This window comes from Peromyscus eremicus, chromosome 6 (genome assembly GCF_949786415.1).
Source record: "Peromyscus eremicus chromosome 6, PerEre_H2_v1, whole genome shotgun sequence".
Lineage (NCBI taxonomy): Eukaryota > Metazoa > Chordata > Mammalia > Rodentia > Cricetidae > Peromyscus > Peromyscus eremicus.
The window spans coordinates 27,821,358-27,964,856 of record NC_081421.1 but is presented as its reverse complement, the minus strand read 5'-3'; the positions used below and the strand labels follow the sequence as shown (position 1 = coordinate 27,964,856).

The following is a 143,499-nucleotide window of genomic DNA, read 5'->3' as shown; positions in this document are numbered from 1 at the left end:
AGCTCATTTGTGCATGTGCCAGTAGTCAGAAGTTTTCCTGTGTCCAACACAGTCCTTCAGCCACTCAGACCCAAGTAAACACACAGAAGCTTATATTAATTATAAACTGGGTGGCCTATGGCCCAAACTTCTTTCTAGATAGCTCTTATAACTTAACCCATTTTTATTCAGCTATAAGTTGCCATGTGGCTGTGGCATTAACAGTCTGCTGGCATCTTGCTGCTCCTTGGGTGGTGGCTGGCATCTCCCCTTACCCTCTTTTCTCCTCTCACTATCTCTCTCGGATTTTCCTGCCTGGCTCCATCCTGTCCTGCCATAGGCCAATGAAGCTTTATTTATCAGCCAATCAGAGCAATACATATTCACAGCATACAGAAAGACATCCCACAGCATGCACCAAGCCCCCTTTAAGAGGTAGGCTCCACCTGCCCCCCCTCTCCTCTCTCCTCTCTCCTCTCTTCTCTCTCTCTCTCTCTCTCTCTCTCTCTCTCTCTCTCTCTCTCTTCCCATGGGGCTGCATCTGCACCCTCTTTCTGCCCCCTTTCATGTCTTTTCCTCTTCTCTCCTCAGCTCCCCTTTCTCCCTTATCCCCCAATAAAACTCTCCATGTGGGTGGGTGCTGTCTGCATGGCATGAGTCTCTCTCTCTCACACCCACTACGGGGCACCTTGGCTCCAACTTACCAAAGTCTCTCTCCTGACGCTTTACAAAACATATGTCTCAGACCCATGACAAATTGGCAAAACCATTTTCCTACATGAGCCTGGCTCATTCGTCTTCTGGTCCAAGTAGAAGTGTTTATAGAATCAAAATCCAACTTATATGTGAAAATTTTATTGTTGGGCCTAAACCAAATAACAAAAATAATTCTAAGGAGCTCAATACACAATAGCTAAGACCCAAAGTGGGATCAGATACCCCATTATGCTTAGCATTAAACCTTAGTAATTCACTAATGAAACTATTTGCCAGAGAACTGCTAGCTACAGCTTGAAACTCAAAGGACTTAGCAGTACTTTATACCCATCTAGAGGAGCCTGTTCTATAATCGATAAACTTTTGTACCTCACCATCCCTCTCTAATTCAGCCTATCTACCACCATCTTTAGCAAAACCTAAAAAAGAGCAACAGTAAGCAGAAGAATAGCCATAAAATGGTTAGTGTAACCTAGGTGATGGGAAATCAAGGGGTAGCCTATGAGATGGGAAGCAGTGGGCTACATTTTCTTAACAAGAACACCCACGTTACCCTTTATGAAACTTGAAGGACTAAGAAGGATTTAGTAGTAAATTAAGAAAAGTATAGAGAGCTTAATTGAATAGAGCAATGAAGTACGCACACACCGCCTGTCACCCTTCTCAAATTAGATACATGATATCTGATATATAACCACCCATCTACACAGAAGCAGTCAGCCTCACATCTGAATCATCGTTGTTGGCAAATTTGGTGAGACAATTGGGGTTTCTTAAAGGAAGAAATTAGTTAAAAAATATTTTTTCCACATTAAAAAATGGGAAACAGTTTCACAATGGAAGGAATTCAGTCTCTGTTTGATAATACAATTGATGGTCTGAAAATTGAACAATTAAATGAGAGGATAATTAATGTTGATGGTATAGATGTAATGTAAATTATAAATATTATTTGCCTGATCATTTAAAAAGTTGGTTAATATGAGTGCCAAGATAAAAATTTTAGAAAAACTTGTTAAACAGATCACAGAGAAATTCAGACGCAGACAGAGGAATTTAAAGGTGAACCAATCTCAACATTACATTATACACATTTACAGAGAAACAGCCTAAGGCTTTCAAACAGCCAACCTTAATCTATCTGGTAACATTACAGGAACTGTCAAATGCTCAAGGCTGTGTAAGAGCTGACTGGACTCCTGTGCAAATGTTAGATTTGAGGAGATTCAAAGAAGCTATAGTGTCATATGGTATACATTCCCCATTTGTTGAGCAGATGTTAAACTTGTGGTCAACTTTTAATAGAATTATCCCTCAAGATTGGAGAGATTTGGTTACAACTGTCATAGAAGCTGGTCCCCAATTACAATGGAGGACCTGGTGGAAGGATGAGGCTAAGACCATTGAACAATAAAGTAGGGCTAGAGGTATGGAAATCTCCCAAGACCAACTTCTTGGAGAGGGAGATTATGCTAATGTAGAAAGGCAATCTCTACATGATGACTACACCCTGGCTTTATGCGAATGGTGGCCTTGAATGCTTGGGACAGAATTGAAGAAGTAGGAAAGAAAGTTGAGTCATTTACAGAAGTTATACAGGACCCACAAGAAACCTTCACTGATTTCTTACAAAGGCTGTCTTTAGCAGTAAATAGAATGATACCAAATTCAGAAGCTAGATAGATAATAATTGAATCTATGGCTTTTGAAAATGCTAATACACAATACAAAAGGGTAATTAGGCCATTAAAGGCAAGATCAGCACCCTTGGAGGAATGGATCTGAGATACAGTGAATATTGACCATGATGATGCATGGATAGGACAGGTGATTTCCAGAGGTTTGAAGGAAAATAATGTCAGATGTTTCAATTGTGGTAAACAAGGTCACCTAAAAAGGGACTGGAAACGGCATTCCTACAATGTTTTTTCAAGGAATGATGACAACAGAATGCCCCTCCTTTCTGGATTATGCAGAAGGTGTGGCTAAGGCAAACACTGGACTAAGGAATGTAGATCAACAAGGAACAAGGTAATCCTTTGCCTTTGCCATCAGAAAACTCCCCCAAGGGGCCTCTCACAGGCTTCCATGACAAATTCTGTTCAGTCCTTTCCTGTCATCATGGAAGAAACTTCTTCTCATAGCAATTAAAGAACCTAATGTCTATTGTAAAAAAAAAAAAAAACAGCCGGGCGGTGGTGGCGTACGCCTTTAATCCCAGCACTCGGGAGGCAGAGCCAGGTGGATCTCTGTGAGTTCGAGGCCAGCCTGGACTACCAAGTGAGTTCCAGGAAAGGCGCAAAGCTACACAGAGAAACCCTGTCTCGAAAAACAAAAAACAAACAAACAACAAAAAAAAAAAAACATACTGCTCTGGATGATAGAACAGCTATAAAAGAAAGAACAAAAGTTCAGGGAAAACCATAAATCAAAATTTATAAATATTAGATTTGGAAACTCCCCAAAGTTAGAGTTGGGGAAGGGTTTTGTTTTTGTCTTTCAGGAAAATAAAAACAACCATCTTGAAGAATTTAAAGACCTTTGAACAAATAAGCAAAGAAGAAGAGAGAACTACCTGGAAAAAATTACCAAGGAAAGGAATAGTCTGACCCAATGTGATTTTTAAAGTCTCCAAAAAGATGATGGGATCTCACAATGATGATTCCATCAGGATGATGACACCACTAAGCTGACTAACACCACCCAAAGATCGGCTTTGGACTACAAACTGCTCAGGACAATTTCGAGATAGCTAGCTTAGATGATCCAGCCTCACAGATTACTCAAGCAAGGACTTGAGACAAGCCCTGTACTTTCAAATTATGCAGAGACTAGACAACAAATGATACAGTTACCTCTCCCAGGACTTGACAATTAACCCAAAATTTTTCTTTTCAGGATCCCCTAAAGATGCCTTTGCCCCTAGACAGGAGGAAGTAATTTTAAGAACACGATATCCACATTCCCAACAGGTGGAGTGGGTATTTTTGGTCTTTCAATAGGCTATGGATAATTGTTATTGTTTAGGATGGTTGTTGACAAGTTGTTAATTGTTAATGTTCAGGAAAAAAGCTAAACAAGGGAAATTAGATTCAGGGTTCTTATTTAAAAAAAAAAAAGAAAACAAAAAAGAGGGTATAGATATGATAAGACAAAAGGTAGATTATTGAATCTACTCTCAAAAAAGATATAAACATGATGAATAAAGGGTACATTATTGAATCTACTCTGAAAAGAAAAAAAAGAGGATATGGATATGATAAGATAAAAAGGTAGAGTATTGAATCTACTTTTAGAAAGTAACTACTGGTTTTAAATATTTTACATTGGATTGGATTTTGTATATTGTATACAAATTTTGTATATTGGTACAAATTTGAGATTAATTTTGTTAGAAAATATTGTATATATATTTCTAATCTTGTTCAAGGTATTGTACCTATACAGCTCATTTAACAACATAATGCAAATTGCTAGTCCTTAAAAGTTGTTATTACCAACTAAATTGGATATAAAGAAATACAAGTTAATATTTAGTCACCTATTACAATTGAACTTGTAGTCATATTAGGTATGTTTTCAAGGACAAACAGAAATATATTTTAGATAAACAGGTCATCTTCAAACACTTCAGAGATCTACAGAATATGGCATTTAAAATGTTTTAATAACAGATTCTTTTTTTATGACAATGAGACATGTCTGCTCCTGGCAGCACCAATATACTTCAGAGAAGATGAAGGGCATTGAAGAAACTCCATATGGAGTTTACTTTCATTGTGGCAAAAGTTAGCCACTGGGCAAGAAACTGCCCTTGCCTTGACTGCTGACAGTATGTTGTCCAAAATGGACAAACAGAACACAAAAGACAGTGACTGCCGAACCTTGCCAAGGTAAGGTAGGAAGTTCCTTTAGAAAATCCTGCTTCATAGATGAGTCTGTCAGATATGCTGGGTCTGTAACCCAAAGATGGATGCCCCAATGTTGCAGAGAAATCTTGGGTGACTGTCCAGGCAGCCAGCTGTTTCTGTCATTTCTCACATTTTTTGGAAGTCGCTTGTTTGCATTTCCTGTTTTACTTAGGTAATATTATTTCCTTCTTGGGTCTTTGAGAGAGTTGAAGATCAGATAGTTATAGTTTTCCTTGTTAACAAATTCAGAAAAGAAACTCACTAAGGAGGTATAAAGTGTATAAGTTTGAAAGATATCGAAAGATCTGGGCATAACACATAGATCTAGAAATGAGCTCAAATTGTGTTGTATTTTAAAAATGGTGTGCTGCAGGCATGGCAAGTGGCAGCCACAGACAGAGATGCACCATGCAGACCGTACTCACGTGGAGAGTTTGATTGAGGGGAAGGGAGAGACAGGAGCTGAGGAGAAAAGGGACAGGAGAGGGGCAGAGGGGAGGTGCAGATGCCACCTCATGGGAATAGAGAGAACTGGGCAGGGCTCCACCCTTTTATGAGGGGATGTCACACAATGTGCAGAGAGACCGTGTAGCAATGAGTGTATGATGTCAGGACTGTGAGCGGGCCCAGGTATTGCCTGCGTGTTGGCCAGGTCCCCAAGGGGTGGGTCTGAATGCTAACAAGTTGGACTATAGGATGATTTTTGGTAGTTAGACAAAAGCCAGCATTCTACAGGAACCTGTGAAAATGGTTTTCTGTCTCCAGGAGTCCCTCTCCCCAGATGCTCATCTTCCTTATGGTGTAAAGTGAGGACATAACCTCTCAAAGATATGAGAAGGTTTTGCTGCAGATATGAGGAACAGAACAGCCAGAGGCATCTGGAAGAGTCCAGAGTAGGGAGAGAAGCGGTACACTGCACATGGCCGGTGGAGTGGACTGGGCCATGAGTAGAGGAGTGGGAGAAGAGCAAGAGTCAAGAGTGAGGGGACCAAGAGTGGAAGAACAAGGGAGCACATGGCTGAAATTGCAGCAGCGTTGTACAGGAATGAGAAGCTGGGGGAAGGAAAGGCCATGACTGGCAAAGTTTAGGGTAGGGGGCAGGTGAGAAGAGCTGAGAGGAGCCACAGGTGCTGAGTGAGCCTAGAGGCCAGCACGCACTTTGGTATGCTGATAGGCACCAGGGTTAGCCATTTGTCTACCCCTGCTCTCTCTCTCTTACCTCTCTTGCAGACAGCCCTGGCCATACCCAGTCGGCTTCTCTTTCTGCTTTGGACTTTTCCAGAAGCCTCTGGGTATTTTCTCTTTCTTATTCACATAAAAACCTTCTCCCTAATGGAGTGGCCATTTTGGCAGTTTTTTCCCTGCGTTCCATCTCGTACAACACTGACCATTATTATTACTGAATGAAAAAATAAGAAAAGAAAGGATGGACATGATTGCTCCCAGTATGGTGGAGAAGAAAGTTTATTGTAGATAAAAGGGAGACATAGCCAGAGGCAGAGACATCTGGGAGAGTCCAGAGTGGTCATGACCCTGAGCCATGTGAGGGCGAGGGCAGAGTGTATAACGGGTGTAGCAGCCAGGAGGCCCAAAGAGAGCAGGGGTAACCAAAATGGTTGGATTATATAGGGACGGGCAGCTGAGAAAAAGAGAATGAGAAATTTCGGGGAGGGGTGGGGTATGCGAGCCAGGAGGGCCCTGTAAAAGGTAGGGATTGAGGGATGCAGAGAGAACCTGGCCGCCCGAGTCCACTTTGATACATTAAATAGGCACCTCAGCTGTTTGCTCTGGGTTTGAAACCTAACAATTGCATTGTTTCCTTCCCTGTTATGTTGAGAGCCAGGCCCAAAGTTGAAAAACTAATTCCAGCTACCTGGGAGACTGAAGCACAAGGATTACAAATTGAAGTCCAAATTGGGCAATTTAGCAGGAGATCCTATCTCAAAATACAAAGCTAAAAGAGGGCTGGGGAGACAGGTCAGTGGTAGAGTGCTTAGCGTGTGTGAGACTCTAGGTTTGATTGCCAGAACAACCAAAAACATTTTTAAAAAGTAAGTATAACAGAAATGGTTTTTGTTCTCCCAGAATCAGAATATCCAGTCTTTTGTTGTGTATACTCAAAACAGGTTTTACTCATTGTTTTGTCTGCATTTCAGAAGCATCTTTGGTGTACTATATTGGGTCCAACTTCTTCAAACTCTGCAGCAGTGATCCACATGTCTTGGAAGGCAGACAAGGATGCAAGAATAGAGCCCCCCATCCACACGGATATTTTCCTTTCTGGGGGAGCTATGACCTGCACAGCGGTATTGGCAGGTGCCACCTTGGCCACATCCCTAATGAGTCGCTTATCCAAACCAGGAAAAGAGGTCGATCCTCCAGCAAGGATAATATTGGAGAAGAAGGAATTCCTGAGATCTGTATCACATCTCATTATGCTGCTGAAGCACATCTTATCTATGCCAGGAGCATCAACATTCACAAGCCATGGAGAGAAGAGAGCCTCTGGGCAACGAAAGACCTGGTTATGGAGTCTGAGTGTCTTCCCATCAGGAAGTGTGTACACTTTTTCTAGGCCAGGTTCCTTGGCCATTTCCTCCTCATAATTCATTGCCACATAACAAATACTCTCCTTAATGTCTGTAATGATCTTCCTGTCCCCAGTTCTGAGCAGCATGATACCATCGTCCTTCAGCAACATCATGAGGTAGTTGGTGAGGTCAAGCCCTGCCACATTTAGCTGTTTTACCCCATGAGTTAGACAGTAACCCTCAAAGACAGGCACACACTGAGTAATCCCAGCCCCTGAATTCAGCACCAGGCCAGTGGTGAAGCCAGCAGCAAAGAGGGCCAACACAGCCTGGACAGACAGATAGAAGGCAGGAACTCCCAGGTTTTCAAAGAATACTTCAGAGATGCGCTGCCGGTTTGCCAGTGGGTTCAGTGCCGGCTCTGTGACTAAGACTGGGCCATCACTGGGCTTCATGCTCAGGCTGTAGTCATAAATATGCTTCCACATGGTCTCCATGTCCCCCCAGGAAGAAACGAGGCCCCGGTCCACGGGATAGCTGGGGGGGAGAGCAATGAAACATGTAAGTCTTGTGCTTCTGTGGTTGTTGTTAGGTTGTTAGTGGTGATTTTTAGATTTGGCTTTTAAACACACACACACACACAATTATTTGATAGTTCTTGCTTTGAGACAGGGTTTTACTGTGTAGCCCTGGCTAAGCCTAGAACTCAATGTGCAGACCAAGCTGGTCTGGAATTCAGCCCCCTGCCTCTGCCTCTGCTGGGATTAAAGGCTCCTAAGTCTTTAATACTTACCCTCTCTGCTTTTTCAGCTAAATAAGTATCAGTATTGCTTTCTGGTCAGCAACAGAAGGTAAGTACCAGTAAACGGTCCAGCTACTTCAGTCACTTTGCTTGGCCAGTTTTCTCCTCTTTGGAGAATGTGACTTCAAAAAGTTGGGAAATTCCTACCTTCTGGTAGAGTTGTAAATAGTTCAAGAGACCACGCCAAATGACAAAAGCTATAAATTAAGCCACATTCTTAGGCGGACATGCATAGCACGAACGATCACTATATACATTTGAATACATCTGTGTACAGAACACAGAGGTTTTCGCGAGAGGGGTGGGGCTGGCTGAGGCCTTCGGGTTCCTCTCCCTGGTCCTTCCACGGTGGCTTTAGCCCTGGACTCTTCGCCCTCTTCCACACCCACCCAGGCCGCAGCATCCCGCGGTACCTGATGGACAAGAAGCTCCTGCGCTCCTGCGCTTGGTCACCCACACACAGCTCCTGTTCGCAGTCCACGGCAGTGTTGTGGCCCTTGGTCCGGCCTAGAATGTTCGGGTAAACGAACTGGGGCTCCCGGGTCCCAGCCAGGCCGGCCTTGATCATTTCCGAGCCGTTGTCGATCACCACTGGTAGCTGGTATCCGCTCATGCCGCCGGTGCCGCCGCCGCCTCTGTGGCCTCGGGGCCGCTGCTCCGGGGCTGTGCCGGGACAGGTGCCTGGAACGCCGCGTCACAGAGGACCCAAGCACCCGCTGGCCCGTGCGACCGCTTCTGGCTCTGCCCCTGGGAACTCGCAACATTCAGACCAGAAAGCTGGCTTCCCTCGCAAAACATACAAAACTAACAATTTGCAAGGGACTTTCTCGAAAACTATGAAAAGCTATTTTTTTTTTTTTTAAATGACTGTCCCAAAGCTCTTGAACTCTAGTTAACAGGAGTGGTTCAGGGCCAGGGGGAAACTGGGCATGCCACTGAAATGGGAGAAGGGCCTGAGAATACTGCGGGAAGGCACGGTCCTGCTTCTGAAACGCTCAGCTTCGGGGGGTGGGGGGGGAGTGTGAAACGAGTTTATGTCCTGTATGTAGAGTAGACAATGCCACGTCTTTCCTGCAGTTTCTAAAAATGTAAGTAATTTAAAGGGCAGAACCTTTTTGGTTGGTTTGTAAGACATTTAGCACAGGCTGGCCTCGAACTCACCAGAATTCGCCTCTTCTGCTTCTGAGTTCTGGGGAGTTCGGCTCCCCCTCCTCCCTGCCCTTTCTCCTTCCTCCTCCTCTCTCTCCCTCCCCATTCCTCCTTCCTTTTCTTTCCTCCTCCTCCTCTTTTTCTTCATCTTTTTTGATTATCTCTCTAGGTCCTCCGAAGCTAATTTTCATTTCCTAGGGCTGATTTTTAAGAATAAGGACACGTCTGCCACTTGGTAAGAAAAGAAATTCCTTAGATCATTATGAAGTTCAGTTCAGAAAGTACATTGCGCGGCAAAACGAGCGTCTTTGGTGTCTGATCTCGCGCATCCCTGGTTTAGGGGCTTTAAAACTGGTACAGATCAGAACCTTTGGTAGGTATTCGGAAGCAGGATGGGGAAAAAAAGGAATATACACGTCCTCCGACGAAAAGCCGGCCGAGGCGTAGTTCTGCGCCATTTCCCGGGCTCCGCGACCCTGGCAACCGCGCCACAGCTTCCCCAGCAGGAAAGCACAACCCGCGGGAACTGAGGGGAAAATGGACCGGAGGGCCTGGTCTCCAGCGGGGCACCGGCCGGGCTTTGCGAGAAGTTTGCAAACAAGTTCAGACTTTGGAAACAGTTTCAGCGCTATTCAGTTAACTATATGGTCCCCCACCCCAGCCCCCAGCTGAAAATTACATGAAGCTTGAAACGTTTGTGAAGCGTGTATGAGAACATCACCTATCAAGGACCTTTCAGCACTCACTTCCAGCCAAGTTTCCGTAGTGTAGTGGTTATCACGTTCGCCTAACACGCGAAAGGTCCCCGGTTCGAAACCGGGCGGAAACAGCCTTGTTCTTTTAACCAATACTGTCTGGATTCACTTTTCAAAAGCTTGGCTCTCAAAACCTTGAGGACAAATCCCGTGAGTGGCGACTTGCCCACCCGAAGAAACACGTTAAAAGAACTGTTTCCACTCAATTATGCTAATGTTGGAAACAAACATCGCTATAGCGAGGAGAGAACACCAAACAAAAACAGTGGATAAGGTAGCGATTGATCCTAGAAGGATCAAACGAAACCGTTAGCGCTATCACCTCTGGAGCGTATTTATATAGCCCTTAGTTCTCCCTCCGGAGTTTTCCATTTTCCCTTCCATGCCAGGCTATGTTGTATTCTTAATCTGTGTGTCAAGTTCACTATATATCGAAAAGGGCTCGACAAAAGGGTAAAATTAAAAGTAAATTTATACTCAGAAATATAAAAGAAGTAGCCTCAACGTTATTCTTATAAGCACGACTGTGGTTTTATTCACCAATTCTTACAGAGACGTTATAATGCAAAAAGATTCCGGTAGGGGAAAAGTCTCAGATTTTTTGAGACTGTCTTTTCAAATAAAGTCCCGGGCAAATTCCTTAAGGTCCAGAAACACAACTTTTGACAGCAACAAACATTTAAGTTGTGGTTTTTAAGATTTATGACGTCCGCAGGCTCTAGGGAGGAATCTACCCGAACACATCAAAACTTTCTGGCACTTTCGTATAGTGCAGCGATAACTCTGCGCTTCTTCCTTTATGGCACGAAACCTGAATTGGATGTAAATAACTGTGCTAAAATTGTTCTGGTTCAGGCGCAGGAAAACCTTTTTCCGGTAGAAAGCCCACCTTCCTCTCTCGCTGCGCATGCCCAGTGTGCCCTGCTGCTTTGCTTTGCTTTCCTGCATCTCTGCCTTCCGTCACCAGGTAAGGGCATCCTGGAAGACGAGATTCAGTGGCCGGGCTCAAACAGAACTCTGGGGGTCCCAAGAGCTTTCGGGTATGCAAAAGAGGAAGGAGTGATTGGTCTCGACTCAAGCACATCCCTCCCACCCGCCACGGTCAAGAGCCAGGGTGCACAGCGCCGTAGTCTCCACTGGAGGGGCGCTAATGAAGAGAGGATGACAGGAGAGGAAAAGAACTACAATTCCCAGCATGCAGTGCGCAGCGCGGCTCCCGGAGAGGCCGGCTGTGCACCGGAGCGGGGTCTCAGCCCAGAATCCGGGCCCACGCCTGCGGGCTGACAAGGTGAGCATCTGGCGTAGGGTGTGAGTGAGCCCTGAGGTGTGTTCCGGCGCCCCGGGCATGCCGGGAAGTTAGGCCTCCGGGAGCCAGCTCGCCCGCCCTGGCGGACCTGTGCAGCCCCATGGCCGGTGTCCACACGGGACCACACATCCGGACGTGACGCTACAGCGGAGGAGGAAGGGAGAGGCGGAGCGTCGCGGTGACGTGCTCCCAAGATGGCGGAGAGAGAGTGAGGAAACTGTTTCCCTTGGGCGGCTACCGGTGAGTGCCGCCCTCTGCCTGGCCTGCGGTCCTCGCGCGCCTGGGTCCCGGGGTCCGACGTGGCCTGGCGCCTTGGAGATCGAGCGCGCTTCGGGCTGGAGGAGGGTGTCCCGGGAGAGGCAGCGTCGGCGGTGGCTGGCGCTGCAGCCCGTGGGAACTGGCGGCAGTGCGAGCTGGGAGGAGGGCAGGGCAGCGGAGGCCGGGCGGGCTGGCTGCGCTGTCACTCCGCCGCTGCCCGGCTCGCAGCGGCCAGGCGAGGGGTGTGTCCTCCTCTGGGGAGCGACGGAAGCTGACAGCCCGCGTCTGGGGGGCGTTTCCGCCCCCCTTGCACCTGCCCAGCGCTGGGAGGGAGCCGCACCGGCCAAGCCTACAGGTTTCAGTGATCAGAGAGCCATTGAAACAACTCGTGTCCTGTTCTTCTCCCCGCTGCCTCCGGGAGCCAGTTCTTAGTTTGTTCAAGCACCTCCAGATAAATATTCCTCCTGAGCTTGAAAGTTTGAGGGGTCAACCATAAAAGCTTAGGATTTTAAGACCCTTCTTACAACTCATGAAACTGGTTTCCTTCATTTATTGCATTAGTGTCCTAGTGCAGTAACACAAAGAAAGGCACTTAATCACCATGTGTGTTTGATGAGGCTTTGGGGAAGCGGGGCGGGAAGTGAGAACCCCATTCTTCCTGTTTAGTCTTGTCCCTTCTCCACTCTCCCGTCTCTGCTTGGGTGGATATCCGATGAGAGCTGATGATTATTGATAAACTGTTTCTTTTTGTCTTTTAGATCAAGGGTAAAATTCCATTCTGATATCAAAATGCAGTATTCACACCACTGTGAGCACCTTTTAGAGAGACTGAACAAACAGCGGGAAGCGGGATTTCTTTGCGACTGTACCGTAGTGATTGGCGAGTTCGAGTTTAAGGCGCATAGGAATGTGCTTGCCTCCTTTAGTGAGTATTTCGGTGCGATCTACAGAAGCACTTCTGAGAACAATGTTTTTCTTGATCAGAGTCAGGTGAAGGCTGACGGATTTCAGAAACTGTTGGAGTTTATATATACGGGAACTTTAAATCTCGACAGGTAAAGTACACGTTTTTACTCAGTTATAAAAGCTAGTCAGTCTTCAGAGCTAAAATAGATTCATATTTTTCCCATTCACTCTCTACACTCATTCTTAGTGTTGACATGCACTATTATATGCATACACATGTGTTTGTGTGTGTGTGTATATACATATATCTGTACATATACATACTATACACAACACACATCACACACACACACACACACACACACACACACACGTAGCTTCAGTAGCTTTGTTTAGGATGAAAAGATGTTTGATAACCACAAAAAAACTCTTAAAATCAAGAATTCTGTCTGACGTACTCATTCACTTGGGGAAAAGAAGCTCTCTATTTGAATTTTGCAAATGTGAAGTTTTAAACAGTGACTTCTAAGTGAATTTGAATTTCCCGTTGCTTTTGGTCTTGGTGTTCCTTGGGCCTTCTCCCTCACTCTGGCCCTTGCTCCTTATGAGGTTTCGGAGTAGTGTTGAAAGAACTACCTCTGGCTCATGTCCTCGTGTCTTCCGCTGCTAACTCATGGAACAATGTGCACGACTTCCTGATCATGGTTCTAGCAGGTAACTTTGTGGGAATATGAGTAACAGTAACTCTGTTACTGTTGTTAACCTACCCAAAGCTCCAGTCAAGCCAGAGGTTTACTGTGCTTCTCTTCAGACTCTAACTCCTGGCCCCGGTGACGCCTCCAGTGGTCAGGTGCTTGCCATGCAAGTGTGAGAACCTGATTTTGGATCCCTAGCACCAGTATAAAAGCATTTGTGTAATCCCGATGCTGCTGGGGTGGAGCTCACTAGCCAGCCAGCCTGCCCAGCCGACTCTGTGAGCTTCAGATTCAGTGAGAGCACCTGTCTCACATAATAAGGTGAAGAGTAGTCACCAAGGAAGATACCGAGTCACCTGTGGCCTCCACACACAAATACACGTGCATCTGCATGTCCTTGTGCACATGAATGCACACATACTGCTACCTCCAAAGATGCTTGCTGCTGCCCCTTCAATAGCAAGTAGGTTTTCAGAGTCTCAGAGTAGAGATATATTGTTTCCTCTATATGAAAATTAGACTAATAGTGATACATTCCTAGTTGTAGGAGAAGAGGTAGAGAGGGCAAAAACAAAATCTGGTCATATTATACTTGCCTTCTTTCCTTCATTTAGACTGTTGACTGATAGAACAGATTTACAGGTCAGTCATGGTGGTGTAGGCCTTTGATCCCAGAACCTGGCATGTAGAGGCAGGTGTATCTCTATGAGTTCCAGGCCAGCCAGAACTACTGAAAGAAAAAATTATAGACATTGGAATTGTATCTCTCTGGCTGGCTGATCATGTATCTCCATTAATAATGCCTCTCTGGGCCTTAATCTCCTCATAAAAGTGAGTAGTAGTAACTATTGGTGTTATTTTAAAGATTAAGGGAAGACTTACTTGAAGCCCCCACCTTGCAACAAACATTAGTTTACTTTATATTTTATCTCTTTCCTCTCTGCCCTGTTTAAGTCTACATTTCTTAAATGAAAATTAGAAGGGGGAAAAAATCATGAGCTTCTGCTACCTACTGGTAAGCACTGTTTTCGTACATAATCTTTTCCAGACCATCTTTATGGATGTATGCATATACACAATTCAGATCCTTTCCTTGTGTCTTGTAGCTTATTGTGAAATATACTTCTTATACATGCTAGAATCAAGATGCCTCTTGATTGTAATAAGGATAGATAAATTAATCTCCCACAATTATTTAAATGTGGTAAATAATTGATTAATTGGATGCTTTGATTGACTGAGTGCTTGTAGTTAAAGAACGTAGAATATTTAATAGTAACTTCAGAGTAGTGGATTTTGGTAGACTCTTTGGTTTTTACCTTTTAGGATTTTACCTTAGATTTTTACCTTTTTAGTTTCAGTTTTCTTTTTCTTTTCTATTTTTTTGGAGACAAGATCTCTTTCTGTAGCTTAGACTGACCAGAAACAAACTCTGTAACTGAGGATGGCCTCAAATACAGTCCCCAGACTGTTAGGATTAGAGACACAAGCCTCAGTCTCAGTACTGGGATTAAAGACACACGTCACCATCACCCAGCTGGTTTCTCTTTCTTAATTCACTATTTGTGAAAAAAATCTTAAATTGACTTAAACATCCTGGAAGCACATTCCTTTGTGCCTTCATGCAAAGAGCCACCCCTACCCCCACCCCACCCCCCACCCCCTACCCTCCGCCTGTGTGTGTGTGTGTGTGTGTGTGTGTGTGTGTGTGTGTGCGCCTGCGCCTGCCTGTGCCTGCTGTGTCTTTCCCAGTGAGTAGTTACATACTGGTGTGAACCTAGCCTGAAGTCTAAACGATTTATGCTGAAATAGGAAGGACAGTATTTAGCAATTAACTTAGCAGGGCTGGACTCTACCAGGTCCAAGCCCTTCCCCCTTCTGTCTCTCTTGCTAAACCATTAGATTACATTCCTCAAGCTAGTCGCCAAGGTCCAGTCCCTTATTTGGTCACTTCCTTATGCCCAACTCATTCCCGAGGCTGATCACCAAGGTCCAGCTATCAAAGTTCATTATTTGTCTACACTGGCTAACCTGTCCAATCAGGACTTACCAAGTCACCATAACACTGACTTCCCTTTGTTCCTTAAAAACTCACTCTGCAGAGACGCCTGCTGATGTCTTTACCCCATCTAAAGGCAGCCCCCCACCCCCACCCCGCCCTGCCCCAATCTCAGGAGTAATAAAATCTCCTTTGTGCTGAGAATTTGGTGTCTGGGTATGTTCTGTGCCAACTCCAAGGCCGCCCACTTCATTGATAACATAACTGGGATTGGCTTATAGGACCACCCACCACCACTCAGTTCTTGCACTTTCTGGACTATCTGGCACCTGCCGCCTTCAGACAACAGTGGCTAGTTGGTGAGTTTCCCTTTACTAGCCATCTTGAACACTCCCCAAAACATCAGGTGATGACTGTTGATCGTCCTACGTCCCTGCTCTGTCTTGTGGGGTGGCACGCTCCCTGAGATGACTGGCAGGCACGTTCCATTCAGTTCAGCTTGGTTGGAGGTTTTCCGTTTTTCTTATCAAGGCTTTTCTGCCGAAATCTGATGTCTGTTCCTAACAGTCCAAAAATCCCATCAACAGGTCCCCGGCTTTCTCCTCAGACCATTCTGTCTCCCTCTTGGTGGCAGACCTTGAGTGACAATCCCTCCTTCCCAGAGACCTCCCTATTAGCCATCAAGACCCTCACTCACTGGCCACCGTTAGTGATGGGATGGGCTCAAGCAGCTCCAGCTCCAACCCGACATTACTGGTGCATCCTAGTAGTCAAGAATGGCCTTATACCCTAGACACTCAGACAGAAAGGACCTTTACAACTTTTGTGGCTGTGGAAAGATGGGAGGAGATCCCCTTCTCCCTTCCAACCTTCCCTCACTGGATTCTGTATGTCTGCCCTTGTTCCAAGCCTTCGTCCCCTTACACTTTCTGTTCCCATCTCATGTCCTGTTGGCCATCAAAATTAATTTTCTGTTATGTTGCTTCTTTCCTCTCTCCCTCCCTCCTTCTCTCCCTTCCTTCCCTCCTTCCTTCCAGAGAGAAAGAAAGACATTCATTTTGGGGAGCTATTAAGAGACGAACTAATCCTTTGGTCCCACCAATGAACACCCTCCCTGCTTCCATCCTCTCCCCCATCATAGCTACCTTCCTTCTAGTCCTTTCACCTCCCCTCTGCCTCTCATCTTGCCCAGGCTTCTCCTCTTGGTTGGCAGCTCCCCACCCCCAACTCAGGTTCATGTTCACTCTGGACTCTGCAGATGTCCCTGCCTCTGACTATGTCTCCCTTTTATCTACAGTAAACCTTCTCCTTCACCATACCTAGGAGCAGTCAAGTCCACCTGTCCATCCTCCCTCCCTCCCTCCCTCCCTCCCTCCATCCATTCGTTCATTCATTCATTTATTGTCATTCAGCTGCTCTTGCAGAGGATTCCAGTTAAGTTCACAGCACTCAGGGTGGCTCTAGAGGAATCTGAGTTTCTGTGGACATCTGCACTCATATACACTTTTCCCAACACATACACGTGCACATAATTAACAAATGTATCTCATTAAAAAATATTATTTCATGTATATGGGTGTTTAGCCTGTGTGTATGTCTGTGCATCACTTGCATGCCTGGTGCCCATGGAAGCCAGAAGAGGGCGTTGGGTCCCCTGGAACTGGAGTGAGCCACTATGTGGGTGCTAGGAATGGAACCCAGGCCCTCTGGAAAACACCCAGTGCTCTTAATTGCTGAGCCATCTCTCCAGCCCCCCAAAATGAATGTCATTCTTTCTCTCTGAAAGGAAGAAAGAAAGGGAGGGAGGGAGGCAGGGAGGGAGGGAGGGAGGGAGGGAAAGAAAGAAAGAAAGAAAGAAAGAAAGAAAGAAAGAAAGAAAGAAAGCAACATAATAGAAAATAAGTGATCTTAAGAGCTAGATTGCTTTGGTTATTTCTTGGTTCTAACAAGTTATTTAAATTCTTTGGCTCTTTTGGGGGAGAGAGAGTGAGAGAGAAATGTATACATGTGTTTGTATTGATTAGGATTGAACCCAGTGCTTCATGTATGCTAGACAAGCATTCTCCCACGGAACTTCCCCAGCCACAGCCCTTGAGAATTCTTATACTTAATTAAATAATCTGCAGTGACTATTTAAAGGGTAAAAATGAATTTGGAAGCACTGTAGCTTGATGCATGTGAAGAAAACCACATTTAACAAAGACTCGCTTCACTAATGTTTTTCATGTATTTATACATGTGTGGATGCCCTTGGAGGCCAGGAAAGAGCACTGGGTCCCGTGGAACCTGAGCCACCTGATGGAGGTGCTGAGAACTAACCTGTGCTCCTCCTTTTTAAGAGCAGCGAGAGCACTTAACCTCCTCAGCCCCAAGAAGATCAGTTTTTCAAGTAAAACTATGATTGCTTTTCTTCATCTGGTGTCTTCATTGAGATTATAGGCTGAGGAATAGTTTGTGGAAATTATTGTTTTGGCATTATACAGTTAGTATGTGACTTAATGCTAGTTTTGTTATTTTTAGAGTTTATTTCACCCTGTTATCTGTTTGATGGTTCATTTGATGGAACACAAAGCACAAATATACTTTGAGACCAATAGCTTTATTTTAGTTAAATGTATTAAGTGGTAGAGCAGATTTTATTTTTATTCTACGAAAATATATATAATGAAATGTTTATCGTCAGTGGTGATGCTGTAACATACATTGTAAAGTACAGTTTGTATTAGAGAATACATTTTCTAATATATATAGAGAATTAACTCAATTGTAAAGATTCATGATCTATTCTAAATCTATTCACAATGAGCCTATAAGAAAATATCTTGAATAATATTTTCTTATCTAGGGATGAGACTCAGACACACTATATACCAGAAGTTGATATGTAATAAGTTTAAAAATTTGAATGGATTTTCCCAGAGAATAAAATTTTTTCGGCTGGTGAATAGGTTTCCAAATTCCATACAGCTCTTTAGCCTACAGTGAGTTGAAAATGATTGTCATAAAAGACATTTTAGACAGCCAGAAGAATAGTAAATGAGGTAAAAGTACAACTCAGTGGCACTGGAGACAAAGGTGTGACTAGATGGTGGTCAGAAGTTGGTAGAGAGCAGTACACATGCAAGATAGTCTTGGAGATCCCAAACAGTCAATATTCTGGTTATTTTTATTTTGCTTCAAAGTTTATTCCCTCTTAAAAAAGCAGTAACAATATTGTCATTATTATATGTTATCAACTGTAATTGGAACCTATTTCTGACTTACAGGGAAGAAAACAGAAGAGAGCTATGTTAGTGAACCAAGTAACACTTGGCAAAATGGCCAGCCGGAAGTTTACTTGAGAGTGTGTGTATCTATATGCTTGTATTAGCTCAAGATGTCACACTTCAGTCTTATTAGCAGTTTATTAATACCAACTAAACTCTTGTTTTTACAACTTAGGAATTTTAAGCCAGTGATGCTGCCTCACCCTGGTGAATTCATAGAATGCTGGATCCAGTGCTAAATATACCAATCACCTCTTTTCTATACTGTAAATGTCTAATAATACTCCTCTTGGTACCACTCTTGGTGGATAGTAAATATGACTGGAATGTTGAAGAGTGTGACTTGTCTTTCTATACAAAGCTAACATGATAAGCTTTTCTGACAGTAAGCTGAGCTAGAGAGAGGTTAGCACATTATGAACTCTTGTCCCTTCCCAATTGTAATCCATGGGCCAGCTACATTGACCTAGCAGGGAGTGCATTACAGTTGCAGATTGTTTGGCACTATCATTGATGGCTGAATTTAGTCTTTCAGTCTTCATTAAGACCCCTCCATGATTCATATTGACAGTAAAGTTTGAGAAGCATAGATAAAAGTACCTCAGAGAGCAGAACAGAAAAGTCAGAAATATTTCATTGAACTCTGTTGCCAATCCAGAAAACTTGATTGGTATCTGAAGAAACCTGGGAGGAGATGGGAGGAAGCAGTGTATTGTCAACAACATTAAAAAAAAAAAAAAATAGCAAGGCATGGTGTGCATGCCTTTATTCCTAGCACTCAGGAGGCAGAGACAGGTGAATGCTATGAGTTTGAGGCCAGCCTGGTCTATAGAGTGAGTTTCAGGTTAGTCACAACTACATAGTGAGACCCTGTCTCAAAAGAAACAAAACAGATGTGTGTGTGTGTGTGTGTGTGTGAGTGTGTGTGCACATGTGTGTACCACAGTGTACATGTGGACATCAGAGGACAGTTCTGGGGACTAGTTTCTCTTTCTTGTTGAGGCAGGGTCTTGTTTCTGTCTCTGTCTCACACCTTGGTGTAGGAACACTTGAGATCCCAGGTACATCGCTTTTATGTGGGTTCCTTGGCTCTATAGGCTTGCTCAGCTAATGCTTCTATCTGTGGTGCCAGCTTGCTGACCACCCAACAACCAGTTTTCAATACAAGTCTTTTTTTGCTTGTTTTTTAAGCAGCCAGAAAATTTAACATTTTGCTATTCCATAATGGTTCATCAACATCTATAAGTAGGCATTCTTTTCATCTTTTTAGTATCTATAAAATTGGAGATACCTGTTCAAACATTCTGTAAAATTACATTTTATAAATTTGTTACTTAGTTTAAATTTTTCCAGAATTCTGCTTCATTATTTCTTTAAAAGACATTCAAGTATATGTGCAGTTGCTTCAACTTTTCCTTTTGGTTGGAATATTGTCATCTAGCCTTGTTTCCTTACAGTTGGAATGTTAAAGAAATTCATCAGGCTGCTGACTATCTCAAAGTAGAAGAGGTAGTAACTAAATGTAAAATAAAGATGGAAGATTTTGCTTTTATTGCTAGTCCCTCTTCTACAGAAATATCTAGTATTACTGGAAACATCGAATTGAATCAACAGACCTGTCTTCTTACTCTGCGAGATTATAACAATCGGGAGAAATCAGAAGTGTCCACAGACTTAGTTCAGGCAAATCCTAAACAACGTTCATTGGCAAAGAAATCGTCTCAAAGTAAAAAGAAGAAAAAGGCTTTCAATTCCCAGAAACCAGGGCAGAATAAAACAGTGCAATATCCCAGTGATGTTTTAGAGAGTGCATCTGTTGAGTTATTCCTAGATACAAATAAATTGTCCTCCCCTGTGGTCGAACAAGTCATCCAAGGAAATGATAGTTCAGAACTTGAGTTGACCTCAGTTGTGGAAAACACTTTTCCAGCACAAGATATTGTGCAAACTGTTGCAGTCAAACGGAAACGTGGAAAGTCACAGTCACACTGTGCTCTGAAAGAACACTCCATGTCTAATATAACCAGTGTAAAGAGTCCGTACGAACTGGAGAACACTGGGGAAGAGCTGGATCAGCGGTATTCGAAGGCCAAGCCAATGTGTAACACATGCGGGAAGGTGTTTTCAGAAGCCAGCAGCTTGAGAAGGCACATGAGAATACATAAAGGAGTCAAACCCTATGTCTGCCACTTGTGTGGAAAGGCTTTTACCCAGTGTAACCAGCTGAAAACACATGTAAGAACTCATACAGGTAAGACTGCTGTGTGATGGGTTTGGTTTTTTTTTTGTTTGTTTTCTGTTCTATTTTGGTACTAGGGATTGAACCCAGGACCTCACCTGAGCACACACCGTACGTACTAAGTTGTATCTCCAGCCAGTAGAGATGATATGAACATACAGCATTGACAGCCTTGCCACAAAATTGGCCATATTCTTCTATTTGTAAGACGTTTTAGCATTAGACTCTTAAACTCTTATTTGTAATTGTAACCAAGTATTTAACAGCTCCTTGTTATAATTGACATTTTAAGTTCTAGTGTATCAGGTCCTTACATCATTTTCTCTCATAACAAGAGTAAACTTGGTCCCAACCCCTGGCCCTAGCTGGGTATTGAACCTGGGCCGCAAGTAATCCCTGCAAGTACTCCCCAACTAAGCTATAGCCCTTCCTCTTCCCCATGTGACTTTTTTTATTTTGAGACTGTGTCTTGCTAAGTTGTTTAAGATAGCCTTGAACTTGCTGTGTAAGTCTTGGATTTGCAATCCTCCTTCCTCAGCCTCCAGAGTAATTAGGATTATAGACCTGTACCATTAGGCCTGGCTTGGTTCTAGCTTTTAAAGTATTTAACAGAGACAATTATTAAAAGTCAGTCCAGTTTTCACATATTACCAGTACTTCTCATTACATGCTTCTAGACTTCATTGGGTTTTTGAACATCATTCTCTCTCAGCTTCTCTGTTATCTGTTTTGCATGACCTGCTGGCAAAGTGTGTGCATCCATTGGTACACGTAGGTTTGTGTTTTATACATTTTTCTTGCTGATCACCTGTCACTGTTAGGATTAATCTCTTTCCTCCTAGTGTTTTCAGTAGTCTGAAGGACTTCGCATTTGCCTTGGCTACTTAGAAGTTACCATTTTCTGAAAACAAAACCAGTACCATTGGCACTCTTAAAAGCCTTGAAAGTTTATGACCTTAGCAAGTTAAACGGGATTTTTTTTTTCCTTCCTAATACAAATGTTATTGATCTTTTAGGGGAAAGACCATACAAATGTGAACTGTGTGATAAAGGATTTGCTCAGAAATGCCAGCTGGTCTTCCACAGTCGCATGCATCATGGTGAGGAAAAACCCTATAAATGTGATGTGTGCAATTTACAGTTTGCAACTTCTAGCAATCTCAAGATTCATGCAAGGTAAAAAAAAAAAAAAAAAAAAAACACACGAGTTGTTTGACCTTTAAGTGAGTTAATTATTGTGACCTAATGAGTCCATTTTTACGAGTACCCAGAGCAAGCCTCACATTACCCCGTGCTGATAATTTGATGCTTGCCCTACCAGGTTATCACCTTGCTTTCATCTTCCTTGCATTTCCTCATTCCTCTCCTTTGGAATGGGAACTGTACCATGGAATTGATATAAATCGTGTTTTGATTTTTACAAATGCTCACAACTCAGAGTTGCCCCAAGTCTCGGAAACTTTAGACCTGGACTTTTGACTCTTAGAGATGGATGGATGCATTTTCATGTGAGATGGGCTTGAACATTTGGGGCTAGAGGTAGATTATAGTTTGGAGCTGAAATACCTCCCAAATGCTCATTTGTGGAAGGCAGAGTCCCCAGTGCAACAATGTTGAGGTGATGTTTGAGGAAGTGGCTCTGACCTAATCAGAGAATTAGGGGAGGTGACATTTTAGGTGTTGAAACCTAGTTAAATAACTGAGTCTGGAGCTTCTAGGGATTGTGTCTTGCCCTGGCCACCCTTGCAAGCTCCTCCTCTGCCTCTTCTTCCTGATTGCTGTGATAGCTCCACTGTGGTCTTCCAAGGGAAGTTAGTGGCTGTGCCCCATGGACCATGACTACAATAGACTCCAAATGCCTGTGTGGAGGGAGCATGGCTACAGTGGGCTATGTGGGCAGGGTGCCTAGTACTTTATTCTCAAGCAAATGAATTGACATTTTCATACCCCATAGCTTTTGATGGGTAAGATTTGGCCAATTTTTTCCTTTTTCGATTTTTCAAGACAGGGTTTCTCTATGTAGCTCTGGCTGTCCTGGAACTTGCTCTGTAGACCAGGCTGGCTTTGAACTCACAGAGATCCGCCTGCCTCTGCTAGGATTAAAGGTGTGCACCATTATGCCCGGCTTTTTTCTTTTCTTCTTCTTTTTTTTTTTTTTTTGAGACAGAGTCTTGCTGTATAGCCCAGGCTGGTCTCTAGCCCCAAATCCCCCTACTTCTCCCTCCTGAGAGCCGAGATATAAGTAATGCTTATAACATCTGTGTACTGTGCAGCCTTGAAATGCCTTCCACTGGAATAATTAAGTCTTTAAACCCAGCTCAGAGTCTCAGAGCATGGATAAAATGTAAACAAGTTATTTGCCAGAATGCAAAATTGTTCTCAAGTTCAGTTCCCGGTGGCGTTATTTCCTTCTGTAACTCATGAGCACAGTCTTTCTTGTCATTTTTCATTTGCTGTTATTCTTCCTCCCTCTCTCCCCTTTCTAAAAACTGTGTTCCAGTTGATCTCAACTTTTTAAGGTGTCCGCCTCAGCCTCAGGAGTGTTTTCGCCATGTGTCCATCATTCCTACTTCTGGCTCCTATCCACATTTCTATCAGAATTATGGTCTTCTGAATTTACATCAGAATGACCTACTAAGCTCTGCTTGCATCTTCTAGAACTTCTCTAACCTGCATCTCTAAACTTTCCCTAGCTCCTCCTAAAGTCAGTTCTAAAAGCTCCTGGACCACATTGTGAGATACAACCACAGTGAACTCATCACTGGTACTACTTTTTTTCTATATACCCAGCTGTTACTGAGACAATATCTGAGGCAATTACCCTAAGATGGAAAGAACTATGCTGGCAGATAGTTCCAGAGGTTTCAGTCCAAGGTCTATTGGCCGCATAGCGCCTGGACCTTAGGTAAGGCAAACCAAGATGACAGAGAGGGCACGGTGGAGTCCACTGCTCATCTTATGGCAGTCAAGAAGCAGAGGCTGACGAGGGGACTTGGAACAAGATAGAGTTTTCCAAGGTGTAATCTCAGTGACCTAGTTCTTCTAACAAGGCCCTACCTCCTAGTTCCCATCACCTAAAGGGGACCACGCCTTTGGCACTTGGCCTTTAGGGTGCATTCTAGATTCAAACTATTAACACCCGGAGTTAGGGGATTTGTTTTAGCTGAACTAAAACAAATTTGAACTGTCATTTGAACCTTCAAGTGACAGAAAGAAAACAAGATATGTGTGTACAGATGCTCTAGGTAGGGTGCTATGATATGGAACTTTTCTTTCTTTAAATTACATTTTTGTTTATTTTATGTGTGTTTGTGTATACTTGTACTATGGATGGCATGCCTGTGGAGGCCAGAGGACAACCTGAGTGATCAAACTTAGGTGGCAGCAGGTACCTTTACCTACTGAGCCAACTCACTGGCCCCAAATTTTCTTCTGATTTAAGTTTTTCTCGGTAAACAATGAAGCAGCTGTCAGCTGGGTGTGAAGGTAGATGAGAAGGTGCTAGTAATTTGAGGAAGAACTTTTGACCAGTAAGATGGACTGGCAAAATAATTGCTGTATTTGGGGTTTGGTGATAACTGTTGTATTAGTTGGTTTTTGTCATATGTAGGAAGTGGGAATCTTGGTTGAGAACATTCCCTCCATCAGGTTGCCTGTAGGCAAGCCTATAGGTCATTTCCTTGATTAACGATTAATTTGAGAAGCCCCCGCTCACTATGGTTGGTGCCAGACATGGGCAGGTGGTCCTGGGTGTATAAGAAAGCAGGCTGAGCAAGCCATGGTGAGCAAGCCAGTAAGCAGCACTCCTCCATAGCCTCTAATTCAGTTCTTGCCCTGACTTCCCTTAGTGATGGATTATGATGTGGAAATAAGCTGAAATGTACTTTCTCCTCCCCAAGTTGCTTTAGGTTATGATCTTTATCACAACAGCAGAAACTCCAAGACAACTATATAATGATGATAGAAGTTTTTTTAACTTCTTTCTCTACTACTGTTTTGATACCTAAAAAAATTTTTTTGGCGCAGGGGTTGGGGAGTAGGGTTTTACATAGAAACAGCTATTGAATTTAAGTGTGTAATCTTAGCCTGTTAAGATGAAATAAAATGCTGCATGAAAAGTTATGTAAGAAATCCTTCATATGTACATTGACCTCCAGATTACTTTACTTAACCGTTATATTACTTTATATTTACTAATAGGAAGCACAGTGGAGAGAAGCCATATGTTTGTGACAGATGTGGGCAGAGATTCGCCCAAGCCAGCACACTGACCTATCATGTCCGTAGGCACACTGGAGAAAAGCCTTATGTGTGTGACACCTGCGGAAAGGCATTTGCTGTCTCTAGTTCTCTAATCACTCATTCTCGGAAACATACAGGTAAGAGATAATACAGAGACTGGCTGCAGTAAGGTTGTAGATAAAAGAAATGGGAATTGTTCCCTTATGCAAGATAGATTGTAGACTTCTTAGTTAGATATCTGCATTGGTGTTTTTGAAGTTGTGTTCATGATTTTCACATAACTCTTGGATTAAAAATCTGACATTTTCGGGCAGGCTGGGGGGAAGGTGAGGGGGGCGGGAGGGGGAAGAACAAGGGAATCCGTGGCTGATATGTAGAACTGAATTGTATTGCAAAATAAAAATTAAAAAAAAAAATCTGACATTTTCTAGAATAATACAAGGTAGGTGAAAACTTACCTTGTAACTTATACTTATTAAAGCAGGATAATTCTGAAGATATATAAATTGAATTGAGACATGTTTTTATGACTAGAGAAAACCTTGTTAGCCTTTATTTTTTTTTTTTAATCTCCTTTGAATAGGCGTGTGAAAGGGGAGTTAAGTGGGAGTTGGGTTGGGTAGGAAACTTGTTTTGTAGCTTGCTACCTCCTTTGCATAGACATTCTGAGTTTTGCAACACAGACATGCATCAAGTACAAGTCACAGCTCTGAAACCCAGTGACCCTTCACTTGTATGGTGGATTGCTAAGTATGATCTTCTTAAATGTGCATGTTCGTCTTGAGTAATAAAGTAGAAGCGAGATTTGAAATGTGGCTTAACTTAACATTCTCTTACTCTTAAGAAACACATTGTCCAGGTGATCTCTTCTAGGAGAGAAGAGACGTTTGCAGAAGGAATGTTTTAGTATGTGGAAAGTATCAAGCTAGACAGATAATATAAAATAATAGCTTGTTATGATGGATTACTGAAAATACAATGTAGAAGGCTTTCCTATAGATGATATTTTTAAAAGATTACTTTAGATCACTTGTGATTGATAAATATTATATTGGTATAGTACACCACTTCGCTATCTTTTATTTTCCATCTAGGTGAAAAACCATACATATGTGGTATTTGTGGGAAAAGTTTTATTTCCTCAGGAGAGCTCAACAAACACTTTCGATCCCATACAGGTCTGTGTTTAGGGAGAACGTATTATTTTTTGTTCTCTCTTAATTCCTTTGTATGTAAACCTTGGCTTTGAAACCATTGTGGGCTATATAGTATCTAGTCATTACTTCGTGATAAAAGTTTTTAATGTATACATATCAGGTTTTTATTTGTTCATTTCTTTCTTTTATCTTTTTTTAATTGTTAAGAGTATAATTTAAATTTGGTTAAGAATTGTGCACATTTTCTAAGAAATATGCCAGATATCCATCAAACAAAAACACTTGCATTAATTGAATAAATATATCAGAAATGAATAGATAATACCAAGGAACTATCAGAATTATAAAGTGGTGTTCTCATATGCAAGTTTTCAGAATAAATTATAATATAAACATGTTTATTATAACATGTAATGCGTAAATAGTATGAAGAAAATATTGAAAATTAAAAGAAAGGAAAATACTACTCTTTGAATATACTGTCAATTTCTCTTCAAAACCTGTTTTCATAATTCTTATCCAAAGTAATGTGAGTAGGCGGACTTGGGAAATTCACTGCCAGCTCCTGTATTCTCATAGTCCTTGGGTTTTGGGGTAAAGCATTAAATGGTTCTCGAGTCATCACCCGGCCCCATAGTGCTGGGGAGCAAACTCAGAGCTTAGCAGATGCTATGCTTGCAGTCTACCTCTGAGCTACGTCCCAGCCTAAACAGTTCTGATTTGAAAACAATTATATTGTAGAATATTGTCAGTCTTTCTTAGTGGATTTCCTCATCTGTGAGGTGTATGAGAACAAAAATCATAATTATACTTTTCCCTAGCTCTATAGCCAGGTTTTAGCATACAAATGGCATCCAATATGTATCTGATAGCAATAAAAAAGATTATTTTTGAGAATTTCAGATAATGAGAATGCTTAATTTCTCCTGAAATTGGGTTATACTTTTTATGAAGTAAAAGTGTATCTGTGTGTATAGGATTTCTCACCTCACTGTCATAACAAGTGATTAAAATATTATTTTGCTTTATTTTCATCAACATTTTGATAGTTTTGTGTCAGCTAGCAATTTTTAAAATACTGAGTTTTTAAAGTTCTTACCTTGTTTTTCAGGAGAACGACCATTTATCTGTGAATTATGTGGCAATTCTTACACAGACATTAAAAATTTGAAGAAGCACAAAACAAAGGTCCATTCTGGTAAGTGCGTGTGCAGAACATTTACTGCCCTATTGGCACTGGTCCTGAGTATGCTGAGATATGCATTCAAGAGTGTAAATTAGATGTATCTTTAAAACCAGGTGTAGGCAGATGTGGTAGTTCACACTTCAAATCTTAGTACTCAGGAGGCTGAAGCAGAAAGATCTCAAATTCAAGGCCAGCTTGGCTACAGATCTAGTTACTGGCCAGCTAGAGCCACATAGTGAAACCCTGTCCCCAAAAGCAAACAAATAAACAAAAAAAAATCCCCAAGAAAACAGGACTCGAGGCTCCTGTGCTCAGGCCTAATCAGATAACAGGAAAGAACAATTTCCTGAGAGCTGTCCTCTGAAGACACATATACACACTAACAAACACATACATACACCCAATGAAGTAATTTTAGAAAACAGAACAGCAACGAAAACTTAGATATATACATATAAAGTAGCTTTATAATTTACAGAAAATTCCTCTTTCCACTTCTTTTGAAATATTGAACTTCATTAAAATAAACAACAACAACAAAACCAAAAACCTTCAGGGTCTGGAGAGGTGGCTCAGCAGTTAAGAGCACTGCTGCTCTTCCAGAGGACCCAGGTTAGAGTCCGAGCACTGTCATAGCAGCTCACAACTGTCTGTAACTCCTGTTCCTTGGGCTCTGATGCCCTCTACTGGCCCCACAAGCACCAGGTATACATGCAGGCAAAACACCCATACATATAAAATAATAATAATAAAATACTTCAGCTATTTCCTCCTTCAAAAATATGACTTGCCACAATGCATATGGCACATATCACACACAGAACTTAGGAGACAAAGGCAGGAAGAGTGTGGTTCAAAGTGAGCTACATGGACATCCCTTTCTCAGAACAAACCATGATTGTGAGTAGTTTCAAAAATGAAAGTAAATATAACAAGCTAAGTAACATTATTCTCAGTAATGCAGTCTGGGTGATTCAGACAGTAGTTAGGAAGAAAAGAGCCATCGTGAAGATCAACCTAGAAACTCTGTCAGAAAAGTGGGAGGAAATAGGTAGCTCAAAAATGGTCTGTCAGTATAGGAAGCCATCCTGCAGACTGTTAGGCCTGAGACTCACTGTACTTATCATGGCGTTCTGCCAAGATGAAAAGTCTCACAAGCATGCAGATAATAATAGTGGGTGTGTAGAATGCTCACCTAGCATGCATGAGGCCCCATGCCACATCTAGCACCAAAAAACTAAACATGTTAATAAATACCATTGTAAGGATTGAGGTAGAAACATCTAAAACTTCAGTGAATCTGTTCAACGGTCCATTTAATACCTGCGGGGTCCACATAACTGCAGGGCATATGGAGTTGAACAAGAGCTTACAACCTTGATATAACATCAGAGATCTAACTAAATTAAAATTGTCAGACTTTGTAAATACAAGTGCTGAAGAAGATAGTTCTTCTGATGCATTAGAATGGGCTTAAGTTTAACCTGGACATGGTAGCCCATGCCTATCTATAGTCCCAGTACTCAGGATGCTGAGGGAAAGCAGGCTGACTGCAAGTTCAGAGCCAACTTGGGCTACATAATAACAGTATTTAAAAAAGGGGAGGGTTGTTAGGAAAGAAAAGACTTGTTTTTATACAAGTCTTTAAGAAGAGAGAAGAATTCAGAGGATGGAGATGACAGGATGGGTTCATTCCAAGCAGAGGACATTGTGATGAGCCACTAAGACAAGACAGCACAGGTTGTTCCTTGACTGGTTAAACTAAAGAACACCGAGAATTGCAACTTGATGAAACAGATCGTGTGCTGTTGGCTATCTAGTGCTGCTCCTGAAGTCACACGCAGTTTTGGGTGGCAGCAGATGCTGAAAGCAATAGTAAAGTGAAGACAAACTGCATCTCTAGTCAGTGTGGAAACTTGTCTAGTCAAACAGTTTCTCACATCTGGAGATAAACGATAAGTGGTGTACTACAGACTTGAAGCCACAGAGTAATATGAGCTGCTTATTAAAATATCCAGTGTACAAAGATTTATTTACTGCCCTTCTACATTTGGGAGGAATTGGAGAAGTCTAACTGAGCATTTACCCTCAAGGAATGCATAGCCTAATTAAGGATTTGAGGCATGACTGAGTAGAGTGTTAAACAAGAATAAGAGGGATGGGTACCACAAGGCAGAATAGGAAATTTGACAAATATGTAATAAGGTAGATTAAAAAAAGGTTCACCCAGGTTTAGAATGGTTAAACCTATTTATGTAATGGCATTGGTGCTTGACCCTGCTCTTGAAGCCCAGACATGCCCAACACTAGTAGTATCAGCGCAAGCCTAAATCAGGCACATTGGTGAGAGAGAAACAGGTTGCACATGGGTGTGGAGGCCCAGTGTAATTTCTAGGACCTGTATGTGGATTAGCCTCCCTCAGACAGTCGTTGTGTTTTGTATTGTTAAAGGCAATGTACTTTCTGACTTCCATTCCAGGTACAGATCAAACTCCAGATTGCAGTGTAGATGACCATGCTTTAAGTGAACAAGATCCCACACAAAGAAGTCCTCTGTCAGAAACTCTAGATGTGAAGCCTTCTGATATGACTCTACCCTTAGCGCTTCCACTTGGAACTGAAGACCATATGCTGCTTCCTGTCACCGATAGTCAGTCTCCTACGTCAGACACACTGTTGAGGTCAACTGTGAGTGGATATTCTGAGCCACAGTTGATTTTTTTACAACAATTATATTGACTTTGAGGACATGGAATTGCTAAGACATCCCTAGTAGTAAACATAAACGTCTCTGGTAAGGTGCATATTCATATTAATCCCCATTCATTTGAGCTGTGTGAACATTATTTTTCACTCCTGGAAGTAAAAGCACCTGACCTTGCATCCATCAGTGCTCGTTTTGACTTTTGGCTTTCACTGTAAGCAGCCTTTCCGGGAGTGACGTCCACTGTGGCAGCACTATTTGGGGTGGGTAAGTTGTAGACACTTACTGTTCAAGCTGCCTTAATTCCATTTTTATTTTGCATTTTGGACTTCTTTGTTCCTGAGATAAAATCTGACCTGTGGGTTTTTCATTGTTGTTCTCTTCTAACTGTTTAAGCAAAATCTACAGTAATATCAACTTCAAAGCGTTTCTGTTTCTAAACCCTGTGGTAGGTAAACTGTTGGAGGGGTAAAATTTCATATTTATACCTATGAAAATTTAGATACTAAGGAAGAATTGTGCTATTTATTAATATATTCCTTTAGAGGTAACTTTTTTAATGAAGCCAAAAGAAGTATTTCTCTTAAAACCCAGAAAAATGTATGTAAATTTTTGTTCATTTAGAATGAACTCAGTATTCTGGAGAAAACCAATAGTCTAATCAGTTTTTGTTTTGAGTTGAGACTATATTTTTTTAAATAGATATTTGGTGTTTTTAAGTGGTCAAAAGACAGTTTTGAAATTTGATTCATTTTATATTTTATTAGATTTGTAGATTATTGGAAGTGAATATATAACAGTTTGAAAATTTTTGATAAGCCTATCTTTTTATCGGTTATGCACTTTTTAAAATAAATGTTCTAAAAAGAATTTTCTAGATATAAAATACAGACTAGAAATCACTTGGCTTCTAAATTTGATATATTACATAGAAAAATCAAGAAACTTGAGTAGCTTGCCTAAAGCAACCCATGAACACACACAAATAGAATTACTATCCTAACTTTAGTTATAAGCTACACATTTTGGTTATCAGTTTATTTACCAGTTTATATTTGAGTTTTCTATAGGTATGGGTTTTTCAGTTCTATAAACTACACTACACCTTTGGGTTGTTGGCTGTAGCTTCCTAGTGGTCTTTCCATTCCAGGTGGATGTAGAGAATTGAGTGACACCCATCCAGATACCTGCTGCCACTTTTCCCATCTCTCTATCCCCGCGTATTAATTTATTTCACTGCCTCACCTCTGCATTTTAATTCTCAGAGAGTCAGTTCCCATAGTACTGATAAAAGTCATGGTGACTATTTCTCATTTCTGCCGTGAATTAGTTATGCTTATTTGTTTTCATGATTTAAACTTCACTGAAATAAATTCAATGTGTTTACCAATACTGAATTCTTTAGTCATAATTCCCTGTTTGGGTCCAAGTCTCAGAAATGAGAAGATAAAAACACCCAATTCTTCCAGACTGAAGTAGTGATGCCATTTCTTAGAGCACATAACGTTTTCACAGTAAATTACCACGAGTGAGACTGACTTAACTGGAGAGAGTAAAAAAATGCCTCCTTTGTATAATAAACTTACTATTTCATTATTTACCTAAGAAATCTGTGTGTACATTAAATGAACGTACTGAGTTTGAATATAATTTGTAAGGTTATAATATGGTCAGCTAATCTATTCTGGTTTAAGATCAATGAAAATTTACTGGAATGTAACAAAATTAAAGAAAATTAAGGGCCAACCCTTTTTTAACAAGTTTGCCAAAGGAGAGAGATATTTAATTCACATCTTCATTAATCCAAGCATCTAACTGTAGTTGGCATTTTCTTTGGGCAGCCAGCTAGCTCCCAGATAAAGACATAGAGACTTATTATTATGCATGCTCAGCTTTAGCTTAGGCTTGTCCCACTAGCTCTTTTAACTTAATTTTACCTGTTTCTGTTCATCTTTGTTTTGCCTTGGGGCTTTTTACCTTTCTTTCATTCTGTATGTCCTACTTTCCTGCTTCCTCTGTGTCTGTCTGGCCCCGGGCATCTCTTTTTCTTTCTTCCCTCCCCCTCCCCGAGCCTAAATTCCTCCTCCTATTTCCTCTTCTTGCCCAGAAATTTTATACCTCTTCCCTCACTATTGACAGTTCAGCTTTTTATTAGACCAGTCAGGTGCCTTAGGCAAGGTAAAACAGCCACGCATCTTTACATAGTTAAACAAATATTCTGCATCATAAACAAATGCAGCACATCTTTGCATAGTTAAACAAATATTCTGCAACATCTAATGAACATTTTTCTTAAGTGCTATAGTTAGCTGGGCATGGTAGCACATATCTGTAATCAGAGCATTCTGGAAAGTTGAGGCAAGAAGATTAAAAAAAAATTCCAAAAATCACTATGATGATGTCATAGTTATATGAGGGCAAAAATTGCCCAGTTTCCTCAAATGTAATGATAGTCTTTTTGTTGATTTATCTTTTTAAATTTTGAGATAGTCTTACTTCATAGCCCAGACTGTCCTAGGACTTCTGTGTAACTAACCTGAGGTATCCTCATATTCAAGGTTCTCCTCCCTCGCCTTCCAGAACATGCAATACAATGGCCAACTTGGTAATTAGCATTTTGAAAGCTTCCAAATCTATTATTTTCAGTATTATTTCATATAATTGCAATATGGAATAGGTAGGATTGGTTTTTTTTATTTGCATTACCTGCATATCTAAAATTATTTTAAGTTGATGTGGCTTTAGTTATCGTTTGATCTTCCAGAATTACGTGTGAAGAAAATTTAAAGACTGAATGTTCTCTCTTATTTTTTAATATTACAGTGTTACTTATTTGAACCTGTGTGTATTTTAGATGTGTCTGGTAATCATTCTAACACAAAGAATCACTGGGGTCAGTTGTTTATTTTGTTATGATGCGGTGTTTTGGGAAAGATTCTTAAGTATTACAGAAGGTTTTGAAAGTCTTTAAAATGCTGAATATCTTAGAAACTATTTTCTAATTTTGTTTTATAATTGTATTATTTTACTTTAGTGTTAGCTTTTAGACTTTTTAAAAAAGAAATTGTAGATTATATATTAAATGAATTTTGCTGTTGAATAGTATTCATGTTTAATTCCATGGGATCATTTCAATAGACAATTTTAGAAACCTTTTTCAAGATTGAAATTTCTGTCAGTTTATTTCAAAAATAGTTTAGCATTTCTGTACATTTTAATCCTACAGAAATGGCACTACCAGAGTAGTTAAAGCAGGTAGTTAATTATATACACTAATTTTTAAAATACCCTAGGTCAGTAGTTGTAATGGCTCTACTCCTATCAGAATGGAGTTTAAGAATAATGACATTCATACCCTCTTCAGCTTAATGTACTGAGTCAGGCGGTGCTGGGGCAGATGTATGCTAGAAAAGCCCTACAGTTGATCTCAACGTGTACCAGACGTTGAGAACTATCCTCCTAAGCACTTAGGTGCCCTCTCTTTGAGAGGCACTTAAGATGGAATTCTTGAATATAATTTTCTATCTTTTACCTGAAGATTTTAGTCTATTATTTGGCTAGAAATACCACCAAATGAAAAGATTAAAGTCTGCATTTTTCACTCACTATTTTGATATCAATGAAATTGAGTTATTGGAACGTTGATTTGTTACTTTTTGTTTTAAGACAAGGTTTTACTATGTGTCACTGTGTTGAGCTTGAATATATTAAATAGCCCAGATTAGGCTGGAATTCACAGTAATCTTCCTGCTTGAGACTCCTCTGTCCTGGGATTATAGCTATGCATCACCACACTTTGCATTAACGTCTTGAGACTATGGTGTAGTCTGTTCTCTCGCCCTCTTCAACCCCTGCCCCCGTTTATTGATGAAAGACTTGCTGCATTTAAGGATTTATCATGTAAACATAATAACCTTCCAGAAAATGTACAAAAACAAGTAACTCTACCTACCTTACAGTTGAGCGAGAAAGATCAGTAACAGAAAAATAAGCCATAATGCTGTGAGTAGTGTAGTACAGGAAGTTACGGAAGGAGGTTTGGCCAGTCAAGAGTATAGTGGGATAGAGAGAGAAAGGACCATTTTCACCTAGACAGACAAGTGAAGTGACTGATGGTTACATGTGGCTGATTGAAGAGGAGCTAGACAGAATGCAGAAAGTATCAAATGAGAAGGAGTCCAGCCCAGCGTCCATACTGACTTACTTGAAATAGTTCTTGGACTGGGTGACTTAGCTAGCCACATTTATAACCCATGATGTCACATCCTATGGTAGTTGACTACTGGAGAGCAGAGATTAGGTTTGTAACATGATTCCATACTAGTGACCTAAGGTGACTGAGTGCCTTACCAGGGAGAATCAGTCCTTAGGCTGGCAGCTGGTCACATTCTTAAGAATTGGGGCCGTGAAACGCAGCAATGTTAAGTAAGACATGTAAATGAAAAGGTCTTTCAGAATTGGCCTGGAAGTCAGTGAAGAAAGTCCCAGTCTGAAGGAAGTGAAGTGCTCCAGAGAACCTGGTGTTTTAACAAGAGATCACGTCTCAGACAAACAACAAAGGATACAGTGAAATGGTTTCACAGAACAGTGTGAAAATGAGAGTACGGAGAGTCAGAATGATCAGCATTATCAGGGTTGGTTTGGTTTTTCTGTTTTCATACTGTGTATTCTGGCCATGGTTTTCCTCTCCCTCACTCCTCCAAGATCCTCCACACCTCCCTACCTGTACCTAACTAACTCCAGGCCCTTTCTTTCTTTCTCTCTCTCTTTAAAAACCAAACAAACAAAAAGAAAAACCACATACACAAATGGAAACCAAAATATACAGCAAAAGACCAGATAAGACAAAAAGTACCCAAACAAAGCAATTTGAGACAAATTGTCTATAAAAAAAATACTTGAGTTCTTTTTTTCAGGACAGGGTTTCTCTGTGTAGCCCTGACTGTCCTGGAACTCACTTTGTAGCCCAGGCTGGCCTCAAACTCACAGAAATCCACCTGCCTCTGCCTCCCGAGTGCTGGGATTACAGGCGTGCGCCACCACCACCCGGCCCATTGAGTTCCTTTTGTGTTGGCCATCTAGTAGTGGGCATGGGCCTGTCCTGAAGTGTGGGTAATCTACCCAGTGGGACTCCGCGCGGGGGGAAATTGGTATTTCTTTGGCAAGTAGATGTTGGTAGCAGAGAGCTTCTCAGTTAGCGCTGTGAGCCCATGTCTACAACCTCTATCAACACTGGGACCCTGTTTGACTTGAACTTGTGCAGGCCCTGTGTGTGCTGCCACAGTCTTCGAATTCTTTTTTTTTTTTTTTTAACCATTCTCTTAAGATTTATTTATTGTGTATACAGTGTTCTGCCTGCATACCAGAAGAGGGCACCAGATCTCACTACAGATGGTTGTAAGCCACCATGTAGTTGTTGGAATTGAACTCAGGACCTCTGTTAGAGCAACCAGTGCTCTTAACCCCTGAGCCATCTCTCCAGCCCCCAGTCTTTGAATTCTTATGTGCACCAGTCCTGTTATATCTGGAGGATACTGTTCCCTACAGTCCATCCATCCTGGTCTTAGACTCTTTTTACCTCCTCTTAGCTCCCTGAGCCTTGATGGGGAGGGTTTGATGAAGACATCCTGTTTTAGGACTGTGTGCTCCAAAGTCTCTGTTTATGTTGCCCAGGTGTGGTTCTCTGTGTCAGCTCCCAGCTACCGCAAGAAGCTTCTGCAGTGGCTGAGTGATAAATGCTACACTGATCTGTTGGTACAGCAGAATGCCATTAGGAGTCATTGTATTGCTGTGTCTCTTTAGCAGAACAGTAGTATTTGTTTTTCCCTGAGGTCCATGGCCTATCCAGTCTCAAGTTCTTGAGACTCGAGTGTTGTCAGATAGGAATTTCATCTCGTGCAGTAGGCCTCAACCATTCAGAGCTGGCTGGGTACTGCCCACTATGTTTGTGCCGCTGTTGAACTGCCGCACTTTGCAATTGCCAGTGTAGATCAAAGGGTTGGTAGCTGCGTCATCTTTCTCCTGAAGTAGTGCGTTCTGGTGCCATGAATGCTAATCAGTATAAGTAAAGCCTCCAGCTAGACTTCCTTCTCTGTGTTCCCTGACATTTGTAAGTGTTCTCTTCAGCAATAGGGCCTTACCGTCACTTTGTAGAGAGTAGCCAATAGTCTTGGCAATAGCTTGAGTTGCTTGGGGGTTCCCACAGGGTCCTTTGGTCGACATCTGAATTATCTGAAGCCCATTCCTGGCACTGGAAGTTTCACCTGGTGGTGGAATATGTCTAGTTGGGACATTCTCTCCCCGGTCGTTTGGATACATTTAGATTTCTTTCATATATGTATATATTTTAGGAAGCTTCTACAGTAGTGGGGTTCTTAGTGTTAGCTGTCCCTCCTTAGCCCCTCTCTTCCTCACCTCTTCCCATTTAGTCCTCCCACTCGAGGTCCTCCCCACCCCCATCTCTTCATAACAATGTATTCTATTTCTCCTTTCTTTGGGGGATCTTCTCCTCCCCACTAGTCCCTGACTTTGTACCTAACCTCTGGTTCTATGGATCGGAGCACACATATCAAAGGCTTTAAAGCTAATGTCCACTTCTGTGTCAGAGTTCTCTAGAACACATGATAGAATAAATATATACATATATAGAGAGAGATTTGATATGCATATCAAAATATATATATGGGATTTATTTGAGTGGCTTACAGCTGTGACCTGGCTAGTTCAATAATGGCTATATCTCAGAATCCTGAAAACATAGACTCTAATACCAGTGAAGGAATAAGCTTGCCAGCAAGAGTGAGTGCAAGCAGGCAAAAAGTAAAAGTGTCCTTCTTCCATGTCCTTCATATAAACTGCCACCAGAAGGTGTGGCCCAGATTTAAGGTAGATCTTCTGACTTCAAATGATCTAATCAAGAAAAATCCCTTATGGGTGTGCCTAACCGCTTGAGGTTTAGTTAATTCCAGATGTAGTCAAGTTGACAAGCAAGAATAGCCATCATAACACTTAAGATAAAACATAGCATATTTGTCTTCTGGAAGTCTAGGTTATTTTACTCAGGGTGATTTTTTTTTTCTTAGCTCCATCTATTTACCTGAGAATTTTATAATTTTATTTAACAGCTGAGTAATATTCTGTTGGATAAATACACCATGTTTTAATTGTCCGTTCATCCATTGATGGACATCTAGGCTTTTTCCAGTTTCTGCCTATTATGAATAGAGCAGCAACAAACATGGTTGAACAAATGTCTCTGTAGCAGGATTAGAGTCCTTTGGGTATGTGCCCAAGTGTGGTATTGCCACCAGATCTTGAGGTAGATCTCCAGCTTCCTGAGGAACCACCACATTGATTTCCATAGTAGCTGTACAAGTTTGTACTCCCACCAGCAATGAATAAGTGCTCCCCCTATCCCACATCCTCAGCAGCATGAACTGTCATTTGTTTTATTAATCTTGCCTATTCTGACTGGTATAAGATAAAATCTCAAAGTAGTTTTAATTTGTATCTCTCTGATAACTAAGGATGTTGAACATTTAAGTGTTTCTCAGTCATTTCTATTTTATCTTTAATTTCAGATTATTTTTAAAGTGTGCCACTTAATTTTTTGCCTTCAGAGTTAGAGCATTATTAGTATAATATGATCCATGACTATAATCAGCTTTTTTAAAGCAGGATCTTAAAAGACAATTGCTAAAAGGGAAGTAGAAGCCATATAATATGTTGTAATTTTATTCAGTGTAAGATGTACAGAGGAAGTGGAGTTCTCCTACAGAACTTGTGTGTCTTCTCGAGTCCTTGCCTAAGTAAGGATAAGTCTAGTGGAAAACAACTTCTTAGCCTACTCTCATTAGCCTGCTCATCTTTTGGAAGAATACTTTCTACCTTATCTCGCAGATGGTATCCAGATGTATAAAGGGAACTAAATGACATAATAGCATCAGAATAAATGTGTCTGAGCATTCTGCTGGCCTCTGAGGCAGTAAACAATGACCTGTAAAACTGCATCATCAAACCTTCCCTAAAAAATAACTGGTTCCTTGTTAGAACCAGTACTTGTCCGCTGAACTGGCCTGACCTCAGTTATGTGTGGACAGCTCATTAAGGCTCCATCTTTAGTAGCCCAGAATAGGTCCAAATGCAGGTTGATCATGTACCTCCTACTGCAAGCTCAGGCAGACTTATTTGCTGTCCCTTCCCATCTTATCTGCTACACGCCCCTTTGTAAGAATATGTAAACATTTGGGCCCTACTGTAGCACACAGGAGTAGACTGAGACCCAAGAAAGCCAACTGCATTGCTAAGGGATGCTTGAATATCTAATCCTGAAAGCCCATCTCTTTACAGACTCCTAGATTCTTCCTCAGCATAGGATGGACTACTACTTCAAGGCGATAAGAAATGGACTGCAGCTGCACTGAATAACATGAGTGAGTTGCACTAATGTTGAGTGAACAAGAGCCAGACACAGAAAGGGTGTATAAACTCAAGATAGTCACTGTCTATGCAAGAAAACTTTTTATTTTTTTGTGCTATTGGTACTAACACCTGTCTGCAATGCGTAAAAGTCTTATGTGGAATACTTTTGAACTTTAAACTTGGAAATCTGAAATCCTCGGGAAATTTCCCAGCTGCATCCTTTCTACTATACCATTTGGTTAAGATGTCTGTTGTGACCTTTGCTTATTACTCCACTGTCTGTGGTTTTTGTGTTTGTTACTTGTTTTTCATTATAGAAAGAATTAGAGTGGTCCCATGGTTTCTTCAGGGTTGACAGTGTAGTCTATATTAAGAATCATTTTTTTCTCAACAAGGGGCAAGTACACAAAGTTTTAACAAATTTGATTTAAAAAAAAAACTTGTTCTAATTTATAAAGGAAAAAAAAATAGACTATAAAATATTAGTCTCTAAAAATGATGAGACAAATGTGTGAAAACTATTGGAGCTTGTTTCTTATAGATGTTGGCCGACTGGAACAAGAGCAAAGCCTGCAGTAGATGCGTGGTCATAAGCCTCTCCGTAAGTTGGCGTCCAGTAATAATGCCTTTTAAGGCCATTGGAGACTTCTGCAAGGTAGACATGTCCATCCACCACATATGGTTCCACATCAGTGTTATCTGGCTTTAGCCGGCCACTCTTCATCAAATCTGAATATGCCTAGGATTTTTAGAAAACTTTCATTAGGAATATAATTTATTTAATTTACAGTGGTTGGGCAAACAAATAATCAACTTAGCTGTGTTATTTTGTAGATTGAAATAAAATATTCTTATTAACATTGCTTAATTTTAGTATTATTCCAGATAGAATAGGTAAATTTTATTATTTAGTTATACATAATGGAAATGTGATTTTATAAAATTGATTTCTAAGTTTTAACATATAAAGGATGTTTTCATATGTAAGTCCTTTTGTGAGTCTCTGAGTTAATTCCTTATAATACCAATTTTGTGACCCATGGCCAGATGTTTTCATGTACTCTTAAGAGGTGGTAGCTGGCAGAGTGGGGAGTCCCATGTGCTGGCACATGCCTGTATTTTCAGCACTGCAGAAGCTGAGGCAGGAGGATGGTTGAGTTCAAGATCAGCTGAGCTGCATAGCAAAATCCTGCCTCCCTCAAATAAATCTGATGATCAGTAGGGCCTCACACCTCAGAATAAACAAATAAATAAACAGCTCCATATGGAGTTCAGTTGATAAGTCCCCTCAAGTCAATACAGAAGTTTAGTTTAAAAAAAGACAATTCCGGCCGGGTGGTGGTGGCGCACGCCTTTAATCCCAGCACTCAGGAGGCAGAGCCAGGCAGATCTCTGTGAGTTCGAGGCCAGCCTGGGCTACCAAGTGAGTTCCAGGAAAGGCGCAAAGCTACACAGAGAAACCCTGTCTCGAAAAACCAAAAAAAAAAAAAAAAAAAAAAAAAAAAGACAATTCCATAGTGTTAAATCACCATTTAATCACCTATCAATTGTTTTTTTACTGTAGAATTTTCTTTGTGTGTCCCTGTGGCTTCTTGGTGTGTATATTAAGAGTGTCATACACACTTGTGAGCTATTTTGTCAATAAAGTTGCTATTGTAGAACAACAGGGGAGAACTTTTGACAGGAAAAGATTTCCAACTTGGTTTTGCTTTCTGTTGTAGCTTTTCATTATTTTTGGTTCCATAGTCTGTATTCAGCTTGTGCTGTGTGGAAACCTAAAGAACATGAGTGTTTCTCTGAAAACTATGGGTAGTTTTTTAGGCCCGTTATTTTTGGCCCGTCCTTTTACAAACCTTATGCTTTTTTTCTCCTCTCTTTTCAAATGAAAGCTTTTTGTCACTGTGCTTTCTGTCTCTAAAGTAGTATGATTCTCAGCAGCTCATAGAACTTTTTCCAAAACTGACCACATACTCAAGCACAACACAAGTCTCAACAGATACAAGAAAACCTGAAATAACATCCTGTATTGTATCTAACCACAACAGAAGGTATATTAACAACAGAAAGTTTCTAGGTTCATGGAAACTGAACAACTTGCTCCTGAGTGAAAAGTAGGTCACGACAGAAATCAAGAAGGAAATTAAAAACTTTTTAGAATTGAATGAAAATGAAAACATAGCATACCTAAACCTATGGAACACAATGATGGTGGTTATAAGAGGCAAGTTCATAGCACTAAATGCTACATCAAAAAATTGGAGAGGTCTCATTAGGAACTTAACAGCACACCTGAAAGCTCTAGAACAAAAGGAAAAAAATAGTATTCAAAAGGACTAGGTGGCAGGAAATAAACTCGTGATTGAAATCAATAAAATAGAAACAAACAAAAAACCACCACAAAGAGTCAATGAGACACAGAGTTGGTTTTTTAAGAAAATCAGTAAGATTGACAAACCCTTATCCAAATTAACTAAAAGATAGAAAGAGAAGATCCAAATTAATAAAATTAGAGATAAAAGGAGGGACATAACAGATACCAAGGAAATCCAGAGAATCATAAGGACACACTTTAAATGTCTGTACTCCACTAAATGGGAAAATTTAAGAGAAGTGGATAAATTTCTTCATATATACCATCTACCAAAGTTAAATCAAGATCAGATAAGCAATTTAAAGAGGGCTATGACTCCTAGTAAAATAGAAGCAGTAATTAAAAGTCTCCTAAGTAGGACCTAGAGAGATGGCTCAGCAGTTAAGAGTACTGGCTGCTCTTCTAGAAGTCCTGAGTTCAATTCCCAGCACCCACATGGCAACTCACAGCCATCCGTAACTGCAGTCCCACAGTAGGCAGCGCCCTGTTCTGTCCATAAATGCAGACAACCAACCATATACATAAAATACCTAAAGAAATCAATCTTTTAAAAAAGTCTTCCAACAACAAAGAAGCCCAGGACCAGATGGATTCAGCACAGAATTCTACCAGACTTTCAAAGAAGAATTAATTCAATACTCTATCCCACTAAACAGAAGGACCATTGCCTATTTCTTTTTACCCTGATACCTAAATCACATAAAGACCAAACAAAGAGAATTACAGACCAGTTTCCCTTATGAACACAGGTGCAAAAATTCTCAATGAAATACTTGAAAACCAAATTCAAGAACACATCACAAAGCTCACCCACCATGATCAAGTAGGCTACATCCCAGAGATGCAGGGATGCTTCAGCATAGGTATGTAGTGTGAAGGACTCGGGGTTTACATGCATGAACACTAAGTGCTACAGAGCTTCTACAGGTATCTCTGATTCCTCTTCTTGACACATGAGGAACTTTGCTACATCAAATCAATTGTAATTTTTGTTTTCATTTGGAGGAATTGGAAAATTGTGTGGCTTAGTGATCCTTAATACTTGTATATAGCATCAGATATCTTTCCTAGCAGCTACTTTTTAAGGTTTAAGTTAAAAATTACCCAAAGCATAGTGTGACACCATTCTTTGAAACCATTTATGAAAGGAACTTACAGGTATTGCAGAGCCCAACAAAAGTCTGAAAACACTTACCACACATGTAGCATCGTCAAATTTGTTCCCCCAAATGTAGATATTAGATAACAGGAGGTTTGTTTTCATTGACTGTGAAAGAGCAACAAGCCCTTCTCCTTCTATCTTGTTGCTGACTACAGACAATCTGTAGAAAAGAAACATCATGGAATCCTGAAGTCCCACAAAGAATCTTAAGTCAGCATCAACACTTACTAAATCCATTTTATGAACATGTTTCAATGTGCTGATCTAAATATTGGCTGTAGAGGTTCTTTAATCCAAGGAACCTATTTTTTTTTTAATTGAATGTGTCATATACCCAGGAAAGTTTCCAATGTTTTAAAAATAGCCTGCTTGCTTCCCTTCCTTTCCTTTTTTCTTTCCTTTCCTTTTTCCTTTCCTTTTCCTTTTCTTTTTCTTTCCTTTCCTTTCCTTTTTCCTTTTTCCTTTCCTTTCCTTTCCTTCTTTCCTTTCCTTTTCTTTCCTTTCCTTTCCTTTCCTTTCCTTTCCTTTCCTTTTTCCTTTCCTTTCCTAAGATTTATTTATGTATTTGGGTGCTTTGCCTGCTTGTACGGCTGCACACCAGAAGAGGGTATCTGATCCCATTGTAGATGGTTGTGGGTGCTGGGAACTAAACTCAGGACCTCTGCAAGAGCAGCCAGTGCTCTTAACCACTGAGCCCTCTCTCCAACCCCTATTTGGTAAATGTTTGAGTAGATTACAAACATAAGTATTGTGTTAAATGCTTATGAATTTTCTGTTAGCATTCAGGATAAATGAAAGTTTTGGAGGCTGGAAAGATGGCTTAACATCTAAGAGCAATTGCAGTTCTTGCAGAGAACCCAGGTTCTGTTCTCAGCATCTACCACAGGCAACTCACAACCATGTCTAACTCCAGTTCCAGGGATCTGATTCCCTCTTTTGGCCTCTGTGTACACATTTGGTGCATGTATAAACAAGCAAGTGGATACACATAAATAAAAAGAGAAATAAAGATTTTTTTCTCATGAATTTGAACATACAATTATCCTATCCATTTTTTTAAAAGATAATCCTTAGAATTTTTTTACTTATTTTGATTAAATATAAAAACCATACTAACGCTTTAAGACTCCTGTTGTGGGAAGTTAGAGTTTCACTGAGGTACTTTGCGCCTGCATTTTCTATTCTGTTAAAAGAAAGATCTATTACTTCCAGGGTAGTATTGCTTTTCAGTACATCAGCCAAATACACCATTCCATCACGAGTTATTTTATTGCTGTGGAAGGAAGCATATTTAGCAACATTTTAAAAACACAAAGTATTGTTTTTATATTCATAAGCTACTTGAAACCATATAGTAAACTCTCTATTTCCAGTTAGTTTGCTCAACTTCCAAGAATAAAAATTCTCCATGAGGGGCTGGAGAGATGGCTCAGAGGTTAAGAACACTGGCTGCTCTTCCAGAGGTCCTGAGTTTAATTCCCAGCAACCACATGGTGGCTCACAACCACCTGTAATGAGATCTGGTGCCCTCTTCTGGCAGGCAGTCATGCATGCAGACAGAATGCTGTATATATGATAAATAAATCATAAAATAACCATCACAACATTAAAAAAACTCCAGGAAGTAATGCTTCCATATGTCTAGCAACAAGTTATTACAGATATATTACTGTATAAGCTAACCTAATAAAGCCTACAGCTTATGACAAAAGTTCAACAACAGTTAGAATTTCTAGTCACTGAAAATAATGTCTAACACATATCTTACACACTCTGAACATTTGTGTAGACTAACCTCAAGACTTAATCTTTGCATTGTCATGTAAATCACCACTTACCAGCTGACATCGAGGTAGCGTAGGCTGCTGTTCAGAAACAGCGCGTTGCACAGCTGTTGCATACCAAAATTTTTTATGCCATGTTTACACATATGCAGTTCAACAAGGGTGTGATTTTCTTTCAACATGTGGCCCATGTGAACTGTAGACTCTTCCTAAAAATAGGTAACGTCTTTTCTGAGTTTGAAGTATTACTTGTCCATTTCAAGAGCATATATTTTCTTAAAGTTAGGTGGATTTTTGTTTTGTTTCTTGGTACAGGGTCTCGTTATGTAGCTCGGGCTGATCTCAACCTTGTCTCTGTTGCCCAACCTCCTGAGGACTGGTGTTACAGGTGTGTGCCACTACATCTGACCTTAAATTGGCTTGTTAAAAATACTGCATTAAAAACAAAACAAGGCCGGGTGGTGGTGCCGCACACCTTTAATCCCAGCACTTAGGAGGCAGGCAGAGGTAAGCAGATCTCTGTGAGTTTGAGGCTAGACTGGTCTACAAAGTGAGTTCTAGGACAGCTATGGCTACACAGAGAAACCCTGTCTCCAAAAACCAAACACCAAAACAAAACCAACAACAAAACACAAACAAAAAACAAGAAGTCTGGGTGGTGGTGGCGCACACCTTTAGTTCCAGTACGTGGGAGGCAAAGGCGGGTGGATCTCTGTGAGTTCAAGGCCAGCCTGGTCTCAGAGTGAGTTCTAGGATAGCCAGGGCTCATGGAGAAACCCTGTCTCAAAAAAAATAAAACAATTTTATTAAGACTCTTAGTTTAGGGTTAAAGATACAACTCCCTGGGTAATGAGGACCTGAGTTCTATTCCCACTATTCACAGAAGCCAGGCATGGCTGCATATTCTTGGAACCTCATTGCTGGCTGATAAAGACAGGCAGATCATGGGCTCTTATGTCCAGTTAATCCAAACAGTGAACTTCATGTTCATTGTGAGGCTCTGGCTGAAGGCAGTAATGCGGAGAGTAATTGAGAAGACCTTTGGCTTCCTCGTCTGAACCCTGCATGCACCCTTACAGGCATACACAGTCACATATATATGCATATACACATATACAACAAAAAAGAGTCTTATCATATTTGCACTTGGCATATCTTTTTTTTAAATAAAACTATCATTACTGCCTCAAATCATATCTCTCGTGTGTGTGTGTGTGTGTGTGTGTGTGTGTGTGTGTGTGTGTGTGTGTGTGTAAGGGGAGCACAAGGGAGTGGACCAGGTCTTACCACATAACCTGGGCTGGCCTGGGAATTCAACATCCTACCTCAGCCTCCCAAGAGCACTGGGGTTGTGATGTGTACCACTATGTGTAGTTCCAAATGAAATGTGTACCTTCTTAGAAATAGGTAGCAGGAACTTGTAAAAAAAAAAAAAAAAAAAAAAAAAGCAGTAACTAAGTGACTTACAAAGAGGATGGATAATTGGGTTTACAGTAACAATAATAGTTATTTTAAGAGGAAAACTAGCAAAGCAGTTTTTTATATCTTAGTGTGTAGACTTCCCCATTCCCTCAGTGTGTCACCGGTCATCTTGATGGCTTAAGATACAAAGACAGTTCTCAGTGTCTTGAGACCCTCAGCTCTGCTTTGCCTGCCTGCCTTTTGTAGTGATTTCAAGTTCTGGAATATGTTTGTTCATTTTTAAAGTTTACAGTCTAGCTATTCCTAGGTGAAAGATACATGTGTACACGTACATTTTTTTCCTCAAAGGTAGTCTTGAGTTTTTATCCACAATCAAGCGTAAGTGGGCCAAAGCAGTTTTGTTAAGAAGTCCCTGTAATATGCTTTGTGAACAAATCATAGTATTTTACTCATCTTAAAAAATTGTTTAGACTTATTTTATATGTATACGTGTTTTGCTGCATGTGTGTCTGTGTACCATGATTGTGTCTGGTGCTTGCAGAAGCCAACTATGAAAAGTAGCACTTTAAAATATGCTTACTTCTCAGTGATAGGAAGGAGGAACAATGAGCCAGGTAATTTTAAATTATGGACAATATCTGAAAGTTTGAGGTTTATGTGAACAGTGAACCTCTAAGTTCATTATTTGAACTAGATAAAGTGTGCTGGGCCTTCTTTTCTCCTGTCACTGAGACCTGTCATAGAATGAGTTCTTATTTATGAGTTTGTTCTTGTTTTTACATTTCACCGGAGGGAGTGAGTGTGCATGCACATGTCACAGTGCACATGTGGAGGTCAGAGGTCAGCGACAGAAATCAGTTCTGTTCTTCCACCATGTAGTCCTTGAAATTGAACTCAGCTCATCAGGTTTGGCAGCAGAAGCTTTTTAACCCCTGAGCCATCTTGCCCGTCCAAGTTTATTTCCTTAAGAAGAATCCCACCCAAAAGGCTGTGGAAACAAGAAGCCACATTTTCATCTCCCTCCAACAAGAACCTTAGTCTATAGAAGGGGTCAAGTTCAGACTCGCCAGACTTCATGCATGCACTTGTGTTGTGTTCCAAGATGTAATGGTCCAGCCATACCAATATAACAAACGATAAAACAGCCGACATTGGGCGTACAACGTGACTTATGAAACTTTAAGCATACACATTTTCTTTCTGTCTTACACAGAACCTGAGTTTCATAAGCTGCTTAAGTAACAGCAGCTAAATGCATGTGAGTCACCAAGAAGTGACATATTTCTCCTTTAATACCTTTACAAGCTGCAGTTATAATATATAACAGGACTGTTCAAGAATGCAATGTATTCATGTACCATAAACCCCAGTTGGACCCTAGTCTTAGTCCTGTGGACACTGTCATCACTTGAATACTGACCTGTTCTCCATACAGTATAGGTCGGTTCAGGTTTATCCCCTTGATTGCTTGGTTTTGAGTCAGTACTGTAGAAAATGCTATCACACTTTGCAGTCCCTACAAACAGGTAAAATCCATTAAGGAAGTTAACAGTGTATCACTCTCCCTGCATAACAATTTCAAGATAATTATCTGAGTTCTGATAAAATTGTACAAAAGTTAAAACATCTCTTCTGAGAAGTGAATTGTTACCATATTCCTCCACCATGCCTTAAAGTCTGCAGCATGCATAGGGGGTTTCCCAATGTTTCAGTGCCTATTTCCTACGCGTGACTCTGGGCTCGCTCCTCAGTCATTTAGGTTCTCCACAAATGAGGAGACAGCCCTGTGGGTCCCCGCTAAGTCTCCTGTACAAACATGCTTGTGCAGTCATTCTTATATAGTCTTACTGGCAGTAAGTGAGTGCAACTAGGAAGGTTGTTAGACACATTTTTATAGCTCCTGTAGGTCTCCAACTCCGACTGGAGGGCCTGTCCCCCCTCATCTTTGTGAGGACACAACCACACACACAGCCTGTTAGCTGATAAATGGCTTTCTCTTGCTGCCTCTCATCCAGTTGGTCATTAAGTCTAAACACATGCCTCCAAAAGATGTCTCAAATTAGTTCATCTCCGAATGTTTCTGTGGTGGTTCCTCCTGCCCAAGCTGCTCGTCTCAAACCTGGATGGCTGCAGCAGCTATCCCAATGGCGTTGGCTTCTTGCTGCCCTCCACTTCCCACAGAGAAACTGGTGACCCTTCAAAGCACTGATCAGGTGTCCCTCAACTTTAAGCCTTTCCATGATTTGCATTTATATCAACTTCCTCTTCTCTGCCCCAGGATCTGTCCATGAACTTCTGTTCCTGAGGGCACTCTTAATTCTGCTCACACACTCACCTCCCTTGTGACCTGCCATATAGTTCCTGTCCTGGGAGAAGTTTAGTACTGTTTTACTGTTTAATTAATACCATCCTGTTCATTTGGGTTTTATTTTTTTCTGTACTGAGGATTGAGCCTAAGCTCTTATGCATACTAGGCGTGAACTCAAACTCAGCCCTTTTTCATTTTTCTTTTATTTTGAGACAAGGTCTTGCTAAATTGTCTAAGCTGGTCTTGAATTCATTCTGTAACCCCCAGGCTTCCTGACTCTGAAGTATTACCTTCTCAAGTTTCAGGCATCCATCTTATCAAATAAAATTACCTCCTCCCCAACATCAGAGTAGTTGGTTTTCTTGAAAGTACTTTTCTCTGTTGATTGACATTTCCTCCGAGTAAACTACAAAGCCTCATGAGATCGGAGAGCATCTCATTCACTGTTGTAGCCTTTTAGTGTCTCATGTGACTGGTGTGTAGAAGCAGCAAATACTGACTCACTAATTCCTAGAATTGTACCAGCTATATCTTGCCCTTCAAAAACATCTTTCCAAACCATTGCAGATTTTGTGTCCTACTGAATTGGCATTAATCTGAGTTTATGCAACAGATTTAAAGGTCTCAAGACTTGAAAGCATGATCAAGAAAAGTGTGATTTATAATTTGAAGAATGCAAAAAATGCAGATCTTGTTATCTGGGGATGAAGCTTCCAGAGCCACTTTTAGCATCATCACAACTTTCACAGTACAACATACTCATTGCAAAATATCTTCTATCAGAAGACATCTACATTAATACTTATGAAGTAGTATTTGTTGACTGTAAATGAGCATATCATTTTCTGTAAGTCACATACAGGTTAAGATGAGTTATGCATAGAGTTTAGAATATCTTTATTATGCTAGTTATTGTCCAATTATTGTGTTTGCTGTACTATGATACTTTAAAACTTTACCTTATATACAAGTGTCTTGCCTACATATATGTATGTGCACCATACATATGACATATGTAGTGTCAATGAGGCCAGAAGAGATAACAGATCCCCTAGAACTGGAGTTACAGATGGTTGTGAGCTGCCACATGGGTGCTGGGAACAGAACCAGAGTCCTCTTTAAGAGCAGTAAATGCTTTTAACTCCTGGGCCATTTCTACAGTCTCTATAATCTGATTAACAGTCTATATCACTGCATGAATGGAAAACCACATTTCCCGCGAGAGTAGAGTAAACATTAATGTCTTGTCAGGGTAGCAGCATATGTGTGCAATTCCAGCACTTGGGAGACAGAGGCGGGAGAACTGTGAGTTAACTGCCTTGGGCTGCATGGAATCCTTTGCTCAGAAACAAACAAGAAGAAACCCGTCTTCTAGCTTCTCCTGCTGTTTCCCTGGGAGAAGACCCACTGCACTAGTGACTTTCTCAGAACCAGCTCACCAGGTCACAGTCGCCCAGATCCAGTTTCTCCAGGGATGAGTTTATCTGCAGCATTGCAGCAAAAACCATGCCGCCTGCATTTTCAATCTTATTTCCAGTCATTCTCAAGTATTTGAGAGTTTTGTTTTTCTGGAAGAGAGAAACAGTCAAAACTTAGTTGCTTAAATTTGAATTCACAAAATTCTCAATTAAATGAGTCAGCAGGTTGTATTACTATTTGCAAACTAATTTCTACAGAGAAAGAGTAGGATATATTCTGTGAAAGTAACCTGTAGTGCATTCCTGCTGAGCTCCTGGCTTGGCTCCAGAAAGTAGCACCTAGCCCTAATCCTTCCTTTGTTTAACCACACCTTTTGTTTCTCTTGTTGCCCTATATGAATCTGGTCTGAGAGTCAAGGATCAGAGAGTCTCCCAAGGATCAAAGGCCTATGCAAAACTTGGTTCTGGAAACCCAGAAAACTGAGGTACCTGATAAATCAAGTAATTTGTACTTGGTATTTGGTCTCTGGAAGCTCCTTTTGGGTGCTTTGAAGGTATGGAAATTAACTGGCTAAACTGTAATAGTAAATAAAAATGCCCTAGGCGAAGGGAAAGTACTTCAGTCCTTTGAGGCTGGACCCCCTGCAACCATGAAAGGCTAGGTTCGTTCTTAAGATGCCTCTGAGTCTTCATTCATTGGACCCAAGTGAACCCACACACCTGTGTCGAGACCATTCAGTTACATTTAGTGCCCAACATGGGGCTTGAAGAAGGACAGAGGATCTGAAGGACAGAGGAGCTGGCCATCTTAAGAACTGGAGAGAGCACTCTCAGGGTAAGAGGACTCCAGGATTGGCAGGGTCATGGGGAATTTAAACTCCCCATCTCAGGAGCAACAAAATGTACAGTTGCTAAATGCTTATCAAATAAAAAGCAGTAACTGCACAATCTTTAAAGATAGAAATACAGTGGCTCCTGAGACAGGAAATAAATAAAAGAAAAAGACCTTTCTCAATAGAGAAAAGGGAAAGAAAGAAAATAAAAAAGGAAATCTTCCCAATAGAGAAGAGGGAAGGAAAGGAAATAAAAGGAAATTTCTCAATGGAAAAGGGGAAAATGTTTAATCAAGAAAAAAAGGATTTTCTCAGTAAAAAGGGGGAAAATATTAAAACTAGGCCTAAAGAGTATAAGGCCCCGTAAAAGAAAAATAAAGAAAAAAAAAGCCTCTTCTCAGTAGTAATAGAAGAAGAAAAAGTTCTTTCCGATTGTAAAAAATTTCAGGATAGTTAAAACTCTGAGCTCTCTCTGCCTGCAAGCATCTAAATTACAAAGAATCAACAGGTGGGCCTCACTGCTGCTGGCTGAACAGCAAACCCAGAGCTTAGAATTATGTTGTCTGTTTGCTTAACTTTGGTTTTTAAATGTTTTTTTATTTTTCCCCTAGAGCAGGAATAACTCAACATTGAAGATCCCTTCGTTGAAAATGTTTTCTGTTTTTCACTAATGATGGGAATAACTCATTATTAATAGTCCTTTCATGGGAGAAAGAGGAAGTTTAAATGGGCCCAACTTCTGGTGAAGAACTGTTGCAGTCAGGACATGGAATGCTAAGTCGATGCTGTTTGAATTTCCAGAGATATTAATCATTCAGTGTATAGAGGATGTTCTCTTCTTTAGATTGTCTAATAATGTTTGGATGAATGTTTGATTTTCATGGTAGATAAACTAAAGGAACAGGATTCATAATTTTCAACTATATATTGGGTATGCTCTTGTCTGTTGATCATTACTGAGAATTTGGCTCTGCTCTTTAAGTTGCTTTCTAGAAATTCTTGGTTAAATTCTATAGAAATGTAACACCTGAAACAGATTGGGTTGTTAGCTTATTAAATAATATGATTGCTAGGATAAAAACTCACAGAAAATAATCTCTTACTGATAAAGAGATTACAAAATTTTTTTCCAGTAAATAAAATACAGATAAATTGTTTGATCCACATTGTTAATAATTGACAAGTTGCATTAATTAATTAATGTGTTACTTACAATCTATAAAACGATCCTCTTTTTAAGATTTTATAAAAGTACTCCAGAGTATTGCCTAAAGTTACCTCTTAAAATCCTATAGAGATTGTATTTAATGTTTTTATAGATGATATATATAAAAAGGACCATGGAAATAGAAGCTGGTGATAAAATTGCTCAGTTATTCTTACTTCCATATCTTAAACGCAAAGTGGCGCCTGTATGTAGAACTGGAGGCTTTGGAAGTTCAGGGGAAAAGGTGTTTTGGAAAACAGTTATCAATGATAAACAGCCTAAATTAAAAGTAAGATTACATGGGGTTGAGATTGAAGGATTATTGGATTCTGGTGCTAGATGTATCTATAATTTTACAAGAATCCTGGAATCCCAACTGGCCTTTACAAGAAGTCTCCATTCAATTTATAGACATTTGAACATTATCTCAAGTAAAACAGAATGTAGAATGGATTAAATGTCTATGACTGATACAGCCATAAATTTATGAGGAAGAGATTTGTTACAACAATGGGATCTCAAATTAATATTCCTACAATTTCAAAAACAGCTTATAAATTGATATTTAAATTGGGATATATTCATGAAAGAGGCCTCAGAAAAAATTATAAGGAAAAGTCACAGGCTATTCAGGTTGTACAAAGACAAGATAGGACAGGATTTGGTTATCCAAATTTAGAGTAGGGGCCACCATCCGTAGCCTAACTTTATATCAATATTTCATAAATCAACCACTGGAAATGACTTGTAAACAATTTCCTTAGTCTATTATTTATCACTATATGGATGATATTTTATTGACTGCCTCTGATACAGATACCTTAAAAAATGTTTAACATAATACAAAAAAATTTTACCCTGTTGCAGATTACAAATTTCTCCTAAAAAAAACAAAAAAAGAGATTCTCTTAGCTATTTAGGCTATAAATTAAATAAACTGAGAATTCAGCTATGGAAAGTACAGATTAGGAAAGATTGACTGCATACTCTTAATGATTTTCAAAAATTATTGGGTAATATTAACTGGTTGCAGCCTACAAATGGCCTACTCAATAATTAACTAATTTGTTTCAAATTTTGCAGTGTGGCTCAGATTTTAAACAGTCCAAGACAGTTAGCAGCTGAGGTTAAAAAAAAATTAGCTCTGGTAGCACAAAAATTACAAAATGCCTATATGGATAGATTAGACCTTACAAAGAGGTGTATTTTAGTAATTTTACCTTCAAATCATTCCCCTCCTGGACTCATTATGCAGAGAGAGGATTATATTTTCATATGGATTTTCTTAGCTCACAAACAGTAAAAAAATTAAAAACCTATATAAAAAAGCTTCTAAAGTAATCATAAAGGAAAGATTAAGACTTCATCAATTGTCAGGTATGGATCCAGCTGAGATTATGGTACCCTATACCAATGCTGAAATTAGGCAATTGTTCAGAGATCTAACCTCACCCAAAAAAAGATGCTTGTTAAACAGAAGGAGGATATGAGGACCCCAGAGATAGACTGCATAATGCCCTACTATTTTTAAAAGTTTTTAAATGCTAATGAAACAGGAACAACATTGAGTTATGGAAAGAATTGCTAAATCGAGTCAGCCCATGTATTATAAATATTTTAACACCAAAATAGTCAGGGAAAATGTTAAGTTAGGGCAGAGGTTATGCTTATGTTTCCACAGGAGATAATAAATTGTGGATTCCATTGAAATTGATAAAAATCTGCCATGAGCAAAAGACATCTCCAAGATGCTGAGTTGCAGAATGCCTCTGCTGAAGTGGAGACACAGGAGACCTTTACAACTAATCCTTCCTCCTGGGGACAGCCTAAGAGTTTGTGTGACAAAGGAGAGATGATACTTTGCATGATTCACAAGCCTCTGAATGCTACAAACTTATTTCTTGCCATGCTATCCTTGGTAATGGTGCAGGTAAAGGTGATGGATCCTAATTATGGGCTTATATCCCCAGTCGTCCAATTAACATAGCAGTAGGTTGGGGAGATATGAATATCCCTTGCTACAGGTCACAGGAATATATTATAAGAACTCAACTGGTGATGGTAAAGCCACTCACTACCTGAAGGATCAAGGAATTCCTCCAGAGGAAGCCAAATTCCAAGGAGCATTTGGTATTATTTGGCTTGTTATATATCAGCTGTCTTCTGTTATGAAAATCATGTGTGCCTTCATAGCTTTCCCAATTGATTTTTTCCTGAGAATTGCTAACAGTGTGGACTGATCACTATTTGGACATATACGTTCGAGGTATTTGGAGAACAACCTCAGGAAAGACTTCCTTCCCTCAGGCCCATCCATTTCTTCTCATTTTACAGCTGGAATCAGATAACTCCCTTAGCCACATTCAAGGACTAACAGAAATAACAGTCCAGACCACCACATGCTAGTCTCCTGATTTAAGGTAAATTCCACAAGGAGACACCGCCTAGGTCAGGTGGACCTTAAGTAATAGTTTTGCACAATTTAGCTCAGACTCTCCTTTTCTTACAGCCTTACTAGCTTTATAGACCTCTAACTCCTTACCTAACCACTTCTAGGAATATTTAGATAACCTTGTGCGCTGACAGCTATGCTCAGCCAGAACCCCAGTTCAAGCCTCCCTGTAATTATTGTCATTAGCATCATCTGGCCAGGTCCATCCCCAGACGGAGGAAAGTAACTTATCAGAGATACCTCTGTACTGTCTAAGAACAGACTTAAGCATCCAGACTACCCGTTTGAGAAGGCTGGCAGATGTGCTAATTAAGCTTAACTTTCTCTTTTCCCAAATCTTACCTCTAGTTCCATATCTCCCTTTAACTATCACTAGAGGCATCTAGCTGTATACAGGTTGCCTAGCGACGGAGCACAGTTTCCCCCACCCAGCAGAAAAACAGCAGATAGCTTGGGCAGATAAGGGTCAAAGGGATAAAAAGGCAGTTTTATTTTCAGAGAAGGTGGATAGAACTTAGAGGTATAAGGAGAGGAGAGGAAGAGAGGAAGGGAGAGCTTAGGACAGAGAACTGAGAGGGATAAGGAGGATTTTGACCAGAGAGAACGTGTGGACGAGATGGAAGATGAGGAAGAGCCAGATGGGGAGTACTAGCTGGGTAAGAACAAGATGAGAAGGACCTAGATGAGGCAGAATTAAGATGAGAGAATTAAGATAGAACTTAGAGGGAGCAGTGGATAAATATAGAGAGAAATCAGGCAAGAAAGGAGGTAGGCATGAGAACAGAACTGAAGCTGTGTAGATAGGGTTTTATCTCAGAGGAATAAAGCAAATGGACTAAAGAACTTGGTGTACTTAGATTCATTTCCCAAAAATAATTCTCGATACTCGTAGTTTTACCTTCTGAGCCCCTGGGAAGTATATTAAATAAGGCTGGTCCTTTATTAATGTATAAGAATTCCTGTAATGGTTAATGAATCTTCTTGGCTACCTGGTCCTTATGACAACAGAGGTCCCACTCAGCCAATGGAGAAGGGTAAAGTGGTTGACAATTCCACCATTGGAGTAAAATGAATTCCTATTTGCATGGGAAATGGAATTCAGTGCCTAAATATAACCTCTCAAGTATGGCTAGCCATAGTCAATACTACCCAGGATTATGGTAATAAGTTTTATATGCTTCATGCATCCTGTTTTAAAGGACAAAAGATTAATACTACTAATTCCATAAATCTACCATTCTGTGAGCTGAGGGTTACCAACAAGGAATCTGACTGGGTACATTGGCAACAGTAGAAGAGTAAGAAACCTCGAGTGCAAATTAATATTTCCCAAGGAGACGTCATTGATTGGAGCTCTTATGGCTCCTCTCAAAGAAAATATTCTCACCCAGAGTTAAAGTGGAAATGGTATAATATAAATGGAATTGTAGAAATCAGTGCTTCTATTAATGAACCTACTCGGTGGCATGGAGTTGGAATGGCAAGTCCTCTCCTACAATTTGGCAATTCAATTCAGACTAACTTGCAGAAATTGGAAAGTGCCTTCTACCCTCTTAAGGTGTGGGAAGGAAAAATAAACATTAAAGATAATAAGTACACTGTCTTTTAGACTAAATCAAAGCCATCCCATTATGGCATGTGTACCATTACCTTACTTGCTATTAAAGGGGCCCTTCATACCTGTGTTAATTCTAGTATTTTTTAAATTTGACCTTTGAAAGTTTATATATTCTTAGAGCAAGGCCAACAATTTGGGTACTAATGAAGTTGTCAAGGTCATGGCATGATGATCCTGGTACAGAAGAGAGAAATATTAAAAAGAACACATCGTACGGTTGGACTGGTGGTTGTAGTTATTATGGGAATCATTGCATTGACAGCTACGGCAGCAGCCTCTGGAGTAGCGCTTCATAAAGAAATCCAAACCACTGAATTCATTAGAGATTGACATAGACATTCAGAAGAACTTTGGACTGAACAAAATAAGATTGATAATGAAATAGTAAATGAATTAGCTGAATTAAGGCAAGCTGTTGTGTTAGGGGATCAGTTAGAGATTTTGAAGGAACAGGTAAAATTAAAATGTGATTGGAATGTTTCTTGTTATTGTATACACCCTTAAGATTTAATGAAAGCAAATGTGATTGGAAAAAGGTTAGGATGCATTTTTTTGGGTCACCCTAATTCTTCTCAAATGGTTTTTGATTTACAGAAAGAAATCAAAGAAACTTTTGCAAAAAAAGTTACCTAATACGAAAGGAATGGACATCATGGAAAATCTAGCGGATACCGATGCCTCATTCAATCCTACAAATCACTTTAATAGATTTCTTATCCTAGCAGTTTTGCCCTTGTTCTAGCAATAGTAACTTTATTGGCTTTAAAATGTGTTTTGGTCTATTACATAAGATTGTAAGACAAATAGATAGGAAGGAGGCTATATTTACTGTAAGGCTACATAACCTTCGAGATAACTTTTGTTTGTTTGTTTGTTTAAGGAAAAGGGGGATTTGTAGTGCATTCCTGCTGAGCTGCTGGCCTGGTTCCAGAGAGAAGGGCCTAGCCGTAATCCTTCCTTTGTTGAACCACACCTTTGTCTCTGTTACCTTTATAGCCCTATGTGAATTCTGTCTGAGAGTCAAGGATCAGGGAGTCCCTCAAGGATCAAAGGCCTATGCAAAACTTGGTTCAGGAAACCCAGAAGACCATGATAACTGATAAATCAAGTAATTTGTACTTGGCATTTGGTCTCTGGGAGCTCTTTTTAGGTTGCTTTGCCCTGGGCAAAGGGAAAATGCTTCAGTCCCTCAAGGCTGGACTCCCTGCAGCCATGAAAAGCTAGATTCATTCTTAAGATGCCTCTGAGTCTTCATTCCACAGATCTGCGTGAATCCACACACCCGTGTCAAGACCATTCAGTTACAGTAACCTCTAATGTCTCATAATAGCTGAATATTTTAAAAAGAATGACCAAGAAACAAATACCCAGGAAATAAAGGAGATTTTAATATTCTTTCAATTGAAATTCTATAAATTTGTTTCCTAAGAAAAATGTATTACTGAGTTGAAATTCACATGGCAAGAACTGACCATTCTAAAATGTTCAATGGCATTTACTTCATTCACCATGTTGTGTAGCCAATCCTGTAGCTAGTTCCCAAACACTTCCCACCATCCCTTGAAGCAACCCTGTATCCAGCTATCATTCCCCATTTGGGGGGCGGGGGTGGTTTCGGGATCGAAATCAGTGCTTCATATGTGCCAGGCTTGTGGTTCTCAACATGTGAGTCACAACCCCTGGGTGTGAGGTTGAACAACCCTTTCACAGGGTTCACATGTCAGATATTCTGCATACCTGATATTTACTTTATAATTCATAACAGTAGCAAAATTCAGTTATGAAGTAGCAATGAAAATAATTTAATGGTTAGGGGTCAGCACAGCATGAGGAGCTGTATTAAGGAGTTGCAGCATCAGGAAGGTTGAGAACCACTATGTTAGGCAAATGTTCTGTCATTGAGATACATCCACAACTCCAAATTTTATTTTATGTCTATGGGTGTTTGCCTGCATGTACATACACTGTGTACATGCCTGGTGCCCATGGAGACCAGTAGATGGTATTGGATCCCCTGGAACTAGAGTTAAACCAGTTATGAGCTGCTATGTGGATCCTGGGAACAGAACCCAGGTCCTCTGCAAGAGCAGCAAATGCAGGCAAACTAAAACAAAAACAAATAAATCTTAAAAGCAAAAAGACAACTGTTGTCCAAAAACAGCTCACCTCATTAGCAAAGGCACAGGACTGAACATGGTCTAAGAAACAAGTGCACGCTGAAAGTAACATCAGGAACAGTGGCCCTCAAGCCAGTCTTAGAAGACCACCACGGAATCATAAAGCGAACACTGCACCAAGAAGATACAGTGATTGCAAGTGTATGTGTAACAAACACTACTGGGCATAAAGTGGGTACAATGATAATCTATAATTTCAATATCCCACTTTCATCAAATATATGTCAGAGAAAAAGATCAACAAAGAGACTGGAGTTAAACTACCATCACTCAACATGGATTTAACAAGCCAGGCATGCCAGTGAGTGCACTCTGGGGGTAGAGGCAGGAGAATCAGGCGTTCAATGTCATCCTTGGCTATACAGTGAGTTTGAGACCAGGTTGGGTTACACGAGACCCTGTCTCAAAAAAAAAAAAATGGGCTTCATAGACATCTATAAGATACTACTTCTAGCAGCTGTAGAATACCCAGTCTTCTCCACAGCCTGTAGGACTTCATGGGGCAAAGAAATTTTAGTCACAAAGTAATTTTCTATGTTTTTAATTGAAATAATGTCTTGCATCTTATCAGACCATAGTGGAATAAAACTAGAATTTATGGCAAGATAAAGTAAAATGAAGTACAAATGCATGGAGATGAAGTGTATACTCATGAATGGTAGGGGGGTCACTAAAGAACTCAGGTATTTAGAATTCCTAGAATCCAGTGAAAAACCAACCTCTCAGGACCTTAGGATATAACAAAGGCTGTTCTTAAAGTGTAGCCATGAGTACTTGCATTAAAAAAAGTCAGAGGAGCCAATAAGATGTCTCAGTGCTGCCAAGTCTAACAACCTAAGTTGGATTCTGTGCTTGCTGGTTTTGTGTCCATTTATCACAAGTTAGAGTTATTTGGGAAGAGAGAACCTCAACTGAGAAAATGCCCCCAACCAGATTGGCCTCTGGGCACGTGTGTGGCACACTTTTTTTTTTTTTTAAAGATTTATTTATTTATTATGTATACAGTATTCTGCCTGCATATATGCCTACAGGCCAGAAGAGGGCACCAGATCTCATTACAGATGGTTGTGAGCCACCATGTGGTTGCTGGGAATTGAACTCAGGACCTCTGGAAGAGCAGTCAGTGCTCTTAACCTCTGAGCCATCACTCCAGCCCATGGCACACTTTCTTAATCAGCGATTGATGTTGTTATTTTTAATCAGAGGACTCAACTAGATAATTATGCACCAGAAGATCTTAGAAAAATAAGAACAAAGGGGCTGGGGAGATGTTTAATGGGTAAAATGCTCACTGTATAGGCAGGAGGAACTGAGTTCCAACCCTAATCACACAGGCACAGTGGTGCATCAGTAACCCCCCCCCCCCCACCCTGGGGAAGGCAGGGGCGAGACAGGCAGTTCCCAGGGGCTCATTGGCTAGCTAGTCTAGCTAAAATGAGCTCCAGGCTCAGAGACTCTGTCTCAAAAAATAAGGTGGTGAGTAATAGAGGACGACATAGCATCAGTCTCTGGCCTCCATACACATGGACACACGTGTATACAACACACACATATACGCACGCACGCGCACGCACACACACACACACACACACATACACGGCCGTACAAACACAAGCAAAGCAAGAACGAACCAAATCTAAAAGTGGTGAGATGGACACTGAAAAGATAACCCACAGACTCCATTAGACAAAAAGTTGACTCTGAAAGGATAAGCAAGAGTAACAAACCCTTAGCCAGATGAGCCTAGAGAACTCTCATCAAAGCTAGAGGTGGTAAAGGTTTGTTACAAGATGAAATCTAAGATTCTTAAGGAACAGTTTGAAAGCATATTCCAACAAATTGGAAAATCTGGAAAAATGAATATGTTCCTAGGCACATGTGAACCACCGAAATTAAATCCAGAGGCTATAAAGAAAGTAAGGAAAGAAAGGTAAAATCATCACACAGAACATGATCTTATACCATATATGGAAAGTCTTAAGTAGTCCATCTCCAAAAAGCTGTTCAAACTGATAAGTTCAGGGAGAGCAGAATGCAAGATTTACCTAAAAATCAATTCTATTTCTATATTCTAGAGATGGACAACCCCACGTAATGTTAAGAAAATAATTCCAAGCCAAGTGTGGCAGCACACATCTTTAATCCCAGTACTCAGGAAGTAGAGACAGGCAGATTTCTGAGTTTGAGGCCAGCCTGGTCTACATAGTTCTAGGACATCCAGGGCTACATAGTGAGACCCCCTTAAAAAAATGAAACTGTTCCATTTTAGTAGAATCAAAATGCATAAAATATAAGGGATATAGTTAACAAAACAAGGATAAGATTTGCACACTGAAGAATGTAAACCACTATATATTTCAAAGGAAATGAGCTGAGTTGTCAGAACATCCCATGCTTGTGGACTAGAATAGTTGACATTGTTAAAACAACAGTATTACCCAAACTATCTATAGACTCAAATCATTACAGTCCAAACCCCAGCTGCTTTTCTTCCTGAAATTGACAAAGTGCTTTTAAAATTTGTCTGGAAATGCAATTGACCCAGAAGAATCAATATAATCTTGAAAAATTATTACAGATACATGACTCATATCTTCATTTTTAAAAACTACAATTAAGAATCAAGACAGTATGGAATTAGCATGAAGACAGACAGATTCATAGAGCTTGAAAGTACCACAGAAACAAGCCTTACATTTTTGTTCAACCAAGTTTTTAAAAATTAGTTTTCATTTGTTGAGATTATGATATATTATTGATTCCCCCTTGCCTTCCCTCCCTCCAAACCTCATATACTTCTCCTTGCTCTCTTTCCCAACTGATGTTTTGAAAAAGGTACCAAGACAAATGAATGGGAGAAGGAATAGCTTTTTCATGTATGTCCTTGTGATAACTAAATATCCACATATAAAAGAATGAAGTTAGACTCCTACTTCTCACTATATACAAAAATTAAGTCATAGTGGGTGAATAAAAGAAAATTATTAGAATCAAATAGAAATGTAAACTTTGCAACTTTGGATTAGCCAAAGCTGCCTTAGACAGACCACTATAGGCATAAGGATCCTACCAACTAGATAAATGTGAGTTTTGTCAAAATCAAAACGTTTTGTTTCAAAGAACAGCAAGAAAGTGAGAGAAGGGTCTGGAGAGATGGCTCAATGGTTAAGAGCACTGACTGCTCTTCCAAAGGTCCTGACTTCAATTCCCAGCAACCACATGGTGGATCACAGCCATCTATAATGAGATCTGGTGCTCTCTTCAGGCCTACAGGCATACGTGTAGGCAGAACACTGTATACATAATAAATAAATAAATCTTTAAAAAAAAAGTGAGAGAAAATATTTTCACATCATAAATCTGATAGGGTCTTATATCTGGATATATGAAGAACACTTACAACTCCAAAAGACCACCAGACAGCTACAAGATGCACGAGATGCACCACTGTAGCCCCATGTGCTCAGAAAACTGAAGCCAAAGGAGCCCTTGAGCAGAGGTTCAAGATTAACCTGAGCAAAATGGTGAGATATTATCTCAAAACAGACAAAATCTAGGCTTTAAAAAAGGGCAAATGATTTGAACAAATGTTCCTCCAAAGGGAGAACACACAAAAACCATGGGAAAATGTGAAGTCCATTATTCACTGGGGCCTCCTCACACACACTTACTGAGATGACAAGAACAATTGAGCTGAGGATGGCAGGACCTAGAACACTCACGTTGTCGACAGAACTGTTAAAAGCTGCAGCTACTTTGGAAAACAATTTGGCAGTTCCTCAAAATGTTTTACAGAACTATAACATGGCCCAGCAATTTCACTCCTAGGTATATACCTGCTACAAGTTATTTGCACATTACGTGAAGGTGTGTTGCTGAGATCGGTGTAATAAAAAGTTGAACAGCCAATAGCTAGGCAGGAGAGCATAGGCGGGAGTTCCAGGCAGAGAGAACTCTGGGAAGAAGAAAGGTGGGATTTTGCCAGCAGACTAGGAGCAATTTGGAAGAGGTAACCGAGTCATGTGGCAGAATATATATTTAAAAATATGGGTTAATTTAAGCTAGTTGAGAAAAAGCCTAAGCTAAGGTCAAGCTTTCATAACTAATAATAAGTCTCAGTGTCATTATTTGCTGGCTGGCAGTCTCAACGAGAAAGTACTACTACATATACCCTCCACCAATCAAAAATATTTGTCTGCGTAGGAACATGAAAGTGCAAATTAGCATTATTCATAACAGTCAAAAGTAAAAACCCAAATGTCCATCAACGGATGAACACAATGTGATATACCCACAGAATGGAATGTCACTGAACAATAAAAAATTTGATATGGGGCTGAAGAGATGATTCCGCAGTTAAGGCACCGGCTGCTCTTCCAGAGGATCTAAGTTTGATTACCCAAATAGCAGTTCACAACTATCCATAACTCCAATTCCAGGGACCCTGACACCCTCTTCTGGCCTCCTAGTGTACCAGGCAAGCATATGGTACACAGACATGCATGCAGACAAAACACACACACAAAAAAGTTCAAACTGTGCTACAACATTGATGAACCTTGACAATATTAAGCCATCTATTATATGATTATATTTATATGAAATAACCAGAGTAAGTATAAATGGTTAGTGGCTGTGAAGGCTGAGGAGTAGAAGCAAGGCTTCACTAACAGGTGGAAGGGTTTTCTTTGGAGGTTATAAGAATATCCTAAAAACGGGCTGGGAGACAGCTTGGTAGAGAGAGGCACTGTTCTGCAAACATGAGCATGTGAGTTCAAATCCCCAGTACCCAGATAAAAAGTCAAGCATGGCCGCAATGCCTGTAAGTCCAGCACTGGGGTGCAGAGACACCTGAGCATTCACTGCCTAGCCAGCCTAATCTAAATGGCAGGCTTCCCGCTTACAAGAGACTGTCTTATGGCAATAATGTCGAGGTGATAAAGGAAGACACTGGACTTCCTGCTCTGGCTTCCACATGCAAGCATGCAGGCACATGCACCCACATATGCATGCAAACCCCTCCCCAAGTGAACACATATATATATACACACATAAAAAAAAATTGTAAAATAGTGGTGGTGGTGGTGGTGGTGAATATGCAGCTCTGTAAAGAAATTTATTTATACACAGGGTCTCACTATGTAACCCTGGCTGGCCTGGAACTATGTATGTAAACCATACCAGCCTCAAAGTTACAGAAATCCCCCTGCCTCTGCCTCCCAAGTGCTGGGATTAAAGGCATGCGCCACCATTCCCAGCCTCTCTAAACACACTTTAAAATTTTCCCTTGAACTGAAAACATTGAGAGAATGTTTTGTATATGCAAATTACATTGCAACCAATTTTGTTAATGTTTTTAAGGAAGAAAAGACTTGTGTGGGCTTGCCGTTCAGTTTGAAGGTAGAGTTTATCATAGAAAGAGAGTGACGTGGCTGGTCACATTGCAACCACAGTCAGGAAGCAAAGAGAGATGAGTGCCGGGGCTCATCAGGCTTTCTCTTTTCCCATGTTTTATTCACTCCAAATCCCATAACCCACATTTATGATCGATTTGCTTTCTTCAGTTAAACCTCTGCAAATGTCTGTTTTGACAGGTGTCTACTGTGTGATCCTAAGTCCAGTCAGGTCGACAATGAACATAAATTTAAACATAAATCTACTCTTTATCAACTTGATACCCAAACATAATCACTTATAAACTACACCCACCACTGGTCCTCAGAGGCACATGGCCATCTCGTAAGCATCATGCACCAAGCTCAATTCCAAGATCCCCCACTAAGTCTTAGCAGCTCCAACTTTATTCCAAAGTCTAAGTTCAAAAGTCTGCTCTAAGACTCAAGGTACTCTTAACTGTGAACGCCTGTAAAATGTTGAAATAAGTTACACACTTCCCGTATACAACAGCACCACGTACTCTCCCATCCCAACAGAGATACATGAGAGGACACAGAAGGGTCAGACTACAGCGAGATCAAACCTGAAGCCGCATGTCCAGCATCTGGTCTCCACTGGAATTGGGTCACTCTGCCCTTCCAGCTCTGCTCGCTGTGGCAATTATGGCCTCTTTCAAGGGCTGGCTCCTCTTGCTGCCTACAGGTTTCCTCAGTAAATATCCCATATTTCTGGTGTCTCCAATACCCCGCCTTACTGTTACCACTTAGACCCCACCCCTCATGTCTTCATGCACAGACCAGAAGCTCCACGTAGGGATCTGACCCTGCTGCACCTTGTATGGCCTCAGTGTTATTCTGGAGCCTTGGTGCAAGTCTTCACAAACCTCCCATGCTTGTATCTTGCATGCCTGCAAAACCTCCACTACAGCGAAGATGCCCCCTGAGTTCGGCTGCCAGCTCATGATATAACCTGGCCTCCTTGGACTATAGCAGCCTCTGCATGCCGTCATACTTGAACCTGGAGAGAAAACTTCCTTAGGTGCCCATTTTCCAACAGGGTACACTGAAGATTATATTTCTTTCAGGACATGTACTTTCAGATGAACTTGCCTTGTTACGCCTTGGAGATTTCCACCCAACGGTCTTGCATTCAAGGCAATATTTCTACTGCATGGTGCAAAGTGTGAGGTTTCTCTTTATGATGTCACTCGCCTTACCAGTCACAGATGCTCTGTCAGCACCTGCTGTCTCCAGCCCTTTGGCCAAACTGTACCTTTCTCCAGGATTTCTGTTGTCTTTCACTGTAAATCTGACTAGGAGCCCTGACTGAGCAGTAACTGCGCACAGCCTGGACATTATGTTGTCTTGAAATTGCCTCCACCAAACAACTTGGGCCATTACTCTTGACTTCAGCCTCCCTGGAGATTTTAGGACATAGAAGACAAGTAGATTCTTGGTCAGACTACACCACACGTGCTCTCTAAGGCAGTTCCTGGTGGAGTCTGTTGCCTTCACAAGCCCTGGCTCCCTGTCCTCATTTCTTTTTCTTTCTTTCTTAGATTTTATTTATTTTTATTTTATGCTTTTGTCTGTGTATATGTCTGTGCAGCAGTTGTGTGCTTGAGGCCCACAGAGAACAGAAGAGGGTGTCAGATCCCCTGGAACTGGAGTGATAGACAGTTTGTGGATGCTGGGAACCAAGCCCGGGTCCTCTGCAAGAACAAGTGTTATTAACTTCTGAGCCATCTTTCCAACCCCTTATTTTTCTATTACCATCATCATCATTGTGTGTGTGTGTGTGTGTGTGTGTGTGTGTGTGTGTGTGTGTGGACAGCAGAGGCCAACTCTTGGGAGTTGGTTCGCTCCTTCTACCATGGATTCCATAGAATAACTCAGGTCACCAGGCTTGCATGACAAAACCATCTCGGTGTTCATATTTCTACCAGCACCCTGGGCTTCCAAACTCCCAACACAATGGCTCATTAAACCCCACTTACACCTGCGCATGGTTCCAAATGCTTCTACATTCTTTCCACATACTAGTTCTAAAGGCCTACAGACTAGAGGAGTTTATTACAGTAATACTGTCTCAGTAGCAATCTTCTGTATTGCTTATATCTCTCCTTGCTGTGACCAAATCCTTGCCAAGAAGCAACTTGAAGAAGGCAAGGGTGGTGTCTGGTTCACAGATCAGAAAACAGCCTACCATGATGGGCATGACAATAGGGATGGAAGGTGACTGGGTCAGACAGTACTGCAGCCAGGTGTCAAAGAAAGAGAAACGGTGGCATTCCTTCAGAGACAAGGTCTGACCTGTGTAGCCCAGGCTACCCTTGATCTCAGCCACCCTCCTGCCTCTTCTTCCAAGTTCTGAGGTCCCAAGTGTATAACCAAGCAAAGCTGTGTAGTACTTTTTTAATGAGTTCAAAGTTCTCAAGTAAGAGCCACACTTATATAAACTGAACCACACTAAAACTATATATTTAAGGGGCTGAAGAAATGTCTCCAAGGTTAAGAGCAATTACTGGTCTAGAAAAAGACCTGAGTTTGGTTCCCAGCACTCACATGGTAGCTAACAGTCACCTGTCACTCCAGGTCCAGGAGATTCAATGCCCTCTTCTGACCTCTTCAGGCACCAGGTACACATGTGGTACACATACATGGAGGCTCATACACATAAAAAATAAATAAATCTTTGGGGCTGGAGAGATGGCTCATCAGTTAAAAGAACTGTTCTTCCAGAGGACTCGGGTTCAATTCCCAGCATCCATATGGCATCTTACAACCGCATGTAACTCTAGTTCCTAGACTCCCACTTCTGGCTTCTGCAGGTACCGACATATATGCAGGCAAACCATCCGTATACATTACACACACACACACACACACGCACGCACGCACGCACGCACGCACGCACACACTCACACACCTCCACACAAAATTGAAATGACATAAGCTCACCACATTAACTTTGGTTATGTTGTTTCCAAACTACAAGAAGTTAAAATTCACAAATGAAACACTACTTTGAGGTATGTAAATACTTACATGCAGTGCTTTAGCAATCAATTCTCCACCTTCAGGTCCAATATCATTAAACATAAGGTTTAAGTAAGTGATATTTGGCTGTTTCTATAATAAGGAGAGAAAAGAGCTATTGCATTTGTATTACAGGAAGAGAATTAATCTATACACACAATTTATTCAATTAAAATTATCTCCATATAAAATCTAACAGAATTCCAACCAAGGCAATCACCATTTAAGGAGAAAAAAGGAAGTCACTCTTCTCGTTCAAACACTGCAATCGCAGCATCATTAAAGGAAAAGACTGAGTTTAGTTTCACCACCAACTGAATGTGTGGACATCTTTGAGCATTTAACCATGGTTTGCAAAAGACAACTCAGCTCTCCTGAGACCAAATCCAAGTGGATTTCCATGTATTTCAAGAGCTACACCTAGAGCTGAGACTTGAGATCCTTGTGTTTTCCATACGTGGTGTTTGCCTGTACACCATTCACCTACATGGTTTCATCTCAGCAGAACAATGGATGTGGACAGCTGGTATCAGTGCAATACCTGAAGCAGTTTCGAAGCGTAGTAGGCACCAACATCACTTATGCTGTTATACCTCACATCCAGACCTGAAACACACAGGTGAACAGAAACTGATAGTCCTGACAAAGAATGCTGAAAAACGGGAAAGTGAAAAGCAGGCAGTGTCTATTCTTAAGCAAACGTACCATGGATACGTGAATGGTTCTTTAAAACTTTGGTAAGAAGCCAAAAATCTTCACCTGTTACTTTTTGTACTGGGACTAAGTGATTGTTACCAGCAACATTTAATGTGATTCCTCCTTCTGGTCTGTCAAAATAAAAAAGACAAAGAAAGTGAGGAAGAGGACAATGTTGACACAAAGTTTGAAAGCCTTCGAATGTGACCTTGCAAACCAGCTTAACATAGCTAATTTCCCCATCACTTGATTTCTCTCATGCACCCCACTGTCTTACTTTTATTTCTGTTGTAATAAAACATCCCCACAAAAAGTAATTTAAGAGTCAGGCTCTGTTGGGGCATACCTTTCTTTCTTTCTTTCTTTCTTCCTTCCTTCCTTCCTTCCTTCCTTCCTTCCTTCCTTCCTTCCTTCCTTTCTTTCTTTCTTTCTTTCTTCCTTCCTTTCTTTCTATTTATTTATTTATCTATCTATTTATTTATTTATTATTTATTTAGTTTTATTTTTTTAGACAGTTTCTCTGTGTAGCATGCATTCTCAGTTGCTTCATGTATTCAGCTGGATTTCTCTAGTCTTATCCAGTTCAGCACCCCTGTGTCAGGAATGACGCTGCCCACAGTGGGCTGCATCAGCTCATGGTAATTAACTTAAGACAATCATCTATAGACATGGGCATTGACTAAGCAAATGTAGGAAATTCCTCATTGTTCTCAAGTGATTCTCAGTGTCAGGTTGACAAAGCTAACCATCCAACCCACTTTAGACTGAGCACTTTGAGAATGCTTCAGGTTTCTGCTGTGATAAACACCATGACAGAATCAAGTTGGGGAGGAAAGGGTTGATTTCTTTGTTCAACTCTTGGGTCATACTCCAATACTGAGGGAAGTCAGGGCAAGAACTTAGGGAGGCAGGAACTGAAGCAGAAGCCATAGAGGAACTCTGCATCCTGGCTTGCTCAGTCAGCCTTCTCGTAGCTCCCAGGACCACATGCCCAGGGTTGGCACTGCCCACAGAAGGCTGAACCCCTCTGCGTTCATTATTAATCAAGAAAATGTCCCCAATGGCCTTCAGACAGGCGATCGATCTGGTGGAAGCATTTTCTCAGTTGTTGTGTCTCTCTCCAGGTAAATCTAACTTGTGTCAAATTGACAAAAGAAGAAGAAACAACAACCACCAGGACAAAGGATGCGCCTGAATTCACCCAGCTCATGGGGACTGAGGTAACTACAGGCGCCCTGGCTTGAGGGCTCCTGGACCAGCACTCTCCCCGGTGTCTGACAGTGATCTACGACCTCAGTGTCCCACCTCTACCTAGTTCCCTGAATCGAAAGCTATGTCTGCTTTACCAAACCATCTTCAAACGGGATAAAGCCACTGGATGGGCTAGGATTTCACAGAAGTGAGGATCAGTGGGTACTTTTGATACAGTTGAATATTTATCTTCCTTACCCCTTTTTAATTTCTTCATCCACTTTTTGGAGTATGTGCAGTATATAAGGATTAGTTTTCCGTACATTTTCTGAACAAAGCTGACTGTACTGTTCCTGGAGGGCATCCATAGACGCTGGAGCTTTGGAAACATAAATGCATTCTCATCACATAAATTATGCCCAAAGTTTCAACAACTAAATTTCTTTCAAAGGAATGTGTGTGTGTGTGTGTGTGTGTGTGTGTGTGTGTGTGTGTGTGTGTTTGTGTGTGTGTGTAGTGAGGGTGAGGAAGAAAGAGAAAAAAGTTGGGAGAGGGAGCAGGGGGGTCAAACAGGTTATAAATGCACCAGAGAAGGTGGGCAGACTGTGGTTCCAGTCAGCATGCTAGTTGAAAGGGGCGACTAACCTCTACCATGAATCGCGTAGCTGAGGGAGAAGTGTCCAGAGAAATTACTCTGGGCAAACTCAAGCATCTAAGGAAGTTCAAACTCAAGCTGAGTCTAAAGTCTTCCCAGGTGTCCCTTTGGGTTGCAATGATCTCACACTTTAACTAGGCTGCATTCTTAGAAGCTGCGTTCTATAATTTCCACATCTCAGATATGTCCATTGCTGTGGAGCGGCATCTGCACTATCAGAGTGTGCCACCCACAGCTGCAGAACAAGATTTAAGATCTGGTACAATTAAATTAAAAGGAAATTAACTTTTCATATATATATATACATATATATTTGGTTTTTCGAGACAGGGTTTCCCTGTGTAGCTTTGCGCCTTCCTGGAACTCACTTGGTAGCCCAGGCTGGCCTCAAACTCACAGAGATCCGCCTGGCTCTGCCTCCCGAGTGCTGGGATTAAAGGAGTGTGCCACCACCACCTGGCTTCTTATATTTATTAAAGATGCATTTGAACCTTATTCTTATTTATTTGTGGGGTGTGTGTGTGTGTGTGTGTGTGTGTGTGTGTGTGTGTGTGTGTTTAGACAGAATTGAAATCTTTGGTCTAGTTTTATACCTTTCAAATTAATGTTATACGGTGAGTAGTTCTTTCAAACATTACTCTCTAAAAAATACATCAGGAAGGTGCCTCATGTGGATGGATGTACATGCATACTAGAGTCCATCACCCATTTTAGGAAACTTTTGGCTATTGAAATAATGTGGCACAATATTTTCCAAGATGATCAAAGAATCTTGGAAATGAGTTTAATTTGTCAACTACTTTTCAAAAGTGCCGAATTAAGTGAAGGTAAACAGAGACCTATGTAGGACACTTCTCAGGACATTTAAGTCACTCAGGTGCACGGAGATTCTCTGAATTGCCCAGGGGAAACCGGGTCAGAATGCAGCATCTCTGAGATGTATATGGAACACCATTACTAAGTGCAGTATTAGCATCCCGGAAACACAAACACTCTGGTGGTTTCTAAACTGACACCACTTTCCTGCCTCAGGCTACTAAGTTCTTGAGATGGAATACCAGCGCTTCTGGTGTCTGCCCCTACAAGCGCCAGGGAGCAGACAGAAATTGAATCTCTAAAGTGTGCTTTCTTCAGAGCCCAGCGACCGTGCCCATGGAAAGCAAACTGCCTTATTCTCCCCTCCAGGGAGCAGGACAAGAGCAGTCAGGTGTTCAGCCTGAGTACACCTCTAACTTTATGCTTAATTTGTTGAATTCATGGACGCAGACATACTCAAAGTGCATGTGGAAGTATATGTATGAATAAAAATGTCGCAATCATTCACCTTCTATATACTAACTTAAAAATGAAACCAAAATAGATGAAGAGGTTAAAAGAAAAGAAAATGTGGATGGTCTAGAAGTGGGAACTCCGAAGTCTCAGGAGCTTCCTGCTTGTCTGGGATGGTTTCCTGGGGCACAAACTCGTGGACACAGAAGAGCCCCCAGCGCACCTTCCCCAGACCCCAGGAGCAAAGCCACAGGCACTATCCTGCCACACCTCTCCTCACAAAGCCAGGCGAACCGGTGGTGCTCAAGGGCGCCCCAGAGTTCTGCCCCTACCTGGGTCTTCTGCAGATGGGATCCGCCGTCCTTCGGTTGGCCTGCAGCTGCAGGGCCGGGTACCCCTTACCCAGCTCGCCCCGCAGGTCCGACCGCCGAAGAGGAAGGTTGTGGCTAGGCTTTCTCTACAGACTGCTCCTGCTGGGTCCTCACCGGGCTGGGACCACTACCAGGCCAGCAACCCGAGTCGCTCCCATGGCAACCACAGAGCTTCCTCCAGAAGGAAGGGGGAAGAGGCGGGGCCACAGTTGAGTGGGCGGGGCACCCCGTAATCAGTAGGCAGTGATCGCTCACCTTAAATTTACCTATTCTGGGTTATAGTCACTGAGAGGGGAGCTTCAAGGGTTGGGAGCCTAGCCTGCTGTGCTAGGGACCAACTACAAATCCTAGTGAGCTAGCCTTTCTCCCCAAAAAGGACGCGAAAGGCTAAGCTCGGAATCTGGTGGTAGAACCTCCAGGTGTAAAGGCGTGGGGCTGTAATAGCTTAAAGGGTTTTGTGAAGGAGTGGAGCCCTTTGGAAGGGTTTCCTGGAGAAAGTGACTTCCACACTAGTCTGAGACAGCCCGCCCCAGGGCCAAGCTGCAGAGGCACAGGTACAGTCAGTACCTTGAGTATGGACGCAGGCAAAGTCATATCCATGAGGAATCTGACGCATAGTAGGGCTGTGAAGGGGTGGGGCAGGATGACAAGGACCTTCAGGTGCCGATTGCAGACCCACCGATGGAGGGTGAATTTAGAGGACAGCCCAGAAGCGGGGCCTGAGATAGCCTCAGAAGCCAAAAAGAGGCAATAAAGCCTCAACTAGCGCTGGAGACCAGGGGTGCCAAGGAGTGTTACAGAGTGTCTCAGTCAGGATGCAGTACTGAATATGTGAGGAAGGCCAGCGAGAAAGAGGTGGGTTGGGGTTGGAGCCAGACAGATCCCTGGGGGGTAAGAGTAGATGAAGGCTGAAAGGTAAAAACAGTTACAGGGTAAAGAACAGCCTGTGTGGTGGCGCGTCCCAGCAATCGGGAGGCAGGAAGGGACCTGGAGCTCTGTGACTTCGAGGGCAGCCTGGTTTACAAAGAGAGTTCCAGGAAAGCCAGAGCTACACAGAAAACCCTGTCTCAAAAAACATGCTGCATGCTGTGTGTGTGTGTGTGTGTGTGTGTGTGTGTGTGTGTGTGTCGGGGGGGGGTTGGGGGTGGAGTGTGTGAGTGTGGGTGTGCCTGCGCCACCAAGGGAGCTAGCAACACAGAAAGACTGAGACCAAGATCCGTCTTAGCGAGGCCTGCACCTCCCTCAAAGCCCTCTTGGCTCTACCTAGTGGAGAACTGCCCCTGCACTTGAGAGTACTCCAGACTGGCGGAGCCGCCCCTCTTGACCCACATGTACTACTACAAATGGTTTTCTTTGGCAGGTTCTCCTGCCCCATGCTGGTTTGTCCTTTGGTTGGCTTTTGCTTTGCCTGTTGAAGGCTAGCCTCCCTGTCTACCAGCCTCACCAGGCCGGAGGGGGCCTTCCCACTGGCCTCCACATACGGAGAAAAAGTGGCTGAGAACTAGATTTTCACCCCTTAGCCTGCTTTACAGATAACAACTCTGGTGACTTTATGAAAATACGTAAGATATAAATTTTCCCAATATTTCCTGGGCGTGACGGCAGGGGCAATGATCTCTGGCAAACTTCCACAACTCACTTGAAACTAAATCAAAAAAGTATCTTAAAAGTTAATTTTTTTTTCCTGTTGTTTTTGAGACTGGGTCTCACTGTGTACCTCTGGCTATCCTGGAACTCACTGGGTAGACCAGGTTGGTCTCAAACTCACAAAGATACACCTGCCTCTGCCTCCCCAGTGTTGGGGTAAAAGGCATGTACCACTATGCTCGGCTTTGAAAGATTTTTTTTAAATTATGCCTATGTGGTGGGGTGGGGGAAGGTATGTACATATGAGTACGGGTGCCCACAGAGGACAGAAGAGAGTACAGGATCTCTCTGGAGCGGACTTACAGGCAGTTGTGAGCCTCTAGATGGGTGCTGGGACACCAACTGAGTTCCTCTGCCAGAGCAGTAAGTACTTTTAAAGGCTGAGCCATTTCTTCAGCCCCCAAACAAGCCATGTAAAAAGATGAAATTAGGCAATCTGTGTGTTAACACACGTACACACACTCCCTAGAAAGAGGTGTTCACACTTTAACTCTTACCCTAACATGAAATACAAAGAAACAGAAATTTCATGTTGCAAAATAGTTTCAGTCATTTGTCCATCCTTGCCATCGCCCTCGTGTCCCGTTATTGAGTCTGGTTGTCAGGGAAATCTGATTTTTTTCCTCCCCTTCACAATATTTCAGATTTGGGATCATGGAACTTTTTAAACTCATGACAAAGGAAGTACTAAAAGGAGAACATTTACCCAAGGTTCTTCAGAGAAGTGACCCCCAGCGAGTCACTGATAGAACGTTTTTCATGGATGGTTCCAATCAGAGTTTGAAAACCATCCCGCCAGACATTTTGGCATTAAAGGAATTAGAAGAACTGCATCTGGAGAACAACCAGATTGAAGAAATTCCCCAGGGCATTCAGCATTTAAAGAATGTCAAGGTCCTCTACCTGCACAAGAACAACCTGCAGAGTCTGTGCCCACAGCTGGCAGAGCTCAGCAGCCTGGAGTCGCTGGACCTGAGCTGCAACCCGCTGCTCTACTGCTCGCTGCCGGTACTCAGCTGCCTCCGCACCCTCCGGGAGCTGCGGCTCTACCGCACCGGCCTGAGAGAGGTTCCCACCGTGATCTGCAAATCCCTGCACCACCTGGAGCTCTTCGGACTGTCAGAGAACCACTTGGACTCGCTGCCCAAGGAAATCGTGAACCAGACCAAGCTCAGGGAGATCTACTTGAAAAAAAATCAGTTCTCGGTTTTCCCTTCCGACCTCTGTGTGCTCTTGAACCTGGAAGTGATCGATCTAGACCACAACAAACTGAAGGCCATCCCGGAGGAAATCGGGCAGCTGAGGAGGCTGCAGAAGTTCTACGTGGCGTTTAACAACCTGCCCCTTCTACCCGAGTCACTGAGCCAGTGCAGCAAGCTGTCGGTGCTGGATTTGACCCAAAACCTCCTCCGCTCCCTCCCGGCCTCCATGGAGCAGCTCTCTGAGCTCACCGAGGTCGGGCTGAGCGACAACCGCCTGGACAAGGTGCCGCGCCTCCTGTGCCGCTGGGTGTCGCTGCAGCTGCTGTACCTGCGCAACACCGGCCTGCGCGCGCTGCGGCGCTCCTTCAAACGCCTGGTCAACCTGCGCTTCCTGGATCTCAGTCAGAACCACATAGACCACTTTCCCTTGCAGATCTGCACGCTCAAGAACCTGGAGATGCTGGCGCTGGACGATAACAAAGTGGGACAGGTACTGCTTCCCTTCCCGCTCTCACTCTGCTCTGCCTTTCCTTGATGTGGTGCTATGTCCAGCCAGCCTATTGAACCCGCTACCGCAAACAACAAACAAAAACAGCCGTATCAAAGATATCCCACAAGGTGGCACTTTATATTCTTCCGTCCCAAATGACAGTAATTCTAACCTCCATCTAATGTTCACTAAGGACATGGGCCACAGCCACTGGGGTGTTCCCATTCGCAAGGACACACGAGACAAAACCGAACTGAGTTGTTTTAAAGATCAAACAAGAGTTTGGACTCTAGGGTCTCTCCTAACATAGGCCACCTGACAGTCTCCATAAGACTTAGACTTTACCCCCTGGCCCCTGGAAATACCTTAGACCTTAACTTTCCATCCACGGAACACTGAAGAACAGGTTGGGGTTTTTTTGTTTGTTTGTTTGTTTGTTTTCCTGGAGAAACTGTCCCATGGGTGCGGGGTGCACTTTGGAATTACTCATCACAGCATTCATTGTTGGGCATCTGAAGAATGGCAGACCACTAGAATGTCAGTGGGGGCATAGGCAGATAAGATGCAGGTTCCTTATAGAATTGGATACGATACAATGAAAGCTAACTGAAGCTGTATGTGCCAGTGTGGAGACAACTCAAACCGTGATGCTTATTGAATGGGGGGGGGGGACCCCGACAAAACAATGTATTCATTGTTGAGCGGTACAAAATTACAAATACAGAGACCAGTCACATGGCCCACTGGGTAAAATTGCTTGCTACCAAGCCTGGAAGCTTGAGTTTGATCCCGGGAAGGCAGGGGGAACATTGTGGAGAGACAGACCAGACTTGTCCTCTGACCTCCCTACTCACCACGAAGCATACAGGCCCACAAGCACAAATACACAAAGAAACGCAACAAAATTTTAATATTACACATATACATAAACACACATATAAACCACTCATTTAAAGAATATTTATAACAATAAAAGTATAAAAAGCAATAAAAATATAATGAATCAGAAGGAAAGTCACCAAGTTCCCAAGAGTGGCTACTTTTGGGAGGAGGGATCAAGAAAGGTATTAAGCTCAGTGCTTGTCTGGCATGTGGAAGTTCCTAGTTCAGTCACCAGGGCCATAAATAAGTAAATAAATAAATAAGCACAATAAAATAGGGGCATGGAGATAGGAAAACCGCCTGGAAGCCAGTGGGCAGCTAGCTGGGAATACACAAAATAGTGGGAACAAGAGAGACAGCCTCAAAACAAGGTGGAGGAGAACTGACTTCCAAAAGCTGCCCTCTGACCTCCACACACGTACTGATTGTGCCCCGACACACACACACACACACACACACACACACACACACACACACACGCGCGCGCGCGCGCGCGCGCGCGCGCGCGCGCACGGAGAGGGTGACCCAGAGAGAGTCAGAGAGAAACAGAGAATGGGGGAGAAATTCCTTTCAGTGGAGAAAGTGTTTCATTTCACAGCTGGAGTAACTCAAAATAGAATGTATGTAGGAAGATTTTCTAGTTAGCTTTCTGCTGCTGTGGTAAACACCACGACCAAACACAACTGGAGGAGGGAAGGGGTTATTTCCTCTCACACTTCCTGGTCAGTCTGTCACTGAGGGAAGTTAGAACAGGAACTCAAACATCTCAGGGGCAGCACCCACGAGGACTGATCCCCACGGGCTGCTCCCAGGCTCGCATTTGGCTACTTTTCTGATACAGTCCAGACCCACGGCACAGGCATGTTTTGTACCATGGGATGGACCCTCCCACATCAATTAGAAATCAGGAAAATGCCCCCACAGACATGTTCACAGGCCACTCCGGTGGAAGCAGTTCCTCAAGTGTGGTTCCATCTTCCCGGTGTGTTCAGTCGAAACCAAAATTAGCCACCACAGAAGGGTAACACTGTCCTAGTCATGGCTAAGTCATGAGCAATAGCTAACCTTTTCTTGAGAGAAACTTTAGTTCTCAAAAGAGAGGCTCGCATGAATTCTGCTTGCTAACAAAAGAATCCCCAGCTTACCCTGTAAACCAAACTGTGCCGGAGTATAGACATGTAGACAGATATTACTGTACTGAATGTGAAAATCTTTATGAACTGTTACTTATAGTTTCCAGTTATTCTGATTATATTTTTTGCGCTTTGGTCCCTCCATGATCAGTTTTGTCTGATGCTATAACTTATAACCACCAGGCTTATTTCTCTTCTTTGTGGCATATGACTTTTAAGCCAGCTCCTTACCTCTCCCACACAAAGACTCCCCTGATGGGTTTCTGGCTCTTGGAGCCTGGCTGTAGCGTCTCCTTGCCCAGGTAGGTGTGAAAATAGCTGTCAATGGGCACCTAAATTGATTTTACTTGTACAGTAAATTACTATTAAAAGAGAAAGCAAAAACAGAGTATTCAACCTCAAAATGGTCAACTATGGTATCATATGCTCCATGTTGATACTCTGCAGATGTCCGTGTCCAGATCTTTCAATTTTTATATTTTGTGTGTGTGTGTATAGATGGATGCATGATATGTATGTGTGCCGCAGCATGCATGTGGTGCTCAGATGACAACTTGGTGGAGTCAGGTTTTGCCTTCTACCTTTATGTGGGTTCTGGAAATGGAAGTCAGGCCAACACCAAGTACTTTTACCCACTGAGCCACTGTACCAGGCCCGGTGTGTCTACATTTATTTCCATTATGTGTTAACATGAATTGATGAACAATTATGAGGTCTTGAAAATCCTGGACAAAGGGTGAAGACTTGTGAGCATTCAATGTACTTTGAAAATGAAACGCTGCACCAGTGTGTTAAGTAAACAATGGTGAGGGTGGAATTACCAGGTTGTAATGATGGATGAGGTTGAAGTCTTTCTGTTTTCCATTTTATTGAATGCAGGTGCCTAGTGTTGAAGGGGAGCCAAGTGCCCTGTGAAGAATTTTTAAATAATGAAGACTTAAACTCAGTTTCTCTGGAGATCAACTTGATCTGTTTTTTTTTTTTTTAAGTCAATAAATAAACTGGGTTTGGTGACCTGTATCTCTAACCCCAGCTCTTGGGAAACAGAGGTAGGAGGATCAGAAATCAGAGATCATCCTTAGCTACATTGCAAGTTCCAGGCTAGCTTGGGCTACATGAACTCCTGTCTCAAAATAATAAAAGCAAACTAACAACCCCCGCCCTCCCACCAATGGAAACATTCTTAGCATTATTAGAAAAATAAACCTTCATTTTACATTTAAAAAAAAAGGTCTAAGAAATTCCAGTTCTGCAAAACTTTTACAGAAATTTAGTTTATTCTTATAGTATGCTTCCTTGTTTTCCGATTGTGAGAGGCACCATTCCCCACTGATGAGCTATAGAAAGCACAGGGGCGGGTCCTGAGCAGTGCGAGGTCTAACCAGAGTGGGAAGGAGGGCAGCACAGACTGCGGAGAAGGAAAGAGGAAGACAGGAAAATGAGGAAGGATTTCCCACCGGGAAGGAAGTCAGATAAAGGGGTGTGTGAGTTAAGAACAGTAAAGGAAAGCATCTTTGCTGCACAGTGTGTGGGGTGGTTATGTAAGTTAGAGTAAGGTTTCTTTTCCCATGAGATTCTAGAGGACCAGAATGAGAGTGTAGTAAACCTGGCAGTGCTGTGGCTTAGGAAGGATTTCTACTGGTGGTGATGCTCTTTGCTGTCTGGGAGGTGGTGCCACATGGCTAGGCAGCAATATATCCAGCCGCTGTGTTAGAGGGTTACAACACAGAATCTTCTTAAGGATTTCCTTTGAAGTCTGGCAGTCTGTAAAATAACCACCTAACTTCCAAATAAGGCGCAAAAGCCTTGGTGTTCAAAAGAAGGCCAAACATGACGAGACGGATCCTAGTATCTACACGGGGTGTCCTAATTAGAAACACTTTGAACACATGTTTGCTTCCAGCTGAGTTCAAAGGCAGTTTCAAGACTGTCAGGTGAAAGACCTTGGCAGCTAAAAACCAGGTGTCACCAAATATATCAATTCCAGGAAATAAATGTATTACAAATATTATTATTATAATATTCTATATAATTGTAGTGCTCTTTCTTCCAACATTATCAAGCATTTGACATTCTCTAGGTAACACATTTACAATGAAGCAATATGAATTGACCCAACTTGTGAAAAGCAGAGGAGTGGCAGTGTTAGCGTAGACAGGTCTGGCCTTGTGTTTTCAGAGTCTCAACTTCTCATCCGAAGAGCTGAAAATTAGAGCCCACACCAATTTACACAAGAAGCAAGATTATATCATTTGAGCAAAGTGATGGCACAGATTATAGGCAGATACAGTGTCAAGATCAATAGCAGACCACATGAGCAAGGATGCTCATGGGCCTCACGCATTCTATGCTTCATTCTGTGGGGTTAAAGAGAAGCAGGGACTAGTTACTTGGGGTGGGGGTAGTTTGAATGGCTCTCTATTTTGATTGATAGATTAGATCATACATTCATTTTTTTTTCTACTGCACATGTTCCTTCCTATAATGCATCTAGTTTTAATTATGTCTCATTTATTATACATAAAAATAAGCTAGTAAATAGAAGACTATCCCTAAAGATTACTAGAGAACACAATTTTGTCTTACTGCACGTGCAACCCTAATCTAGTTTAAGCCATGTTGGCCCTCCTATTCATCATATCTGGATACATTGGGAATATGCTTGAAAAGATACTGTCCAAATTGAATTGTAACCAGAACAGGACAATTTATACTTTTGTTTAGAGATGGGAGTACATGTAGCCTGATGCAGGTGGGAGTCCCAAGGGGCTCTGAGCTTACTAGGTGCATTGTTTAGAAAGGGATGTATGTGCACAGTGTCTGTAGTGAAAGAGCTAGCCAGCCAAGTGCATTACTACAAGAGAGGGACAATGTTGTAAAATATTATTTTAAGGTGTGTTACTTTTGTTTATGTTGCATTTGTTTAACTCTGTGAAGCTGTGTTACTTTGCCTGTCTAAAACACCTGATGGTCTAATAAAGAACTGAACAGCCAATAGCAAGGCAGGAGAAAAGGTGGGTGGGACTAGCAGGCAGAGAGAGAGAATATATAGAAGGAGAAATCTGGGAGGAAAAAGAGAATAGCCAGAGAAAGAGGAGGACTCCAAGGGCCAGCCACCCAGCTACATAGCAAGTCACAGAGTAAAATTTATAGAAGTAAGAAAATGGGAAAAGCCCAAAGGCAAAAGATGTATGAGCTAATTTAAAGTTAAGAAAAGCTGGCTAGCAATAAGCCAAGCTAAGGCCAAGCATTTATAATTAAGAATAAGCCTCTTTGAGAAATATTTTTGGGAACTGGGTGGTGGGCCCCCCAAAAGAGCAAAAACAAACAACAATAGGACAGGGTATGGCTGAACCCAAACCAAATACTGCCCTACACTTGCCTGCCTCAGCAGGAAACAGGTGGAAGCCCAGTCTGCAAACACATATGGTAATTATGTAGTACACATATGAACATATACGGAAGCGTCCATTGCTAGGAGACACTGACAACCCTACTTTTTGTTTAACAGCTTGTTTCGAAGCCAAAACTCAACTTATTCCTTAGAATTCTCATCATAAAGTCAGTTAAATTTAGCACTGGGGATTTGTGTCCAACTTTGGTGACACTAATGTCAGTATTGATAACCCACTATGACCAGACAACTTATTTTTGAGTGTTTAAAAACAATCTCAACCTTAACTTTAGCTTTTTGGAATACTTCCAGTTACCACCGACTGTGAGCTCACTTATAAAACTGAAGACACTTGGACTCACAGGAAATGACTTTTTATCCTTCCCAGAGGAAATCTTTTCCTTAGTGTCTCTGGAGAAATTATACATTGGACAAGACCAGGGATTCAAGTTTTCCTGTGTGCCAGAAAACATCAAGAAATTGCAGGTAAGCCCTCCCAAGGAACAGACAAGAGGTGTATGCCACCCTGCCCCAGAGCCTAATGCTGAGAGAACATGAGGCAATGTTTCCCACGTTGCATAAAGGATGTATTTGTATTGGATTTTCAGTCCCAAACCATGGGTTTTATATTTTGGGACTCTCACTGTTACTGAATAAGCCCTACAACACTGTACTGTGATTGTTATTTAGTATGTCTTGTATCTATTCTTTTTCTGTCCCACCAGCCAGCTCCCAAATAATAACACAGAGATTTATTATCAATTATGAAAGCTCAGCCTATAGCTTAGGCTTGTTTCTAACTAGTTCTTTTAACTTAACCCATTTATAGTAATCTACATTCTGCCATGTGGCTCATGGCTGTTACCACTTGCCCTGCACATGCTGCTTGCTCTGTTTCTCCTGGTGTCTCTGCCTTTGTTCTTTCCAGAGTCCTCTCTGTCCCCAAAAGTCCTGCCTAATCTCTTCCTACCTATCTATTGGCCATTCAGCTCTTTATTAAACCAATCAGAAGGTACCTTGGCAAAGACACATCTTCACAGTGTAAATAAATATTCTGCCACAATGTCTTTTTAAAAAAGATATCTTATAGCCGGGTAGTGGTGGCGCACACCTTTAATCCCAGCACTCGGGAGGCAGAGGCAGGTGGATCTCTGTGAGTTTGAGGCCAGCCTGGTCTACAAAGCGAGTTCCAGGAAAGGCACAAAGCTACACAGAGAAACCCTGTCTCAGAAAAAAAAAACAAGATACCTTTTGTTTATTCCCTGACAATTTCATATACATATGCAATGCATCTTGATCCTATCCCACCCCAACTTCCCTGCTTATTCCCCCAAGACACCCCCTTACATATCTGCCTGTCTTAGTTAGAGTTACTATTGCTGTAATGAAACACCATGATCAAAAGCAACTTGGGGAGAAAAGAGTTTATTTCGCTCACAGTTCCATACAGCAATTCATTGTCAAAGGAGCTGATACAGGTGCCATGGAGGGGTGCTGCTTACTTGCTTGCTCCCCCATGGCTTACCTAGCCTGCTTTCTTATAGAACCCAGGACCACCAGCCCAGGGATGGTACCACCTACAGTGGGTTGGGTCCTCTATCATCAATCACTAATTAAGAAAATGCCTTACAGCTGGATCTCATTTTCTTAATTGAGGTTCCCTCCATTCAGATAACTCCAGCATGTATCAAGTTGACTTAAAATTAGCCAGCCAACCTTCAGGTCCATTCTTTTTTTTTTTTTTTTTTTTTTATCCCACTGTATCCATTACTGCTGCCTGCTAGAATGCTGATTGACCATTGTGTGGCTTGATCTTGTGCAGGTAACCACAGCTTCTCCTAGTTCATAAGTCATGTCCTTGTCCAGAAAACAGCCTTTCTCAGCACTCCTCCCCATCCTCTACCTTTCTCTCCACCGCCTCTGCTCTTACATTCCCTGAGGGGATCAACACCAATGCCATATGCGGGTTATTTAAAATCCGCTTATTGCCGGGCGGTGGTGGCACACGCCTTTAATCCCAGCACTCGGGAGGCAGAGCCAGGCGGATCTCTGTGAGTTCGAGGCCAGCCTGGGCTACCAAGTGAGTTCCAGGAAAGGCACAAAGCTACACAGAGAAACCCTGTCTCGAAAAAAAAAAAATCCGCTTATTTTCAGCCATTTGACCATTTTGAGTCTCCACATTAGCTGCTGCCTAATACAGAAAGAAGTTTCTCTGGCCAAGGTTGAGGACAGAACTAACCTATGGGTATAAAGGCAGTTGACAACATGAGCATTTAGCAAAACCACGCAAATAGTTTCTTCACTGGCACTTATGACCTCCCAGCCATGGGCTTTTGAACAGGTTTATAGTACCAGGTACACATTGCCTCCTGTGTGGGCCTCAAATCCTAGCAGAAAGGGATTGGTTGCCCCCATAACTTAGATGCCACTATTGCATCAGTGGCTCTTCAATATGTCTTTGTACTATTGCATTTGGTATTTTTATTTGTAGAAATTGACTCATACCATTTTCTATCTAATTTATATATTTCATAAGTACCCCCTTGAAAAAGACATTGTTTAGAAGTTAAAGTGTCCTATAAGTAACATGATTGGGAGCCTAACATTTTGGCACCCAGGATTCCCTATAAGGAGCAATATGATCTGACTTTCTTGCTTGGTGATGGGCAATCTGATGACGGGTCCATAGTTCTCTGCTGAATCCTGAATCAAGATAACTTCATCCACAGTAGTGTTTTTATATGTGTATTTGTGGAGAACTGTTTGTTCATATTCCTCTTCCCTCTTAATGATAATGATAGTAGCTCTGGGCTATTCATAACCTTTCAAACAGAACTGAGCAATGGTGTGTACAATACTGATAATTCTCACTGTGACACAGAGATCCTATTCTCAATTCTCCGTTACTCTGTCTATGCTCAGAGAGCACCTTTCACCATCTTCTTCCTTGTACAAGACATACCATTACCATGGGGGTTAAATGCAAATATTATTATTTTATTTTGCCCAGTAAAGTTGAAAATAGGTAATCCAAACCAATTATCTATGTTTTTGGCTACTTTAACCTATATGATTTGGGGCACTTAATTGAAGAATTATAGCAATTGCCAAAGATAACTAGCTATTGAAAGGGAGTACATGCTGTAATGACCCAAGTTACTTTTTTATGAGGTTTTGATAAAATTAAGTTCCAGTATTCTCATTTCCTGCGTAAATGGAAACTAAATCCAATGGCTTTACTCAAAGCACTTGTATTTCTTGATATTAATTGTGTAAATATTTACTAGTTATTGCTCTTGCCATTGGGACCAGTACACCTCACTAAACCATCCAAGGAAAGATGGGTTTATTTGGGCTTCCGTTGGAGGGATTTCAGTCCTTCACACTGGGGAAGACATCATGGCAGGAGGGCTTTGTGTATGGCAGCAGGAATATGTGGCAGAGGTTCCTTAATCTTGGCAGATCAGGAAACAGAGCTAGACCAAAGCTAGGGGCAAGTGTGGCCTCCCGTGGCCTGCATCTGGCGGTTTGCTTCTGCCAGCTAGCCCACATCTTAAAGGTTCTTCCAACTTCAAGAAGCACTGAAGATTGGGGAATAGGTCCTGAAAGCATGAGGCTTGAGGGACATTTCAGATTCAAACCACAACAAACATGTTTCTCCATTGTTCCAAGGCATGATTTCCCTACTGCACATGAGTGGATACTCACAGATAAGTCTGGTTATTGTAATTCACTTATTAAGATAAGTGTCCTCACCACACCCTCTCATGTTATGGCAGAATCTTAAAGAACTATACATAGAAAACAACCTTCTGGAGTCCCTGCCTGCATCCTTGGGGTTAATGTCAAACCTGGAAGTTCTTGATTGTCGGCATAATCTTCTTAAGCAACTCCCAGATGCCATTTGCCATCTTCAAGGTGAGGAACTTCCTAGAGCTACAGCCTGGTAAAGTGAGCCCCACATTGCCCAGGAATGGCTTCCTTGACTTAAGAAAGACCAATTTCAGAGTTTGTAGAGCTAATTACAACTTTTTGTATGTAATTCCTGTACCATCAGCCACTGACAGGCTCTTTAACAATACAAGGGAAGCCAGGTGCCTCTATATTTGTATAGCTAAGAGTCTTAGTAGTTTATGATTTGAATGAAAAAGAGAAGCAAATAGTGGTTGCTTAGAAAATATAGTATACATCCATACTTTCATTACACCACCATCAGCACAATTGACTGAATGAACACATGTGATATGGCAGCATTTAGAGTTGGGATCCTGATGTAAATGTTTATCTATGTCACTAAGTCATTTGAATAAAAGGAAAATTATTGACCCAGAATGATGAAATCAGCAAGGGGGGTTTTCAGAATTGCATGATTGACTTGGAAAAAGTAATCACACTTGATTCCTAAACACTCAAGTATTGTTTGACGGAGTCACTCCTTATCCATATATCAATCTACCCTCCCATTTAGCAAGTCTTTGCTGAGTATTGACTGGGTTCTCTTCATGCTGTGGAAGATCAGACACAGACAGACATTTGATTAGATGGTATTAGAAGCCATGGGTTTGGTACCTCCCTCCTCTCCAACCACTTACCAATGGATCTCACCTGGGTGGGTTTAGGCACTGAGATCCTAGGTTACATCAACCAATTAAAATGAAAATCTTTGCAGATTTGAGAGAGCTACTGCTGGAGGACAACTTACTCAGCCGCCTCCCGGATAACCTTGATCATCTGGTGAAACTTAAAGTCCTGACACTAATGAACAACCCCATGAAAGACCCTCCAATGGAAGTGTGTGTCAAAGGCAATGAAGCCATATGGAAATACTTGAAAGAAAACAGAATTAGGAAAATAATGGCCACAAAGGTAGACTCAGTACAGATTCTTTATTTTTTTTATTTAAAAATTTTTATTCTTGGACAACATTTTGTATGTATATGATGCATCTTGATAACACTTGCACCTTATTCCCCTCACCCCTGCCCTCAGACCTCCCTCAACCTGTCCACCTTCATGTCCCTCCTCTTCATGCCTGCCCTCTTTAATAACTCACCAAGGCCAGTTAATGCTGGTTGCATGCCCATGAATGTGGGGCTGACAGTAGAGCATGGGAACCCTACCAGCAGTTACACCCTTAAGAAAATTGATTCCTTCAGAAAGTCCTCAACTGCCAATAACCCTTCAGCAAGGGATGGGGCCTCATGAGCCTGTCTGTGATGGATTGTTGGTGGCTTGATCTTGTGTAGGCATCCACAGCTGCTGTGCGTTAATGACTGTGATGGCCATGTCATGTTTAGAGGGTGACTCACCCTCCTGGGATCTTATATTCTATTCTCTTCTGTGATGTTTTCTGAGCTCAGGGACTAGGGAATGAGCACTCACCACTTACATATTCTCAACTCTGACCAGTTCTGATTCTCTTCATTGACTGCCACCCACTGCTGTAAGAGGCTTCTCCAAAGAAGGCTGGGTGCAACACTAGCTCATGGATAATAGTCAGTTTCCTGATGGGCCCTGCCCAACCTGTCGAACAGTCCAGTATAAGGGAGTGAGGATTGAGAAATAATAAATAGGAAAAACAGAGACATAGACATAAAAGAAAAAGGCAGAGACACAGGATAGCTTCAGGGGGGCTCTTAGTCAATACCACAGCAGCCCCAAGTTTACTTATCATAGCCTTTTTATACCCAAAGCAAGGGGGGCAAAAGACCTCTTTCTCTCAAGGACACCATGGTTCAAGGCACAAACAAGTGTAAACACATCCTTAATTCTCAAGACATCTAGTAACCACACCTTTGGCAAAACATCCTGTTATCCAACCTTGAAGACTAAGACATCTGGGAAGAGTTGGGCAGGAAACAACACCAGTAGTGAAACCTTGGACCAGCCATTTTTAGTTTGGTGTGTAGCATCCTTTGTGCATTAGATAGCCATGATTGTTTGGGGCAGACATCTGACAGTTGAAGTTAACCGTTTTCTTCTCTACCTTGGGAAAAATCTCCCTTCCTGATCATTTTAATTTCTGATGTAGAGGAAGGACCACCCCAGAATTGAGCTTTAACCCTTTCATTCCTAATCGATCAAAGGACGTTTCTGTTTATCATGTAAACTCTGAGTTGGAAAGAAATATTTTGCCGAAGGAACTGTTCTAACACCTATTCTGTGTTCTGGAGTGGTGTAAATGGGGCTTGAATAAAGGATTGTCAGGATTAGACATCTGGTAACCATGCCTTTGGCCAAACATCCTGTTATCCAGCCTAAGAGAGCAAAGACAAGCTTGAACTCTCTGACCTTGAGTCAAGAAGGAATCAAGGCACAATCTGGGGTCACTGTGGGATCCCACAATTCCCCCCTTTTATATTTATTTATTAAAGGTCCTCTGGACCCCTCAGATGACTGTGCCTGTCGTAGGTTGCCTTTCAACCATCCAGTCTTACCTGTCATTGGCATATGAATTCCATTATTCATGGCCTGTCTTAGGTTGAAAGGTGGTGAAAAGGACTTACCTGTCTTGACTACCAGCCTCTGGAAAATTACAAGGTAGAGTGCAGAGCTTAACTCTATGCAGCTCTGATTCTATCAAGAGTTCACAAATAGCTTGATAATCATAGGCAAGCAAATAATGTTCCCATGGTTGCAATACCTCCTAATACGAGAGTAAAGGATGAATAAGATGGAATGATCTTTTTACACTGGTCCAGGATGTCTACAGTAGTTTAGTTGCATCAAAATCCAACTTTTCCTTATTTAAAATCAGTAATCTCCTGATGCAACTTCATCAAATTTAAGGACTCATTAGCATCATACCAAATTCCTCTCAGATGAGCCCTAACCTTTTCCTATCCAGTAGCATTTTTATTGTAAACAGAAGAGGCTACACAAACCTAGTTATATTTAGCAGGGCATTTCAAATGAAATCTTTCTTTAACTTTTGAATCTCATCTCCTAACAACTGTACTATTTCAAATAAAGCATTCGGCTTATGCTCCATTTTTATATCAATATCTTCTTGAGTTCTTGAGGCTCATAAATACATTTTGAGACATTTGATACACATACTCTGCAGTCTGATAGATTGAGACAATGTTACTGCAGTGGTAGTGGTGGAACTATCAAGGAAATTAGGGCAATAATTCTGGCAGTTACCCTTTGTCATCGTACCATGGTTCACTAGCATTAGCAGGTTAACACCGTAATTCTAGTATGATTATTAACAATGGATGGACAATTGGTTAAATTACAATTCTCACAAACTTATATCAAAGCTACATTTGAACTGCTCCAGTCCTGAGTACCAAATATCAGCAGCAAAACTTTTATCCTACTCCTACTCATCAGTACATTTTTTAAAAATTTAAAATAAAGAGGGTATGATGTGGTGACTGAGAATATAACTCCCCTTATTTACATTTTTAAGCTGTATCTTGAGACTGCCATGGGATCATAAATCAAAATGCCCATTGCTATTGAACCACTTCTGTCCATCCCATTTCTGAGATCTGAAAACATATGCACACATTCAAAAAGCCAGTTCTGATATTAGTCTTAACATTTTTCATTGAAAGCTCAAGATCGGGGCCCAGTTTGCCAGCTTCCCTGAAGTCCTTGTATGCTGCTCAAGCTATAACACAAACCATTCCCTTGCACCATGAGCATTGTGTTTTTTCAGTTTTTTTGTGTTTATTCAAAAATGCACCCATGCTTAGTAATGAATTGGGGAGGGGGACAAGGTCTCAAGGGCTCTTCAACCACCCATATCACTCCCACTGCTGGCTCATCTTCAAGGGATCCCAGTGTCCTGGGGCCTGAAGGCTGTCAACTGCCTCTTACCCCATGGGCTCAAGTGGCTGCCCCTGTGTCACCTCAGTCCTCTCTATTCAGCACCCCAGGTCCCAGAAGAAGCCCAGCCTTGGCTGCCATACCCCAGCTCTGTGACCTGCTCTGCCCATGCCCTGCATCTTCTGCCCACTCATCCTTGCCCAAATGGCCAAATGCCAACCCTAGGGCAGCTGGCCTGCTAGACTTGGGCCAGACGCCATCCCTCAGCAGTCCACAGTTACTCCCTTACCACTGCTCCATGGTTGCTCACAGGCAGCCCTGCAGCTCTGCCTCACCTTGCCAATGGGAGCCTGGTTCAGTCAGCATCAGCAGTTCCCAAGCTTCCTCCAGCAGCATGGTTCCTCAAGGTTTCGGAGTGCAGCGTCCAGCCACGCCGGTCAGGTTCTCACAGACATCCCGGCTGTCTGTGCTCTCCCTGTCCAGGCTCCTTCATGGCAGACCCCCCACTACTCACACTGCCTCTCTCAGCACCCACTGAGATGCCTGGTAGGTCTCAGTGATGCCAGACCAGGGCAGCTGCTACTGCTGCTGCTACCACTGTGCTGCTGCTGCTAGCAGTGGTGACCTCTGAAGTAGCTGCTCATTCTCAGACCTCTGGCTTCTTGGTGGGTGCTCATGGTGGGTACTTGGTCCCAGACTGCTTCCTAGTTCTCCTCCATATATCTGTATCCAAGTTTCCATGCTCAGGGAATCCAAGGGTGCATCTGCTCTATCTTAAGTGTTGTTTTTTTTTAAGTCTCCATATATCCTTATTCCTTAAACCTACATTACTCATATCTCATTAAAAGCTTTTATGACTTACTTATATTATAACTTTAGGCCTAACTTAGGCCTGTGTCCTCAGCACATCTAGATCACTCATTCAGACTCACGCCATCATTCATTCAAACCCATATGACATACCCAGACATTTTTATTTTCAAACTATTTTCTCAGACTTAAAAAAACCCATAAATTCAAAACTTATTTGCTGTAGCCCTAATTTTAGCTCCTCTGGCTTTTAAAATATCTTTAAATGGCTCTATATTTACAATTTATTCCTGAGTTAATCACCACATTTCCATTTAATCTTATCTGAGCACTCACTTCAACTTATGGTGTCCGTCATTGGATCCCCTGTATTTAAGTCCCTGTTTGGGCACCATTTTCCAGGCCCTGCCTCCCCTGTCTAACAGCCCTGAACAGGGGAGTGAGGATTGAGAAATAGTAGATAGGAAAAACAGAGACATAGACATCAAAGAAAAAGACAGAGACACAGGATAGCTTCAGGAGGGCTCTGAGTCAATAGCACAGCAGCTCTGAGTTTATTTCTCACAGACTTTTTGTACCCAAAGCAAGGGGGGCAAAAGACCTCCCCCTCTCAAGGACACCATAGTTCAAGTTACAAACAAATGTAAACATCTTTTGGCAAAACATCCTGTTATCCAGCCTAAGAGGGCAGAGACAAGCTTGAACTCTTGGACCATGAGTCAAGATGGAATCAAGGCACAGTCTGAGGTCACTGTGGGTTCCCACAGTTTCCCCTTCCACTGTGTGTCTGGGCATCGAACTTGGGTTGTCAAAGTTGATGGTAAGTGTCTTTACCCACTGAACCTTCTCAAAAGCCCTCTTAAATGATTTCATTGGAATGAAAAAATATTTCATTAACAAAAGCAATGAAATCAGGTTAAGACATTTAAGATCAGAGAGCCGGGCGGTGGTGGCGCACGCCTTTAATCCCAGCACTCGGGAGGCAGAGGCAGGCGGATCTCTGTGAGTTCGAGGCCAGCCTGGTCTCCAAAGCGAGTTCCAGGAAAGGCGCAAAGCTACACAGAGAAACCCTGTCTTGAAAAACCAAAAAAAAAAAAAAAAAAAAAAAAAAAAAAAAAAAAAAAAAAGACATTTAAGATCAGAGGCTTAGAGACCAGGATCCTGCCATGAGCTAGGATCGACGGGGGAAGAGCCTTGGGATCTTGCTCTCAGCTAATGACTCCATGAGACATACGGTACCACACTCGTCGACCCGTTCAAGCCAACATCATCTCATACACAAATGATATGTTAGCTCCCCAACCATCTTCCTGCTTCTACAATTGCTTCCCCACAGCACGCCTTCCACTTGATAGTCAAGTGAAAGTGGGTCTCAGTAGGCTCTGGTGAAGTGGACAATTCTTTGTTCCATCTGGAATAACAGTCCAGTTCCTGAGTCTACCAGATTCTCTGCTGCAGACCTTCAAACAGCCATCCACTTATACTAAGTAGTTAGTAATACTTCTGTTTCTTTGTCAAAATTAAACTATGCTAATCATCATTAAATTTTAATAAATCAAACAATACTTAAGCTGCAACACAAAGAAGGGAAGTAAAATAAGATACATTTTTTGTTCAAATATTTTTTCAAGGTACATCTGCTTACAATGACTGTTCTGGAAGAATGGAAGCTGTATTTTATTGGTTAGTTCCTAAAAGCATTTTGAAAGATCATGAACTCTTCTTGCATATTTTAAAAATGGATATTCAAATATTTTTGCTAGAAATTGAGATAATTACAAGAAATTCAGTTTCCAAAGCATCTTAAATACAGTTCAGTATTTTATATGTGCCTAGTGGAATCTCAATGCCATTACACCACCATTATCAATATCTATTCATAACAATTTGGATATGCCTATCTTTCATAGGTAGAAAGTTTGTTCTATATGCTTTTCTTTCTTGAATATGGATTACATGTTACCAAGGATCTTAGACAGTGTGTGTGCTTTAATTCTCTTTTGGACATTTTGGTTTGGTTGTTTTCTTGTTGATGGTCAGTGCTGAGGATGGGGCTTTTTTCTTGCTGACAGTCAGTGCTGGGGACAGGGTCATTTTCTTGCTAATGGTCAGTGCTGGGGACAGAATGCAGGAAGCTACTAATGCTGAGCAAACACTTTAGTCCTGCGTGGCACCATCAGTCATTAATATGTCCATAGGCCATCCTTTTGTACTTCTAACCAACAATTTTTTTCAGACTGTTTTTATTTTGAAATTTAAATTTGGAGTTGAGGGATGGTTCAAGAGATGAGTTGTTGCCATTAGGGCTGAGGACCTGAGTGTGGTCCCTGGAGCTCCACATGGTGGAAAGAGAGAAACATCTCCTGCAGGATGCCTTCTGACCAGTGCATGCTCACTGTGATACTCACACACCACACAAAGTCCATAAATAATGTAATAATGTTTTAAAAATTAAGCTATTTTTTTCTGTGGCCATAATTTTTAAAATATTCTAGATTAATTGATATTATAATTACTCATACTATAAATCATATAAACAATAACTTATTATAAATTTTGATCATTTTTAGGCAGATAAAATATTTTAGAAAGACAGATGAAAAAGACCCCCTCCACACACACACTTAATTTCTACATACGTGCTTAATGACTACTAGTTACAAAATGAGACAGATTTTATCGTAGATACCACTTCGTTTTAACAATGGAAGTCTCGAGATACTGTTGACATAGATGAACAAGAGAATTTGTTCAAAAATGAATTTGTGAGAACAAGAGAAGCTGTTTTCACTTTTTGCTTTGTATTATTAATTTTTTTATAATAATGCAGTACCCATTTCCAAACATCTTTGAGACTTCAAGATCCCCAATCGAGACAGAGTCTTTAGCTGACACACCCACTGGTCTTGGTTTTGTCTTGAGGCAGAGTTTGCAGCCACATAGCCTGAGAAACCCTGGTCCTGCAGCCCTTGAGTCATCTCCTTGTCAGCACCAACCCAAGTATTTTGTTCTGGTTATTTATATCAGAGATTTTTAGAGTCCTGGGCAAGATGCCATAGGGTGTGAGGTGTGCCTGTTCTTGCTAACATACCACGTGGGTAATTGTGGAGGGGAGAGGGTGATGAGAGGCTGCATTCCTGGGCTGAGCTTGGGAAGGGTTGCATCTGGAAGCTGAACTCAGGAAGCTGATGACCCTCTTGTGGTCCAGGACACAAGTCTACTTAACTTCAAGATAACAAAAGCCCTGTAAATGTCCAAAATGCCTCCAGAGGGCAGTACTGTTCCCAAAGAGTCTGCCCTTAATCCTTCCACTTCTTTCTTGACTGGTGCTCAAACCGGATCCTGGGAGTTCTTGCAAAGACCAATCTGCCCAGAGATGATGCGCCCCCAGACAAGGGTGACAATCTTGGCCTCCATTCACTCTGCTGAAGCGTCCTCATCAGAGCCTCTTTCCATGAGTCGTCCACGTAAGACCCGGCCATCTCATCCCTTTAATCACCAGAAGTGGCTTTCTCTTTTCCCCCAAGACAATGTTCTAGGCACTGGAGATGCACCAGTGAGCAAAACCGACAAGTGTTTCTGTCTGCTTATTGCTTAAAAGCTAGTGGGATTGCATTAAGGGTGAAAAATAAAACAAAGTTTTGTATATGTATCTTTTGGTTGTTGTTTTGTTTTTAAGATGGGGTTTCTTTGTGTAGAACTCACTCTGTAGACCAGGCTAGCCTCGAACTCACAGAGCTCCGCCTACCTCTGTCTTCTGAGTGCTGACATTGTTCATGCATCTTATCAGTTCTTGAGAGGCAGAGGCCAGTGGATTTCTGAGTCCCAGGACAGCCTGATCTACATAATGAGTTCCAGGCCAGCCAGGGATAACTAGTGAGATCTTATCTTTAAAAAAAAAAGTAATGAGTGTTATTTGGGGGAAAAAAAAATCAAAGTAAAGGGAATTGAGATTGCTAGAAGATTTTCCTTCTTTAAAGGATTATTATATTTATTCAGTGTGGGTGGGTGGGTAGATGTGTGTGAAGGCACATGGGTCCCACAAGTCAAGATTGAAGGTCAGAGGGAATGCTGAGAGCGGGAGAAATAGTTTTCCCTAGGGAAGAGCACATCAACTGGTTATCCAATACCAAATGGACAGCTCTGAAAACGTACACACAGGTAACGTCATACAGACTGAGCAGGTTATATTTAGGAATATCTATGTATATACGTGTACATATATGCATGTTAAACAATTAGTGCAAAAAGAGGCCATTAATTTGAAAAAGAGCAAGGGACATATATAGGAGGGCTGGAGGGGAAAATGATGTGATTATATTATAATCTCAACAATAAAAGAAAAAGAATTGAAAAAAATGTGGAGATCAGACAAGAATGTGCATGGTCTGTTCTCTTCCTTCCAGCAGGTGGGTCCTGGGGATCCAATTCAGGTCACCAGGCTTGGCAGCAACCCTCTGTAGCTGTGGAGTCAGTCCCTCGCACTCCAGTGTTCCCCTTCCTTCCTCCTTACCTCCCTCCTCACTCTCTCTTTCCCCATTCTTGTGCGTGTGTGTGTGTGCATGTGTTTAGGTTGAGAGAGGGTGTTGATTTGCCTGGGTGATCAGGGAAGATCTCTTTGCAAGCAAGATGCCTGTCTTGGCTTGGGCTGCAATAACAAATAGCATGGAACAGAGGGCTTAAAGGGCCGGATTTTACTTCCTCCTAGTTCAAGAGATGGGGAGTTTGACACCAGGCTCCAGCCTGGCTGGGCTCTAGTGGGCTCTCTTTTCCTGGCTCTCAAATGACTTTCTTCTGTGTCCTTATTGATATTTCTTCTGAGTCCTCATGATCTTATCTAAATTTATTCACCCTTGCTGTAACTCCATCTCCAAATACCATTCCACTGGTGGGGGGCAGGGCTTCAGCATAAACGGGGATACAGGTCAGTCTGCAGCAACAAGTGAGCAAGCTCTGGAGAGGGTGAACCATCTGAATATTGGAAAGAAGGCTTGAGGCAGAGAGCCAGCTGATGCAGAAGCCTGGGGTTAGCCTGGCACCCAGTGTATCCAAGCAAGAGAGAGGCTCCTGTGTCTGGAGCAGACGGCAAGGAAAGAGGAGCTAAGAGAACCAAGAAGTGAGGGGGTGGGGTCAAGTCAGTGAGCCTTGACGCCATGGTGAGGACTCCAGCTTTTGTTCTGAGAGAAATGAGGAGCCAATCATGGGAGGCCCTGAGCAGAGTGTGCCAGGAGAGGACAGGCGCTCCCAAGCAGGTGGGCAGCAACAGCCTCTGGGGAACAGTGGGGGCTGGTTTTTAGGAGAAGCCAAGACAATCCTTCAACAAGAGGGAGGCAGAGTGCGTGCACAAGATTTCTCAACTCTCCATTGCTGCCATTCCCCATTGCCCTTATCATTTGTGAACTCATACTTTTACTTATTTAAGGCAGGGTCTCATGTAGCCCACTCAATATAAAGCCAGGAGTGTCCTTGAACTTCTGATTCTCTTGCGTCTATCTCCCAAGTGCTGTGATTTCAGGCATGGGCCACCAAACCAATTTACGTGGTATTAGGTATCAGACCTAGGACTTCATGCGTGCTTGGGCAAGTCTTTTACCAGCGAGCTCCACCTCAAGCGTGCAGTCATACACTTAGTGCCCTTCCCACTACTGCATATGGCCTTCAGAATCCACAGCTCTCTACCCAATGGCCTTCAGACAAAGTCTCTTGCCCAACTGAAGGATACCATTTCATCGAGGCTAGCTAGCCAGTATGCTCTTGGAATCTGCCTGCTTCCACTGAACAGTGCTGGAGTTACAGGCATATTACCTATCAGGTACTGGGGATTTGAACTCAGGTTCTCATACTTGCACAGCAAATGCTCTTATACACTGTGTCTCCCCAACTCTTTAACATGTTTTGAGGGAAGTAAGCCACAGTAAGAGCAGAGCAATCATGATTCAAGCTAACACTGAGTTTGGGTCTATCTTATTTTCAGATTCAGGCGTGGTGGCGTGGAACCATGGTGCGGAAAGGATTTGGGTCTTTCGAAGAGCTACTAAAAGCCAGAAAAAAAGGGAAAAACTCTCCAAAAGATAAGAAAGGCAAAAAGGCTGCAAAAGGAAAACCTGCAAAAGGAAATAAAAAATAATTGTGTAAATGAATGAATGACGATAAGGATCACTAACAGAGCAGAAAGGCAACGTGTCTAGGGACCAGACAACAGCCACACTAAAATCCCCCCAATTCAGGTTATTGTAATAACAAAAGAGTCTTAATTTTACGGAAATGTTCATGGGAAGAATGACATAATGCCTGGTAACTGCTTCAACATAGCATGCTAGAGGATAGATATGGGGACATGGGTTCAGATGAAGCAAGGCAGGACCCGCTGTGATTTAACAACTGCAGAAGTGGGCGAGGAGCATGTGGCAGTCCCTGCATTCTCTTGTCTACTTAAAAACATCTGGGGGAATCATGGATTTACAGGAAGTTCCAGGGAAATATACAAGCATGTCTAATCACCCCCGACCTGTGACAGCTTTGCACAACACTAGGTTGAAAATAAGACTAAAAAACACATTGGTTCAATCAACAGCACTCACTCAGATTCCATCAGTTATGTGTTCACGTGTGCACATGTGTGTGCATTGTGTAGTTCAATGCAATTGTGTCACACATAGCTTTGTACAAACACCGCTGTAGTCAAAGGCACAGGCTGCTCTTCACAAGTCTCCATTGTGACATTCTTTTGTATTCACACTTCTCTCTGTGTACCAAATCCTAACTTACCCTCCATTTCCCATCAAATGATAGGGACCTGCAACTTCCTTCAAACTTTTCATTATATTTATTTACACTGTGTGTGTGTGTGTGTGTGTGTGTGTGTGTGTGCATGTGTGTGTGAACGAGTCTGCCTCAGCACACAGAAGGAGGTCACTTCATTTCTCTCTGTCCACCGTGTGGATCTTGTGATCACACTCAGATCAACAGGCCTCATGACAAATGCCTTTATTTCACTGGCCCTGGGACTGACTTTTTTTTTTTAATTCATCAAACTTTTATCGATTCCTTGCAGATTTCATATCATTTATCGATCCCACCCATCTCTCCATCCCTCTCAATTCATCCTCCGCCCTTGCAACTTCCCCTCAAAACAAAACAAAATTTAAAAGAAAAACCAAAACCAAACAAACCAAAAGGGAGAAGACTCTCGTCGTGGAAGCTGTGGTGTGACCCCGAATGTCACACAGTTCTCCCCTTAGTCCTTTCATCCTCACTTCCAAGTGTTCACGGCCACGAGTCGTTGGTCTGGTTCGAGGTCTCTGGCCCCTGCTACACCATGGATAATGGGCTTTCCTGGGGCTCCTCTTGGACATCCTGTTGTTGTCCTTTGTCACAGAGATCCTGCAGTTTTGGATCTGTAGGTTTGTTTCCTTCTCAAGCTCTAACAGTTCATAGAAGAAGGGGATGTTAAGATGGGTCAACTCAGCCCTGGTTCTGGATTGGGTGGTAGCTGGGCTGGTCAGCCCGCCAGCTCTCCCTCATTGTCACCACCCAGGTGAGCTCTCCAGCACTACCTCAGCCAGGCCACCCAAGGCAGCCTACAGCAAGGGGTGGGGCCAGCTCAGCAGGGCCCTCTTTGAACACAGCATGGTTCCTTATCCCCCATGGTAACACAGGCCATGGACATCAGCACAGACCCAGCTGTAGCAGGACCATGGACCCAGACATGGCCCTCTGCAGCAGCCCTGGCCTGGATGACACCATAGCCCCCAGGTGACAGTGTTGGCCACTCAAATTGGCATGACCCCAGCAGTGGCACAACCCTCAGACACCAACATGGTCACAGGTTGTGGCCTAGACTCTGGGCATCCATGTGGCCTTTGGTGGCACCATAGGCCACCAAACATTAACACAGATCCTGGCTGTGGTAGGACCACAGATCCAGACATGGTCCTTGGCAGCAGCCTGGGCCTAGATGTCATCATGTCCCCATGTGGCTGTGCAGACCACTCAGATCAGCATGGCCCCCTGAGGCAGCATGGCTCTTGGACACCAATATGGCCCCAGGGAGCGGCCCAGACTACAGGACTCTGCACATCCCTCAGTGGCAGCAGACATCAACTCAGGCCCCCTCAGTTGCTTCAGGGCCTCAGACCAAGATTGGCTTTTGGCAATAGCCCAGGCCCAGACTTCACCTTGGACTTGGGTAGTAAGCAAGCCATTTACATTAGCATTTGTAAATAAATTTTTCTTTGGGTTATCAGCTCACAAAAAGCAACACAGAGACTTATTATCAATTATGAAAGCTTGACCTATAGCTTAGGCTTGTTTCTAACTAGCTCTTATAACTTAAATTAACCCATTTCTATTCAGCTACATGTTGCCATGTGCCTAGTGGCTTTTACCTCTCCTCTTGCATGTCTTGCTTCCTCTGCATCTGGCTGGCGACTCCACCTTTCTTCTTCCCAGAGCTCGCACCTATATCTCCTGCCAGCTATTGGCCATTTTGCTTTTTATTAAACCAATCACAATGACACATCTTCACACAGTGTAAAGGAATATTCCACAACAAGCGTGTTCCTCACCACCCTCACCTCTTCAGATTCGCCTCTCTCCCTAGCCCATGAACAGCTCCACCTCCCTCTCTCTTCCACATCCCCACCCTGTGCTCGTTCACTGTAATGGTTCCTCTGCGCTTGGTTGAGTTCTGCTTCCACCAGCCACATGGCGTGGTGCGGAGCTGTTGCTGTTGCTGTCTCTGGCCCAGGGCTAGAGAACCCTTGGGACTGGCTTGTTGCATCTGTCAGTAGTTGATTCCTCTTTGCATGCACATGAGTGTTCAGGTGCTCAGGCCCATGATCACACATTCAAAGGCCAGAGTAGGACATTGGATGTCCTCCTCTATGGCTCTCTGACTCATTGCCTTAAGAGAGAGACTTTTGCTTAACCGGAAGCTCACCGGTTCAGTGGGTCTGGTCAGCTCATGCCCCTTGTTGCTGGGCACATGGCCCAGTCTTGCTATCTGTTTAAGCATTCACTTGTTATTGAAAGGTTATTGATTATGAAAAAAACTTCAGTGAATATTCACACATAGGTCTTCACATAAACATAGATGCTTATGAATTCATGGGGGACACTCAAGAGAAAGGAATTCACAGAGCACCCCCTTCTAATGCTCTCAAAACTACCTCATCCTCATGACTTTGCTTTTTGAACAGTACTGATTTTAAATGTAACTTTATTTTAAAATTTATTATTGGAGGAGGCACGTGCATGCCATGGTACATGTGTGGAGACCAGAGGACAACTTGCTTCATGTGGGTCTTGGGGATTGAACTAAGATTGTCAGGAACTTTTATAAGCTGAGCCATCACATGGGTTTTGCACTTATACATCTTTAAGCAATCAATGGCTGTGTTTCTAATTATTCATATAGTATCATGTAGGGAAAAAAAAAGTTTACCTGCACGTATCAGAAAACAAATGTATAGCAAACATCCTTGCTATTCATTGAATTACCTTCCAGGAAATGAAAACATTTAAAACTTGTGTAGTGTAACACAAAAGCTTTCATTAACAGACAAAAAGCAAGAAATTTCCAGAGGAAATGTTTATTGGAATTTGTTTGTTCTGGCCATAAAAGGTTTATTTTATTTTAGAAAATGCGATTTTGACACTGTCTTTTAAATTATTGGCTACATAAAACAAATAGAAACAAAAACAACTTACATATGGTGTCATCGTTATTGCGGACAGTTTATATCTAAGAAAAAACTATAACAGGACAAATCTTAGTTTACAATGATAGTCAACGGAGTACTGGGAGGAAGGCTCAGTGGGTAAAGCACTTCCTGTGTGAGCATGGGAACCAGAGTGTGGACCCCCAGAGCCCACATAAAATCCAGGCACGTGTAGCAGCCTTGGAAGCAGAGACAAGGAATCCCTGGCTAATCCCTGGCAAACCAGCTGATTGGACAGGCTGGGTTCAGTGAGAGACATTGCCTCAGTAAATGAAATGGAGAGGCAGAGAAGACATCTGATAGCATCTTTGGGCCTCCATGTGCAGACACACTCACACACATACATACACCAACACACATGTGAACACTTATACACACATGCACACACACCACACACATACATACACATGCAATATATGAGAATGTTACAGTAGTGTTTTTCACAATAGAATTGTATACATAGATGTGTGTGTACATACATACACCTTTGTGGAACACATGTAACATATAGGGAAACAAGGCAGAAAATCTCAGAATGATAAATAAATCAGATGCATTACATGAAACATACGAACATGCAAAATATGAACATCTTTAGTGGGATTCCTAAATGGTAGATGGATTAGTTATTTATCCCAAACAAATGAAAATTCTGCTCTAAAACATCATCTTTGTTTTATAAGATATACTAAAGACACACATTACTATTATCATTATTTTGTGTGTGTATATGTGTATGTGTGTGCATATCAGGTGTATGTGTGTACAGGTGTGTGCTTATACAGGTGTATTTGTGTATATGTGTGTGCATGTGCAGGTGTGTGTGTATGTGTGTGTGTGAGTGAATTAATGTTATGTTGTATAGTTCTATTAAGAAATGGTTCTTGAATGTAGGTTTGTAGGTTCGTAGGAAGGTTGAGAATAGTAATTATAATTTTGTATAGTTCTGTTTATAGTAGAATTGTTATGTTAAGTTTGATGCAGTTGCATCAAGAGCTTTTTTCTTTTAAAATACAAAGAAGAGGGACCTGTTGTCACCCACTGGGTTTCCTAGTGGCTGTACCCAGCAGGACCACACAAAAGGTTGACTGGACCACGGGCCTGGGTACCAGGTGTTTGTAAGGGTCTTTTGTTCCACCCCTTGGCATTGTTAGAAATAGCCCTCTGTGTTCTCTATCTGTTTTTCTCCCCATCTATGTCTAACTAAGTCTCTTATCCCTCATTCCTCAAGAGTTCCTGGGGTAAATAAATGTGGGGGCTGGCCCCTCACAATTCATTCACATTCTTTTGCTCCATTGGAGATGTGTTCATTCTTTAGGGAGCAGCCCACTGAAAACCACCATGGTCAAAGTGAATGCCCCTTCTGTGGTCATGGGTAAAGAAGCATTCTAGTTCCTCCTCCTGTGAGGCTGGGACAGCCCATCTCCTCATCCCTATCTCAGTGACCACAGGAAGTTTGGTCACAGCACATAATAAGTGCCTAAACCATTGCCCACAACCCCGGGAACTCGATGGCCCAAGGCTGATGTCTAGTTCAGTTAGGTTTTTAAGGAAGCAGAGGTTTTGGCAGAAGATGGCCCATCCGGTGTCACAGACGCTGTTGTTGTAGCTCAGGTCAAGCTTCTGCAGCTCGGCTAAGTGGCCTGTCCGCATGGCTGAGGCTGGAAAATAAAATCACTCTAAATATAAGGATGCTCTCTCCTTTGCCTGTCCCCCATTTCCAGTAACACACCTCTTCTGAGATTAGTAGCAATTGATAACTTACTTTTAGCTAGTGGTTTCATTTGGGGCATCAGAAAGTATTTTAGTGAGAAACTTTATCTCCATGTATCCCATATACACCTCGAAAATAGACTCACCCCCTTTTCTAAACCCCAACTGGAAGAATTTCATTTTTGCATTAGTTTAAGGTCTTTGCTCCACTGGACTCCCTGCCCTACTGCAGATATTTCCTAATTAAATGCACGGGATAATGGCTCACTGGCTTTGATTAAGGACCATTTGGTGCACAGCCATCTTGCTGTTAAATGCTGACTAGTTATTCATTGGTGGTTAATTCTATCTAACTATTCGTCCAACAATTATTTGACTGAGTACATTCACTTTGGAGGTGCTGGGAGTTGAGCCTGGGGTCTCAAACATGCCAGGTAAGTACTCCACTACTGAGTCATATCACCATCTCTAACAGTAAGTCCAATGTACAAACTATTCTGTTCACTTTAGAGACTTCTGGTACACAAGACAGTTCTCTTGAATAGCCTTTATCACATTGCGGCCTAAGAGAAGATGATGGTTCTGCAATAGGAAGTAGGCAAGTTACCCAAGGCAAACGGCACCTGTATCCCTCTTCAGCTGAACCAGTAGAGGGTTAGGAAGAAGAGATAAATGATGCAGAATCTTAGAACAAAGGACCTTGGGAGTCTTTCATCCAACCCACAGATCAATGGTTTGTGGAATTTCCCTCTGACAGTCTCTATTGATGGCCACCACGGCCTGTCCTCCGCTCCATGCTCTTTCAGCCCATCATGAAGCTGATCTCATGGAAGGAAGCCCTTTTGGGGACCCCGGTCTACCCCACCCCCACCACCTTGGTCAGCTCATCTCGAGGAATACTTGTGGCTCCAGAAATCAGGGAGCTGGTAGCAGAGTAGTGATGGGGTTCCCAAAGCTAGACGGGAGACACCAGGCGTTCCATTGCTCCCAGATGGAGGTGAACACCAGGATTGCAATTCGAGGGGATACTGGGCTAAGGTACATTGCCTGGACTCTGATAACTTAAATTACTGCTTATTTAATTCTCTTTCCATACTTCTAAACTGCCCTAGGGCAAGTGTCAGGTTTGTGCTACAGTACCTCTTTAAGCCTTCTCATGTCTTTTTTTTTTTTTTTGGACACAGAAAGAGTGAACTTCACTCAAAGCCTTCAGCAAGCTTATATCTGTAATAATTGATACTCAGTTCAATTATGTTAACAAGCTGTTTTCTTTCTCTTTCTTCCCTCCCTCCCTCCCTCCTTCCTTTATTTTCTTTCTTTCTTTCTTTCTTTCTTTCTTTCTTTCTTTCTTTCTTTTTTTTTTTTTTTTTAGACAGGGTCTCTCTGTGTAGCCCTGGCTGTCCTAGAACTCACTATGTAGACCAGGCTGGCCTTGAACCCGGAGTTCTACCTGCTTCTGTTTCCCAAGTGCTGGAATTAAAGGTGTGTGCCACCTTTATTTTGTTTTCTTTATTTTATGTAATTTTTATGTACTTAACTTTAAAAGATATATTTTTATTGTATATGAGTGTATGTGTCTATGTGGGGCTACTACACCTAACCACAGGTGCCCCTGCAAGCTGTGGATCCCCCAGTGTGGGCGCTGGGAACAACACACAGGTCTCCTGCAAGAGCATTATGCATTCTTAGTTGTGAGATATCTCCCCAGTTCACTGTCATTAATTTTTTATATTATTAACTTATTTTGAGATGCCAGGTATTGAATCCAGGATCCAGTGCATGCTAGGCAAGAGCTCTACTAATCAGATACATCCTCAGACCCTTACCCCTTTCTTATTTAAATAAGGCCCTAAAGCATTTTGGAGTCAATTTTGGGGAAAATTAATAGTACCACCTAGTTAGGGCACCGTTAGTGCAAGTAAACTGCAGAGGATGGACTCTGCGAGGGGAGGTTGAAGCCGAGTTCCCCCCTCACCACCTTCTTATCTTCAGAAACACTCTCCCTGGTCATTCGGCTTCAGAATTACATTACTTGGTTTAACCAGGTTTTTTTAAGCTGATACTGGGAAAAAGGAAGCTGCCACAGCCCTAGGTCCCTCAACCCCAGATCCATCATCTGGTCCCTCAAACCCTGGCCCCTCAGCCCCAGGTCCACCACCTGGTCCCTCAGTCCCAGGTCCACCACCTGGTCCCTCAAACCCTGGCCCCTCAGCCCCAGGTCCACCACCTGGTCCCTGCTTTGTGTCAAGACTGTCCTGGGAGGGGTTAATACAAACCCAAGAGAACCAGGTCTTCTGTCACCAGGGCACAGCTGCTCAGCCTCAGCACTCGGAGAGACCTTGACAGCTTCAGTGTTTGAAGAAGGAGCTCCAGGTTCCCACCAACACACTTGTTCCAAGAAAGGTTGAGTGTTTCCAGGGCAGGGAGGTGAACAGAGGCTTCGGCTAAAATTGTGATGATAAGAGCGTTAGTAACTTGGATACCATGGGAGACCATAAGAGCCAGAGCAGTCTATGAATATGCCTGAAAAGGTTGTACTTGGGACCCTACTGGCAACATTAAGAAAGCTAGACTTAGTTAAATGGGATTCCCCATTAGCTGGGGTTTCTTTTATTTCTTTTGTACTTAAGAAGGAGAAAGGGCTAAGGAGCCCAGAAAGCTGGTCAGAATTTTCAGAGTATACCTGGATTGGTACCTATGCCAATGTTTGGTCCCAATGTTTGAAATTCAGAGATGGGGCCAAGCTTCTCTAAGACTCAAGCTGTATTTGTGTTTATTTCATGCAATTACCCAGTCAAAGTGTGGTGGTTTGAATGAAAAAGGTCCCCATAAGCTCATATATTCAAATGCTTGGTTCCCAGTTGGTGGAACTGTTTGGGAAGGATTAGGAGGCATGCCCTGTGGAAGGAGGTGTGTCATCGTGGGTGGGCTTTGAGGTTTCAAAAGCCCACACCAAGCCCAGTCTCTCTCCCTCTGCCCCCTGCTTGTGAATCAGATGCAAGCTCTCAGCTACTGCTCCAGCACCATGACTACCTCCTGCTGCTGCCATGCTCCTCACCATGATGGTCATGGACTCACCCTTTGAACCTTAAGCAAGCCCCCACTTAAATGCTTCCTTATATACATTGCCTTGGTCATGGTGTCTCTTCACAGAAATAGAAAAGCAACGAAGACACAAGGAAAGGAACTAACACATTTTGGATGGAGTTTTTAAATGCTAATTAATTCTCAGATGGCTCCTAAGTTACAGTTAATCATAATAACTTATTCCCAAGCATAATAAGCATTTTTTAACTGTCTGATTTCTTTATAAAGTTTTCAATAGGAAATCCCGCCCACTCATGGCACATAGGTCTATAATAAAGAAAAGACAAATTTTCCAATTTTCTTATAAAAGTGATGTAGAATGTACATCAGCTTGAGTGGTAGACGTATGTCGGTAATGTGCTTTTGTGCATAGCTCCCTTATTCTTTACTGATTATACAGCTGCAGTAGAAGGAGCTGTCTCTGGAGACCTGCCATTTCTTCAACATTTTTTTCAAAAGCAATATAGAATTTTCTTAATAGGAGGTATAGTTATGAAACCTCATATTGTTCCCAAAACTACTGTATTCTGTAATTTTTCCACATTAACATTAAGCAGTAGAATGTCTGTTTTGTGGGCCTACCTAATTATTTGGTGAATTACAGTCTCCCTTGAGAAGTCTGTTACATACTAAGAACTAAATGTAGAGAATGCCAAAAATGTGCTTTAGGGAGGGACATTAGACAACCATACAAATAAGCACATGAATTAGATCTGAGTCTTGAGACAGGCACTTGCTGTACAGCCCTGTGATCCTCCTGCCTCAGCTTCCTGGGTATTGGTGTTACAGGCAGGCACCACATACTTTGCCTTAATTATAAATTTTGACAAAGGCTACAAAGAGGCTCCTAATTTAGCTGGTGACTGTGTTAAGGATCAATAGTCACACCTAGACCTAAAAATTGTGTGAGAACTACCAGGAAAGAGCAGAGCCTGGAAGCCGAATGTTCCAGAGGTCAGAACAGGAGCAGCTGAGAACTCAGAGACACTGAAGGGTCAGCAGGAATCTGCCTGAGGCTGGGTCCAAGAGGTAGAGGGGTGCTGGGGCCAGCTCACCCGGCCCTTTTAGGTCACATTCAGGAACATGGGCTCCACCTGAGCTACTACAGGAACTGTCCTGGCCATTCTAAAGCTGAGGAAACCCAATTTGCTTTTAAATGAAATTTACAGATTCTGCAATAATATAAACAAGTAACATTTGTTGAGCATCATGAGCCAGGCAGCTCTCCCAGAACTGTCTATGCATTAAAGCCACTTGTTTTTACAACCCTGTGATGTCCATGCAATTGTCACGGTTTTCTATTTTGCAGTTGAGGAAGTAAAAACGCTGTGGACTGCAGTCACACAGGCCATAAGATCCAGATCCAGATCTGACTGCCGGTGTGTTGTCAGGTGAACCGAACACTCCCCCACAGGGTGATTGTAACCAACTTTAAAGCACTCATAGACCCATCAAGCACATCATAGACATTCTGTATACATTCCAGGGCCCCATGCTAAAATCATCAAGTCTGAAAGGTTTACTGCCTGGCACAGGGCTGGCAGAAGTCCACAGAAAAGACCAAGTATGTGGGGCTGAAAGGAAAGCAAGGGTTCTCCAGATACAGACTTCTTTAAGTGGTTTTATTGGTAGTTACTAGAAAATAACCTTATCACTAATAGGGCACATTTATTTCCTTTAATTATGGACCTGTCTGCTCCATGGCACAATTTTAAAGGATTTTTTAACTGGCATAATATGTAAAAAAGGATCAAAAGCAGGACTGTTTCCACCGTCATCCAAGAATCACCATGGAAACCCCTCTGGGTATGCCTATGAGTGTGTTTCCAGAGATGTTAAGACACTCCTGAGGCGCATCTGTCTCTCTGTCCCTTAGTGTGGCTGTCATGTGACCGTAGTGTATCTGTATCTGTGTCTCAAACTGTGCACAAAAACAGACGGGGTTCCCCTTAAGCTGCTTTCACCAGGCATTTTGTCCCAACTTCGAATAAAGTGACTAATTCACACCCAAGTCCACAGTTCTAGCCATCTGCACACTTACAAAGAGTGTATTGGGTTTCTTGTTGTTTTAAATTTTTATTTGGGGAACAACCTGTATCTTCTTCAGTGGTTGATGCCAGAGAATACACCTTATGTTTCTAGGGAATGTGGTGGGGTTTTTGTTTTGTTTTAGATTGCTCTTTTAAATCTTGAATCAGGCCGGGCGGTGGTGGCGCACGCCTTTAATCCCAGCACTCGGGAGGCAGAGCCAGGCGGATCTCTGTGAGTTCGAGGCCAGCCTGGGCTACCAAGTGAGTCCCAGGAAAGGTGCAAAGCTACACAGAGAAACCCTGTCTCAAAAAACCAAAATAAATAAATAAATAAATATAAATCTTGAATCAGGATAACACTTAATAACATTAATAATTACACAGTTCTTGAGACTGGTATATGTCCTCAGGAGCCAAGACTAGTCTAGTCAGTCAGATTTCTGTTGCTGTAACAAAATGCCTCAGAAGGCTGGGCATGGTCGTGCCTGCCTATAATGCCATCATGCAGGAGGATTGGGTGGAGAACGGAGATTCTGAGCCCAGCTTGAGTTACATAGTGTGACCTTGTGTCAAGGACAAGACAAAACAACCCAAGAGAAACAAAGGAGCAAAGATTTGGCTCTATGACTTCAGGCTCTGATGACACAAAGTGTCTTGCTGAGAAGAGAGTGGTGTAGCAGAGCTGCTCCCTCATGACAGGCAAGAAACAGGAGAAAGCAGCAGGAACCGGAGTGCTCCAGGATTCCTTCTCCTGACGGGACCACAGCTCCTACAGATCCCAGCACTTCTGAAAAACAGCCCACTCAACTCTGAGTCTGTCATGGTTGACACATTGATGAGGTAAGACACAACCCAGTCGCCTCAGGACACCACTCCAGTGCCTAAACCACTTGTATTAATAATATGAATTATGACATCTACCAGTTTCCTTCTGTGAGTCTGGAATTCCTGAGAGGATATTTGCATGACTGAACCTCAATGAAACTCTTGCTTGCAGGTTCAGATGAGTTCCACTAGAATAGGTCACACACGTCACAATTCATTGCTGGAGTAGTTAAGTGTGCCCTGTGCAGTTCTACTGAGAAAGAACTCTTGGGAGACTGCACTTGGTTCCCTGGAGCTTTCCCTCACAAACATTTTCCTATCCTGGTTTTATTTTGTGTCCTTTCCCTGTAATAAATCTTTGCTATGAGTACAGCTATATGCTGAGACTTGAGTCTTCTTAGGAATCAATGAAACTGGAATACTGCTGGGGACCCCAGTACTGTATGCACAAAGTGCTGGTTTACCTGAGTGGTATGTTTGGGGATATTCCACAATGTCCCTTTACCTCTAAGCACCTCCTTCCACTTGCCAGCCATGTTGGGAAGAAATTCCATATCTGGTACACCCTTGATATAGGCTAGGATAGAGGCATGGCCTTCAGGATTCCTAACAGAGCATAGGTGCTGTGGGGAATGAATGCTGGGTGGTCAGCTAGACTCAGACACTAATAATTGTGGTGATATATTGTATACCCTGTTATTATTCCTAGTCACTTCTGGAGTCACATGACCATGCATACACTGTCAGCAGTCAGGCAAAATGTTTAGTCACTTCAGGGCCTTATGTCCTACATAATCTGTGCACGACGTGGTCACGTAATCTGCACGCAGCATGATCATGCAATCTATGCACATGCATGGCATCGCTACGTAAGCCCATATACGCATGTGCAAGGTGACCTATAAAAGCAGTCTCTACCCGGTCCCTCTCGCCAGAAGTAGCACGTACCTCTCTCCCTCTCTTCCTCCCTCTCCCTCCCTCCCTCCCTCCCTCCCTCCCTCCCTCCCTCCCTTCCTCCCTTCCTTCTCTCCCTCCCTTCTTTCCCTCACCCCTGCACCTTTCTTTTGGGTAGGCCTACCCACCTCCATCCTTTCCCCTCCCTAATAAAAACTCTTATAGTGGGTTCTGTTGTACCTCATGTTTTCTCATGCCTGGTAAATAATGCCGACAAATAAATAGCATACCCTAATAAAATTTGCCTGAAGATCAGAGGACAGACCCAGCCACTAGATTAAACATAGAGGCCAGGCAGTGGTGGCACACACCTTTAATCCTAGCACTCGGGAGGCAGAGATCCATCTGGATCTCTGTGAGTTCAAAGCCACTCTGGACTACATGAGACTGATTCAGTCTAGAAGAGAAACAGAGCCAGGCAGTGGTGGCACACACCTTTAATCCTAGCACTCGGGAGGCAGAGATCCATCTGGATCTCTGTGAGTTCAAAGCCACTCTGGACTACATGAGACTGATTCAGTCTAGAAGAGAAACAGAGCCAGGCAGTGGTGGCACACACCTTTAATCCTAGCACTCGGGAGGCAGAGATCCATCTGGATCTCTGTGAGTTCAAAGCCACTCTGGACTACATGAGACTGATTCAGTCTAGAAGAGAAACAGAGCCAGGCAGTGGTGGCACACACCTTCGATCCCAGTACTTGGGAGTCACACGCCTTTAATCCCAGTACTTGGGAGTCACACGCCTTTAATCCCAGCACTAGGAAGGAAGTGATATGGCTGGGCCGAGAAAGGTATATAAGGTGTGAGGAGACAGGAGCTAGAGCCCCTTTCTGCTGAGAACTCAAGCCTTTTTCAGCTAAAGGCTTTCTGGCTGAAGCCCCTTTTCAGCTGGACCTCTTTTGACTGAGGACTCAGAGACATTGTGCCAGAGGATTTGTGGAGTTGGCGAGGTGAGAAGTAGCCGTGGCTTGTTCCTTTGTCTCTCTGATCTTTCAGCATTTACCCCAATATCTGGCTCCAGGATTTTTATTAAAAGACCATTTAGCAATTTGTGTTACAAACAATATTTTTTTTCCATCAGACTCACAGCATCCTCAATTCATGTTCCCTCTCAGCAAAATTACAAGTTACTGGACACAGACTTCCAGAGCTGGCTTCATATAATGTAAAGTAAATGCTACTCGGAGCTTAGGCTGTAGCTTGGTTGGTAGAGTGCTTGCCTAACACACACAAAGTCCTGGGTTCTACCCTCAGTGCCACACAAACTGAGCATACTAGTGCATGACTGTACTCCCAGGTCTGGGAGGCAGAGGCAGGAGGACCAGAAGTTCGAAGTCACTGTCAGCTAAATAGCAAGTTCAAGGCCAGCCTGGGCTTTATGAGATCCTGTCTCAAAAAATAATAAAAATAAAATAAATGCCATTGTCATTTATACAACTTTTAAGATCACTTTTAAGAGAATATATTTCCTGAAAAAACAACAACAACAACAAATAAACAAACACCCAATTAGTCTTTAGTGACTAGTCTTTTTCTTAGAATGAAATTCATGGTGTGTGTGTGTGGGGGGGGTCTCCCTCAGGTCATTGCCTGGTGCATGCTGGGAGCTAGGAAGCTCTCTTACCAAGGGCTGTGAAAGTCTCACTTTCCAAAGCACAACCGTTGATCAGTAATGACTTCAGTGCCGGTAAAAATCGGAGCCTGCTGAGTAGGTTTTCGGAAGAGCCGCCCACCTTTCTGTTGGATGATAAATCCAGCTCTTGAAGGTTTGAGAGTAAAGGGATTATCTGAGCTGTGGAAATATCAACCATGACACGTATGAGGCACTGTTTCACAGAGTCGTAGGAACGTCTGGCTCCCACAGTCTTCCTAGCGTGGCTTCTACTGAACTCATCTGTATGGCACTGCCTTCCCTGAGACCCCCACACAGACTGTACCACAAGCAAATCAGCCTCTCTCCAGGTTGCTCTTCTGGCTTCTCTATTCCCGAGCCTCTCTGTGGACTAGAATGTAAAAGCAAAGGTTTAGGAGACTGAGTTCTAATCCTAGAACTGTGCAACTAGCTGGGCCTGGTGGCTCAAACCTGTAATCTTGGAATTCTAAGGAAAGGGGGGATTGTTGTTCAAAGCCTATCTGATTAGCTTAGTGAAACCTTGTCTCAAAATAAAAGGCATAAAAGAAGATTGGGTGTAGAGCCCAGTGGTAGAGTAGTTGCTAGTGTGAGTAGGCCCAAACCCTACCACCACAAAAACAATAACGGTAGCTAACCCTGTATGAGATCAGCACCAGCCAGCTTCTCTGGAGCTTAGTTTCATTAATCATAAAACACCTGCATCACAAGAGAATTAGAGAAATAAAATATTAGGCTTGCTCCTAATAGTTTCCTTTAGTGCTGGCACACATTAATGTCTGACATGGTCATTCTCTTCTCAGAATGTTAAGTGCCAGTAAAGACAAGTCATCAGAGCATGTGCCTGCCGGTGACAGCATTAGAGAGGGGGCCTACGGAGCCTGCTGAGCCAAAAGGAGCTGCAGGGAATCATGGAGTTGGCGTGGTCCTGCTGCCTTGAGAGGCATGCGTCATAAGTTTTTCAGATTATAGTCCATGGCTTCTGGGGCACTGTGAGCCTTTCAGTTCCCGAGAAACCAAGGTACTCCCTCAGGCAGAGAAACATTCAGGCCACCTTGTGATTCTATATGTTCCCTAGAAGTCAGTGAAGATAAGTGACAGGACAATTGGTTTTAGACACAAATCTTGTGGACCCTGTATGGCTTGCAAACGTCATTGGATCCTGGCAACTACCACTGTGGTGATCCTGGCAATTGCCATTATATTCTGTTTCTGATAAAGGTATAAAAAATGATTGCTTAGAATAAACTTGTCACAGCCTCAGTCCTGCTGTGACCCCTCCAACCTGTACCTGGTCAAAGGTTCATCTCTCACCAGCCATATCAGGTAACCCTGGCCTGGTAAGTAGGAGCCACACGTAGCCAGAGTCTACTATCTTCCTGCTACTTGCCTGCTTCGAGGCCTCTCTGGGGCACTTACCAACATAGGAAACATTATCCTAGAAAACCTGGGGAGCTGGCTTATCTCGTGGAGCCTTCCAGGGCCACCCAGACACCTCTCAGTCACTGTCGTATCTGTAGTGGTTTGAATGAGGATGTCCCCCACAGGCTTAGATGTTTGAACATCTGTTTCCCAGTTGGCAGTGCTGTTTGGGGAGGTTTAGGAGACATAGCCTTACAGAAAATATGCCAATAGAGGTAGGCTTTGAGGGTTTAAAGACTCTACACCACTTCGAGTTTTCCCTCTCTGCTTTGTGTTTGAGGTTCCCGAGGAGCTTTCTGCTCCTCCAGCCACACCTGCCACTTGCTGCCATGTCCCTCCTCCACTACCGCGGACTCACTCTTAGACCCATGAAATCACAAGTCCAAGTAAACTCCTCCTTCTATAAGTTGTCTTTGTCGTGGTGTTTTCTCACAGCAACAGAAAAAAATAACTGTTACTTATCTTTCTCCCAGCACCCATGACTGCACACTCTTTTCTTGCTTACATATTTGTTTTCTTCCCTCACTGAAGGTGAGCACTGTGTGTGTGGGGGAGACTACCTCATCCCCAGAGTGGGGGCCAGTATCTGAAACATCAAGACACAAAAATGTGTATGAGAGAGGGGGTATGGGAAAAGAAAGAAAAGGAAGAGAAAGTAGGACTCGTGGTCCCATTGGGATAAACGTTCCCTGGTACCCTCCACAGCAATTCACATTTCACCACATACTGCGGATAGGTTTTGTTTTATTCCTGCCCTAGAAGACTGACGCTCTGTCTGAATTTCCATGGGCCATGGTACAGAGCCTCACAACTGGAAGATTAATCAGCAGTTACTAGCTAAATAAGCAGTAATTCTTTGAAGTTATTTGTTCAATTATTTAGCATCACAAGGTAGAAAATGGGATGCATGTTGTGGGGAACCCATGAAATCCTGAGTGAATATGTATAGTTGACACAAGAGCAGCCATGTTGGGGACTCCAATGCCTCAATCCCACAGGAATGGCAAGGCCTTCCCCTGGTCCAAGTATGGATGTTGACAGTGTTTGCAGAAAGTATCAAACATAGTTTCCTCCTTGTGATGACTGTAGCCTGAGACTGCTCCCTACAGAGACTCCCTAGATTAGTTAATCCCTCCTCTCTCGGATGTATGTAATAAACATTCTCCTCTGTCAGATGTGTGTAATAAACAGCCTCCTCTCTCGGATGTATGTAATAAACAGCCTCCTCTCTCGGATGTATGTAATAAACAGCCTCCTCTCTCGGATGCATGTAATAAACACCCTCCTCTCTCAGATATATATATATAATAAACACCCTCCTCAGATGTGTGTAATAAACAGCCTCCTCTCTCAGATGTATATAATAAACATCCTCTTTTCTCAGATGTATGTAATAAACAGCCTCCTCTCTCGGATGTATATAATAAACATCCTCTTTTCTCAGATGTATGTAATAAACAGCCTCCTCTCTCGGATGTATATAATAAACATCCTCCTCTCTCAGATGTATGTAATAAACATTCTCCTCTGTCAGATGTATATAATAAACAGTCTCCTCAAATGTATGTAATAAACATTCTCCTTACTCAAATGTCTATAATAAGACCACCTCTTTATTCAGCTGTATATAATAAGCTCCCTCCATACTCAGCTGTATGCAATAAAACCCCTTCCTCATTCAGTGGTATATAATAAATGTACTGAGTTTCCAGGCTGTCAGTGTGTCTTCATCAAAGCACACGGCCCACCTGATGTCAGCCTTTCTGTGTTTCTGTCTGCCATTCTTCATTCCCCAACACCCTAGTCAGATCAAGTCCAAAGCCATGCAGATCACAGCAGCAACTAACTTCCTTTTTTTTTTTTTAATCAAGCAGCAGAAGAACAATGCCATTTGGTATGCTTCTTACATGATCATCAGCTACCCGGGATACTCTCCCATGTCCTAGACAAGGGGACTTATTCCCGTGCTGTGCCAGCAGCTGACAGAGAAGCTCCTCCAGCACATTCTCACCCCCTGAGAACAACAATGTAAGGTGTGACATTCAGTGTTGTGAGTTGTGCCACAGGGATCTGGTAGCCAGGTAACTCAGTAGTGTCCCCTCAGCCTGTGATAGAAGGGATGAAGCTATTGCACAGTGCTCTGTGGAGAGTGAAAAGGACTTTTCCACTTAAAGCCTTCATGAACACTTTGAACTTTTCACACTTTTCCAGATTGAGGGACAAGAGTCTGAGGAATAATTCAGCAGACGCCAAAGGTGGTTATTAGACCTGGAATTTTATTTTCACTATTTTCCTTCCCCAAAGTGTATTTTAAAATCTATATTATTATTTGTCATCTATTTGCATATTAAGCATGTCCTTAGTGGGAGACAGGAAATTGCGGGTACCTACACTTGAGCAATGGAGAGATTCAGGATCAGACCCACTCCTACCTTGGAAGTTGCCCTCTATCTGAACAAAGGAAGAGCAAAGGCTCAAAGCCACAGGATGCCAGGTGTGTCTGAGGACGGTGAGGCCTGAGTGGAGTTCAGTGAGATGAGGATTGTGGAACAAAGGCAGAGAGAAGGGGCAGGAAGACATTTGGGCTCTTGCAAAGGCATGCTCAGTATCTTGAAGGTTCAGTATGGCCGCATGTGGGTGGGGAGGAATAATTTCTGGTCTTCCCGCTATGGGAAAGCGCATTTCAGTATTACAGGTAACAACCACAGAACTACATTGACGGTAGGAAAGTAACTCCTGCTCTTTGAAGTTGTGATGCCCACCCATTATGCACCACCAATGGCTGCTTTTCAGTAGCTGCCTTTTCTCTAGTGTCTCGACACTGTCATTTAAAAGCCACATTTTGGTGTTCTCTCTACAGACCTGTACATAATCAAGGTTGTGACACTAAGACACTTGTTTCTAAAAGGCAAGAGACATTCAAATTTTTCCCCTTCAAGTACCAAATCTTGGATTCTTTAACATTTACTGGGTGGTCAGCGCACACAAAACTCTGATGACTTGGTCAGTGAATTCAAGCATCCACCCCAACTCTCTAACTTCCCAGGCGTTTCCACAGGTTCTGCTCCACGGGGTGCACTTACTCAGTGACTCCACATCATGGGCTGTGAGTGAGCACTGGTGAAGATCTAGGACTTCCAGATGCTCCAGCAAGGCCAGCTGAGCAGGTACTTCTTCAAAGCCTCCGCCCAGCTCCTTGTTGCCGGAGAGATCCAGTGTCCTCAGCACATCCAAGGATGCAAAGGCACCATCTGCAAAGCAGGTTCCGACCCCTCCTGAAATCCGTACTGTGGGGCAGTGGGCAGGCGAGTGGGGAGGGAGAGGAGCAGAGCCAAAGGGGGGGGGGGGGAACTGCAGAGTCCCTGCCAACTGGGCCTCAGCAGACCCAGCAGAGACTTCACAAGGCCTCTCTCTAAGATCCAATTGGCTGCCACTAGCTCCCGTCTGAATCTCTGAGGACACTGGCCTATACCACCACCTACACTTGAGTGCTGACCTTAGATTTCCTCAGGCTGCGAGTTACACGGTCACCGAGGGCTCTGAAAGTCACATTCCCTATAACGAGGCCACTCTGCACAGAGGGCAAGAGTTCCCATGGATACCACTAGAGACATCATTATTATTTTATCAGTATCAGTACCTTCCGGGCACTGAACACAATAAAGCTGATGTCTTTAACAGCGATAATAAACCTACCCAGTGTCCAGCTCGTACCTTAGATTTGCTGGCCTTTCAGAGCTAGTCAGTTTAAAAGCTTGTCTGCTCTGTGGTATTCACCCTTGAGCCTTCCACCCGCTCAGACAGCCCAGCCTCCTCACCTCTTTTTACTTTTGATTTGAGATGCTTTCATTAAGTTGCCAGGGCTGGACTTGACCTTGTAACCTAACTTCCTCAGCCTTTAGAATCTCAGGTCCACACTACCAAGCCTGACATAAGAGGGTCCTTCTATTTTGTTTTGTGTTTTTCTTTTTTGTAATAATAAAGTGTAAGTTTACTGTGAACGATTTCAAAAATAAATAAGGCTAGCATGCACTAAGGCCCTGGTTCAGTTCCCAGAACGGAAGCAAATAAACAAAGAACAAATAAATAAAAGAATGAATATTTAAGGTCATATGTTCTAATAGATTTTAAATAACATATATACAATATGATACATTTAAAATTTTTTCATTTATCTCTATTGTGTTTGAGTGTGTGTGGGTGTGAGTGGGGGTGTGGGTGTGAGTGCCAAGGTGTATATATGGAGATCAGAGAACAACCTTATGGAGTTGGTTCTCTCTTTCTTCCATGGTCCTGGGATTCAAACTCGGGCAGCCGGCCTGAGCGTTTTTACCCAGTGAGTTGATTCACCGACCCTGACATATAATACATTTTATACTTTACATGCATAATCTTAAATTTAACAATCGTCAACTCACCCAATATTCTGACACTCTTTGGGGATAATCCACAGGAATGCAACTTCAATACCTTCAGGCCTGAGGTACTTTTTAATCCTTGTGCTATGATGTCTAGACTACTGCCAATGTTTCTGTTAATGGAAAGATCAAATACTTCGAGTCTCTGCAGCTTAGGTAGCAAGTGACCTGAAAGGGAATAAATCCAAACAGGAAGTGTCCACGTGGAAGCCAGAGGTTAGCCTGAGGTCTGCTGTGCCCTGGGGACAAAGAGCACCTGCAGGCAGTCACAGCTGCTAATCACAGGCATCTTTTCTATATTTTTCTGGGAAGAACTCTGTAAATTCCACTTACCCACAAATTCCGCATCCTGTGACGTGAGGGCACAGTCCGCAAGCTCAAGTGTTCGAATCTTGCTCCCTTTTCGGAATGTATGGAGAACCTGAGGCAACTTTCCTCCCACGTTGCTGTTCCAGGATAAACTCAATTCTTCAAGTGCAGGTATCATTTCAAGAGCGGCTCCTAAGTACCAAATATCCCATAATTCAGTGGGCGCTGGCTCAGAAAGGCAGAGACTTCATTCACCTCCAGGACCGCCAGTAATTAGGGGATATGGAAGCTGAGGCGGGTACTGCGTTTGCTGATGAGGAGCAAGGAGAAGAAAGGGACCCAGGTCCTGCCCCTAACAACAGAGTGAACGCCTCCATGTGCAAGCACAGCATTCTAGTCCTCCCAGAGCTCAGGAAGCCATGGCCCTGAGTGAACCATGGCTGTAAACAATTGACCCAGAGGCAGCGTCTTTGCCGGGCTGTTCTCTGGAAGTCAGGATCTATTGCGCGCGACTCGTCTGCTCCCTCCACCCACTCTCCCTGGCATCAGACTGGGCACAGTTAGAAGAGAGGCAAGCCGGAAACCCAACACACTTGGACACCAAGACTGTAACGTGCACTGAACGTTAGGGAGAGAAGAAGCAGAGCTTCCCCTAGAGAAGAAGCAGAGCTAGGTGGCCAGGCAGCAGCCACAGCCACAGCCAGGGGGCTCAGAGGGGAGAGGGGGAAACTTTGCTCCTTCTTGCCTGAAACCATTTCATAGAGAAAACCTCTGAGGTGGGACAGGAACCAACCAGAGGTGTGGGAGTCTTGAAACCCTCCCAAGGGACTAACAAGAGGAGACATTTGGCACTCATTTTGTTAACACAAATCTCTGAAGATAAGGGAATGACCAAAATAATTCATCAAAATAGAAAAAAGTAAACAAAGCAGCAAACATTTTAGTAAAGCATATGTGTAAGTAGTATGACTTTTCACAAATGTTATCTTTTTTTTTCAGTGTATATTTAACTTAATTGAGGCTCTAGTTCCAGCTAAATCAAGTTTTAGTTTAAAAAAAAAAAAAAAAAACTCATTTTGATCAATTTTTTAAGGTGGGTTAGAAAAATAAAGGAGGTATTATTTTGGAATTTAAAAACAGATTAACTGCTATCTACTCCGATTCTTCCGTTTTACAGGTGAGATTGTGAGACCCAGAGTGAGCTAGCATTACAATAGCTCCATAAAAGCCATGCAGTCGGGAGTCTGGTCAGTTTTGTTCCGTCCTTATCCACAATCTGGGGTGCAAGGCACGGAAGTCCCCAGCCATGCTCTTGACCATCCACACATGCAGAGACAACACCGAATGTTTGCCCCTGAGGGGTCAGGACGACAAGATACTTCAAGGGAAGCCATGTTTTCTGTTTCTGTTTCTAAGTTTTCGATCTGTGTGTTTAAATGCGCGCGTGCTCTTGTGTGCGCATGTGCGTGCATGCGCACATACATGGGAGGCCATAGAATGACCTTTGGTGTTGTGCTTCAAGTGCCTCTGTCTTCCTCGGGTTTTTTTGTTTGTTTGTTTTGTTTTTGAAAAGCAGTCTCTCGCTGGAGCTTGCTGAGCTGGCTGGCTAGCAGGCGTCAGGGATCCGCCTGTCTCTGTCTCCATGGCACTGTGATTCTAAGCCTATGCCGCTACATTTCAGCTTCCGTGGGTTCTGAAGTTCAAACTTGGGTTCGCATGTTCGCAAGACAAGCTTTTTATGAACGTAGCCACCTTCCCAGCCCCTGTTCTTTTATTGTTTTTCAAGTTGTCGTGCAGAGAGAAGTCCCGTCTTAGGGGAGGCGTCACCTTACCCAGAGTTTGAACATCCTCAGTGGTGAGTCCGCAGCCACGCAGCCTGAGGACTTTCAGCTTGCTGACCAGATGCATTTGCTCAGTGAACAAATGGAGGGTCCCGCTGACAAAATCATTCCAGGAAATGTCCAGTTCCTCCACGTCTGAGAGGAAAGGCAGCAAAACAGCTCAAGTGGGCATAAGAAAATGCAGATCTGTGTGTGTGACTTGTGATTTGTAATAATCAGAATTCAGTGCCCATGTGCTCGGGATGTAATTTTGGATAATATGAAAATGCAGGGGGCAGGCATGTTGACATTTAGCAAAGCAGGGGTCTCTTGCTTGCAAGTGAGGAAATTGTCCCATTTATATTCCCCATTTCTTGGGATATTTTCTATTTTTTGCCAGAAAGGGGAAAAAAAATTGCACTCTATAAACACAGTGATGTCTACACAAGATTCTATAGAACTTTCTGTGTTACTGTGGAAGGCTAAGGTAGAAATGGCAACTCTGTTTCTGCTCCACTACTACAGCTGTTACTGGTCTGTGAATACTGCTCTGTATATGTTGCTAAGCCCTCTGACACGCATCCCCTTGCTCTATCAGACCCTCAGAATGGAAGCTGGAGAATGTGCCGGGGCCAGGTCAGCAGAGAAAAGGATTGTCTGCATGTTTTTATAGCTGACTTTTTCTTTTGGGTCATCAACCAGCTACCAAATCATGACACAGAGACTTCTTATTAGTTATGAATGCTCGGCCTTATCTTAGCTCTTATTTTAATCTGTTTCTCTTTATTTATGTTTTGCCTCGGGGCTTTTTACCTTTCTTTCCTTCTGTATATCTTACTTTCACTGCTTCTTGTGTCTGGCTGGCTGGCTGGTGGCTGCCTGGCTTCTGGACCCTGGTGTGTCCCTCTTTTTCTCCCTCATTCTCCCCTCTTTCTTCTCTCTCTCTCTCTCTCTTTTTCTAGATTTCTCCTCCTACTTGTTTTCTCTGCCCACCAACCCCACCCATCCCTCTCCTGCCCAGCTATTGACTGTTCAGCTTTTTACTTGATCAATCAGGTGCCTTAGGCAGGCAAGGTGAAACAGCAACACATCTTTACATAATTAAACAAATGCTGCATAAATAAATGTAACACATCTTTGCTTAGTTAAAACAATATTCCACAACACATTTTCTTTATTATCTTGATCAACCAGCCATCACTACCTTCTATTTATTGATTATTATTAATTTTGAGACAGAGTTTCCCTATGCAGCCCTGGCTGGCCTGGGATTTGCCATGTATCACAGAGATGCACTTGCCTCTGCCTCCAGTGTGCTGGAATTAAAGGCCTGCCCCCCACCATGCTCAGCGCTAGCTTATGTTGTTGTTTTTACTCTTTGGAGGGGCCCACCACCCAGCTCCTAATTAAATCACACATGGAGGCTTATTCTTAATTATAAATGCCTTGTCTTAGCTTGGCTTATTTCTAGCCAGCTTTTCTTAACTTAAATTATCCCATCTATCTTTTGCCTCTGGGCTTTTCCTTTTCTATTCCTGTATATCTTTCTTTGTTTCTCCATTGCTGGTTGTGTAGCTGGGTGGCTGGCCCCTGATGTCCTCTTCCTTCTCTGGTTTCTTCTTCTCTCCCTCAAGATTTCTCCTTCTGTATATTCTCTCTGCCTGCCAGCCCTGCCTATCTTTTCTCCTGCTCACTATTGGCCATTCAGTTCTTTATTAGACCATCAGGGTGTTTTAGACAGGCACAGTAACACAGCTTCACAGAGTTAAACAGATGCAACATAAACAAAAGTAACACACCTTAAAATAATATTCTACGGGGTTGGGGATTTAGCTCAGTGGTAGAGCACAGCACAAGGCCCTGGGTTCTGTCCTCAGCTCTGGGGGAAAAAATATTCTACAACAACCTTATACCTAAATGGACAGTGATGTGAGATTTTGTGGGCTCAACCTTCTCTGAGGCTCTATCACAGCTTGTTAAAGAGCAAAGTTACCCTCTGTGGAAAATTCTCAAAGGACATCTTTATCTTCAGGAACAGCAAGACTTGAGGGTGGAAGAGGCAAGGCACGCATGAATGCTGCAAGCCTGTCTGAGCGTTGAAAGGACAGCCCGGGACACAATGCACTGGGCTTCTGTGGTTTCAGGTCAAGAGAATCTGGAGTTACCAGTTCTGAAATGACAGCTCCAGCAAAGACCTCTTTCTTCTAGCAGCATTCAAAGTGCTTTAGCCATTGACCCTGTTCATCGTGACCAAACTTTATACAGGATCAAACCACTGAATTCATCAGGCAAAATCAACAACAAAAATGCAGGAAAAGAAAAATCTTGCTTTTCTGACACCAAACACTGAGTTGGCTGCTGCTGACTGCTTTCGTTCCATTTTTTTTCTTATTATTTATTTTTTTTTATTTAAAAGGTTTTTTTTTTTCATTTTACATACCAACCACAGTTCTCCCTCCCCTCCTCTTACTCACTCCCCCATCTTCCCCCCATCCCACCCCAATCTGCCCCAGTTTTTGTTTGAATTCATAAAGGAAGTCAGGCCTCCTTCCTGGTGACAACTTCATAAAGAAAATACAACTACTGTACTCAAAACACAGGCCAGTGGTAAAAACCAGCTTCCATCAGAGTCCCCTGAGGACTGGCTGAGGCATGAGTCCTAGAACAGCCTCCATCTGAGTCCCCGGAGGACTGGCTAAGACATAGGACCTAAGGCTCAAAGAGCCCAGTTCTGTAGGTTTGGGTTGGTAGGTTTGGCTGCCATCCCAGAGCTGCTCAAGTGGTTCTGATCCTTAGGTGCTGGCTTATAGTTGCCACTAAGAGTCCTATCCCAGGGCTGTGGGCATGGCTCAGTGGGTAAAGACACTTTCCCATTCAACCTGAAGACTTGAGTTTGATCTCAAAGTCCTGTGCTGTAGAGAGAGGGAATGACTTTCTCAAGTGTCTTCTGACCAATACATATGAGATATGTCATGCACATCTGCATATGCCCACACACAATAAATTAATAAAATGATTAGTATAACTTAAAAACGTTTTTTAAAGAACCCTGTCCCATAATGGCATAGATTTTAATTTAAATTAATTTTAAGTAGTTAAAATAGTGTTATAGTCTAAATATCTGTGTTTCCTCCCCTCCCCCATGCACACATTGAAAGCTAATCCCCACTGTAATGCTACTAAGAGGTAGAATCTTGGGCTGGAGAGTTAAGAGCCCTGTTGTTCTTCCGGAGGGCCCAAGCTTAATTCCCAGCAGCCCTATGATGGCTCACAGCCATCTGTGACTATAATTCCAGGGGTCCAATGCCCTCTTCTGCCACTGATAGCACACAATGCACAGACACACGTGCAGGCAAAACACCCATACATGTAAAATAATAAAACAAAAACATTTAAAAAGAGGACAGTATCTTCATCACGTAATTAATTCATGGAGGTGGAGCTCTCGTGAGCATAATCAGTGGCTATGGTGGTTTGAATGGGTGTCTATAAGTCTCGGCATTTGAATCCTTAGCCATTTGCTAGTAGCCCTGTTCGGGGAGGCTCAGGCAGTGTGGCGTGGGTGAAGGAAGTGTGTCCCTGGGCAGGCTTTGGGGTTCCAAAAGCCATGCTCTGTTTCCAGCGCACTCCGCTTCCTGTTTGCAGTTGGAGATGTGCGCTCTTGGCGGCTGCTCCAGCCTGCATGTCTCCCTGCTGCCTGCTACCTCACTCCAAAGTTAAGGACTCTAACCTTTGGAGCCATAAGCCTAAAACAAACTCGTCTCCCTATAACTAGCTTTGGTCAGTGTTTTATCACAGCAGTAGAAAAGTAACTTCCAAAAGGAGCTAGCTTGAAGGAGCCTGCCCAGTCCACTCTGACAGGATACCACTAGATTACACCTGTGGAGTATGAGTGTGCTTAGACCTCACTAGAGTGGGTCATATTGATCTTGCACTTCCTAGATTCCAGCCAGACTGTTTCACTATTGCAGCCCACGTACGTTAAGACCAAGTTGAGGACGGTAGTTGTTTTGTTTTACTCTTTGGTGCTGTGGGATGTCTCTCTGTACGCTGTGAATATGTGTTGCTCTCATTGGTTAATAAAAAGCTGACAGGCCAGTAGCTGGGCAGGAAACCCAAACTGAGAATGCTGGGAAGGAGAAGAGCAGAGTCAGGATTTGCCAGCCAGACACAGAGATGAGAATGCCACAGTGAGAAAAGGTACCAAGCCATGTGGCTAAACATAGATAAGAAGTATGTGTTAATTTAAGTGTAAGAGCTAGTCAGTAATAAGCCTGAGCTACCGGCTAAGCATTTTTAAGTAATATTAAGTCTCCAATCAATTATTTTGGAAGCTGCTGCTGGGTATTTGGGAATTACTGGCAGAACGAAACTTCTGTCTACACTTTGGCTCTTTGAGGGCCCACCACCCAGCTCACAACAATCACACAGAGACTTATTATACTTACAAATACCCAGCCTTAGCTTGGCTTGTTTCTAGCCAGCTTTTCTTAAGTTAAGTTATCCCATCTACTTTTTGCCTCTAGGTTTTTCCCTTTCTCTATTTCTATATATCTTTTCTTTCCTTCTTACTCCGTGTCTGGCTGTGTGGCTGTGTGGCTGGCCCCTGGCATTCTCCTCTCCTCCTTTTCTCTCTCTCTCTCTCCTCCTCCTCCTTCTCTTTTCTTCCTTCTATTTATTCTCTCTGTCTGGTAGCCCCTTCCTAGCTATTGGCCGTTCAGCTCTTTATTAGACAGTGTTTTACACAGGCAAAGTAACACAGCTTCACAGAGACAAACAAATGCAACATAAAAAATGCAACACAGTTTTGCATCATTAAACAAATATTCCACAGCATAAACAAATGTAACACATCCTCAACTAATATCCCACAAGAGAGGACACCTCGTTCGGGTGCAGTTTTGGCATCTCTCTATTGGCAGACACACACAGTCTCATCGGGGCCTGATTTTAAGGTGTCTGAGAAGCAGAATACAGGAGTTGACATGGGAGGAGGGCTCCTGGCAACCCTGGGCATGCTATGGCAGCAAATGTGGTTACTTTTGTTTGTACAAGAGGTAAGTGGTGGATGCTGGGAGTTATGCTTTTTGTCAGTCAATAAGGCAATGCCCTTAACTTCTCTGCAGGGCTCAGTATCTGGTGAGTTGATCATTTTGGGGAACAGATTTATCTCAAAGAGCAAGAAACAATCACTACATAGGTAAAATTGCTCAGGAAGAAAAGAAATGAATTGATCTCCTCAGCTCAACTCACATCTGAGAAGCTTTAGGAAGGACCAATTTTTTTTAAAGGGAACCACCCACAGAAAGCTTTTATTTGTTCAAAGATATCATTACCTGTAGCCATATGTTTTCTCCAGGTCCCGAGTTCCTCCAGTCCCACCCGGCCCTAAGGTCCCTCAGCCACTTACAAAATAATCATTCAGAGGCTTAATATTATTTACAAACTGTGTGGCCTATGGCTTTAGCCACTTGCCATCTAGCTCCTTCATCTTAATCAACCCATTTCTATAAATCTATATGTTGCCTCGTGGCCGTGGCGTTACCCATCTGCTGACATCTTGTTGCTCTTCCAGCAGCGGGCTCATGACTCTCTGCCACTGCCTTTCTTCTTTCCTGTCTCTCTCCTTGGATTTCCTGCCTGCCTCTAAGCTGCCTTGCCATAGGCCAAAGCAGCTTATTTATTAACCAGTGGGAACAACATATATTCACAGTGTACAGAAAGACATCCCCAAGCAAATACCTTTTGCAGTAAAACAAGAAACAACCCCAACAACTTCAGTACTTTCAAAACCAACAAACCAACCTTGATTCTCATTAGAATATAAGGTGGTTTGTTCTGTTTTATTTCACAATAGTGAGTTAATAGATCTCAGGCTGGCTTGAAACTCCCTGGAGAGCCAAAGATGACCTTGAACTTCTCCTTTGCCACCACCTCCCAAGAGCTGGAACTACAGGTGCGTGCGGAGCTAGGGTGGAAATCAGGGCTTCGAGAAAGCTAGGTAAATGCTCTCTTAACTAAGCTATATCCCAGCCCTTAGCATGAGTTTGTTTGCTTTCTAAATAAACAGTGTTTTGCTGCTTTCTGAGACCACATGAGAGACCTCAGTGTGCCATGTGGGTCACTATGTGAGAGGCCTCAGTGTGCCATGTGGGTCACTATGTGAGAGGCCTCAGTGTGCCGTGTGGGTCACTATGCGTGTTTTGACTGCTCTTGATGTAAAGGCCTTACATTCTCATACAAAGCAGCGCCATACAGACCTACTTCCTTCGTGGCTGCTGCTGTTAATCCGCAGGTGTTGAAGTCGAGACACCTGTCCGCAGCCTTCCTGCACAGCTTCTTCAGGAACCAGTCACTTTCTTTCATACTGGACTTCTGTTCCATTTCTAAACCAAGAGGCATAGCTATGTAAAACCCAAAGAATTTGCTTTTGACAACAGTTAAAAATATAAATGATCATGATCCAGTGTGGAAAGAGATGGGTACCAGCCCTGAGTTCGTTCCCTTAGGAAATCTCCCAAGGTGAGAGATGCTGACCTGGAACAATCATTGGCCCCTCTTCCTGCTCCCAGGTGTTCAGATATGCACCCGAGAGCCTGAGGCAGTCAGTGGACTTCCTCTCCTGGCCAGCCCGGGCTTCTCAGCTTCAGTACTGAGTTGTGCACTGAGCAGCTGGGGCTAGCAGCTGCTAGCTCTGGCCAATTCGATGTAGGTAACTCTCAAAACCAATCAGTAAAGAATAGCAGGTACAGATATCATTATCAAGGTCCAGGAGGCCTTGGGGAGTGAGGGAAAGATGTGCAGGTCAGTTTCCAGACACAGACCATTCAGCTGCAAACATGGGATGCAAAGAGAGCAGTTCCTGACAGAGCTGTGGCATTTTTTCCACTGCCAGGGGTTGCCTTGAGAAGCCTCTGTGTCCTCCTCACTATTAGGGAGATCTTTGCACCACCCTACCAAGTTCTTCTGTAACAACACCATGCTAAAATAATATGTGTGTATATGTGTGTGTGTATATATATATATATGTATGAGCATATATACACAATAGCAAAAGTCAGTGACCTTACCAAACACTGATTACATATCAATTCTTCATGTATTTGCATGTAATACCACTTAAGGCACACAATGTACTTCTGTCATAACAAAAGAACATGAACGTACTGATGGTGGCCTTAACATGGTTTTGTTAAGTGAAAATGTATAATTTTAGAGAGGTACACATAGCACATTGAAATCCAACACAATTTTAAGTCCTAAATATACACATATTTTTTACTTACCCTAACTAAAAAGTGTAAAGCCAGCCAGGTGTGGTGACACTTGTCTGTAATCCCATCCCTTGGAAGGATGAACCTGGAGGATTGCTATGAGTTCGAGGCCAGTTTGGTGTCTACAGTGAGTTCTGGGCTGGCCAGGAACACAAAGAAAAGTTGTAAGGCCACATACTAAGGATGAATGCATTTTGTGTTAGTGGGAGCTAGGTATCAGAAGTTTAGACTAAAGGGGTTGAGGTAACCAAATTCCACTTAGCTATGTTGTGTATGACCTGACGTTCTATTAAGAAACCCCACTGTACAGGTGACACACTTCTATTAAGGTGAATGGTGTTGCCATAACCTACCAGTAGGGGGCAGCACCACACATCATTTCACATCTTCCCTGAGGACTGTTAAGTTTTATCATGGTTCATGGGAGCAGAGGTATTTGGGGGAAGTCTGGTAGAGTGGAGATGTAGGAAAAACACAAATCCCATGCTCAGCCAATTCAGATTTTAGATAAACAAGGAACTGTTTTTAGTATGCCTCATGATTTCACATAATTTATCAGGCAATTTTAATTTTGAGTAGGGCAGGAAATGAAGAGGGACTATTGTAAATACCCTGCCAGCAAGTACAGAGCATCAAGTACAGAGCATTTTATCCAAACTCAACCCACAAATCATTTAAATTATTTCAGAGATTGGAGACCTAGAGAACTAACATTTAAAGCAAGAAGCAGGGGCAGCATTTGAACTCAGAACTGTTTGCTCCAAAGTCCACTGTGTGTTCTATGTATTTGTGTTTGTGGCTCCTGTGTTTTAAGTGTGTGTGTGTGTGTGTGTGTGTGTGTGTGTGTGTGTGTGTGTGTGCTCAGACAGGGCTTGTCTGTGTAACTGCCTTGGTTGTCCTGGAACTCACTCTGCAGCCCAGGCTGGCCTTGAAATCACAGAGATCCGCCTGACTCTGCCTCCTGAGTGCTGGAATTAAAGGCGTGCGCCACTACCTCCCAGCTTTTGCATTACATCTTATTGCTTTCTCTTTTTAGTTCTTTTTTAGATTTATTTATTTTCATTATTTTATGAATATGTATGTTCTGTCTGCATGTATGTCTGTGTACCACATGCACGCCTGGTGCCCGTGGAGGTGGTGATCTTCTATGTGGTGCTGGGAATCGAACCCGGGTCCTTTGTCAGGACAACAAATGCTCTTAACCACTGAGCCAACTCTCTGCCCCTTCTCTGTCTAGTTTTTAAGGGCTTGGGTTTTTGTTTTGTTTTGTTTCCTGTTGGGTCCAATTTATAATCATGCTTGTAAATTCTAGCCTTACCAAAGTCTTTTTTTTTCCCCTCAAGCCACTGTTCTATTGATCCTTCTCTTTACTGTTAAATGTCTGAAAGTGTTGCTTACCAGCCCAAACTCTTCACCACAATTGCCAAATGGCCCACACTCACCTGTCCAAATCATTTCTTGAAAGCCACCAACAATGACCTCTGAACTAAGAGATTTAGAAATCTCTTCTCAGTTCAGCACCAGACACCCCCTGGGCAGCACTGATTCAGATCCCGAGTCCATCAGATAGATGCACAGCTCAGCTCACTTCCCTGAGCCTCGGCTTACTTGCCTACAGAACAGACACATTTCATGCCTGACTTGTTTCTCTGGACTAGAGTGATATAAACTCTGGGGAATCCCAGGGGCAGGGGACCTGAGAGACAACTAGTAAATACTTGTACAGTGAAAAATGATTTATATGATCTTCACAATTCCTTAAAAGCCAAATAACTCAGTATGATAAATCTCTATCAAAACACCAAAACGAGGGCCTCTTTATGAGTGGCCCTCGGCATCTCAACACAGTGTGCATTTCAACTTTGGTTAGTCTTTGGCCCTTTCTAAACAGTATCTCTTAGGTCACATTCGTGTGTCAAACAGAGCATCCTGTGCTCAGTGGAGACTCATTGGAATCTTCTCCTGTTTTATGATCTGAACAAAGCCGCAAGTTTTCAGGTGAGTGTGTGGGCTCAGCAGTGCCTTCCCAGGATGCTCCCTGATCTTAAATCTGTTCGAGGCTTTCTTCTGTTCACGATAGGAACCAGGGGCTTTCCTGGAACTTGGTACTTGTGGGTAACAGGAGGTAGTTCAGGGAAGCAAGATAATAAGCCCATGAATCAAAGAACTGCCTGCTCACGAAGGAGACTTACAAAGAAGAAAGCAGTTCAAAGACAGCACGTATGGATAAGAACCCGGGTGCGGAGACTCTGGCACAGTGGGCGGGGCTCTTGGGAACGTAGCAGGCTTTTGTTCTGTTTTATTTTTTTACATTTATTTATTTATTTATTTGGGGGAAGGGGACTTGTGCAAGCCACAGCACAAATGTAGAAGTCAAAGGACAACGTGCGGGAGTCAGTTGTCTCTCCTTCCATCGTGTGGGCCCTGGGCGTCAGGTTTGACAGCAAGAGCCTTCACCTGCTGGGCCGTCCTGCAGCCCAAGGCATGTTGGGGCTGCTGTAAAGTGTAAGGGCGACCAGCCAGCTGGGTGGATGTGACAGAAGGGAAGGGGGAGACACAGGGAGAGCGCTCTGGGCACATGCTACTTGGGGAGACCAGGACAAGTCAAGAAATTTCAAGTCAATTAAGCAGACAGGAGTAGAGGAGGGATGCGGGGCTGTTGGGAGGTCAAGAGAAGGGCAGGGGTCCTGAGGAGTTAGCTACATGAAAATTGATGCCTGGGAGCACTGACTTTCTTTTCAGGGCGGAGAGACTTAGCTGAAGCATTTTAAGCAGGCAAGTGACACATGCCTCCTAGTTACGAAGCAAGCAGCGTGATGGAAGGTTGGCAAGAAAGCAAGCATGGGGGAGGGGCGGTGAGGAAGTGGCGGTTGGCCAAGCAAGTGAGAGGGGACCTGGGCGGGCAGCGGAGCTCAGGAGGCAGGTGCCAGAGTCAGAGGAGCCAGGAGCTCTGGGGAGAAGCAGTGGGGTGGAGAAGCAGGGTGTGACTTGGATGGCCAGTGTCGCAGCAGAGACCACTGATCTGAGTGGCCGGTACTCCCTAATGGCTTTCCAGAAGCCCGGCCACGCTTTAGAACCAACATGAGGGAGCTCCTGACAGGCAGGCCCCTTTTTAAAGGAGTACGAGAACTTTCTCTTTCTCAAGATAAATGTCTAAAGTATATTTAACTTATATACTGGTAAAACAGTTGTGTTTAGTATTTGACGCCAAACAATCCTAGGATAATAAGGGTAGTTCAAAAACAACAAAAAAGACTATCCTGAGTTGGTGATTGCTAATGGTAGGTGGCCACAAAAACCCTCTACTAATCTATTTTTATATATGTTTGTATGTAAGTGTAAAATTACTTAAGCATATTTATTATTCCTCTGCCCTCCTCCACCCAAAGAAAACAAAAGCTGGGTGGGGCCAATGCATGTCTGTAATCCCAGAACTGGGAAGCCGGAGATAAGAACTGGGCTTCCAGGTCATCTTCAGCTACAAGTTCAAGGCCAGCCTGGACTACATGAGACTGCATATTAAAAAAAGATGACAGATGGGCTGGTGAGAGGGCTCAGTAGGTAAGGTGTCTGCTGTCAACCCTGACAACCTGAGTTCAATCCCAGGGCCCACATGGTGGAAGGAGAGAGCTGACTCCCAGATGTCCTCTGACCTCTACAAGTATACCTACCATGGCATACACTAAGCCTCTCCCTCCCACACACAAATAAATGTAGTAAACATTTCTAAAAGACAAAACACAAAAGCCCAAATAAATAAATAGGGCCATTAAAATCATTCAGTAGGTTAAGACATTTATTGCCAAGCCCGATATCTGAGCTTGATCACCAGGACCCACATAGTAGAAGGTGAGACCCTGAAAGTTGTCCTCTGACCTCCACGTAAGTCCTGTGACACTGTCTATCACACACACATACACATACAATCAACAAATAAATGTAATAAAACATAAATAATAAAAATATTTAATCTGATAATGTTTTTATAGTGCTAATTTTAAATAGTTGGAGATAGTGATCTTGTTCTCCTTTTGTGTGCCCTTATCTACAGCAGACATACTGAGGATGCCCTTGGCATCAATGTTAACAGTGACTTCAATCTGAGAAATACCACGGGATACACTAGGTATGCCTGTGAGTCCAAATTCTCCAAGCAGGTTGTTGTCCTCGGGCATGGCTCTTCCACCTTCATACACCTGAATGAGCACACTTGGCTGTTTGTTGGAGCGGGAGGTGAAGGTCTGTGTCTGCTTGGTAGGGATGGCAGGATTGTGCTAGATAGAGACAGTTATGACACCACCAGCCATTTCAATACAAAGGGGAGGGGAGTCACACCCAAGAGCAGCAAATCCGGAGTGTTCTCAGGCTTGTCTCCAGATAGAATGACCTCCTGGACAGCTGCACCGTAAGCAACAGCTTCATCAGGGCTAATGCTCATAGTCGGTTCTTTTACACTGAAGCAGTCTTGGAGAGGCTTCTGAATCTTGGGGATTCTGGTAGAACCGCCCACCAGGACAATATCATGGATCTTTGACTTGTCTAGTTTGGCACCTTGAAGGCCTTTTCTACAGGACCCATGGTGCCATGGAGTAGGTTCAAAGTCAATTCTTCAAACCCAGCGTGGGTAATGGAGGTATAGAAGTCAATTCCCTCACAGAGAGACTCAACCTCAGTACTGGCCTGGGTGCTGGAGAAGAGGGTACACTTAGCCATGCACACGCAGTGTGCAGATGAGGGGCAGCTCTCTGATCTCACTGATGTCCTTCTTGTGCTTCTGTTTAAACTCAGCAATAAAATGGTTGACCATTTTGTTGTGTCTTCTCCACTCAAGTCTATATTTCCATCTGTAAGTTTGACTTCAAACATTCCATCCTTAACAGTGAGGACTGACACATCAAACATACCACCCCCAAAGGAAAGGCCAGCACCTTCTTCTCAGCTCCAACCTTCCTGTGGGAGCTACAATCAATAGCAGCAGCAGCCGGTTCATTGATAATTCTAAGCACATTAAGGCCAGCAGTAGTTCATCATCTTTAGTTGTCCATCATTGAGAGTCACTGAAGTCAGCCTGTATGGTGACCACAGCCGTGGTAACAGGCTTCCCGGGATAGGTTTCTGTGATTTCCTTTATCTTTGTGATCTTTGTCAGAACCAGAGAGGACACCTCCTCCGGGAAGAAACACCTTGTCTCCCTTTTGTACTCTACTTGGACCTTGGGCCTGCTTGCATCAATCACCATCATAAAAAGCCAGTGCTTTATGTCAGACTGAATAGCAGCAGCATCAAACCTACATTCAATAGACATTTGCCATCAAAAACTGTGTTGGGGGGGTTCACTGAAACCTTATTTTTCACAGCACCCTCAGTTAATCATTCTTTATCTGTAAAAGCAATCACATTTGGTATGATTCAGTTACTCTGGCCATTGGCAATCATTTCCATCTTTCTCTGCTGGAAGACACCCACACAGGAGCAGGTGGTGCCGTGATCCATGGCAACTGCAGGTCCCTCAGACACAGTTCCTTGCATGTAGGCTTAGCTGTGCTGGTGATGAGACCATACACATCCCCAGAAGCTGCCACCATGTTTAATGAGCCCTGACAATATTTTGAAAGCTGCATGCATGTAACATGACTTTGGAGAGGTCTCTATAATATTCTCACTATTATAATCCCTCTTCTAGGAATGTGTATTCAAAATGGCTGAAATGCAACGAAACAGGGAATGGGAAACCCAAGGCTTCACTGAAGGGAAGCTGCTCATTAATCAGTATCATGTTTGTGTATGTGCACCATGGTATTCTACAGTGCAAAGACTTTTCTTCTGAACTTCATATAGCAGGGTAGGAACTGAGCCAAACAAGAGCACGTTTAAAAGGAGGGATGGAGACCCCTGTAAACAAAGGAGGAGTTTGTGGGGCACCTCAGCTGTGCGAGATGCCTCCTTGACTAGTTTCCTACTTGTCTTCTACTGACTTCTCAATCTGGGATTGATTCACCTTGAGCCTCCCTTGTGGTGGCGGTCTGTCTGTGGTTTCTGGAAAAGCTATTCTCACAAGTGCATCTGTTTATATATTGTCTTTATTTACTCATCCTATGTGGCCAATTTCATTCAGCTCTCTATTCAAGTGCCACCAAAACAGACTCCTTTAGTCCAGATCCACGTTTTCAGCAGCCCATCCACCATGCCCCATGTCCTTGGCTTGCTTTATTCTTCCTATCACAATTAAATGTAATTAACCTATAATTAAAGTTGCATTAGGTTCTTTGTTTATGTAAGGTCCTGTTTAATGGAGCAATGGTTGTCATACAGTAGGCACTCCACAAATGTTTGCTGGTGGTTCAGTGGTTAAGAGCACTTGATACTCTTAAAGAGAACCAGGTTCAGCTCTAGCACCCTCATGATGGTTCAGAACTGTCTTAGTTAGGGTTTCTATTGCTGTGACTAGACACCATGACCATGGCAACTCTTATAAAGAAAAATATTTAATTTGAGTTGGCTTACAGTTCAGAGGTTTAGGCCATTATCGTCATGGCAGGAAGCATGGTGGCATGCAGGCAGACATGGTGCTGGAGAAGGAGCTGAGAGTTCTACATCTGGATCTGTAGGCAGCAGTGAGAGAACTGACCTGAGCTTCTGAGACATCACAAGCCCACACTGACAGTGACACACTTCCTCCAACAAGGCCACACCTACCCCAATAAGGCCACACCTCCTAATATGCCCCTCCCTATGAAACAAGCATTCGAACATATGAGTCTTTAGGGGTCATACCTATTCAAACCACCACAACAACCATGTGTAACTCCATGGGGATCTGATGCCCTTTTGTAGCCTCTGTGGGTACAACATACACAGTGCACACACATACATGCAGGTAAAACACTTATACATAAAAGTAAACAATTTAAAAAAATTAACAATAAATGTTTGCTGACTGACTGAGCATAAATATATACATTCAAAACAAAATGAAAAAATCCTGACAAGAATTTGGATGAAATGATTAGATCAGGGAGTAGTGATGCCCACCTGTAACTCCAGCTGCTCAGGAGACTGAGGCAGGAGGATCACTTGAACACAAGAGTTTGAGGTAAGTCTGGGCACCATTGTAAGACCCTATCTCAAAAAAGTCAATCTGTGAGAAGAATGTAGGAGCTGGAAGAAGGGGAGAAGAGCTGGGAAAGACATCTTCTATTAGTCAGGATCCCACAGCGGCTGCGACACAGGTACAGGTCGGCAATAAGAAGGGCCAATCCAGGCGTCAGAAGAGGATGGAGGAGGGGTGGAAGGACCCTACCACTCACTACTGAACTATCTGCTATTAATAGATTCAGGTCGGTGGTTGCTGCTTTCACTAGTGTGTCTGCTGGTGACCTCACCAGGCTCTAGGGCACGCTTCTCACCCAAGGGTCACACAAATGGCCAGGGATAAACAGAAAGGGCCACAAAACCAAACCAAAGGTCACGAATCTGTGACAGGGACTGAGAGGAGGGAGAGGGTTATGATAGACATTTAAAGGAAAGGGGGAGGGGTTATGATAGGGATGAAGGAAAGGGGGAGGGGTTATGATAAAAATGAAGGAAAGGGGGAGGGGTTATGACAGGAATGAAGGAAAGGGGGAGGGGTTATGATAGAGATGAAGGAAAGGGGGAGGGGGTTATGATAGGGATGTGAAGGAACTAAATGAGGGTGGAATCAAGATCTATCAGAATGCATTATATACTTGTATAAAATCTCCAAGTAATAAAATTTACTTTAAAAAAAGGAAAAATCATTTGTGTCTTAATGAGACGTCATTAAGGAGTCTCGGTGAGCCTTTTGTGGTATGATATCGTCTTTTAAAATATAAAATAAAAATATAAACTAAAGCATTTAATCAAGTAATAAGTACATGCCACAGAGACTAACGTGAATGTTGTTTTAATCTACTCTAGCAAAGAAAATTATTCTAAAAAATAAAGAAGTATTGGGAGCTAGAGAGATGGCTCAGTGGTTAAGAACACTGCTGTGCTTGTAGAGGACCTCCTCCGTCCTGTGGGCACCATATGAGCTCATGTGCACACACATACATGCAAGCAGTCTGCCCAAACACAGAAAAGGACAAATCTTAAAAGAACAAAAATAATGAACAAGCAGCAGACTGAGTTCGCCAGTGTCCAGCTTGGACACTGGCCAGCAGCAGCCCCAGAAGGTGAGTTTTCTTCCTCATTTCACCCATGGTCAAGTTGAATGTGGCCTTTCTGAAAGAGACAGCTTCCTGATGCTTTCTGTTTTCAAGGATTTCTGAGAGGAAACAGACCATCAAGCCTGTAAAACATGTTTACCTTCTCTCAACCTTTCTCTTCTGTTTTCACTGTTGTTAATAATTAATATAAAAATAAGAAAGGTATATGACCCAGGATCCGGGAACCAATAGGTGGGTATCAGATACAAACCCAAACAGATTTGAGTGTGCAACTCTGCCCTACTTTATTGTGTGACACGTAGATCTGTAAATACCACCGTGGCTAGGGAGTCAAGTATGTCAACACATTTTACACGACTGATCTGATTACAGTTTCCTTGTAAAAACTGTTGGTGCAGAAGGCTTCCCCACACCTCTAAGTAGGGCTGGTCACTTGCAAAGCTGTCCCTAGGGTGACCTACCCTCTTCTCCTTGTCTATGGTTCCTTTTGTCCTTGTCTGTCACACTGTCTCCATCCTTGTCCTGCACCACCACCCCTTGGAAACATTCGGGTAGTAATGAATTAATTCATTTTTGACCATTTTTTAAACTTCCACGAGACAATTGCTGTTCTAGACAAACGAGGTTCAGTGATGAACAAGACACAACTCTTCTTCTCGGTGAACTCTAAACCTTCACATTCATGATTACATGGGACCAGGCTATCAAGAAGGGGAGACAGAGAAAAGGAACTTGCAGGGGAGCCTAGCCTTCCTTAAAGACAGGTTCTCCACAGTGAGCAATAGTGCCTGGGTGTTAACTACAAAGCGGAGATCAATAAAGCTGGAGAAAAGAGAGAGACAGGTGTATTGAGCGATGATGAAGTGGAGACATAAACCTGAAAAGCAAAACAGTGACATTCTAAAATATCTCAGATAAGCTTGGATTTGTTTGTTTAGGTGTCTGCATCAAAGGAGGAAAAATCCAGAAGAATATCTATGTGGGTGTAGATGTCTTTATGTCTCTGCCTGCCTAGTGCTGGGGTTAAAAGGTGTGTACAGCCCACCTCACCCGTACCTGTTAAGTGTCCTTTAAAAACACACTGTGGTTCTTTGCCTGCAAAAGAGCTTTTCTGTGATATTATGTTCCAGAATGGCCCAAGGAGCAATTTACATAGGGATCTCTCTAAACTGACCTTAGAGAGTCTGTCTGGAGGAAGGCCACTACCCTGTGCTCACAGAGGGCTGTTTTGAGAGTCACAACTAGACACCCCCCCCCTCTTCTTTTTAAAAACAAGGTGTCACTGTGTAGCTCTGGATGACCAAACTCAAACTCAGAAAGACCCACTGCCCATCTCCTGAATGGTGGGATTAAAGGTATGCACCACTGCACCTGGCTCGCTCTTTTTCCTGTTTAGGTTAGAGCAGCCTTTAGCCTGATATACCCAGAAACAGCAAAGGAACCAGACAATTGCTCCTGACCACGGCTCTACAACCCCATAGCCCACCAGAGTCCGTGGGTTAGGTAAGAAACAGGCAGGAAGGACTTTGGAGACCGATTCCTAAGTCCAGCCACAGTCCCTGCACTACCATCTCCCTGTCCTCATCTTCCTCCCGGGGTTTCCAGTCCCAAGACTTACCTCCAAGCTCATCTTCATGGGTTTCACCTTTGGAGGATTTATGCAGGGCTGCTTTCTGGAGAGCTGGCTCAGAAAATGGTTTCAGTTTTTTCTCTTCCTAAACTCCCCAGGTCTTTAGGGAAATTGCCAGATGGTGCAACCAGGGCTCGGCCATTTGACCAAATGGAACCCCACCCAGTTAAGGAGGCTTGCCAGGCTGTCCCAGGACGGAAACACACCTAGGAGCAGAGGGCCAGGGAAGGCCAGCGAACGGAAGAGGAAATCAAAGGACAGGAGGCCAGACTCGTCCACAGCTGGGAGGCCAGCAAGGCATTGAGGAAGGAGGCCCGTGGACACGGGAGGAGCTGTGGGGCTAAGCAGGCAAGCATCTGCTGTGTCTTAGCACACAGCCTTTGGAGCAGCAAGCCGCCGCACTCACACATTTTTTTTTTTTTTTAAACAAAAATGTGTCTGGGAAAACTAATGGCTGTGTTTTCACTTTCGACTTGACAGTGCTGATTCAGCAGTTACTTTCAATGTCTAATATGTTGTTGGTAGGTTAAGACTATTTTCCATAAAATCCCAAGAAGAATTAATATTTGATATATTTCCCTTGTATAAGATGTTTTTATCTCATTACTTTTGAAAAGATAAGGAGTAATTTTCCTTGCTGTCTTTTCTTTACATTTGGACTTAACATATTATATAATTTTGGGGGGAGAGGGCTTCTAAGGGTTTGTTTTGACCCAGTATTTCAAAGAGCATTGTGTTTTCATTGTTGCTTATCCAATAGAGATGCATTTTTCTCCTCTTCAAAACATATTCTATTAAAAAGAAAGTAAATCTAGTTGCCTGTAAGGACACGGTGAGCCTTGAGAATATTCTGCCAAGGAGTAAACCAGTCACAGCAAGACAGATGCTTTACGTGGTGGCTTACATCAAGTTTCTGAAAGAGTCAAATCCATGCAAACAGGAGGCTGTGTCTACCAGGAACCAAATCGCAGGATCGTGGTGAGGAAAGAGATGTCAGTGTGGAGGCTCAGGTCTCCAAAATGGGCCACCTGCTGCACAACAGTCTGATATACCTAACACCATGGAGCTGTGCACTTGAAATGCTCACTATGGTAGATTATGTTGTTTTCATTGTCCACCCATCAGTTGACAGACATGTTGGCTGTTTCCACTTCCTGGCTCTCACGAATAAAGCAGCAATGAACATGGGTGAGTGAGCATCTCTGTGGTAATGGAGTCCCTGGGGTGGGACTCTCCACACTAACTGCCACAGTGGCTGCAATCATTTGCACTCCCACCAACAGTGAATAAGGATTCCCCTCTCCCCACATCCACACCAGCATGGTGTCATTTGTTTTCTGACTGGGTAAAATGAAATCTCAAGGTAGTTTTAATCTGCATTTTTCGTGATAGATAATGATGTTGAACATTTTAAGAAATGTTTCTTAGCCATTTGTAATTCTTCTTCTGAGTGCTCACCATTCACTTCTTAGCTCACTTTTAAAGTGGGTTGCTTATTTTCTTGATGTTTAGTTTTTATACAACGTGATTTTATTCAGCAATAAAGAAAATGAAATGATGAAAATTGCAGGCAAATGGATGGAGCTGGAACTAACCATTCTAAGTGAGATAATGCAGACCCACCAAGACAAATGCCACATTCTCTCTTATATGTGGATCCTAGTTTTGAATCTTTAGATATGTGTGTTTAAAAAAGAGAAGTTTTCTATAGACGAGGAAGAGGCAGTGATAATCAAGGTGCTGTGTTGGTTCTGGAATCTTTCCCTTTGCTGTGCTGACAGCCACCTTCCTCCTGTGTCTTTACATCCATACTGAAATCTCTGCATCTCCCCCTCTTTCTGTAAAGTCCTTTTGAATTAGGATCCTACCTTTATTGCCTCAAGACCTCAATTGATTCCGTATGAAGACTACTATACTTCTAATACAGTCACATTGGGAGGGTAGAACTTCAATATGTATGAATTTAAGGGGTACAAAGGACCAGGTGTCTACAGTGTGTCTATAGTATGTCACTATAGACACAAGGTCAACCCGCAATGTGCAGCTCACAACCACAACGTGTAATTACAGCTCTAGGAGATCTAAAGACCTCTTCCTGCCTCTGAAGATACTTGTGCACATACACACACACACACACACACACACACACACACACACACACACACATATATATACATACATACACACAAATGTACATAATACAAAAATTTTCAAAGTAAATATTTTTACAAAGCGAATCCTTAAGTCCAGCACACCACCATGGTGAGGAGACTCTACTTCTTGGGAAAAGGAATATCAAAAATTTTGTGGACATTTAAAAACTGCCCTAAAATATAATGAGGGCTAGTGTCTTAGTTAGGGTTTCTGTTGCTGTGAAGAGACACCATGACCACAGTAACTCTTATAAAGTAAAACATCTGTTTGTGGTGGCTTACAGTTTCAGAGGTTCAGTCCACGATCATCATGGCAGGGAGCATGGCACTGTGCAGGCAGACATGGTGCTGAAGGAGGAGCTGAAAGTCCTACATCTTGTAAGCAATAGGAAGTCGGCTAAGACATTGGGAGGTAGCTTGAGCATAGGAAACCTCAAAGTCTGCCCCCATAGTGACACACTTCCTCCAACAAGGCCACGTCTCCTAATAGTGCCACTCCCTGTCAGATTATGGGGGCCAATTACACTCAAACTACCACAGCTTAAGGAAGTAATAAAGCAAGAAATCCACAGAGTCTGCTTAAAGGGCAAAGGAATTTATTAAGAAAGGAAAACTCACAAGACAGAACAGAGGAATTGTCACAGGGTCCTGGAAAGGTGAGGCATGGTCCCATGTTGTTCTTCTGCCTGAGACTGTCCCAGCATCCAAGTCCCACGAGGAAGCAGAGAGCAGCCTAGTATGTCCCAGGTCTTAAGAGTAGCCCCAAGCCAAGCCCCAGGTTATAGATATGTAGGAAGTTACCTGCTACCTCTCTAGAAGTGGTGCTTCAAGGTCATAGACAGAACAGCTATCCATTACATCTCCCCCTTTTGTCTGAATAAGAAAGTTCTAACCTAATACAAAACTATACACAATAGGAACGATTATCAAGTATTGTCCAGGAGAGGGAAAAGGCAATAACATAAAAAAAAAAATAGAAATACCACCAGCAAGAACAACATCAAACAAGAGACACATACTAAAATCCAAAAATGTCTAGATCATAGATAAACGGCATGTTACAGAGATTGCTCCAATAGCTGTCCTATCCTACTAAGAATCTAACTTTGGTATCTGAAATATTCTTAGCTAAGATATGAGAGGATTATCACTGTAACTATCTAGTCTTCAACCCCATCAAAGACCTGAGAAGGAAAATAATATTATCTGAGAAAACAGGAAGGGCAAACAAGCAATTTCCAAAAAATTTCAAGAACAGACAGAGACAGCTGGCAGCCTGGACAATCACTTAAAGATTCTCAGCACCATTGGGGCGTCCATTTTGGCTACAGGCCTAGAATATCCGACAGACTATTTTCAGAAGCAGGAATTTTGAAAGACCATCTTACCCTGTCTTGGCAGAGTTCAGTAGTGGATTTTCCTTGTGTCCTGCTCATCCAGAAAGGACAGCATTCGTACTGCCAGTGGTTGAGGCAAGGGCAGTTCTTTGCCCAGCAGGCCATTATGTGGCAAGAAGAAGACAAACTTCCAAACTGAGTGTCTTAGAAGCCCAACATTCTCTCGGGATCAGATCGGTGCTGCCAGGAGCAGATGTGTGTCTCAATGTCCAGAAAAGTCTAAGTTCTTAAAACATTTTAAATGCCATATTCTGTGGTCTTTGAAGTGTTTGAAGATTACCTACCTAATTGAAATATATCTATGTATGCCTAAAAAACTTAACTAACATGACTATAAGTTTGATTATCATAGATGACTAATTATTAATCTGTATTTCTTAATTATACAATTTTAAATGAGTTGCATAAACATAATACCTTAAACCAGAGTAGAAATATATACAGTATAACAAAATTGACTTTAAATTTGTATCAATAAACTAAAATCCATAGCAATGTAAAGCATTTTAAACAAGATGTTGCTCTTGTGTTTCTTTTATAAACTTGGGTGCCCTTGTATTTGGAGCATAGATGTTAAGAATTAAAATGTCCTTCTGATAGATTTCTACTTCAAAGAGTATGAAGTGTCCTTCCCGATCTCTTTTGATTAATTTTGGCTTGAAATCTATTTTGTTAGATATTAAAATGGTTGCACCAGCTTGCTTCTTAGGTCTATTTGCTTAGAATATCTTTTTCCAAACATTTACCTTGAAGTAATGTCTATCCTTAATGTTGCAGAAGGATGGATTCTATTTTTGCATTCATTCTGTTAGCCTGTGTCTTTTTATTGGGAAATTGAGACCATTGATATTGAGAGATATCAATGACAAATAATCATTAATCTTGTTATTTTGTTGTTATTGTTGGTGGTGGTGGTGGTGATGGTTGTGTGTGTGTGTGTTTCCATTCTTTTGGTTTTGGTGGTGTGAGATTATTTCCTGTGTTTTCATGGGCATTATTAAACTCTTTGGTTTGTAGTTGTTCTTCTAGCACCTTCTGAAGGGTTGGATTTGTAGGTATATATTGTTTAAATTTGACTTTATCATGTTTTATATGCAGTCTTACTGGCTATTATAATCTGGGGGCAGGTGGGAAGCATCTATGGTCTCTTAGAATCTGCAGCACATATCTGATTAGGCCCTTCTGACTTTCAGAGTCTCCATTGAGAAGTCAGGTGTAATTCTAATAGGTCTGCCTTTATATGTTATTTGGTCTTTTTCCTTTGCAACTTTTAATATTCTTTATTCTGTATGTTTAATGTTTTGATTACTATGTAGAGAGGAGACTTCCTTTTTTTATCCAATTTATTTGTTGTTCTGTATGTTTCTTGTATCTTTATAGGCATCTCCTTATTTAGGTTAAGAAAATTTTCCTCTATGATTTTTTTGAAAATATTTTCTGGGCCTTTGAGTTGGGAATCTTCTCCTTCTATTCCTATTTTTCTTAGGTTTTGTCTTTTCATAATGTCCCATATTTATATATTGTATTTATATATATTTTTGTGTCAGTAATTTTATAGATTTAAAACCTTCTTTGATGTATTTTTTATGTCAGTAATTTTTTAGATTTAAAATCTTTGATGTATATATTTCTTCTATTATATCTTTTTTTATAATATTTATTTATTATGTATACGGAAGAGAGTGCCAGATCTCATTACAGATAGTTGTGAGCCACCATGTGGGTGCTGGGAATTGAACTCAGGACCTCTGGAAGAGCAGTCAGTGCTCTTAACCTCTGAGCCATCTCTCCACCCTCTTCTATTATATCTTTAATGCCTGAGCTTCTCTCTTCCATCCCTTGTATTCTGTTGGTGATGATTATGTCTGTAGTTCCTGCTCACTTACCTAGATTTTCCATCTCCAGAATTCCTTCAGCTTGTAGCGTCTTTATTTCTTCTATTTCCATTTTTAGGTCTTGAACTGTTTTATTCATTTCCTTCCACTGTTTGTCTTTTCTTGGCTTTCTTTAAGAGATTTACTTATTTCCTCTAATTGTTTGTCTTTTCCTTGAATACTTTAAGAGATTTATTCACTTCTTCTTTAAGGGCCTCTATCATCTTCAGAAAGTTGGTTTCAAGGCCTTTTTCCTTGTGTTTCAACTGTCTTGGAATATTCTAGGCTTGCTGTAGTAGGGTGGCTGAGCTCTGATAGTGATGTATTGCCCTGCTATTGACTGTGTTCTTACACTGACATCTAGATATCTGGGTTTGGGGTGATTATAGGTCTAGGTGCTGATTTCTGGGTTTGTCTTTGTTGGATGTGTGTTTTGCTCCTTGGTTTCTGTTTCTTCTCTTGTCTTCTGGCCTGTGTGGTCTGTGGCTGAGCAGGGGGTCTCTCCATGATTTGCAGGCTGAACTTCTGGTTGCTGGCATGGTCTTTTGTCAAGCAGAGAGTCTCTGCTCAAGTTTTGGGCAGGAGTTCTGGTGGCCTGCATGGCCTCTGATCCAGCAGGGCATCTCTGCCTGAGTTGAAAGCTGGTACATGGTGATGAGGAGGGAAGGAGAATTAGGGCTAGTGTTGGGGTGGGGCACAGAGATAGCAGCAGAGGTCTTTGGGCAGGTGGCCCACTTGGAATTCTGGTGACCTGTGTGGCCTCTGGTACAGGAGGGAGTCTGCCTAATTTGGGAGGCTAGGATATGGAGATGAGAGGGGGGAGAGGGACTGGGGGTAGTGTTGGAAGGGGGATACCAAGAGAGTGGAGGATGTCCCTGGGTGGTAGTCTACCTGGTCTTCTAGCAGGCATGGCCTGTGTTTGGACCTAGTATGTCTCTTGGAGTTGGAGGCTGGGACCCAGCCACAGTAGAGGGAGGGAAAGTAAGGACTGGGTTTGTTAGAAACTGGTATTCTGGCAGGAATGGCCTGTGGTTGGGCAGCAGGTGTCTCCAAGTGATTTAATTAAGCAAAAAATTCCTCACAAGTATACCCAGCCACTTGAGTCTTAGTAAATTCCAGATATAGTTAAGTTGACAACCAAGAATAGCCACTGTCATGCCTGCATGGCAATTGGGCTCAAAACCTGGCGAGGGAAGTCGGGATGAACACAGCACACACCAGTCAAGTTGCAAGCATCAGGACTCGCTTTATTCTTTCTTCCCCATCTTATACACCCTTTCAGGAGGAACAAACAAAATTGTTTATCAAGCACCCAGGGTCAAGGAATGGTCAGCATGCCCCAGGAAGCCACAGCTGCCAAACCAGGAGATATACCAAACAGCAAAACATCCGCAGAACAGCCTGACCTCAGCGCACTCAGAACAGGGGAGGTGGGGACAATCTTAGAGGGGTCAGAGCCATTCTGATCCCAACAAGCCACGGCAAGTCAAACTTAAATATGATAAGTACTGATATTTTCTTAATTGATGTTATTTATATGATAAAGAAATAAAGGAAAGAAAACAAATAATCTGTCCAAACACATTCTTAACAAAATATGACAGAAACACTCATGTCAATTATAATCTTTATTTCTGCAACTCCTCATGTGGCCTTAGGTGGTATTTATAACTACTTCCTCTACTACCCATCTGCATTTCCTCCACCCTTGGCAAACACCTCAGCAGGTCTTGGTTCTATACCTGGAAGAGTGACCCATACCTTCATTCCTGATGGGTCTGTGCCCTTTGTCATCCTGCCTGGATTAGGCTGTTGTAGCTTCCCATTGACTTTAATCACAGGACATGGTAGCACCAAGAGCTGTGCTAAAGGATCTCCTGATCTTCATACATAATCTTTCTTACCTCCACTGTGGAGAATCAATCCAGTTTCCCCATTGTAATCTGTATAAATCACCCCCCAACACTGTCATTCCTTTCTTAGCCTTTGGTTTAAGGTCATCAGAAGCCCAAAGTGGCTATGAAGAAGTCCGAGCCTCCAGTCCACTGGACTGTTTGTTGTGGCTCAGCACTCCACACTCTAGAACTTCCAGGCCAGCAGAACTTAGGTTGCAAGAACCGGAAGGAAAAATTTCCTAGTGGGTCAGTAGGGGTGATAGTGAGTGGAACCGTTCTCTTTTCCACCCTTTGTTTCATGGACTCATGGTTCCTGGTTATGGGAGAAACAGTACCATACACTGGATGCTGATTCAGAAAATATACTGCCTTCTGGAGAATCTTGCCCCAGCCCTCCATGCTACCATCTAATTGGTGCTGAAACTGTGTCTTCAAAAGGCCATTCCATCTTTCTATCAGGCCAAATGCTTCAGAATGGTGGGGAACATGGTAAGACCAGTGGATTCCTTGATCATGGACCCATTGTCACATTTCTCTGGTTGTGAAGTGAGTTCCTTAGTCAAAAGCAACACTGTATAGAATATACATTGATGGTAATAGACATTCTGTAATTTCTTGGATGATGGTTTGGGCAGAAACATTAAATGCATGAAAAGCAAATCCATAACCTGAATAAATACCTGCTCCAGTAAGGACAAAGTGCTGTCCTTTCCATGGAGGAAGTGGCCCAATGTAGTCAAATCTGCAACCAGATCACTGGCTGGTCGTTCTTGGGGAGTGGTGTCATATGTGAAGCTCCATGTTGGTCTTTTCTGTTGGCAGATCTGGCACTCAGAAGCAGCTGTAGCCATGTCAGCCTGGGTGAGTGGAAGTCTATGCTGTTGAGCCCATGCATAACACGTATCTCTACCACCATGCCACTTTGTTCATGGGTGCATTGGTCAATGACAGGGATGTTTGGGGAAAGAGACTGACTGTCCACAGAATGGGTCATCTTATCTACTTGATTCCTCCTCAGCTGAAGTAACCTTTTGATGAGCATTTACATGGGACAAAAGTATCTTCACATCCTTTGCCCATTTGCAGAGATCTATCCACATACTTCTTCCCCAGATGTCTTTCTCACCAATTTTCCAGTTTTGCTCTTTTCAAATCCCTGACCAGTCAATTATTGGCTACAGCCCATGAATCAGTGAATAACTGCACATCTGGCCATTTCTCCTCCAAACAAAATGTATAAAATGTTTACTGCTAGAAGTTTTGCTCAGTGTAAAGATTTCCCTTCGCTAGTATCTTTCAGGGTTGTCCCAGAAAGGTATTGTAATGTTGCAGCTGTCCACTTCTAGGTGGTGCCTGCATAACATCCAGAATCATCAGTAAACCAGGCCCTAGTCTTCTCTTCCTCAGTCAACTGGTCATAGGGCACACCCCATAAGGCTATAGGTGTGTGCTTGGCAGCAGATGACATTGTAACAGTAGTAGAAAATACAGGCATTTGGGCAACTTCATGTGATTTGCTTGTGCCTTCAGGACATGCTTGGGCCAGATCATGTATATGCTACTTCTATTTGATAATGAATTGCAGCTGTGCACATCCTAATTTATGTCTTGGTGGGTCAGATAATACCCAGCTCATGATGGGCAGCTCAGGTCACACGGTAACTTGACGGCCCATTGTCAAATATTCAGGTCCCAATAGCAGGCCAAGGGCTGTCTTTCAAAGGGAGAATAGTTGTGTTCAGATGATGGTAGGGCCTTGCTTCAAACTCCCAAAGGTCTTCTGTTCTGTGATTCACCTGTAAGAGGCTGCTGAAGGCTCCAAACAACATTGCTAGCTGCTACTGACACCTCAGCTACCATCAGGTCTGCTGGATCACACGGTCCAGACAGTAGAGCAGCCTGCACGCAGCCTGAACCTGCTGAAGAGCCTTCTCCTGTTCCAGGCCCCACACAAAGCTGGCAGCTTTCCAAGTCACGTGGTATATGGGCCAGAGTAACACACCCAAGTGAGGAATGTGCTGTCTCCAGAATCCAAATAGACCAACTAAACACTGTGCTTTGTTTTTTGGTGGTGGGAGGGGTGGGGGGAATAACTTATCCTTCACCTTAGAATGAATATCTCTGCATGCCCCATACCCTGGACTTCTGAGAATTTCACTGAGGTAGAAGGTCCTTGAATTTTGGTTGGATTTATTTCCCATCCTCTTATATGCATATGTACTACCAACAAGTACAAAGTGATTGCTACCTCTTGCTCACTTGGTCCAATCAGCATATCTTCAATATAGTGGACCAGTGTGATATTTTGTGGAAGAGACAGATGATCAAGATCCCTTAAGTTATGACACAGGGCAGGAGAGTTAATATATCCCTGAGGTAAAACTGTAAAGCTATAGTGCTGGCCTTGCCAACTGAAAGCAAATTGCTTCTGGTGGTATTTATGGCCAGGTACCAAGAAAAAGACATTTGCTAGGTCAATAACTGCATACCATGTACCAAGAGATGTGTTAATTTGCTCAAGTAAAGACATCACATCTGGTACAGCAGCTGCAATTGGAGCTACTACCTGATTGAGTTTCCAATAGTCAACTGTCATTCTCCACAACCCATCTGTCTTCCTCACTTGCCAGATAGGAGAGTTAAAGGGAGATGTGGTAGAGACCACCACCCCTGCATCTTCTTGGTGGTACTAATTTCTGCATTTCCTCCAGGGATGCGATACTGTTTTTGATTTTCTACTTTCCCTAGAAGGGGCAACTCTAAAGACTTTCATTTAGCCTTTCCAATCACAATAGCCCTCACTCCACAGGGAGTCAATGTGAGAATTCTGCCGACTTCTAAGTATATATATCCCAATTATATATTCTAGAACTTGGGAAATAACCACAGAATGAGTTCAGGGACCCACCGGACCTCTACTGTGAGTCAGACTTCAGCCAGAACTCCATTAACCACCTGATCTCCATATGGGATGCCAGCTGGGAGACCAGCTCCCACATTTAACTCCAGGGTACTCTTGAGGAAAGAGGAATAAGAGATTTAGATACTGAGTGAGGTAACCCAGACTCAGAAAGACAAACATGGTATGTACTCACTCATAGCAGAATTGTTGAGACCAAGGTTGGATAAAGCACAGGGACAAATAGCCAAACAAACGGAAACACATGAAATATGAACCAATGGCTGAGGGGTCACCAACTGGATCAGGCCCTCTGAGTGGGTGAGACAGTTGATTGGCCTGATCTGTTTGGGAGGCATCCAGGCAGTGGGACCGGGTCCTATGCTCATTGCATGAGTTGGCTGTTTGAAACCTGGGGCCTATGCAGGGTCGCTTGGCTCGGCCTGGGAGGAGGGGACTGGACCTACCTGGACTGAGTCTACCAGGTTGATCTCAGTCTGCGGGGAAGGCTTTGCCCTGGAGAAGATGGGAATGGGGGGCGGGATGGGGGGAAGGTGAGGGGGGCAGGAGGGGGGAGAACAAGAGAATCCGTGGCTGCTATGTAGAACTGAATTGTATTGCAAAATAAAAATTAAAATAAATAAATAAATAAATAAATAAAAAGAGAGAGATTTAGATAGAAGGGTAGAGGGGAAAGAAACAGAAACACAGGATAGCCTTAGGAAGGCCTGGATCCTTATCCACAAGCCCCTCCTTCCTCTTCTAAAGGGCTATTTATAGGAATGCCAAGGGATGAAGCAAAAGACCTCCCCCTACCTCAGCCAAGTGGAAACTCTTCCAATCACCTAGTAACCATTCACATGGTCAAGGAATCCTCTAAAGCAGCTCTGCTTGGGAAAGCAAGCTTAGATCTCACTAGGAAACTTTTGTGGGCTCCATAATTACCCCTTCTTGATACAAAAAAGGGCTCCTCTGGCCTCTCAGATAGACTGTGCCTGTATTAGGTTGTTCTTCTTTATTGATTTTATATATATACATTGAGGAAGCTATCAAGAAGAAAGTTGCCTGTCTTTGGCTACCAGCCTCTTGAAAGAGGGGGTACAGAGCTAAACTTAGCTCTGACCCAGGTCCCTACTATGAGCTTGCAAACATCCACAGTGATCTCCATAGCTGCTACACCTCCTAGTAAAGGAGTAGAGGGTAATAAAAATGGAATATCCTAATTGGAATGGGTCTATGGTGATTACAGCAGTCTTAGCTGCACCAAGCCCTTTTCCTGGATCAAAACTCTCTCCTAACAGATGTTTAATAAAGCATTCAAGAGACTAT

At 42.6% G+C, this 143,499-nt stretch overlaps 5 protein-coding genes, 1 non-coding gene and 1 pseudogene across 9 annotated transcripts; 3 read left to right on the top strand and 4 right to left on the bottom strand.

The window, feature by feature from the left end:
- Positions 1-6,648: 6,648 nt before the first annotated feature.
- Actrt3 (actin related protein T3) lies at positions 6,649-8,615 on the bottom strand. Its single transcript, XM_059264689.1, has 2 exons — positions 8,354-8,615; positions 6,649-7,675 (listed from the first exon to the last, which is right to left on the bottom strand). Exons 1-2 carry the CDS (start codon positions 8,551-8,553, stop codon positions 6,760-6,762), a joined length of 1,116 nt encoding a protein of 371 aa, XP_059120672.1. The 5' UTR covers positions 8,554-8,615; the 3' UTR covers positions 6,649-6,759.
- A 1,230-nt stretch (positions 8,616-9,845) lies between these two features.
- On the top strand, positions 9,846-9,918 carry Trnav-aac (transfer RNA valine (anticodon AAC)). Its single transcript has one exon. It is a non-coding gene; the product is annotated as a tRNA-Val (tRNA).
- Positions 9,919-11,172: 1,254 nt separating this feature from the next.
- On the top strand, positions 11,173-31,199 carry Mynn (myoneurin). 4 transcript variants are annotated; one of them, XM_059265316.1, is made up of 8 exons: positions 11,177-11,390; positions 12,167-12,463; positions 19,732-20,525; positions 21,530-21,689; positions 24,714-24,892; positions 25,850-25,933; positions 27,024-27,110; positions 29,578-31,199. In XM_059265316.1, exons 2-8 carry the CDS (start codon positions 12,198-12,200, stop codon positions 29,835-29,837), a joined length of 1,830 nt encoding a protein of 609 aa, XP_059121299.1. In that variant the 5' UTR covers positions 11,177-11,390; positions 12,167-12,197; the 3' UTR covers positions 29,838-31,199. The 4 variants fall into 4 exon arrangements, with proteins under 4 accessions (XP_059121301.1, XP_059121299.1, XP_059121300.1 ...); XM_059265317.1 differs by lacking the exon at positions 11,177-11,390 and adding an exon at positions 11,650-11,763; XM_059265318.1 differs by lacking the exon at positions 25,850-25,933 and having other exon boundaries at positions 11,173-11,390.
- Positions 31,200-38,307: 7,108 nt separating this feature from the next.
- Positions 38,308-69,776, bottom strand: Lrrc34 (leucine rich repeat containing 34). The gene is made up of 11 exons (XM_059265315.1): positions 69,554-69,776; positions 67,556-67,676; positions 66,116-66,237; positions 65,952-66,016; positions 65,420-65,503; positions 48,710-48,838; positions 46,383-46,478; positions 43,595-43,749; positions 42,874-43,029; positions 41,790-41,916; positions 38,308-38,962 (listed from the first exon to the last, which is right to left on the bottom strand). Exons 2-11 carry the CDS (start codon positions 67,663-67,665, stop codon positions 38,759-38,761), a joined length of 1,248 nt encoding a protein of 415 aa, XP_059121298.1. The 5' UTR covers positions 67,666-67,676; positions 69,554-69,776; the 3' UTR covers positions 38,308-38,758.
- A 2,100-nt stretch (positions 69,777-71,876) lies between these two features.
- Positions 71,877-93,069, top strand: Lrriq4 (leucine rich repeats and IQ motif containing 4). The gene is made up of 5 exons (XM_059264687.1): positions 71,877-72,931; positions 78,653-78,826; positions 82,120-82,258; positions 83,010-83,206; positions 92,904-93,069. Exons 1-5 carry the CDS (start codon positions 71,894-71,896, stop codon positions 93,054-93,056), a joined length of 1,701 nt encoding a protein of 566 aa, XP_059120670.1. The 5' UTR covers positions 71,877-71,893; the 3' UTR covers positions 93,057-93,069.
- A 4,752-nt stretch (positions 93,070-97,821) lies between these two features.
- On the bottom strand, positions 97,822-121,261 carry Lrrc31 (leucine rich repeat containing 31). The gene is made up of 8 exons (XM_059265314.1): positions 121,120-121,261; positions 114,872-115,039; positions 113,064-113,231; positions 112,731-112,898; positions 111,396-111,563; positions 106,885-107,052; positions 100,641-100,808; positions 97,822-98,312 (listed from the first exon to the last, which is right to left on the bottom strand). Exons 1-8 carry the CDS (start codon positions 121,259-121,261, stop codon positions 97,966-97,968), a joined length of 1,497 nt encoding a protein of 498 aa, XP_059121297.1. The 3' UTR covers positions 97,822-97,965.
- A 4,855-nt stretch (positions 121,262-126,116) lies between these two features.
- Positions 126,117-127,662, bottom strand: LOC131912841 (heat shock cognate 71 kDa protein-like; annotated as a pseudogene).
- Between the last annotated feature and the right edge of the window lie 15,837 nt (positions 127,663-143,499).

Excerpts from the sequence above, each read along its gene's own strand:
- Actrt3 (XM_059264689.1), bottom strand. The coding sequence starts at position 8,553 with ATGAGCGGATACCAGCTACCAGTGGTGATCGACAACGGCTCGGAAATG. Across the intron at positions 7,676-8,353 it reads AGGAGCTTCTTGTCCATCAG|CTATCCCGTGGACCGGGGCC; the intron begins GTACCGCGGGAT and ends TCTCCCCCCCAG.
- Mynn (XM_059265316.1), top strand. The coding sequence starts at position 12,198 with ATGCAGTATTCACACCACTGTGAGCACCTTTTAGAGAGACTGAACAAA. Across the intron at positions 12,464-19,731 it reads GGAACTTTAAATCTCGACAG|TTGGAATGTTAAAGAAATTC; the intron begins GTAAAGTACACG and ends GTTTCCTTACAG. Across the intron at positions 24,893-25,849 it reads TCATTCTCGGAAACATACAG|GTGAAAAACCATACATATGT; the intron begins GTAAGAGATAAT and ends TTTTCCATCTAG.
- Lrrc34 (XM_059265315.1), bottom strand. The coding sequence starts at position 67,665 with ATGGATGCCCTCCAGGAACAGTACAGTCAGCTTTGTTCAGAAAATGTA. Across the intron at positions 66,017-66,115 it reads GAACCATTCACGTATCCATG|GTCTGGATGTGAGGTATAAC; the intron begins GTACGTTTGCTT and ends TGTGTGTTTCAG. Across the intron at positions 48,839-65,419 it reads TGATTGCTAAAGCACTGCAT|AAAAACAAAACTCTCAAATA; the intron begins GTAAGTATTTAC and ends TCTCTCTTCCAG.
- Lrriq4 (XM_059264687.1), top strand. The coding sequence starts at position 71,894 with ATGGAACTTTTTAAACTCATGACAAAGGAAGTACTAAAAGGAGAACAT. Across the intron at positions 72,932-78,652 it reads ACGATAACAAAGTGGGACAG|TTACCACCGACTGTGAGCTC; the intron begins GTACTGCTTCCC and ends GAATACTTCCAG. Across the intron at positions 82,259-83,009 it reads TGCCATTTGCCATCTTCAAG|ATTTGAGAGAGCTACTGCTG; the intron begins GTGAGGAACTTC and ends AAATCTTTGCAG.
- Lrrc31 (XM_059265314.1), bottom strand. The coding sequence starts at position 121,261 with ATGCCTCTTGGTTTAGAAATGGAACAGAAGTCCAGTATGAAAGAAAGT. Across the intron at positions 100,809-106,884 it reads TGAGACTTTCACAGCCCTTG|CCGAAGCCTCTGTTCACCTC; the intron begins GTAAGAGAGCTT and ends TCACAATTTTAG. Across the intron at positions 98,313-100,640 it reads AGAAGACCTGGTTCTCTTGG|CCTCAGCCATGCGGACAGGC; the intron begins GTTTGTATTAAC and ends TTTATTTTCCAG.